Source organism: Camellia sinensis, chromosome 2 (genome assembly GCF_055761805.1).
Source record: "Camellia sinensis isolate YWXY chromosome 2, ASM5576180v1, whole genome shotgun sequence".
NCBI lineage: Eukaryota > Viridiplantae > Streptophyta > Magnoliopsida > Ericales > Theaceae > Camellia > Camellia sinensis.
In genome coordinates this window covers 84,713,306-84,857,484 of record NC_138962.1, presented here as the reverse complement: position 1 = coordinate 84,857,484, position 144,179 = coordinate 84,713,306, and the positions used below count along the sequence as shown (strand labels likewise).

At 37.2% G+C, this 144,179-nt stretch overlaps 4 protein-coding genes, 1 long non-coding RNA gene and 1 pseudogene across 17 annotated transcripts in view; 3 read left to right on the top strand and 3 right to left on the bottom strand.

Annotated features, from left to right (window-relative positions):
* Positions 1 to 51,561: 51,561 nt before the first annotated feature.
* LOC145814943 (uncharacterized) lies at positions 51,562 to 54,371 on the top strand. Its single transcript, XM_082911878.1, has 4 exons — positions 51,562 to 52,179; positions 52,285 to 53,025; positions 53,529 to 53,732; positions 53,826 to 54,371. The coding sequence occupies exons 1-4, from the start codon at positions 51,562 to 51,564 to the stop codon at positions 54,369 to 54,371; spliced, it is 2,109 nt and encodes a 702-aa protein (XP_082768004.1).
* An 8,552-nt stretch (positions 54,372 to 62,923) lies between these two features.
* Positions 62,924 to 67,209, bottom strand: LOC114298327 (metal tolerance protein A2 pseudogene; annotated as a pseudogene). Of its 2 annotated transcripts, none has more exons than XR_014361224.1 (2): positions 67,071 to 67,209; positions 62,924 to 64,344 (listed from the first exon to the last, which is right to left on the bottom strand). The product of XR_014361224.1 is annotated as a metal tolerance protein A2 pseudogene, transcript variant X2 (transcript). The 2 variants fall into 2 exon arrangements; XR_014361223.1 differs by having other exon boundaries at positions 66,595 to 67,083.
* Positions 67,210 to 75,108: 7,899 nt separating this feature from the next.
* On the top strand, positions 75,109 to 81,450 carry LOC114298326 (chaperonin GroEL, chloroplastic). 4 transcript variants are annotated; one of them, XR_014361222.1, is made up of 5 exons: positions 75,111 to 75,447; positions 75,807 to 76,093; positions 76,919 to 77,041; positions 78,118 to 78,366; positions 81,191 to 81,450. XR_014361222.1 is itself a non-coding variant. In XM_082914991.1 (4 exons), exons 2-4 carry the CDS (start codon positions 76,032 to 76,034, stop codon positions 78,226 to 78,228), a joined length of 291 nt encoding a protein of 96 aa, XP_082771117.1. In that variant the 5' UTR covers positions 75,109 to 75,447; positions 75,807 to 76,031; the 3' UTR covers positions 78,229 to 78,436. The 4 variants fall into 4 exon arrangements, 2 of the variants coding, with proteins under 2 accessions (XP_082771117.1, XP_082771118.1); XR_014361221.1 differs by lacking the exon at positions 75,807 to 76,093 and having other exon boundaries at positions 75,109 to 75,447; XM_082914991.1 differs by lacking the exon at positions 81,191 to 81,450 and having other exon boundaries at positions 75,109 to 75,447; positions 75,807 to 76,088; positions 78,118 to 78,436.
* Positions 81,451 to 83,467: 2,017 nt separating this feature from the next.
* LOC145819609 (uncharacterized) lies at positions 83,468 to 84,666 on the bottom strand. Its single transcript, XR_014360355.1, has 3 exons — positions 84,507 to 84,666; positions 83,608 to 83,658; positions 83,468 to 83,516 (listed from the first exon to the last, which is right to left on the bottom strand). It is a non-coding gene; the product is annotated as an uncharacterized LOC145819609 (long non-coding RNA).
* Positions 84,667 to 101,426: 16,760 nt separating this feature from the next.
* Positions 101,427 to 122,909, top strand: LOC114298328 (uncharacterized). 7 transcript variants are annotated; one of them, XR_003641853.2, is made up of 12 exons: positions 101,470 to 102,697; positions 103,098 to 103,412; positions 103,506 to 103,580; positions 106,240 to 106,527; positions 106,615 to 106,683; positions 107,018 to 107,509; positions 107,586 to 107,654; positions 111,913 to 112,074; positions 121,225 to 121,441; positions 121,583 to 121,927; positions 122,326 to 122,648; positions 122,766 to 122,909. XR_003641853.2 is itself a non-coding variant. In XM_082914989.1 (11 exons), exons 1-11 carry the CDS (start codon positions 101,489 to 101,491, stop codon positions 122,439 to 122,441), a joined length of 3,357 nt encoding a protein of 1,118 aa, XP_082771115.1. In that variant the 5' UTR covers positions 101,427 to 101,488; the 3' UTR covers positions 122,442 to 122,909. The 7 variants fall into 7 exon arrangements, 5 of the variants coding, with proteins under 5 accessions (XP_082771115.1, XP_082771116.1, XP_028098686.2 ...); XM_082914989.1 differs by having other exon boundaries at positions 101,427 to 102,697; positions 122,326 to 122,909; XR_014361220.1 differs by lacking the exon at positions 111,913 to 112,074 and having other exon boundaries at positions 101,469 to 102,697.
* A 14,219-nt stretch (positions 122,910 to 137,128) lies between these two features.
* The window catches only part of LOC114323011 (uncharacterized), an 11,775-nt gene continuing 4,724 nt past the window's right edge, over positions 137,129 to 144,179 (bottom strand). The window contains exons 4-6 of one of the 2 annotated variants that reach the window (XR_014361219.1): positions 142,520 to 142,706; positions 137,856 to 138,495; positions 137,129 to 137,511 (exon numbers count right to left, since the gene is read on the bottom strand). Coding sequence is in view for 1 of the 2 variants with exons in the window: in XM_028270467.2 (XP_028126268.2) it covers positions 137,305 to 137,511; positions 138,225 to 138,495; positions 142,520 to 142,706 (665 nt within the window). In the remaining variant the exon portion in view is untranslated. The remainder of the gene's footprint in view (positions 137,512 to 137,855; positions 138,496 to 142,519; positions 142,707 to 144,179) is intronic. The other variant, XM_028270467.2, reaches the window with a different exon arrangement.

The window sequence follows — 144,179 nt, the reverse complement described above, 5'->3', positions numbered from 1 at the left end:
TTGCTCTGGCTCTCCCAGCCATCTCCTTGCCTTTCCTCACCCAGTCCTCTTTGGTAAGCAGATAGCCTAAGCCAAAGGTATGTGGGTTGTGCGGCACTTCGGCCGATACTGCAATGCCCTTCCGACCACTTCTTCCTAGTCCCATCCCAGGGATGTGCTGGAGTTTGTTCATGAGGTATACTGACTGAGCACTAATGTACAACCCCTCATCAATAGCTAAGATGTTCTGTACGACCCAGGTCTCGGCTAGGGTAAATCCCGATAAGAACACATCCTCCGTGCCATGCTCGATTTCCAAAATCGGTGTAGACACCTCTGGCGGCAGATGGATTGACAAATTCCCAAAAACTATAGCAACCCCCTTCCCATGGGGATATTCCAACATCTGATGCAGGGTGGAAGAGACCGCCTTCGCCTGGTGCATCCACGGCCGCCCTAGGAGTAAATTAAAGGTTGTGCGAACGTCCAAGACATAAAAGTCAATCTCGTGCTGTCCTGGACCAACCTGAGTTTGAATCTTCACGGTCCCCATCACTTCTCTGCTAGTATTATCGTAGGCCCTTATCACCTAGGCAGTTGGCACAAAGTCCGCAGGCTTCAACCCGATTGCGTATGCTGTCCTTGACGGGCACACATTGATGGCGGATCTTGTGTCGACAAGAACCACCGGTATCTATTTGTTTCTACACTCCACAGAGATGTAGAGTGGTTTGTTATGATTTGCGCCCTTCGGAGGCAGTTCCTTGTCAGAAAAGGTCAACATCGAGGAAGCCCCTCCTAGAAAAACCAATCCTACCAGTTGCTCAGGCGTGGTGTCTATTGAGAGTTTGGCCTTGTCCACTGTAGATAGGACAGCTTGTCTATGAACTCGTGAAGCCATAAGCAGTCCCCAGATGGAGATGTCTGCCTGTATCTTTTTCAACTGTTTCAGCACAGCCTCTTCTTCGAGTAGCTTTTCTTTCTGCTTCTCCACCTCCTTGTCCTTTTCGGACGCCTCTAGTTGATCTAGGTGTGGGGGTTTGAAGTACCACCCGCTCCTAGTCATGTGGTCAACTTCGCCAATATACCAGGTATCATCCGGCTGGTTATTCCCCCAGTCCTCATCGGTGTGGGCAAGACATAGGTCATCGTCTTCCCACCACATGCCATCGACAACCGACAGACATCTGTCCGACTCCGTTACAACTATCCCTGTACTCACAACACCTTTCGTCCATGTGCTCATAGCATGTTCTATTCTTGTGCACACAGCACATTCAGTCCCCACAGGGGCTTTGGCCTCTCTGGCTCTCTCAGAATCTTCGATCTATTCCCGTTCAAAATGCTTCAGTGCAGCCTGCTTTTCAACATCTCCTGTATTCAAAATGCTCAACTCCCAAGTGAAATTCTTGGCACCGACGCTCTCCGACGCTGCATTCTAATTCCCGGCCCTTCCGGCCACAGCTGATGTCCTTGTCCCTGACAGGCCCTATTCTGGCTAAGATTCTTCAACAATATCTGGTTGGTCATCAAGACACCCTATAGCCTCTGTGGACCCATCAAAATCAAACCAGTTGACTGTCATGTCTCCTGGATCTTGTTCGTTGAAAAACTGAAGGTTAGCAATGTCCTCTTCTAGATCCGTTAAGTCATCTAGCCTCTGATCAAATCCATCCTCCCATACTACACAAATCTCTGCCCCCACTGGCAATTCCACATTCGGCCTAACCTGGCCTACTAACGTAATGTAGCCACTCGGATTGCATACCTCCTCAACAAAGCTCCCAAATTCCTTAGACCCTAAATCAACAATCCCACTTTCCTCTGAAGTTAATCCCTATTCTACCTTCGATAATTACCACCATTGGTTTAGGTTGGGTTCAGGAGATGTCCAACATGCACAAGTCAATGCTGTCAGGAGTGAACACCTCTGACTTAGGTAGGTGAGAAGGGGTGATCTATATGCTAGGGTCGTATGACACAACCCCAGTTTGGATTGAGTTGATGCGTTTGGGAGGTGGAGCTTAGTTATGTGGTGGGAGAGGGTTGGTTGTGACATTGGGTTTCTCCGGAGGCACAATCACCCTGTTATCAATGAGATCTTGAATCTCATGACGCAATCTAAAGCAATGGTCGGTGTCGTGACCATGCTATTAGTGAAAGGCGCAGTATTTAGCTGGGTTATGGGAGAGGGGAAGTGTTTCTGGCAATGGCCGCGGCTCCAGGGGCTTCAAGTGCCCTTTCTTAATTAAAACCCCAGAGCTTTGGACAGGGGCATGTATAATGGAGTGAAGGTTCTTTGGCATCGAGGTAGGTAATTGGTTGTTTGTGAGTTACTTCCGGACGCGCCGGTGAATGGTGTAGCTGTAAGGGTTCTTGGGGTGGTGGTGGCGACCATGCTCACATCTGAAGCTCTGGTAACTGCAGCACTGCTTGTGCCTGCATTCGTACTGCGGTTGAAAGTCCTCTTAGGTTGTTCTTTGTCATTGTCAATCAAACCCTGCTTCAAAACGTCCCTGATCTGCACTCCAATCTCATGTAGATCCATAAAAGTGGGGAGAGAGAGGACGATCATTTTCTGCATGAGCTTGGGCTGGAGGTTGCGCACAACCATCCGTATCTGATCTTTGTCCACAGGCCTGATGGTCATCATCGAGGCCTTGGCCCTCCAGCTGGTCACAAAATCGGAGAAACTTTCTTTCGGCTCCTGCCTAGTCGTCTCGAGATCACAAGTTGTAATCTCGATCTGTGTATTGTAGGAGTATTGAGCTACGAAGGCCTCAGTCATCTCCTCCCAGTTCCTCTTAACGGAGTCCTCCAGTTTTGCATACCAAATAGTTGCTACACCCGACATGGTCTGGCCAAATAAGGAAAGCTTCTGTAATCTGGAGAGGCCCATCGGCCTTAAAATATCTAAAAACAGTCGTAGGTGCACCATGGGATCTCCAGACCCATCGAAATGGTCAATATGTGGCATTTTAAACCGGTCCGGCAACGTCACGGCCGAGTCGGTGTACCCGTCCTCAATATCTGGAATGGACTTCACACCCTGGGATTTCTTGAACAACTTTTCAAGCTTGCTCACTTTCAACGCTGTAGGGTCCACCTTGAACTCAAAGGGTGAATCTGGTAGGTTGGTCTATGCTTTGGATAGCTGGGGTAGGATTGGGGGCGGAGCCGGCCCTATTGGAATGTCCGTATCTTCCTGGATATTAGCTGTCTCCCCGAGTATTGGCACTCTTGGCGGGGGAGGAGCTTGGTGTGAAGCGGATGCTCTGGTTTACTGTTGTGGCCTGGTAATTAACTCTGCCTGTTGAGCCATGACCTCAGCCTGTTGTTTGGCAAAGTCTGCTTGACGGGCAGCGTCCTGCTGCATGGTTCTCATACTTTCTCAGAGTTGACGCATCATCTCTTCCATTCCAGCCATACTGCCCTGATCTAACTGAAGCCATACTGCCCTGATCTAACTGAACTACCAGTATATCTATCTCTGCAGTAGACTCGGAAATCTCAACCTGACTACTCAAGGACCACTGATCTGGCAACCGTGGTACCGATACACTGTGCCTTACTAACCTCTGTCTAGCAACCGGGGATAAAGAGTGGAACACTTGTTGTCCGTCTATCAGATCCTCAGATCGATGGAGTCTGCGACCTCTAGTCCAGAGTGCTTGGGGAATATCTGCTTGGTCGGAAGCAATTGTGCTAAACTACCTAGCCAAAAGATAAATAAAGCATAATAAGGAAATAAACAACCAGAAAACGAACAACATAACGGCTTAAATAAACACCACACATAGTTGGCATGACAACACACAGTTGGCGTTTGTAAGCTGAATATACTGTTCTCAAATACTGATCATTGTTCCCAAATCACTGCCCCAAATCTGAATCTGATATCCGCAGATATAACCGATTCCCAAATTCTAATATTGATGCCCACAGGCCTGATACCCAAACTTGCAAACTAATACATGCATTCTTGTAGAGACACACTCTAAAAGCACATAGTAAGCAAGTGAGAGCCAAAACACCCCTATGTTGGGATAGGGTTTCCCTATCCTATTTTGTCAGGAGCTAGGGTTTCATTATGCACATAGTGGTTTCAAACAACCTATAATTGGGTAAGCAACCTGTCCTAGTTTGGGATAGTCACTATGGATTCCGATATGCACTAGGTCAAATGGTCAAAAGGGTGCCTCGGTAAAAACTGGGGTTTGTGTTCCCATCGTGGCAGAGCCCGTAACCGGTCAGCCTTATGGCACGCTTCTCAAAGCGAGCCTCCAGCAAATCGTTCAGGAAAAGCAGACGGCAAACACTGTGTCCTAGGCGCACCAATGCACACGCAATGCAAAGAAACACAAAAGTGTAGTCAAAACAAGATATCATAAGTTCGAGTCAAGTTCTCTAAATCCACAGCAGAGTCTCCAGAAACTGTAGACGCGCCCGAACGTCCCGGGAAAATCCCGTTTTGTTCATTAGGCTCACTACAGTTCGGACTCAATGTCACGGTTCTTAATCTGATCTTGCAAAGTGCAATGCGAGATTGATAAATCACCAAAGGGTCCAAATCTGGCAAATCGTTTTGAAAAACTGATTTTTAGAAAGAAATGCCAAACATGGACTACTTTGCCAGATACAGAGTCGCCACCTAAATGTTTTATTTTTAGAAAATTTAGGAAACCCTGACTTGTGCCTAAGGCCACGTATCCGTCATTACCAAAGTTGCCTCGACTCGAGAACTTGGGTACGAGAAGGGAAGGTCATGCAATGAGCACCCCCTCTCGCCCGATCAAAGATCAGCCTTTACTAACATGATATCTTGTTTTTGAAAACACATGTGCTCTTATTCTGGTTATTAACCTAGAATTACTATGTGATGCGCACAGCATACAAGTATAGACTGGATCGCCTAAGTTGGAACAAAACATCTCATGTTTGTTTTTGAAAGCGGTTTGCTACTCGCAAGTAGGCTAAAATGCGGACTTTGCCACCCTCAAGTGGGCTTAGAAAAACATGGTGATTTGCCACTCTCAAGTAGGCTTAAGACTCGCAAACAATGAATTGTTCCAATTTAGGTAACTGTAGACACCCCATTTTTGACCGTCCTCATGACTTGGACGTCACCGTTTGAACACTCGGTGATCATCCATGTTTGTGTTCGTTTGGAGTTCCCGGAGGTCTCGGCTACGCGCCTTGCCTCAGGATCTCCGAACTTGACTGTTTAGTGTCTGGTTTCGCACCAAACACTTGTGTTTTGCCTTGGAGGGGTAGGGAATGCCTTGTGAGGCATCCCCACATACCACCGGCAGTGGCTAGAGGTCACCGGCTGGTTTTTGCTGCCATCGGCACTTTTTGTTGCCGGTCGGCACTCTTTGTTGCCGGTCGGCACTCACTTTTGCCAAAATGGCATCTTTGGCCAGCCGACTACTGTGCATCTGCTTTTGTAGATATTTTATCACAGCTGTCTTGCTTTTGGCTCCCCTCCATACACGTGTATGGAGGGATCTCTCTCTTTAGAAGCTTGTCTTGTAAGCTTTACAAGACAAAAGGCTCTATAAGAGAGAGCCTTCTCTCTTGGCTTTAGGGTTAGACACTTGAGAGACTTGAGATATTTTTAGACAGCCATTTTTAGGGTTTTGAGTTCTAGGGTTAGAAACCATACACTTTCTATCTCTATATCTCCCTCTTGTGTGTGTTTAAGTGCATTTGTGTCTTACTACACAAACACATAGTGTTTCACCTTCACTTAGCTACTGAGGTTCTAAGAGGTTGGTTTTGAAGTTTTGGAGCTGTTTTTAAGCCAAGGAGGGCTGTTGGAGCACCATTTGTGAAGGGGTCTTCAAGGGTAACAATTTTGTCTCTTTATTCTCCAATCTTGCATTGTATTTCTTCCTGTCTTAAAATCGTTTTTGAGCTTGGTGTATAATACAAAAAAGTTCTGTTTTTAGGCCCTCTAAATTGTTTGTTTAGAGTGTTTTGTGGTTTGGAGGTGTTTGACCCCTCTTAGGCCTTGAAAGGCCCCATTTTGTGCTATTTTGAGTGAGTTTCGAGACTTTGGTGTTTGGGCCTCTTCACCACTGAAATCTTGAGGGATTTCAGTGGTGGAGATGGTGCCTTGAAGTCTCCAAAAGGGGAGGGCCACCCCCTCTCCTTGTTGTCCTTGAATGGACCCTTTTCGGCCTCTTGAGAGAGCATCATGTTAGAGTGTGTATTGATCATATCTTGGCTGTTTTCCATGCTTATTATGCCATGATATAACCTTGTTGTGTGTTGGTTTTGGTACACCATGCATGCTTAGCATACCTACCATGTAATGCCATGTTATTGCCTTAATATGCCTTAGGTGGTTAGCCTTTATTCTAGCATGTTTTAGGCTTAGCCTTGTGAAGGTTTTGTGCTCATTTTGCCATGTTTAAGGTCTATCCTAGGTTGTTTGGGTCGGTTTTGGCATGCTTAGTATAGCTCCTTTGCATTCCGGCTTGTTGGCCTTAAGTGTATGAATGTATAGCACGACGTTCTTGCATTGATTTAGTGGTTTGGAATTACCCACCATGTCATTTCAGTCCCTTTTGCATGCCTATATGTTTGCCTTGGATGTCTCCTTAATGCTTTGAAAGCTTGGGTAGCATGCTCCTTGTTTTGGCATTTATGCATGCCTTTGAATTTAGGTCATTTGGATGCCATCTAAGTGATTTCTAGGCCTTGTCTTAATGTGCTAAAACTATGTTTTTGGTCAATAAGTTCATGCCATGTTTGGTCTTGTTAAGTGTAGTTCAATACTCCATTGGTTTACTTTGAATGCTTGGGCTATTTGTTGCATGCTTAGCTTGACTTGTTACTTGGTTTGGCACCATGTTTTAACATGATTTTCAATGCTTATGTTGCATGCCATGTGTCCATGATATCCTTCTTTCAAATGTGTTTGAGAGTTGTCCCATTGGTGCCTAAGTGTTGACCCTTAATCATGTGTATGTATGCATGTGTATTTGGTCCCTTATTATAGCACTATGGCCACTGTTTTAGGCCTATTTAGAGTTGCCTAAATCATGTATAAGTCCACCCTTCCATCAATTTGCATTGCCTCATGTTTGCTTGTATGCTTGCATAAGTGTCTTGCCATGCCATGTTGCATCCTTAGCTTGTATGCCTAGGTTGCATTGCATCTTGCATGCATACTTTATTCCTTGACTTGGTGATAGGAATTGGGCCTTGGTTTGTTTGTTTGGTTTACATTTCATTTGACATGAAAGTTGCACACTTGATTCTTTGGGCCGTCATGTATGGAAATGCGTGATTGGCGGTCCGAGAATCGAGACACGTGCCCTTTTGAGTCATAAACGTGATAGAGGGCATAATTGGTGCATACATTGTTTGAATTGTATTGCCATGCAAGTTCTGTCCTCTGCTGCTGTGAGTTGCAGGTTCTACAGGCATTCTTTGCCGACCGGCAGTGTACATTGCCGACCGGCAGTAATTCACCAGCCGATGGATCAATTTTGTGCCGATGATCACATACCACTGCCGGTGGTAATTCTATTCAGCCGGTGGTGATTCCCAGTATCCAGAGAAACATCCCTGAGGTTTTGGTAGCCTCCAGAGGAGCAGAGCAGGGAAAACAGAGGCAGACTATGCATGGCCGTGCATTTCCGAACGGGACCCGAGCATGCACTGCATCTGGCTCTCCTCCCGAGGCGGTTTACTGTTTTTCCTAGCTTAGTTAATTTATTAATTAATTAGGCAATTTGTAATATTTAATTAGCTTGCATAGTTAATTAATTTGTATTATTTATTTGGTCCCTCCGCGCGAGGGCAAATCTGTAATAAGTGTGTGTGAATGGTGTGTATGTCTTCCAATCCCCACTTCTTTCTCTCCTTTTATTTACCTGCTTTGATGGTAGATTAGGGCACGTTTAAATTAGCATACCTTATGCAATGCATGCGTGCATTCATTCATTTGTTTTACATGCACCGGGCTCGGTACATCACGCTAACTGCATTTGTACTTCAATTCCAAATTGAATACGTGCATCAATTGACTGCATTTCACATGCCATGCTTAGGTTAGCCGAGCCTACTCTAATTGCATTTTGCATACGTTGCATTAGCCACTCTAACATGAACTAGGATCATACATGTTTGCTAACTAGTTTATTGTTTTGGCATGGAGTACTATGTAAGTATTTTCCTGCTTTAGCATACTGCATGCGTGCGAATGTTGCCATGACAGCATGCTTACCATGTGGCTAGATGCTTATGTGTATAAATTGTTTGAATGCCCATGGGTGAAGGTTGGATTGTTTGAGTTGGAAAAACTCGTTGAAATCCGTGTTTTAGCCTACTTGCGAGTAGCAAATTCCAAAATGCTTTTCAAAACAAACGGATATGCAATGCTTGTTTCCAAATTAGGCAATCTAGCCTATACTTGTTTGTTGTGCGCATAACATAGTAATTCTAGGCTAACAAATGGAATAAGAACACATAACGTTTTCAAAATCGGATATCATGGTTAGTAGAGGCCGGTCTTCGGACCGGGAGAAAGGGGATGCTCATAGCTGACCTTCCCCGATCGTATCCTAGCTCCCGAGCTGAGACAACTCCGGTGATGACGGACATGTGGCCTTTGGCACCGAGTCAGGGTTTCCTAAATTCCCCCATTTTAAAATATTTAGGTGGCGACTCTGTATCTGGCAAAACAGTCCATGTTTGGCACTTCTTTCCTAAAATCTATTTTCTCAAAACGATTTTCCAGATTTGGACTCTTTGGTTCAAGATTAAGAACCGCGACACGAATCGAGTCCGAACTGTAGTAGCGGGGTCCCTCGCGGCCGCGTGCTACAGTAACCCAACCTTCACCCACAGGCATTCAGGCAGTTATATCACATAAGCATTTAGCCTCATGGCAAGCATGCTATCATGGTAGTCACTCACACACATGCAAGGATGCTAAAGCATAAACACTTACCAAGTACTCCGAGCCAAAACAAAAGCTATGTTAGAAATCAATGCATGATCCTAGCTATGTCAAGGATGCCTAATGCAACACATATAAAATGCAACTAAGATAGGTTCGGCTATTCTAAAATGTCATGTGAAATGCAATTTGATACATGTGTTCAAACAGGAATTGAGATACAATGCAGTTAGTATGATGCGCCGAGCCCGGTGCATGCAAGACAGATGAATGGATGCAAACATGCGAGCATAAGGATGCTAATTGAAACATGCCCTAAAACTAACCATCGTAAGCTGGTAAATAAAAGGGAGAACGAAATGGGGGTTGGAAGACATGCATCACACACACGCACACTTATTTACAACAGTTGTGCCCTCTCGACGGAGGGTCCAAATGAATAATACAAAACCAACTAGCTAATCTAATTAAACTAGTTGTTACACAACAGAATGAATAACAAGCTATAGCTAATTATTACACAACTCTAACTAATTAACAAATTAACTAAGTAAGCAATTGAATAAGCATGTAAACTATATGAAATAGGTTGCCTCAACTCTGCCTTGGATGACGAAGGATGCGTGCCTAGTCACCTCGTGCGAAAATCCATCGCGATGCCCCGTTTTGCCTCTGTTTGCAACTGGTCTAAAACACTGCAAAAAGCTCCAGAAGGTTGAAACTCCATCATGGGAATCTGTAGGAGGGCTGCCGACCAGTTGTTGGCATTGGAGGCCACTTGCCGACCACTTTCTGTGCTGAAAACCAGAAAAAGTGGTCGGCCAGCCACTTTATCTGGTCGGCCGACCAGTTTCTGCTGCCAGACTTCAGTTTGCTGCAACAGAGAGCAAGAAAGGGGCATGGCAAAGTATTTGCAACCCATGTATGCACAACCACCCTCCCTCTCATTACATAAGCTCGAGGGGGTGTGGTTCTCGACCCTCGGGCCACCAATCACACATCTTGATGCATGATGGCCGAGGAGCCAAATTGCACAACTCAATATGAAATGAATGCACACACGAACACATAAAGCCTAAAACTCCATCATGTATAGTCAAGAGTGTCGGCGACCGAGAATGGAGGCACGTTTCATCACTTCGAGTATGAAACGTCCCTCGTTTCCCGTGTTTGGACTAATACCTATTCCAAACACAATGCAACAAATAACATGGCATGGCATACACAATGCGGCTTAAGCATGCAAACATTCAATGCAATGAAACAAGCATATGAACACGATGCAAGGGACAAGCATGAAAACATGCAACTAACATACTAGCATACACAATGCTATGAATTACATGGCATACACAATGCTCATGACAACTAGTATACACAATGCACATGGTAACTAGCATAAGCTAGGCGACGGACATGGCATGCACAAATGCAAAAATCAATCATGCAACAACATGGTATTCTCAATGCTATGAACCACATGACATACTCAATGCATAATGGACTTAAACCAAAATGGATAGGCCTCAGCCATGTCCAAATCAATGGCCATACATGCTAAGATAGAAACTCAAAATGCTATACAAACATGCATGCATATCGACCCAAACTTAAGGCTCAAAACACAACTCTCCAAAAGCATTGAAAGGATGAAACATGGGGTACAATGGCATATGTTCCAGCACTGAAATGGCATGCAAAATGACTTAGAATCATGCCAACAACCCATGTAATGCATGTTGAAAGGCTCAAGCGTCGAAGCTAGTGAAGTGTATTACACTAGAGGCATGCAAGATAATGCTCAAATCGCCAAACTAACCCTAAACAAACCCTATGCAGGCCAAAACAGTAGCAAAAATGAGTTGGAATGATGGCTTGGAAGGCACGAAAATGAGGCTCATGCAATGGCTCACAAATAGGGCACAAAAGCACAACCCTCAAGAGCACTTAAAGAGCGGAAAATATGGAAGTGTAACAGCCCTACATGCTCTGAAATATCATTCTCAATGATGCCAAAACATACAAATACCTCTGTAGACACCCCATTTTTGACCGTCCTCAAGACTTGGACGTCACCGTTTGAACACTCGGTGATTATCCATGTTTGTGTTCGTTTGGAGTTCCCGGAGGTCTCGGCTCACGCGCCTTGCCTCAGGATCCCCGAACTCGACCGTTTAGTGTCTGGTTTTGCACCAAACACTTGCATCTTGCCCTTGAGAGGCAAGGTGGGGCTTGTAGACCATCCCCACCCATCACCGGCAGTGGCTAGATGCCACCGGCTGGTTTTTGCTGCCACCGGCAATATAGTTTGCCGGTCGGCACTATTTGTTGCCGGTCAGCACTTTTTTGTGCCGGTCGGCACTTTGTTTGGCCAAGATGGCATTTTTTGCCGGCCGATTGCTGTTCATCTGCTTTTGCAGATATTTTTGGACAGCTGTATAACTTTTGCTCCCCTCCATACACGTGTATGGAGGGATCTCCCTCTTGCAAAGCTTGTTTGAGAAGCTTTACAAGAGGCTTATAGAGAGAGCTCTCTCTAAGGCAAAAGAGGAGAGGCTTAGACATTTTTGAGAGAGAGAAGACAGAGGAGAGCTCTGGTTTTTCTAGGGTTAGGATTAGATACACTCACCTATCTCTCTTTCCCTCTCATTTTGCACACTAGGTGTTTTGTGTCTCACTATTGCACACAAACACCTAGTGTTTCACCTTCCTCTTGAGATTAGGGTTCTAAGGGGTTGTTCTTGAGTTTCTTGACTGATTTGGAGCCAAAGGAGGCCATTGGAGCATCCTTGTTGAAGAGGACTACAAGGGTAAGAAACTTACACCTTTATTCCCCATTCTTGCATCAATTTTATACCTATCTTAGAGCTGTTTTTGTGATTATTGTATAACATAAAAAAAGTTCTGTTTTTAACCCCTCTTTATTGTTTATTAAGAGTGTTTTGTTGTTTGAGGGGTGTTGACCACCCTTAGGCCTCAAAAGGCCTCATTTTGAGCCATTTTGTGCTAGCTCCGGGATTTTGGTGTTGAGGTCTCTTCACCACTGAAATCTTGAGGGATTTCAGTGGTGAAGATGATGCTTTGAAGTCCCAAGAAGGAGAGGGCCACCCCCTCTCCTTGTTGTCCTTGAAAAGGGCACATTTTGGCCTCCTAAGGAAGCCTATGCTTGAGTGTGTGTTGAGCATGTTTGGTTTGTTTTTCATGCTTATATATCCATGATATAACATGATTTAAAGTTGGTTTTGGAACCTTATGCATGTTTAGCATAGTTGCCTTGTAATGCCATGTTTGTGCCTTAACATGATCTAGGTTGTTAGCCTTTGTTGGAGCATGTTTTAGGCTTGCATTTGTGAAGATTATGTGCTTATTTTGCCATGTTTTAGCTCTGTCCATAGTCTTTTGGGTTGATCTTTGCATGCATTATATGGCTCCTTTGCATTTGGGCTTGTTGGCCTTGAGTATGTGCATGTGTAGCATGCCATCTTTGCATTGTTTTGATGATTTGGAATCATCTTGCATGCTATTTCAGTCCCATTTCCATGCTTGTTTGATTGCCTTGCATGTCTCTTTAATGCTTTGAAAGCATGTGTTGCAATGCTCCATGTTTTGGCCATGGTGTATGCCTTTGTATTTGGGCCACTTAGATGCCATCTAAGGAGTCCTTTGGCCTTGTTTTAACATGCTAAAAATCTGTTTTTAGTTGTTTAGTGCATGCCATGTTTGGTCATGATAAGTGTAGTTCAATGCGTTATTGATTTGCCTTGAACACTTGGACTACTCTTTGCATGTTTTGGCTTAATTTATAACTTGATTTGGCATCATTTTATAACATGATTTTAGAGCTTATAATGCATGCTAATTGCTCTTGTTTATACCTTTCAAGTGTGCTTGAATGTTGTTTGATTCATGCTTAAGTGTTGGTCCTTATGTGCATGTGTGTGTGCATGCCATTTAGCCCTCACCTTCTAGCACATTGGCCACTGTTTTAGGCCTTGTTAGAGCTGCCTAATTCATGTATAAGTCCATCTCGCCATCCATTTGCATTGCCATATGTATGCTTGTATGCTTGCATAAGTGCATTGCCATGCCATGTTGCATTCCTAACTTGTATGCCTAGGTTGCATTGCATCTTGCATGCATGCCTTGTTCCTTGAATTGGTGATAGGAATTGGGCCTTGTTTGTTTGATTGGTGTGCATTGCATTTGAAACCAAAGTTGCATACTTGGTTCTTTGGGCCATCATGCATGGAAATGCGTGATTGGTGGTCCGAGAACCGAGGCACATGTCCCTTTGAGTCATCATAATGATAAGAGACATGGTTGATGCATACATGCCTTGAAATATGCTGCCATGCCTTGTTTTGCCCTTTGTTGCTGTGAGTTGCAGGTTCTGCAGGAATACTCTGCCGACCGGCAGTGTAATGTGCCGACCGGCACAATTTTCTCTGCCGACAGACCCTATTTTGTGCCGATGGCCATACTACACTGCCGGTGGAAGTTTCATTCAGCCGGTGATGATCCCCTCTGTCCAAGGATGCAGTCCTGAGGCTTTGACAGCCTCCAGAGGAGGAAAGGAAGGAAAACAAAGGCAGCTTGCGCATGGTGGCGCGTCTCCCGAGACGCTTTCCTGCTTTAATTAATTTGATTTAATTTGTTAATTAAATTAGTTAATTTGTAATATTAATTAGCTTGTGTAGTTAGTTAATTTGTAATATTTATTCGGTCCCTCCGAGCGAGGGCAAACCTGTAATAAGTGTGCGTGGGTGTGTGTATGTTTTCCAACCTCACGTCTTTCTTCCCTTTTATTTACCTACTTTTGATGGTTAGTATTAGGGCACGTCTAATTTAGCATACCTTATGCTATGCATGTGTGCATCCATGCATTTGTATTGCATGCATTAGGCTCGGTACATCACGCTAACTGCATCAGTACTTCGAATTCAAAAATTGAATATGTGTTAATCGTGCATTTTCACATGACATGTCTAGGATTAGCCGAGCCTATCTTAGCGACATTTTGTATGCGATGCATTAGGCACTTAACATGGACTTGGATCATGCATGTTTTCTAACAAGTTCTTTGTTTTGGCATGGAGTACTATGTAAGTATTTCCGCTTTAGCATATCACATGAGTGTGAATATTGCCATGACAGCATGCTTAACATGTGGCTAGATGCTTATGTGTTAAACTGTTTTGAATGCCTGTGGGTGAAGGTTGGATTGCTTGAGTTGGAAAAACTCGTTGAAATCCGTATTTTAGCCTACTTGCGAGTAGCAAATTCCAAAGCATTTTCAAACCGAACGGATATGCAATGTTTATTTCCAAATTAGGCAATCTAGTCTATACTTGTTTGCTGCGCGCATAACATAGTAATTCTAGGCTAATAATCGGGATAAGAACACATAAACGTTTTCAAAAACGGATATCATGGTTAGTAGAGGCCGGTCTTCGGACCGGGCGAAAGGGGGTGCTCATAGCTGACCTTCCCCGATCGTACCCAAGCTCCCGAGCCGAGACAACTCCGGTGATGACGGACATGTGGCCTTCGGCACCGAGTCAGGGTTTCCTAAATTCTCCCATTTTAAAATATTTAGGTGGCGACTCTGTATCTGGCAAAGCAGTCCATGTTTGGCACTTCTTTTTCAAAAATCTGTTTCTCAAAACGATTTGCCAGATTTGGACTCTTTGGTTCAAGATTAAGAACCATGACACAAATCGAGTCCGAACTGTAGCGCGAGGCCCACGCGGGCGCCGTTACAACCTCAAGTTAAGCATGCAAGAGACCTCAAAACTCAAAGCTAGTCAAGGCTATTACACTACAAGCATGCATGACAAGCCTCATTCGACCAAAAAGCCTCAAAACAGAGCTAAGATAGCCCAAATAAGAACAAAATCATGCTAGAGCATAGCCAAAATATGCTAGAATAATGAGCCAAAACATCATGCATACAAAGCTAGTAAACAAGATTTACACTATAAGCATATGGAGCATGCAAGAGGCTACCAAACCAGTCAAAACAGAGTCATGGCATGTCAAATGATGGCCGAAAATCTACTGAAATAGAGCCAATACATGCTAGAAAGACATGCTACTTTGATGAGCCACAAATGTGAATACACTACACGTACAAGAAGCAAACACAAGGTGGCCAAACCAGCCATAGATAGAGCTAAGGCAGGCCTTAAAAGTCATGAAAAAGTGCCTGAAGCAAGCCTTGAAAGTATGAAGATGCATGCTCCTTTGATATGCCAAAAATGCAAACAAACAAAATAAGAAGAGAGGGGATCACCCCCCTCTGATTTGAGACCTCAAAACTACATGCCTACCACTAAAAATCCACTGGATTTCAGTGGCTAGAAGGCCAAGCAAGGACTAGCTCAAAGGCCTTAAACCATGGCACAAAACAAGGCCAAACAAGGCATGCAAGAGGGTAGAAGACCCTCAACACCCAAGAGACCTTAAACAAACATCAAAAACACTTAAATACAAAACTTTTTCCAGTTGAAAGCATGGCCTAAATAAGTATGAAAATGAGACCAAGAGAGCAACCAAAAAAAAGCTTAAAAAGAAGAAAAGAGGTTACCCTTGAAGCACTGCAAAACCAGCAAATTTCTCAGCCAAGAATCAGCTTTTTAACCTCCAGAAATGTCCTCCAAGAACCTCAGTTCAATGATGGGGGTGTATGGTTAAGGGTTGTGGTGCAAAAGTGAAGAACAACACACTCTTTAGGCACCAAATATAGAGATATAGAGAGAGATATATGCTTATGCCTTAGAAAAATTTCAGAACCTCTGCCATGGAGAGGGGGAGCCTCTCTTATAGAAAAACAAAGGCTCAAGCTTCTTGGAGAAGCTAAAACTTGGATGCAATCCCTCCATACACGTGTATGGAGGATACAGTCTGTGCCCTCCAGCTGGCACAGCTGGCATCCACACAGTCTGCCAAAATAAGGGGAGAGCTGCCGACCACTTAAAGTGGTCGGCCTGTTGCTTGCAGTGATCGGCCGACCACTTCAAGTGGTCTCCCAAGAAAAAAAGTGGTCGGCAGGGGGAATTGGTGGTCTCCACACTGAAAGCAAGCCAATGGTGGGTGGGAGACTAGAAAAGGTGGCCCAAAGACCAAGAAAATCAGTTTCCCGACCAGAAAACCAGCTGGCGGAAAGGAAAGTGGTCTCAAAGGGGAAAAACTGGTCTCCCACCCTCGTACCACCTTCCAAGCAAGTAAAACAAGGTTTGTACCAAAACAAACCGACATGGATGCAAAACGAGAGTCCGGGAGGCAAAGCGCGCAGCCGGGAGCCTCGAAACCCAGCTGTTGAGCACCAAAAGTGGTATACGACCACAAAAGTGGTCTCCCGGACCACAGTGTCCTTCTAGATAGAGGAAACAAGGTGTGGTTCAAAAATCACGCCAAACAGAGAACATTATGCGGTCTCGAGACAAGGCACACGGTCGAAGGCTCCGAAAACCGAAAACTAGTCTCCAAACGGGAAAAGTGGTCTACGACCATGAAAAGTGGTCTACGACCACAAAGAGATAGTCTACAAGATCTCTCCCTCCCTCAGACAAGGAAAACAAGGCTTGGTCCGCAAACCGAGCCAAAGCACAAAGAGTTCAGAGGCCCGGAAGCAAGGCTCTCAGCCAAAAACTCCAAAACCTCGAAACGAGCACAACATGCACAATCATCGAGCGCTTAATCGATGACGTCTGAGTCTTAAGGTCGGTCAAAAATGGGGTGTCTACAGTGGTAAAGGAAAGAGTTCCAGAGGAAAATAAGAAGAACCAGAAAGACATTTAGAGCATACCGTGGGAATGATTCAAGCAGCGCTAGATAATTGCCTTTCGGTCAACGAAGGCGAATGGTGGGATGATAATGACCTACAACTCACCCACACTTAATGAATGGGTAAACAATGTGCTGGATGAGACTTGGTATACAGATGAAATTGATCACTTGACCAGGAGTGGGCGCTACTTCAAGCCTCCACATCTAGACCAAGGAGAGCCCTCTGGCAAAGATAAAAAGGTAGAGAAAAAGAAAGAGAAAGAAAAAGAGAAAGAGGTAGAAGAAGACCTGGTTCTAAAATAACTGAAAAAGATCCAAGCAAACATTTCCATTTGGGATCTTCTCATGGTTTCCCGAGAACATCGACAGGCAATGTTGTCAATGTTGAGCAAGGCTAAGCTGTCAATTGACACCACTCCCAAGTAATTAGTGTCATTAATCACCCCGAAAGAAACCATCCCAGCAATAACTTTTGCTAACAAAGAGCTGCCACACGAAGGATCAGGACATAATAAGCCTTTATGTGTATCACTGGAATGTAGAAAGAAATGGATCCCAATTATTCTGATTGACATCAGATCACCAATCAATGTCTGCCCTACACGCACTGCTTATACAATCGGGCTAAAGCCGGTAGATTTCACGCCCACTACTCAATTGATCCGGGCCTATGATAATACTAGTCGGGAAGTGGTGAGGACAATCAAAGTATAAATAATAGTGGGTCCATCTGAGCACGAAGCTGAATTTCATGTTATGGATGTTCCCGCAACATTCAACTTGTTATTAAGAAGGCCTTGGCTTCATCAGATGAAAGCTGTATCATCCACACTGCATCAATTGGTAAAGTACCCATATGACGGAGGAATTGCCACTGTCTTCGGAAATTCATCCATTCATCCTCCCCCAGAAGTCACAACACCACTGTTAGAAATACAGCATGGGGAAGAGAATGTGTTCCTATCAGGTTTTACATTGGTAGAGGCCCAGCTAGTTCAAACGCTCATAGCAGAAAATGAAGGTGTATACGTCAGTGCCGAATCAATCTATTTCATGAGTATGGGATTGGGACAAAGTGGCATGAAAGGTATTACGACAGCCAGTGAAGTACCTCATAACTCACATGCATTCGGACTAGGGTATGCACCCACAGCTGATAACTGGAAAAGGAAAATTGAAGAGATCAAGGAGAGGATCAAGGCCTAGAGAACCGAGCGGCAATTTGAGTTGGTTCATAAGCCAATTTGTGAGACCTTGAATGGACGCTTTGTCCGCCGAGGAGAAGACTTCCATTTTTGTGGTTTTCCTGAGCCCTGGATTGATCAAGTGGAACGGAAGAGATACCCTGGGTTTGAGATCTTCTTCAATCATTAACTCTCCAACAGTGACGAGGAGTGGGTAGATCATAGCATCGACATCGGACAAGACAAAGAAGTCAGCTCGGAAAGCAGCAAAGAGGAAGTCCTGGGTCTAACACTAGCTGATTTACTGACAGAGTCGCATACTGGCTCTCAACCAATGAATTTGGGAGATATGACCATTGCCGTGATTGGGGAAGAGGTACTTGCTAACTGCTCAAGCTTCATCACGGATGTAGTGAATGGCTCACAAATGAATTGGCATTTTGAGAAGAGTTGTATTGAGTGTTTTGAATTGGCTGTTGAGTCTGAGTCCGATGGGCCTGTGAGGTTGGAGTCAGATTTAAGTTTGTCTAAGATGTATGAGTCTTCTTTTTCTTTCTCTTTTGAGTCTGTTGCAACTTGTGAGCCCGAGGCTTTGAATGAAGATGTGATTTTCGCTTAATTTTATGTGCCCATAGTTCATTGTTTTGACCAAAATTTTTAAGATCTTGATAAAAACGAAGAGGAAGAAATCCCTCGGGCTTCAAAAAATTTAATCGACTGGGAGGAAGAAAGGCGTGCTAAGCCATTAGTGGATGAAATTGTTTCTATAAATATGGGTACTGAAAAAGATCCTCGCTTGACCCAAATTGGTTCTACGTTGTCTTCAGAGGAACGTGAATAATTAGTTGTTTTATTAAACGAATTCAAAGATGTTTTTGCATGGTCCTATGAAGTCATGCCAGGAATTGACCTTGAGATTGTACAGCATAGGATCCCTCTCAACCCTGAGGCCCGACTTGTTAAATAGAAGCTTCGCAGAATTCATCCGAATTGGGCCTTGAAAATCGAAGAAGAGGTTACCAAGCAAATCAATGTTGGGTTTTTGCTCGTATCAGAATATCCTACTTGGTTAGCCAATATTGTGCCAGTTCCGAAGAAATATGGCAGAATCCGAGTTTGTGTTGACTTTCGAAATTTGAATAAGGCTAGTCCAAAGGATGATTTCCTATTGCCACATATTGATGAATTGGTAGACTTCACTGCAGGGCATGCCTTACTGTCATTCATGGATGGTTTTTTGGGGTATAACCAGATGCTTATGGCTCTAGAGGACAGGGAAAAGACTGCATTTACTACACTATGGGGGACGTATTGTTACAAGGTCATGCCATTCGGTTTGAAGAATGCTGGGGCCATTTATCAGAGAGTTGCTACCACTCTTTTGCATGATATGATCCACAAGGAAGTTAAGGTGTATGTGGATGACATGATTGTCAAGCCTAAAGGCCAAGAAGGCCATTACACCGCATTGAAGAAATTCTTTGAGAGAATCAAGGAATATAGGCTGAGGCTGAATCCACAGAAATGCACCTTTGGGCTTATGCAGGCAAGATGTTGGGATTTCTAATCACACAACAAGAAATTGAAGTTGATCCATCTAAAATTAAGTCCATCTTAGAAATGTCACCACCAACGACTAAAAATGGGGTGCGGGGCTTTCTAGGAAAAGTGCAATTCATAAGGAGGTTTATTTCAAAGTTAACAATGACTTGTGAACCATTATTTGGTCTGTTGAAGAAGTAAAAGAAGTTCCAATGGAATGATCGATGTCAGTTCGCCTTCAAGCAAGTTAAGCAGTATTTGCAGAATCCACATGTGTTATCCCCACCTCAGCCAGGAAAACCGTTGATTTTGTATTTATCAGTGACTGAATCAACCATGGGATGCATGCTTGCACAAGAGTCAGATGAGAAAGTGGAGAAAGCAATCTACTACTTAAGTAAAAAGATGCTTGAATATGAGACCCGCTATACTCCTTTGGAAAAAGCTTGCTTAGCTTTGGTATGGGCCACCATGAACTTGAGACACTACCTCTTTTCTCACCCGGTAATTTTGGTTTCAAGATTAGACCCAATCAAATATCTCTTTGAGAAACCAGCACTTACCGATAGGCTAGCTTGTTGGTTGCTGTTGCTTTCCGAATTTGACCTTAAGTATGTCACTCACAAATCTTTCAAAGGAAAGGCCATAGCAAAATTTTTGGCTGATCACCGAATTGAAGGAGGAGAAGATGTGGAGTACTCATTCCTAGATGAAAAGGTCATGCAAATGGAAGAAGACACTTGGAAGTTGTACTTTGATGGAGCGTCCAATCAATTTGGCTATGAGATAGGCGTGTTGCTCATAGCGCCGGATAATTCCCATATTCCTTTACCTTTCAAACTCCGATTCAGGGTATCCAACAACCAAGCAGAGTATGAGGCGTGCATTGCCGGATTGAAAGCAGCCTTGGAACTAGGGGCAATAAGGTTTGATGTGATTAGGGAGTCAAACTTGGTTGTCTCTCAAGCCAATGGAGATTGGAAAGTTAAAGAGGAAAAAATGAAAGTCTACCATCAAACTTTGGACATGTTGATCCCGAGGTTTGAAAAACTAACTTTTACACACCTGGTAAGAGAGAACAATTGATTTGCTGATGCGTTGGCAACCCTGGCATCAATGATAGATATACCAGTCGGGATCAAGATGCGTTCGATCCTTATAGAACAAAGGTACGCCCCCGCGTATGAAATGATAGCCGCAACGGAAGAAGTTCAAGATGAAAACCCTTGGTACTTTGATATTTGGAATTTTCTAGAAAGTGGTACATACCCACAAGGGGCAAACACTAAAGACAAAAGGGGGATACAACGTCTAGTCACTCAGTTTGTCATTTGTGGAGATAAGTTATACAAGAGAGGGCATCTGGGAATGCACAAGCTGTGTAAAGGATAAAGAGGCAAAGCGTATCACGGAAGCCATCCATGGAGGAGAGTGTGGAGCCCATATGAACGATATAATGCTAGCCAGAAAAATCCTTAGACAAGGATACTACTGGTTAACCATGAAGAGTGATTATATCAACTTTGTTAAGCAATGCCACAAATGTAAAATCCACGCCAATCGCATGAACATCCCGCCATCAAAACTCTACAACATGACTTCGCCTTGGTCTTTTTTCTGTCTGGGACATAGATGTCATATGGGCAGTCACACAGAAAGGTTCAAATGGGCATCAGTTCATCTTGGTTGCCATTGACTATTTTACCAAGTGGGTTGAAGCACAGTCGTATTCAGTGTTAAAAGCATCACACGTGACCAAATTTATCAGGAACAATATTATCTGCAGATACGGGGTGCCAAATGAATTAATTTCAAACAATGGCTCACATTTCAAAGGAGAAGTGGCAGCTCTACTTGAGAAGTATAACGTGGCTTTTCACAAGTCATCAACTTACAAGCCACAAACCAATGGAGCCGTTGAAGCTACAAATAAGAACATCAAGACCATTCTGTGTAAGACGGTAGAAACTTATAGAGATTGGCCAGATAAGTTACCTTTTGCACTTTGGGGATACAAGACATCAATTTGAACGTCTACAGGGGCAACCCCTTACTCTTTGGTATATGGAATGGAGGCTGTTTTGCCAATTGAATTAGAAGTACCTTCATTAAGGATTATGGCTGAATGTCAGATAACAGAAGCTGATTGGCAACAGAACCGATTTGAGGAACTAATGCTATTTGATAAGCGAAGATTGAAGGCGTTATACCACATTTAGGGGTATCAACGCAGGATTTCCAGAGCATTCAACAAAAAGGTTACATCCAGGAATTTGAGGGAAGGGGACATAGTGTTGAAAGACAGCCGAGCTCATATTCACGACTCTAGGGGCAAGTTTAGACCCAATTGGACAGGTCTCTACATCATTAAATCAATCTGGTCAGGAGGAGCAGTCATTCTCATGGATTTGGATGGTTTGGAGTTCTCACAACCAATCAACATGGACAAGCTGAAGAAGTACTACCCTTGAGAGGCTCGCTGGGCCGAAAACTTGAAAGGGCGACCCAGGCAAAAGTTAGAGCAGCAAAAAAAAAATGAAAAAATAGAAAAATGAAAAGCTCGTAACGTTGAAAACTCGAAAGGGCGGTTTTGGTAAAAATTTGAGCATAAAAAAGGGCAAAGTGATAAACTAGGGGCACAGTTGAGTCAGGTTTTCTGTCCTTTACCCACACTATCGAGTTCTCGTCACCTTAATCAAGCAATCGCGGGAAAATGCTCAGTAGTTGTCGCCGGCGATGCTTTTTCGTCGGGTGGTCGATCGGTGTTACTCTGTTTTGTATTCATTTTGCTTCAATAAGCCCAAAGGGATGTGTTTTGGGATGGTTTTTGCTTCATTTTCATTTCATTAAGTTGTGTTTTGTGTTTTGGTTCAATTCAGAATTCACTAAATGCAGCCATTTTCAAGTTCAAAATTCAAAACAAAATGATTTTTATGTTCAGTGTTGTGTCATTCATGCCATCCAAATTTGCAAAACAAACTCGTTTGATTAATGTCAGGGATCAACCCCGATCAAAGTTGTATAAAAAGGAGTTGAAGCTATAGGTGCCCACTCCAAACAAAAAAAAAACAACAACAATAACAACAAAAATAAAAACAAAAACAAAAACAAAAAAATAAAAGAGAGTAGCATTTTCTCAATTTTTTGGCAGCAGCTCGGCGGCGAAGATTACAACCGGCTTCATTTGCACGCAGTTTTGTTGCCTAACTTGACCATCAGCTGCCTTGCTTCATCTTTACTCCTTTGAAGCTCTTAAAGACTCTGCCTCGGCCTTGGCAGAGCTTTCGAAGGAGATTATTCCTAGCCGACCATCAAATTGGTTGTGTGAAGAAACTTCGAATCGAGCCACGGAGGTGGCCTATTGTTTTAGTTCTTTGTTCTGCTTTTTCAGTGCACTAATTTCTACTCGAGCGTCTTTGTACATATGTTGGAGGAGGGAGAGTTATGCATTTAACTAATGTACCTCACACGTCCTGTTCTGTAGTTGACAGGACAAGTTGGAGACCGTAGTCACGGTCTCCACACATGACCTCAAAGTATACGAGTTTGCTTCGATGTCAGACTGTGCCTCCATTATTTGTTCAACTGACATCGCTGGAAAGCTGAAAACAGGAGAAGGGGGAGGAGCCCGTTGCTAAGGTTCAGGGGAGTCGAAATCGATCATCTCTATCGTGGACTCATTCAGGTCTGGAAAAAGAGTGAGAGAACCGTGTGAAGAGGCCATGGCAGAGGAGAGTAATGCAAAAGAAAGAGGTTGATGGTAGAGAAAGTTTGCAGGCTTTTGCTCTGCTTCTCTCTCGCAGGCCTCAACTTAAGAAAAGAGCGAAGAAGAAGAAGAAGAAGACAAAAAGGGGAAACATTGGGATAAGGCGTTAAAGAATTGGGGCACCCTGTCGATCAAGCGCCATGATTGTTGAAATCGCGTGCCAGACACGATGCTCGAAGAAGATGATGGAAGAAAGAGTGAGACAAAAATAGAGAGAGAGGCAGGAGAGTTGTATATGTATATATATGTGTATATGTATTGTACATCTATGTATCATATATATTTGTTTGAATATTTGGTCACAAGAGTGGCTTGGGCTCAGTGGTTCGGCTCAGTGGTTAAGGACTGAGAGGCTGAGCTTGAGGTCAGAGGTTCGAGCCCCCATAGCAACGAGTGTTTCTTTTGTTTTGTTTTGGTTTTATGTATATATGTCTCGTATACCTATGTATCATATATGTATTTGTTTGAATAATTGGTCACAAGAATGGCTTGGTTTAGTGGTTTGGCTCAATGGTTGAGAGCTTGAGATCAAAGGGTCAAACCCCCGTGTCCATGCATTTTGTATTTTTCCTTTCTTTTTGCAGGTTTTGTATACGCGCACTAACATCAGCAAACGAAACATGACTTCTCAGTAACGGCATCTTCCCGCTGATGGCCGCAAACAGAATATTTCTCGAATCTGTATATATATACCGTATGTACATATCTGTGTGTATTTTGTCTGTATATGAATATATGTATACTGTATGTATATATTTGTGTGTATTTTGTCTGTATATGAACATATGTATACCGTATGTACATATCTGTGTGTATTTTGTCTGTATATGTATATATGTATATCGTATGTACATATCTGTATGTATTTTGTCTGTATATAAATATGTGCATACTGTATGTAAATATATGTGTGTGTGTGTGTGTGTGTGTGGTTTAGTTTGTATGTGTGTGCCTGTATACATATTTGGTTGTGTTTGCAATGAGTTTCTGGGAGATCAACTGCGACGGTGGAAACTAGAGTTTGAATTGCGATGCCTAAAACGCAAAGGTTTGAAATTTCTGAGACTAAAGTCTGGTTTAAATACCCAGGGGTGTATCCCCGGCTTGAAATCTGTATGGTAGCCCCATAGGTTGAGGTAGCATATATGCACCTCAATTCTGGATACTGAACCAACCTAGTCTGTCACCCCGTTAGAGAATAGGGAGTTGTGAATATGATCAGGAAAGAAAGCGGCATCCATGGCTTTTACATGTAGAGGTTACCTCTTGTCAGCATTTAAGGGCCTTTGAACTGTGAGTTGAAGGTATGAGTTCGAAGAACACAAGAGGGAGATCCCTGTCAGAGCAGAGCGGTTCATCGCCACTCTACTCTCACGATTTCATGCGTTGTTTGAGTACTCCCTTCCTCACACGATTTCAGTATATTTGGAATTTTTCTCAGGACGCGTGGAACGCGACCCTAAGCGGTTTTCTCAGGACCTCTTCTCACAAAAACAAAGAAATCATTCTACTATACCTTCTTCCACTCGTGTGAGACGTGTTTGGACTTCAAATTTACCTTTGCTCCTTTCACGTGAAACATGTTAGGATGTGACGTTTACCTGGTTAAAACCTTTCCCCTCTCTGTATGAGATACGGTTAGGTACGTCTGTTGACTACATCACCTTTGCATCTTTCATGTGAAACGTGTTAGGATTTGATGTTTACCTGGTTAAAACCTTCCCCCTTTCCGTATGAGATACGGTTAGGTACGCCTGTTGGTTACACCACCTTTGTTTCTTTCACGTGAAACGTGTTAGGATTTGATGTTTACCTAGTTAAAACCTTCCCCCTTTCCGTATGAGATACGGTTAGGTACGTCTGTTGATTACACCACCTTTGCACCTTTCACGTGAAACGTTTTAGGATTTGATGTTTACCTGGTTAAAACCTTCCCCCTTTCCATATGAGATATTACACCACCTTTGCACCTTTCACATGAAATGTGTTAGGATTTGATGTTTACCTGGTTAAAACCTTCCCCCTTTCCGTATGAGATACGATTAGGTACGTCTGTTGGTTACACCACCTTTACACCTTTCACGTGAAACGTGTTAGGATTTGACATTTACCTGATTAAAACCTTCCCTGTTTCCGTATGAGATACGGTTAGGTACATCTGTTGGTTATACCACCTTTGTTCCTTTCAGGTGAAATGTATTAGGATTTGATGTTTACCCGATTAAAACATTTCCCCTCTCCGTATGAGATACGGTTAGGTACACTGTTGGTTTCACCACCTTTGTTCCTTTCATGTGAAACGTGCTAGGATTTGATGTTTACCTTCCTCCTCTCCGTATGAAATACGGCTAGGAACATATGTTGGTTACACAACTATACTTCCTTCCGCGTGAAACGCGTTTGGATTTTTAGTTCATTATTTTCTTTTCTCATAAGACACGTTTGGATTTCGAGTTCACCTATCATTTGTGTTGTGGCACATTTGTATGTGATCTTGTGGCACATTGGTTGTGATCTTGTGGCACATTTAATGCGATGCACCCCCTGTCATGTTTCATATCATTTGCACGAAGCTTGCCTCTCATGTTGTCATCTTCATATCTTTATCATCACTTTATGACATTGCATTGCATTGCATTGCATAATCATAAATTTTCAAACAACTGGCTTCGCGAAGTGTGTAAGTCCAACTTTCAAACTACATTTTGAGCATGTCATTTTGCATGTTGGCCCTGAACTACGTAGGTTTAATTCCTTGCAAAGGGATACATAGGCAACCTTCTGGTTCAACCACTTCCATTGCAACTTGTTTGTTTGCCCAAGTCTTACGGCCTTGTTAAAAGGGTCGTCTTCGGGCTTTGACATTCACTCACGTCATGAAATGACTTTGAGCATTGTCAAAGAGGGGCAACTATAGACACCCCATTTTGACCAGCCCTAAGACTTGGGCGCTTTCTTCTGAACACCCAACGATGAAAATTATAATGTGCTATTTTATGAATTTCTCAGCAAAAAGATTAGATTTAAGCTTCAATCCAAATTTTACAACCGTTTTGGCCAAATTAGTTGAGACCTATTCAAAAATCTTTTTCTGCATTTTTTTCTCTTGTCTAGAAAATTTAGCAGTTTGAAACAATAGGCCTTTCAAAAAAACTAAATGGATTTTGACTATTCACAATTGGCCTTTCAAAAAACTAAATGGATTTTAACTATTCACAATTGGCCTTTCAAACAAATGGATCGATTTTGACTATTCACAATTGGCCTTTCAAAACATGAATAGGTTTTGGCTCTTCAAAATTGGCCCTTCAGAACATGAAAAGGTCTTGGTTTTTGGCCTATATATAGAAGACTATTAGAACTATGAGAGGTGGTGAAAAAATTTTGATGAGAGAGAGGTCTAAACTTTGATCAAATAAAGAGTTTATTTTATTCCAATTGAGTGAAAATATTTTTAGAGAGAGGTCTAAACTTTGATCAAATAAAGAATTTATTTTGTTACCACCCAAAACTTCACCAAAGCTAAAACTTGAACTTTCTTGCTGAGATTTCAACAACATACACCACAACTTGAGGGTGATCAAGAGAAAGTTTGGAAATCAAGAAGTTCAATCTTTCTTTGGAAGGTGAATTTCTAGTCTTTCATTTTCTTATATTTTCTATCTCATATTTATTTTCTTGCTTCTTATTTCATAGTGTTTTGTTATAATCCAAGTGGTTTGTTTATCTCATATTTATTTTCTTACTTTATATTTCATAGTGTGTTGTTACAATCTAAGTGGTTTGTTTAGCTCATAATTATTTATTTATTTATTTGTATTTATTCACTTGTTTTAATTTCATATTAGTCATGTTGTAATCTTGCATGTTCTATCTTATATTTGTTTTCTTGTATTAGTTTCATAGTAATTATGTTGTAATCTTGCATTTCCTAGCTTATATTTTTCTTGTATTGGTCTCATATTAGTTTGTTGTAATCTTGCATATTCTGTCTCATATTTGCTTTTTTTTAGTTTTAGGTTCATGTTAGTGTTGTTGTAATCTTGCATGTTCTATCTTATATTTGTTTTCTTGTTTTAGTTTCATAGTAATTATGTTGTAATCTTGCATGTTCTACCTCATATTTGTTTTCTTGTTTTAAGTTCATGTTAGTTTTGTTGTAAGTTTGCATTTTTTTTTTTATATTTGTTTTCTTGTTTTTAATTTAACCGGTAGTAGTTAGTTGAGCCACCTACATAATTCTTGTTTGTTCCTTTTCTTGGTTTCATAATAAGACAGATTTTGCTAGGCCTAGTTGGCCGGCAGGCTAGTTAGCTTCTTTCGGACAAGACAGCGTTGTCTTCCAATGTTAATCAACTTCCGGTGGTTTCCAAGGCACATGAAACTTTTTTTTTTTCTTTTGTTTATTTTATTTTGAGTGTATTGTGAGGTTTTTATTTTGTTCTAATATTCTCCTCCCCCCCTAATTTGGTTTGTAATAATTTATTCAAAGTGTTGTAATAATTTCTCACCCCACTTCTTTCTATCTCGTTCTTTTACTTGCTTTCCTTATTTGTAAATACGCGTCATGTTTATTTTTTATTTTTTTTGTTGTTATATCCATGCTTTGCATCTATGTTTCATGCATCTTGATTCGGCTAAGTTTGCATTTGTTGATTTAATCAATTCCTATGTGATTATGTATGCTACCTCATGTTCTTGAGATGATTCACATGTCATATCTTAGAAGCCGAATTTTTAGTTGCATCTCATGAGTAAATTGCATTAGGATTTTGTATATAAGATCATGCATGTTTTACTAACTTTATTTTGTGGCTATTCGAGGGACGTCTGTAAATATATAAGTTTTTATGGTTTAGCATCCCGTTTGTGTGCGTTTTTCTTATTATGTTTTAGCATCCTACCATGTGGCTACGTGCTTACTTGATATAGCTGTATGAATGCCAGTGGATGGAGGTTGTGTTGCTTAATTTGGAATAGTGTTGATTTTCATATTTGTAAACTCAATTTATTTGGGTTGTACATCTCCAAAACTCTTTCAAAACTACCTGAAACCAAATTATTCCAAAATAAATGACACAGTCTATACTTGTATGCTTCACATAGTAATTTTTATGATTTATTAAATAATCAAAATATGAACATATAAAATAAATAAAATTCATATCATGGTTCAGTAAAGGCCGATCTTTTGATCGGGTGAGTGGGGGTGCTCAATTAATGACCTTCCCCTCTCATACCTAAGGTTCCGAAGCGAGACAACTTTGGTTATGACGAACAGTGGCCTTGGCATGAGTCATGGGTTTCCTAATTTCCTAAAAATATTAGGTGGCGACTCTGAGATCTAATGACGCAGTCCATTTCTAGCAAAAGATTTTGCAATAAAATGGATTTTCTAAAAGTTGCCAAATTTGGATTCCCATCTATGTTTCACATTGCACTAGTGAGACTAGATCAAAGAGACCGAGGGTCCAAACTGTTTAACGCGCACGGGTACCCTCCGGGCATGTTACATAGGTAGAGAGTTAAAGCCGAATACGCCTTAAACTTGCTCGAAAAAGAGCTTTTCGGGGATCAAAATTCATAACAGCCCTCGACCCACCGTGTGACTCTCACGAACAGATTCCCAATGACAAATAGGACTTGTGACAATTGACGGAATGTAATCCGGACCAGTAGGTTAGGAGTTGTCATGACCCGAACCCACCCCTGTGGGTTAAGGACATAACCGGCCAGTAATCATAAGATTACCTACGGCCTCAAACCAAAACAACGTATTTTAACAGAGTTAATGGGGGCCAAACGGAAGCAACTTAAAACTTTGTCCTTAGAGCTGTGCTTACATGGCACATTAAAACAAACCATACACATATACATTAATAACTCACATAGATACACAGTACCATAAAGTTCTGTACAGACAGGATCATCTAGAATTAAGTCAACCCATGTAAACCATATACAGACATATACAAATACTTCGCCAACATAACAACTTAGAACAAAATGGCAAAAGGCGAAGGTGAGTCTCATGCGTGAGATACATAGGCTGACTTTTCAAAACTCGGTTGTTCCATACGGACTTCACTGGGGCTGGGTCTGGACCTCTCTTGGCTCACCTACAAACACATGAATGAGCGTGAGCGTGAGCGAAAGCCCAGTGAATAATATCAAATAAAGTAAATACATTGGAACATTATGCATCAGACGGCCTCGAGCCCAATTCATTCATGTCAAGCTGGCCTTTGGCCTTTTCCAACGTTCATATCAGACTGGCCTTTTGGCCTTATCAAACTTTCGTATCAGACTGGCCTTTCGGCCCTTCCAAACTTGTCATATCAAACTGGCATTTAAGCCTTTCAAACTTGTCATATCAAACTGGCATTTAAGCCTTTTAGACTTTCATTTCAAACTGACATTTAAGCCTTTCAAACTTGTCATATCAAACTTTGTCCACCATTCAGCATTAATGAACTTTACAAAACTTACATAGAAGTAAGCAATTGGACAATAACATATTTCAGATATTACTCACAGTGATCGGTTTGCAGATTTGCCCTGGAGCTCGACCCTACACATTTCATGAACATAAAGGGTCACTAACAATCCAATCCATTCTAAATTCACATTTTCCTCTTTAGGCTTTATTCTTATCTCTTTAACTCATTTACAATGTTTAACACATGCCTAAGAGTGCTTGCAAGTGAAAGAGAATGGAAAACGAAACACAGAATACGAAAACAAAATCTCAGAAGACAAGGTCCCCGCTTGAGTGTGGACTACCCCGCTCGAGCGGACCTTTAAGGCCTGCAAAAGTACTGGTTGCATGAAAAATAAGCTCGAGCGTGAAATAGGGCGCTCGAGCGGAAAGCCTGTCTACAAAGCTCCACGCTCGAGCGTGAAATATCCCGCTCAAGCGGACACCAAGTCTACAAAAGTACTGGGAGCACGTATTTCCCGCTCGAGCAGACATCAAAATTCTGGGTTTCCTAGATTGTGTTCTTGAGTTCAAATTCGACTCTCAACCAACATTTCATGCATTTTATAGCTCCAATTCCACACATACTTGTACTAACATGGTATAAACACCAAAACACATCATCATGGAGCTCAATTTCAAAGATTTAACACATGCATGGCTGAAATTGACACCAAACTCAATTCTAACATACACATTTATGCATTCAAAGCTCTTATCTTCATAGATTGTACATGCATGTGATGTCTAGCTCCCATTCTCAACTTAGATGATACCAATGGTGATTATACATGAGCTTCAACTACTAATTTACATGGATTTCACCCCCTTTGAGCTCAAACATGCAATATTCAAAGCAATTACACACACATTGTGTTCAAATATGGAAATTCATAACAATTTCCTACATGCATGTGTTCTAAGACTTCAAATATAACAAAACCTACTCAATTCACGTTCTTTAACATTTTTCAACTTTGAACTTACAAATTACAAACAAGAGTCCATGAATCTAGTCACCTAAGAGCTTCAACACTCAAGCTCTAGCCAAATCTAGAGCTAGATCTTCAAGAGATTCAAGTCTTGAACCAAAATTGCACAACTCTCCCCTTTTTCCTTCTATAGCCGACCCTCCCCTCTCTTATCTTAGAGTTGAAATCAACCCAAATGAATATAAAAAGGGAATTGAGTGTAGAATGCCCATTTAAAATAAGTCCCACTAGCCAAAAATATAAATATCAAATAATTGGGCACTAAACCATTAATTAAATCAATTTAATCTGACTCGAATCAATTTTCAATTAAATTTCACCGTAGGCTCTAAAAATTATGCTAATCATAATGGCGCAATCAATTTCGGGTTCTGTGGCCGATAAGGCCTTCAATTTAATTTCCAAGGCAGATAATCAAACAGATATTCCCACGGTAAACAGATAGAAATTCAAAATCACATATTTTCACATAATGGTGCACACAATCATATTAATCACATAATCATACTCAAATTAATGACCAATTAGCATACCACGGAACAGGTGTATCACAAGAGTTAGAGGCGAATACGTCCTAAACTTACTCGAAAAAGGGCATTTTGGGGATCAAAATTCAAAACTGCCCGCAAACCACCATGTGGCTCACACGGATAGTTCCCCCATGACAAATAGGACTTGTGACAACTGACAGAATGTAATCTGGACCCGTAGGTTGGGAGTTAGAGCCGAATACGCCCTAAACTTACTCAAAAAATGGCGTTTCGAGGGCGAAAATTGAAAACAGCCCCCGAACCACCGTGTGGCTCACATGGACAGTTTCTCCATGAAAAATAGGACTTATGACAACTGACGGAATGTAATCCGGACCTGTAGGTTAGGAGTTAGAGCCGAATACACCTTAAACTTGCTCGAAAAAGAGCTTGCCGAGGGCAAAAATTCATAACAGCCCCCGAACCACCATGTGACTCTCACAGATAGCTTCTCCATCACAAATAGGACTTGTGACAACTGACGGAATGTAATCCAGACCCGTAGGTTGGGAGTTAGAACCGAATATGCCCTAAGCTTACTCGAAAAAGGGCATTTCGGGGGCAAAAATTCAAAACAGTTGCCGAACCACCGTGTTGCTCACCCGGACAGTTCCCCCATGATAAATAAGACTTGTGACAACTGATGGAATGTAATCCGGACCCGTAAGTTGGGAGTTAAAGTCGAATACGCCCTACGCTTAGCCGAAAAAGGGCGTTTCAGGGGTGAAAATTGAAAACTGCCCCCGAACTACTGTGTGACTCTCACGAACAGCTTTCCCATGAAAAATAAGACTTATGACAACTGGCAGAACATAATTTGGACCCGCAGGTAGAGAGTTAGAGTCGAATACGCCTTGAACTTACTCGAAAAAGAGCTTTCTGGGGGCAAAAATTCATAACAGCCCCCGAACCACTGTGTGACTCTCACGGAAAGCTTCCCCATGACAAATAGGACTTGTGACAGCTGAAAGAATGTAATCTGGACCCGTAGGTTGGAAGTTAGAGCCGAATACGGCCTAAACTTACTTGAAAAAGGGCATTTCGGGGGCGAAAATTCAAAACAACCCTCGAACCACCTTGTGGCTCACATAGATAGTTCCTCCATGACAAATAGGACTTGTGACAACTGACAGAATGTAATCTGGACCCGTAGGTTGGGAGTTAGAGCTGAATACGCCCTAAACTTACTCAAAAAATGGCGTTTCGGGGGCAAAAATTCAAAACATCCCCCGAACCACCGTGTGGCTCACACGGACAGTTTCCCTATGAAAAATAGGACTTGCGATAACTAACTGAATGTAATCTGGATCCATAGGTTGGGAGTTAGATCCGAATACGCCTTAAACTTACTCGAAAAAAGACGTTTCGGGGGCAAAAATTCAAAACAGCCCCCGAAACACCGTGTGGCTTATATGGACAGTTTCGCCATGACAAATAGGACTTGTGACAGCTGACAAAATGTAATTCAGACCCATAGGTTGGGAGTTAGAGCCGAATACCCCCTAAACTTACACGAAAAAAAGAGCTTTTTGGGGGCAAAAATTCATAACAGCCCTTGAATCACCATGTCACTCTCACGGACAGCTTCCCCATGACAAATAGGACTTGTGACAACTGACAAAATGTAATCCGGACCCGTAGGTTAGGAGTTAGAGCCGAACACGCCCTACATTTACTCAAAAAAGGGAGTTTCGGGGGCGAAAATTCAAAACAACCCCCAAACCACCATGTGGCTCTCACAGACTGCTTCCCCATGACAATTACGACCTATGACAACTGACGGAATGTAATTAGGACTCATAAGCTTGGAGTTTGAGCCGAATACGCCTTACACCTAGTCGAAAAACTGGGCCTTGTTGTTCATATTTCACTATTTTGTCCCTTAATGGCCAATTTTCAAGCTTACGTATTGGAAAAATACATAATTCAACGTAGTTTTCGAACTAGGAGTCACGTGCTTGTTTCAATAGGAGTCATGTGCTTGTTCCGAAGTGTCCACAACTTATATCGGTTCCTCTCGAGGTATTTTTAATGTTTCTTGAGCCTTTTCGTGCCTATTTCAAGCTTCCCCTCCTTCTCCAAGACCTATTTTCGTGCCTAAGTGTTAAAATAGTGTAAATTTCAAAGTAGTTTTAAAATCGGGAGCCACGTGCTTGTTTTGTAAGTTTGCACAACTTATGTTACTCCATCTCAAGGTGTTTGTAATGTTTCCCAGGCCTTTACATGCATATTTCGTTATCCTGGGACCTTTCATGCCTAAATGTCAAAGTAGTTTTTTATTCTACCCTGCTTGAAGAAGAAATTTTCCACTAAATTAACATATAAACATAATATAGTAACCAAGAAGCTTGTCCATCAGAATCTGAACTTTCTCTACTTCCAAAATTTCCCGTGATACCTTTCTGCGCCCAAGCACTCTAATATACTTTGTATCTTCTTGCTTTGTTTCTTCTCTGACTTTTGAAACCTTGCAATTTGTTCATTTTGATGTGCTATTAGCATCTCAAGGCGTTGAACATGGTTACTATTTTCAGCAGGTGCAACAGTAGTCTTTATAGAAGAAGAAGGCCTCGTGTCGAGTCCTTTTACATAACCTGACCTTGGCTTAAGCACCTTGACCGACAATTCCTCTGAGGTCAAGAGGATCACACCAATCTGCGAGAGGTGGTTTGCTTGCGTTTGTATCATGTTATCCTATTAATTTGAAATAAATCGAACAATTATTAGTTATTCTACCCTACAAAGCAAAATAAATAATTTTATTAAGATTAATATGCATTGCCTTGTACATACATAATTAGCTCCAATGAAATCCATTCATACGTGTCCTAATTATAGTGGATGGACTTGTAAAATTCTGCCAAATCGGGCACTTTTCCTTTTGGAATTATCTAATTCATTTGTTTTTTAATGTTATTTCAAATTTTTAAATAACAAAGCCTACTAATCCAATAAAATATAATAATAAAACGCACCGAGTTGTGCACCCTGACCGAGATTAATTTTGATCCATATCTATGGTTTGTTTTTATTTGTATCTTATTATTCACATTAGTTAGTGATTGTTCCTACACGATTGAAACACCAATAAAAACAAGAAAACTTAACATTAGTAAGAAGAAACTTAATTTTTGACAATTAAAATAAAACATTTTACCATGAATTCTTTACTATTCCACGTCTTGTCAATTAGAGATGTCCACTAATTAAAAGTAACACTTGCAGGTGGATGGCTTCTCACGTACTACTCCCTTCTTGCATCCTTAAGTTACTTGTATTGTTTGCGCAACTTATAGATGAAGCCACTCAATCGCCGACCAAACTGTGTGTTTAAAGCCATTGCGACATCACTTGGATTACCTTGTAGATCAAACTGATCCTACAAAATCAAATCATTTTTTTTCCACAAGTTAAATAACCTAAATTTTGTTCACATACACAATTAGATGTAGCATCAACCAACTGTGAAACACAACAACTAGGCTATAGGAGTAACTCCACAATCCCTTTCCACGTAACACACATGAAGCATAACACGTACACACTAACTAGGAGCAACCACTAGTTCATAGAGCAATAGCAAAACTAGTAACATGCAATGGAAATAATAAAGAAATCAAAAAAAAATATTAATTTCAATATGGTCTGTCAAATTCAGCATGCCAATGACCATGTCATATGACTCATCAGAGGTTTATATAAATCAAGAAAATGCCAAATGGGGAACAAACTACCTCTTCCATACTCACCCTCCTGAGAGGAAATATATAACATAGCGCACAGGTGTTCAAAGAAAAATTGGACGCATTGATAGCTCAACTACAATCACAACTTTTGAAATTTAAGGATGAGGTGGGCAAATTTAACAAGTAGATAAATCATGGCTATAATACTGATGAATAAATAAATACAAGTCCAGAGCTTGATATTTAAGCCTTGGCCTAACAACAAACTGAGATAAACTGTAACGCCCCGCTTTTTGTTACTTGGATTCTATTACCAAACCATTATTATAGATTTAATTTCAGAGATAACATGCGGAAACTCTTTTCATTAACAAAAACACATGAATAAAGATTCTCTTGTCCGAATACAATATGAATGCAACAGGAATTATAAATAAATAAATTACTTGTAGGCTTACATCTTTTAAATTAAAGGAAATGGTTTAATCCTTTTACATCAATAGCATTCCGCCCATAAATAAAAGGCCCCGTGGCCAACAACTAAGGATGATCCTCGATCTTAAAACACTTCTCGATGTTCACCTGAAAAAGGATTAGCAACTTGGGATGAACATAAAGTCCAGTAGGGATCCCAACATGATCCTAAACAATAACAACATACAGATAGTTATAATCATGAATGCTTTATATCATATCATATACATAATGTGATTGTTTATACTGAAAATATACTTATGCAGGTACTTTTCTCAAAATCATTCAATTTACCCAACAATACAAACAATTCACCTTTTTTTTTTCTCATTTCTCATTTATAAACAACGCATCACAACTGGTTATTTTAAAAATACTTTCACAAAACTTGATTAGTTTTCATTATTTACGCCCAATACAAAACATATGTTCACTTCTGATACATTTATCACATTCCCTTAGCCCTAAGTCCATGGTTAAGAAACACTTTCAACAACTCGTCCAATATGCCTATGTACATACATATATGTCCTAACACGAATACGAAATCAATACATGTACAAAGATTACTACACTATCACATAAAATAACAGGGCGTCACCCAACCATAACCATCACCTACTCATGATATACAAGGATACACCAAGACAAAATGAGAAACGAAACAATGCTCTACCTACCTTAACCACGGTAAGCCAAGGATACACCTTTCCATAATGAACTGCCAATTTACCAAACACAATCTGGAAGGTAATGGTACCTCTGCCAATTTACCAAACACCGACTAGAAATTAATGGTACCTTTGCCAAGTTCTCCAAGCGCTAATTGGAAGGTACTAGTACCTCTCATTCTAAGCGCGGCCAATTCTCTGGTGTAGACACCCCATTTTTGACCGACCTTAAGACTCAGACGTCACCGATTGAGCGCTTGGTGATGTTGCATATTGTAGACGTCCCCGAACGCTCCGGGAGGAACGAGCTCCCGTTCTGTTCATTTTGGGGTCACTACAGCTCAGGACTCTTGAAATTTCTCACGGTTCTTAATCTGAACCAAAGAGTCCAAATCCGGCAAATCGTTTTTGAGAAAACAGATTTTTGAAAGAAGTGCCAAACATGGACTGCTTTTCCAGATACAGAGTCGCCACCTAAATATTTTATTTTGGGAAATTTAGGAAACCCTGACTCGGTGCCAAAAGGCCACGTGTCCGTCATCACCAAAGTTGCCTCGGCTCGGGAACTTGGGTACGATTGGGGAAGGTCACTTCGTGAGCACCCCCGCTCGCCCGGTCATAGACCGGCCTCTACTAACCATGATATCAATTTTTGAAAACATTGTGTGTCCTTATTCCGGTTTAATAGCCTAGGTTACTATGTGATGCGCACAGCATATAAGTATAGACCAGGTCGCCTGGATTGGAACAAAACACTTCTTGTTTGTTTTTGAAAATGGTTTGCTACCCACAGGTAGGCTTGAAACATTTGATGATTTATTCCAATTCAGATAACCCAACCTTCACCCACAGGCATTCAGGCAGTTATATCAGATAAGCACATAGCCTCATGGTAAGCATGCTATCATGGCATTCACTCACACGCATGCAAGGATGCTAAAGCATAAAAACTTACCGAGTACTCCAAGCCAAAATAGACACTTTATTAGAAATCATGCATGAATCCTAAGTATACAGAAATGCCTAATGTAACACATGCAAAATGCAATTATAGTAGGCTCGGCTATTCTAAGATGGCATATGAAATGTTACAACTATCATGTATTCAAATTTGAAATTGAAAGTACAATGCAGTTAGTATGATGCGCCGAGCCCGGTACATGCAATACAGATGAATGATGCAAACATGCTGTCATACTGTATGCTAATTTAAACATGCTCTAATCTAACCATTAAAAGCGGATAAATAAAAGGGAGAAAGACGTGGGGTTGGAAGACATACATCACACTCACCCACACTTATTATAGTTATGCCCTCGCGCAGAGGATCCGAATAAATATACAGTCCAAATATTACAGTCCGAAATAAAAGAATATTACAGTCCAAAATATTACAAAATCCTAATTAATTAATAAATTAACTAAGAAAGCTGATAAAACTGGCATGCAAGCCAGGGACTGCCTTGCTTCTGATGGATGATGCATGTCCGGGTTGCCTCGCGCGGAAATCCACCGGGATGCCCCAATTAGCCTCTGTTTAGCAGTTATTCTTGAAATGCGTGCCAAGTCTTGGAAAGTTGCTGATTCTTTATTTGCTGCAACAGAGAGCAGGAAAGGGGCATAGCAATGTATTTGCACAGATATATGCATGTCTCGATCCTCGTGCCACCAATCACGCATACCGAGGCATGATGGCCGAGGAGTCGAAATACGCAATTCAATATAGGATGAATGCACATGAAAATACAGCTAAAATCTAACTCCATCATGGATAATCCGGAGTATCGGTGACTGGGGAATTGAGATACATTCTGTCACTCGGAGTACGAAATGCACCTCGTTTCCCGTGCCCGGGCTAACTCATATCCCGAACACGACGCAATATGCATGATATGCATGAAATGCAACTAAGATACAATCCTAATATATACAATGCTATGAAAATGAGATGCCTCGAAATGCGTGCACACGGGCACGCAAACCGAGAAAATGCATGAATGCGATCTAAGATACAACCTAGTGTGCACAATGCTATGAAAATGAGATGTCTCGAAATACGTGCACACGGGCACGCAAACCGAGGCGATGCAAAAATGACATGAAAAATGAAACATGGACTTATACTAACATGAGAGAGCCTCAGCCACACTCACATAAGATGCCGATGGCAGAAAATGAGGCGCCTCGAAATGCGTGCACACGGGCACGCAAACCGAGGCGATGCACAAGCAATGCAAATGACATACAGAATGCAATATGGACTTATACTAACATGAGAGAGCCTCAGCCACACTCGCATAAGATGCCGATGGCAGAAAATGAGGTGCCTCGAAATGCGTGCACACGGGTACGCAAACCGAGGCAATGCATAAGCAATGCAAATGACATACAGAATGCAATATGGACTTATACTAACATGAGAGAGCCTCAGCCACACTCACATAAGATGCCGATGGCAGAAAATGAGGTGCCTCGAAATGCGTGCACACGGGCACGCAAAGCGAGGCAATGCATTCGCAATGCAAATGACATGAAAAATGAAACATGGACTTATACTAACATGAGAGAGCCTCAGCCACACTCACATAAGATGCCGATGGCAGAAAAATGAAGTGCCTCGAAATGCGTGCACACGGGCACGCAAACCGAGGCAATGCATACGCAATGCAAATGGCATGGAAATGGCAATATGGACTTATACTAACATGAGAGAGCCTCAGCCACACTCACATAAGATGCCGGTGGCAGAAAATGAGGTGCCTCGAAATGCGTGCACACGGGCACAGAAACCGAGGCAATGCATACGCAATGCAAATGGCATGGAAATGGCAATATGGACTTATAATAACATGAGAGAGCCTCAGCCACACTCACATAAGATGCCGGTGGCAGAAAAATGAAGTGCCTCGAAATGCGTGCACACGGGCACGCAAACCGAGGCAATGCATACGCAATGCAATGACATGGAAATGACAAATGGGCTTATACCAACATGAGTGAGCCTCAGCCACACTCACGTAGGATGCCGGCGGATAAAAATGAAGTGCCTCAAAATGCGTGCACACGGGCACGCAAACCGAGGCAATGGCAAAATGCAATGTAATGACATGGAAATGACAAATGGGCTTATACCAACATGAGTGAGCCTCAGCCACACTCACATAGGATGCCGGCGGATAAAAATGAAGTGCCTCGAAATGCGTGCACACGGGCACGCAAACCGAGGCAATGGAAAAATGCGATGGAATGACATGAAATGGATGGCAATCATTCTAACAGAATTTCAGCAACAAAATATGGGGGAAAACAGTCCCGAAATGAAGCGAAATGATACCAAATGCATGGAATTGTCCCGAAATGCGAATCTAGGCACCCGAAATGGCCTATAGCTATGCCAAACATGCACAATATGGACATGCAATGCAAAGACAGAAGCTAGACAGTCCCAAAATAAGCACTTTTCCAGTTTATAGCATGGCCAAACAGTAAGTATAGATATGGCAAAAATGGCATGCAAGAATACAGTATTTTCGAGGGGTAATGAAGCAAGTGATATAAAAAAAACCCAAAATGAAAAATTTCCTTCTACAACATTGAAGAGGGACAAAAAAAATGAATATTTTCAGAATTGTAAAATGGCCAAAACAGTATACAAACATGGTAGAAATGTGATGCGAAATAAGGCTCAAAAGTGGCTATAACATGAGGTATACAAAATAATCACCAAATAGCCAAAGACCCTTGATAAAACATGAAGTATAGGTCAAAATAAGACTATCTCTAGGCCTGTAAAATGGCCAAAAACAAAATTATGGTAGGCTAACAAAACATGCAAGAAAACGAACCGAAAGTGAGATATAACATGAAGTGGCTTATGGAGGCCCCAAACCATGAAAGGGCCTAAATGAAACATGAATTATGGACCAAAATAAGAACTTTTTAAGAACTGTAAAATGGCCGAAAACATAAGCATGGTAGGCTGCCATTGCATGCAAGAATGGAGAAGAAAAGAGGAGTATAAAGGGAGGTATAACATGGAAGTCCCAAATGGTGTTGAGCCCTTCTTCAATGTTGAAGAGGGGCTCAAAATAAGCCTAATATCAGTTTACAACATGCTCGAAAACAGATTGCTCATGGGCCAAAAATAGCATGCAAAACTATGACATACAAGAGGATCAATGAAGCAAGTGTATTATGGAGGGCTCAAACAGGGTTGAGCCCTTAATGAAAAGTGAAGATGAGCTCAAAAGAGGCCCCTTTTCAGTTAGGGCCGGAGTTCAAATTAATAAGCATGTATGGCTTAGAGATGGTGCAAAAATGAGCTAGAAAAGAGGGAAATTGGACTTACCTTTGAAGACCAACACTTTTGTTGCTTCTTGGACCAGATTTGGTGACTCTAAGCTGCTGGAATTCTTCCCCTTGCTGCTGGAATGGAAGGGTGGTGGTAGAGCTTGAAGATGATGAAGAAATGGAACCCAAAACTTGAAGGAAATGGGGTGCTATGTATGTATCTCCTCCAAGCAAGCCTTGTAACCCCTTTTCTTGAGTTGGGAGGCCAGCAAAATTCAAGAGAGAGAGAAGAGCCTCTCCCAAAGTGTAGAGAAATATGAGCCTTTTTCTTCTTTCAAAAGGGTCCCCGGATGTAGATATTTTTTGGGGGAAAACCAAGGCACAGCTGGAATGCACTCAACCTGAAGAAGCAGGCCGGCCAGGTACTTTTGCTGCAGGTGGCCGGCCGGCCACTTAACATAGCCGGCCGGCTAGGTCAAAGAAAAAAACGGCCGGCCGGCCAGAAAAAGTGGCCGGCCACCCCCTAGGATGAAGCCCCAGAAGTTATCTTTCCAATGGCGCAAACCTTGCATTAAAATTCCTCCTGTAGAAAAAGTTATGCCCTTTTCCGTGAAGCTGCGCAGATTCAGTCCAAGCGGACTTCAACCAACCACATCTCTCCCCCCCGGACTTGGACTTGGGAGATTCTTGAGTGCAAAATGAAGCCCCGGAAGTAATCTTTCCAATGGTGTTGGCCTCATATCTTAATTCCTCTTGTACAAAGAGTTACGCCCGTTTCGGTGAAGCCGCGCAGCTTTTTCTCCTTCCCGGATTCATGCTGAAACACTTTTGACCAAAAAGAAGTTGGCTTTTCGGCAAAATTACTAGCCTCCCACCAACTTTTGGTGTCCTCTCATGTGTGTAGATCACATATATGTGGTTGAAAGTTGGCAATACAGGCTCCAGGGTGTTCAACATTGCATGTGAAGAGAGGGGTAAAAAAGTAATTTTACAATTACTGGCCGGCCATGGGTTTTTAGGGGCCTCCCAGGTGTGTAGATCACAGATATGTGGTCGAAAGTTGGCAACACTAACTCCAAGGTGTTCAACATTGGCCCGGAAGTTGGAAAAACGGGCGCCGGGAGGCTCCGGAGGAGAGATAACTGGTTGCTGCAACAATTACTAGCCTCCCACCCTTCAGTGACCTTCCTAGTGATAAAACAGAGGTACCTGCCAAAAATGAGCAAAAACCGATGCAAAACGAATGCTCGAGGGCCAAAACACGCAGTTCGGAGTCCCGAAAATGGGCTGTTAAGCACCGAAAATGGCAATCGGCCACGAAGTGGGTTTCTCAGACCCCAGTGTCCCTCAAAAGGGAGCAAATAAGAAGTATGCCGAAAATCAGAGCAAACGGAGGTGGTTAGGCGGTCTCGAACCGAGGCACACGGCCTAACGGCTCCGAAAACCGAGAACCGGGCTCCGAAATGGGCAAAATGGCCTACGGCCACCAAATGTAGCTCACGGCCACTGAGAGATGGTCTACGGGACCTCTCCCTCCCCTCAGGAAAAGAAACAAAGAAAACCGAGTCTGGTTCGCAAACCGAGGCAAGGCACAGAAGAGGGTTCGGAAGCCCGGAGGCAGGGCTCGCAGCCGCGACTCTGAGACTTCTGAACAAGCACAACATGCAATATCACCGAGTGCTCAACTGGTGATGTCTGAGTCTTAAGGTCGGTCAAAAATGGGGTGTCTACACATATTGTGCTTGTTCAGAAGTTTCAGAGTCGCGGCCGTGAGCCCTGCCTCCAGACTTCCGGACTCTTTTGTGCCTTGCCTCGGTTTGCGAACCAGACTCAGTTTTCTCTGTTTTCTCTTCGCGAAGGGAGGGAGAGGTCCCGTAGACCATCTCTCAGTGGCCGTGGGCTACATTTTGTGACTGTAGGCCATTTTGCCTATTTCGGAGTCCGGTTTCCGGTTTTCGGAGTCGTCAGGCCGTGTGCCTCGGTTCGGGACCGCTTAACCATCTCCGTTTGCTCTGATTTTTGGCGTACTCCTTATTTTCTCCCTTTTGAGGGACACTGGGGTCTGAAAAACCCACTTCGTGGCCGAATGCCATTTTCGGTGCTTAACAGCCCATTTTCGGGACCCCGAACTGCGTGTTTTGGCCCCCGAGCATTCATTTTGCAACGGTTTTCGTCCATTTTTGGCAGGTACCTCTGTTTTATCACTGGGGAGGTCACTGAAGGATGGGAAGCCAGTAATTGTTGCAGCAACCAGTTATACATCCTCCGACGCCCTCCGGCGCCCGTTTTTCACACTTCCGGGCTAATGTTGAACACCTTGGGGGCATTTTCTTGAACTTTGAACCACATATTTGTGATGTACATACTTGGGAGGACCCTAAAAAGAGGTGGCCGGCCAGTAATTCAAATTGACCCTTTTGACCCCCTCCTTCCGGGCTAATGTTGAACCCCTTGGATCCATTTTCTTGAACTTTGAACCACATATTTGTGATGTACACACTTGGGAGGACCCTAAAAAGAGGTGGCCAGCCAGTAATTCAAATTGACCCTTTTGAACCCCTCTTTCCGAGCTAATGTTGAACCACTTGGACCCACTTTTTTGAACTTTGAACCACAGGGTTGTGTTGTACATACATAGGAGGACACCATCAGTTGGTGGCCGGCCAGAAAATCTGATTGACCCTTTTGACCCCTAGCCGGCCGGCTAGGGGGTGTGGCCGGCCGGCCACCTGGAGCAAAAGTAACAGGCCGGCCGAGCTCTTGGCACTGTGCACTTTACAGCTGTGGAGCTTTATCCCCCAGAAAAGATCTTTATCCGGGGGATATTTTGTGGGGGAAAGTTTGTCTCCTTTTCCCCCACCTTTGCACCCCCTTTTTGGCCTTTATAACAAGCAAGCTATATCACATGTTGGGGTTAGAAAACTTCACCTTCAAGCTTCCATACACAACTCCATCTCTATACCTCTCATTTCCTTGAAAATCTCTAAGTCCCTAAGCACCATTTCTTCTACACCACCAAACTCTACCACCACCACCTCATTTCCAGCAACAAGGAAGGTTTCTCAAAGGCAAAAGGAGCTGCAAATTGATCCAAGAAGCAACAAAAGTTTTAGTCTTCAAGGGTGAGTAACTTTTCTCTTCTTTGACCCTTTTTCTTGATCCATTTGTAAGCCCCACATGCTTTTTGTTTCAAGCTCCGGCCCTAACTGAAAAGGGCCTTCTTTTGATCTCATTTTCATTCCTCATTAAGGGCTCAACCCTGTTTGAGCCCTCCATGATACACTTGCTTCATTGATCCTTTTATATGTCATAATTTTGCATGCTATTTTTGGTCCATGAGTAATCTGTTTTTGAGCATGTTATAATCTGTGAATGTGCTTATTTTGAGCCCCTCTTCAACATTGAAGAAGGGCTCAACACCATTTGGGACTTCCATGTTATACCTACCTTTATATCTCTCTTTTATTCCCCATTCTTGCATGCAATGGCAGCCTACCATGCTTTTGTTTTTGGCCATTTTAAAGTTCTGAAAAAGTGCTTATTTTGGTCCATTCTTCATGTTTCATTTAGGTCCTTTCATGGTTTGGGACCTCCATATGCCACTTCATGTTATATCTCTCTTTTATTCCCCATTCTTGCATGTTTAGTTATCCTACCATGCTTTTGTTTTTGGCCATTTTACAGTTCTGTAAATAGTCCTATTTTGGCCCATTCTACATGTTTTATTAAGGGTCTTTGGCTTTTTGGTGATTATTTTGTATACTTCATGTTATAGCACCTTTTGAGCCTCAATCTTGTGCCTTTTTTTTAGCATATTTGTATACTTTTTTGGCCATTTTACAGTTCTGCAAATATTCATATTTTTGGTCCCTCTTCAATGTTGTAGAAGGAAATTTTTCGGTTTGGATTTTGCTTATATCACTTGCTTTATTACCCCTCTCTTGGCCCCTATTCTTGCATGCCATTTTTGCCCTACCTATGCTTGCTGTTTGACCATGTTTATAACTGTGAAAGTGCCCTTTTTGGGACTGTCTAGCTTCTGTCTTTGCATTGCATGTCCATATTGTGCATGTTTGGCATAGCTATGGGTCATTTCGGGTGCCTAAATTCGCATTTCGGGACAATTCCATGCATTTGGTATCATTTCGCCTCATTTCGGGACTGTTTTCCTCCATATTTTAGTGCTGAAATTCCATTAGAATGATTGCATGCCATTTTCATGTCATTACATCACATTCTGCCATCGCCTCGGTTTGCGTGCCCGTGTGCACGCATTTCGAGGCACTTCATTTTTCATTCATCGGCATCCTATGTGAGTGTGGCTGAGGCTCACTCATGTTGGTATAAGCCCATATCATGTTTTCATGTCATTACATCGCATTCTGCCATCGCCTCGGTTTGCGTGCCCGTGTGCACGCATTTCGAGGCACTTCATTTTTCATTCATCGGCATCCTATGTGAGTGTGGCTGAGGCTCACTCATGTTGGTATAAGCCCATATCATGTTTTCATGCCATTTGCATTGCGTATGCCATCGCCTCGGTTTGCATGCCCGTGTGCACGCATTTCGAGGCATCTCATTTTCCCAGCATTGTGCATACTAGGTTGTATCTTAGATCACATTCTGCCATCGCCTCGGTTTGCGTGCCCGTGTGCACGTATTTCGAGGCATCTCATTTTCCCAGCATTGTGCATACTAGGTTGTATCTTAGATCACATTCTGTCATTTTCTCGGTTTGCGTGCCCGTGTGCACGCATTTCGAGGCATCTCATTTTTCCAGCATTGTGCATACTAGGTTGTATCTTAGATCACATTCTGTCATTTTCTCGGTTTGCATGCCCGTGTGCACGCATTTCGAGACATCTCATTTTCCCAGCATTGTGCATACTAGGTTGTATCTTAGATCACATTCTGCCATTTTTTCAGTTTGCGTGCCTGTGTGCACGCATTTTGAGGCATCTTATTTTCCCAGCATTGTGCATACTAGGTTGTATCTTAGATCACATTCTGCCATTTTCTCGGTTTGCGTGCCTGTGTGCACGCATTTCGAGGCATGTCATTCCATAGCATTGTGTATGTTAGGATTGTATCTTAGTTGCATTTCATGCATATCATGCATATTGCATCGTGTTCGGGATAGGAGTTAGCCCGGGCACGGGAAACGAGGTACATTCCGTACTCCGAGTGACAGAATGTGTCTCAATTCCCCAGTCACCGACACTCCGGATTATCCATGATGGAGTTAGGTTTTAGCTGTAGTTTCATGTGCATTCATTCCATATTGAATTGTGCAATTCGACTCCTCGGCCATCATGCCTCGATACGCGTGATTGGTGGCACGAGGATCGAGACATGCATATATCTGTGCAAATACATTGCTATGCCCCTTTCCTGCTCTCTGTTGCAGCAAAATGAAGAATCAGCAACTTTTTGGGGCTTGGCACGCATTTCAAGAACAGGTGTAAACAGAGGCTAATTGGGGCATTCCGGTGGATTTCCGCGCAAGACAACCCGGACATGCATCATCCATCAGAAGCAAGGCAGTCCCTGGCTTGCACGCCAGTTTTATTTATATTCTTAGTTAATTTGTTAATTAATTAGGATTTTGTAATATTTTGGACTGTAATATTCTTTTATTCGGGACTGTAATATTTGGACTGTATTATTTATTCGGACCCTCTGCGCGAGGGCACAACTGTAATAAGCGTGCGTGAGTGTGATGTATGTCTTCCAACCCCACGTCTTTCTCCCTTTTATTTATCCGCTTATGATGGTTAGATTAGGGCATATTTCAATTAGCATGCAGTATGATAGCATGTTTGTATTCATTCATCTGTCTTGCATGCACCGGGCTCAGTGCATCATACTAACTGCATTTGTATTTCAATTCCAAGTTGAATACATGTTAGCTGTAGCATTCCATATGCCATCTTAGAATAGCCGAGCCTGCTATAGTTGCATTTTTGCATGTGTTACATTAGGCATTTCTGTATATTTAGGATCATACATGATTTCTAATGTAGTTTTTGTTTTGGCTTGAAGTACCCGGTGAGCTTTATGCTTTAGCATCCTTGCATGCGTGTGAGTGACTGCCATGATAGCATGCTTGCCATGAGGCTAATTGCTTATGTGATATAACTGCCTGAGTGCCTGTGGGTGAAGGTTGGGTTATCTGAATTGGAATAAATCATCAAATGTTTCAAGCCTACCTGCGGGCAGCAAATCGTTTTCAAAAACAAACATGAAATGTTTTGTTCCAATTCAGGCGATCCAGTCTATACTTGTATGCTGTGCACATCACATAGTAACCTAGGCTAATAAACCAGAATAAGAACATACAATGTTTTCAAAAATAGATATCATGGTTAGTAGAGGCCGATCTTTGATCGGGCGAGCGGGGGTGCTCACGAAGTGACCTTCCCCAATTGTACCCAAGTTCCCGAGCCGAGGCAACTTTGGTGATGACGGACACGTGGCCTTTTGGCACCGAGTCAGGGTTTCCTAAATTTCCCATTAAAAAAAAAAATTTAGGTGGCGACTCTGTATCTGGCAAAGCAGTCCATGTTTGGCACTTCTTTCAAAAATCAGTTTTCTCAAAACGACTTGCCGGATTTGGACTCTTTGGTTCAGATTTAGAACCGTGACAAATTTGAGAGTCCTGAGCTGTAGTGACCCCAAAATGAACAGAACGGGAGCTCGTCTCTCTCGGGGCGTTCGGGGACGTCTACATCTGGGCACTAGTTAGAAGGTAATGGTACCTCTTATTTCAGCGCGTGAACATTTCCAAACATCTCAACATACTAGAATGCATAATAACACAAGTGTACTACATACACGATATTATTCAACACAACAATGCCAACCTCCACCAATGAGCAAGGACAAAACCTCTAAGCATATGTATTAAATACACGTAAGACAACAATCCAATTCTCACGAGACCTTAAGTCCAATAACAATAATAATATGTAAAGGTTTTGAAATCCGACCTCAGGTTCATTATTAATTTACGAAGGGTTATGATTTCATTTTCTTTCCAAAAACCAATTTTCCTTATTTTCCAATCCACACTACTCAAATCATTTTCTACAAATTCATTTTATTCATTTGATTAAAAATCACATCCTTGATGCCAAAGCCACAATCCAACCCCACTCAACATGATTAATCCAAACAATTTCAATACAATGGTTACTTCTCCCTGTTAGATATTAACATAATTACGCAATCCATATTAACAAAATACAACAAATTATTCAACTTCCTCCCTTTTAAATAGGTGGACAACCACTCATTCCCGCAATCATCTGGATAGTGCTGACATGGCTCTTGGATAGGCATTTTATGGTGTTTCATGGGATAGGATTCTACAGGTTGGCCTTTGTTGGGCCCAAATAAACCTTCTCTTTTTTTTCTTTTTCTTTTTCTTTTTTCTTGTTTATATTTTTATTCTTTGGAGTTGGTGTTTAATTTTTTTTCTTATCTTCATCAAGTCTCAATTTGAATCAGACCAAAAAAATAAGAAAATTTATTACTTATCACTTTTGAGAAATGCTATAAACTCAGAATTCTTATTTAAAAAAGTATGTACTTAAAATTTTAATGTATAATGTAAGGGGTGGTTTGGAATGACCTAAATAAGTGCACTTTTTGACTTTTTATGAAATATGAATTGGGTTTGAAGTGATGTGGTAGAGAGGTGATGTGACTTAAATAGAATAGTGACTTTTTGGCTTTTTTAAGAGACCAAGCATAAATTTAAACTAGATATATTGTGGACTACTCCCATAATGAATCTAATCATACGTTTCAAATTTTAAAAACTTTTATTGATAAAATTCTAAATAACATAACATTATTGATTATCTTCTATGCATATGCGTAGAGCTCAAAATTATTAATGAGCCTGCCGGGGTATTGTTTATTTTGGTTGATGAGATTGGCTGTAGAACCTGGCATTGGCGATAAGAAACTAAGAGAAGGTCTATCTATTATTACCCTTCTCTCGAAACACCATGTTGGACCAAGTTTATTCATACAATAAGAGGGCCACAGGTGTGCACATCTTTTGGCTAATAAAGGACACAGTAAAAACTTGACTGTGTCATTGTTAATGTCTATGTCCCTAACGATAGTAGTGGGAGAAGGCATCTTTGAGAGGTTCTAGCTAATTTAAAAGCATCCTTCCCTGAACCTTGGTGTTTAGGGGGGGATTTCAATGAAATTAAAAATATAAGGGAAAGGAAAGGTTGTGTTAGAAGTGATAGGGGCATGCAGGAATTCAATGATTTCGTTAATAAACTGGAATTTGTGGATGTACCTATGTTAGGGAGGCAATACACTTGGAGTAATTCACAGTTGGGAGTGTGCTGGAGTAGAATTGATAGATTTCTATTAAATTCGGAGTCGCTTGAATGGTTTAGTTTTAAGTTATGGGGCCTTCCTAGGTTTTTTTTCTGATCATTGCCCAATCTTTTTGAAGGAAGATGAGCGGGATTAGGGTCCCATGCCTTTCAAATTTTTAAATGCATGGGTGTTACATCCCAGCTTTTTTAAAGAAGTTAAAAAGGTTTGGTGTAATAACCTGACCCTCGTACATGTTTTCTGATATATTTTCAGACCCTATTTTGTGTTTTTAAATGTTTATTGTGAAGTTCTATGAGAAATTAAGGTTAAGTAAGTGAACTCCATGCTTAGGGGTATCTATCTGTTTAAATAAGAAAAGTATCTGTTACATTGGCATGTTTGAATCAGAAATTGGAAGCCTTAGGGGCTTAACTATTTGAAATTGATTTTATATATGTGATCAGCATAATTTTTCGGTAATATTAAGTATTTTTGGAAAATTTCAATTTCAGATGTTTAATCGATTGATTTTCGTCTTTATTCACCTATATCTATATATGTATGCTCCCTCCCTAGACAATTACTTAGCCCTAGTTATCATCTCAAATATTGTTTAAGAGGAGAAAACTAGAGAGGAAAGGGAAGTCATCAAGAAGAAAGATTGGAACCTTGTGAGGGATTATAGAATTCAAGATCCAAGGTATGTGTGTTGCTTGAATCATGCTCTCTTGTTAAGTTCTCTTTTGAATAACCTCCTTGGAGGATTATGTAAGGTAGAGTGTATGGGGATTTAATGAAAAGAAAATATGTTTTCTCAATATGTGATGCTGAAGTAAGTTGCTTATGCATGTATGTGAAGAGACTAGCTTTTATGTCTTATTTTCTCATGAAAGTTATGAAGGGTGTATATATATATAGCTATGATGTTATATGATGTTGGATGCAAAAGAAAACTAGATTGTGGGTAAGAATTTAAGAGCTAGTTCTAACTAGATTAATGTATGTATTTGAAGCTTTTATTAACATGAGTTTTAAGTTATGGACTCCTAATTGAACATGCCAAATTGAGTCTCGTGAAGATGTACCAAAAGATGTGTTTTTGTTGCAAATTTCTGACCAAAACAGGAAATCGCCGCATGTGCGGGAGTCACTGCCGCACGTGCGGCAAATGCTGAATTTTGGTGGTTTGGTTTTACCTAAAAAGCACGTGCGGGAGAACTTTGCCGCACGTACGGGGGAGTCTGCCGCATGCTGAAAAACATGGGTTGCTCCGTTTTGCGTGTAGGACCCTTTAATATTGTTGGAATAGATATTTGATGCCTTTTCGATATTTATAAATTCCTTCGAAGTAAAACGAAACAGAAAGTAATTTGACATGAAAGATGAACTAAATTGTAAGTTTTGAATGTGTGCAGGGCACACTCCGGGAGGAACAAGCACGTCATCACAACACTGTGAGTAGTAGTACGCTTCACATATAGCTAATGGTTGTCATTAGCATTCTATTAACGCATGACAATTATGTATGTAATTATGTGAATGAGGCCAAGCATGAAAAGAATTAAAGGTAAGAATGAAATACTTTCACATGACTCTAAGTGTTTGTAAGACTCGAGGCCTATGGCCATTCCGTATAAGTAGTTATGATATGAAACAAAGTGCTACACGGAACTAAGTGCTACGAAGTGAGTCACCTCTAGAATCCGTGTGAGACACCTCTTGAGTCCATACAAGCATGTTCAAGGGCTTAATGCCAAATGATTTAAGGGCTTAATGCCAACTTATTCAAGGGCCTCGTGCCACCATGTTCAAGGGCTAAACGCCACTATGTTTAAGGGCTTTGTGCCACTACGTTTAAGGGCTTATAGCCATCATGTTTCAAGATATTATGTCTCAAGCCATTACGTTTCAAGAATGGGCCTAAGGCCGTTATGAAATTAGTACAAAATCAGACTAACTATGTGTGCATCTTCTTACGCTTTGATGTATTATATTTTAAGTTAAGCATCAATTTATTTAAGTATTACTATTCACTGAGCCTGGCTCACTCTGTGTTATGCTTGTTTCTGTAGATAACCAACCAGGTGATCAGTCCTAGCCATGACGCCTGTTTTTCTTTTGTCAACCTTCGTGGGTCCAGGCACTGTGCAAGGCTACTTATTTTGTGAAGTCTGCTAAGATGTTGGCTTACTTTTTGATTGCCCACCTAAGGTCGAATGTATATAACTTCAATAGTTGTTGTATATGCCCAATCATAGGGCTGGGACTGTATATGTGTTGTATATAACCGATGCTCCGTGATATAGTTTGGGACTTTATCTATCTACTATGGTGCATGCGATGTATGAGATCCTGGCATGTAGAAGTAGCTCAATGGAGTTTATATGTATCATTATTTTCACATTACATGCCTCCGATAAGGCCCCGTATGTTATATACATCAGGTTAAATGTTCGTTTTCAAACGGGTCATGCCCAAACCTTTAGGGACGGGTTTGAGGCCGTGACAAGTGGTATCAGAGCACGAGTTGCTATCTCACAATCGGATCCATTGAGCTTTAGGGTGTCTAGAAAAGATTTAGGCATCATGCATGACACCCTGAAAGTATAGAAGAGGTCGATGGCAACGTTATATGAACTCTGATAATGCTAACAATTTGAAATTATGTCTATTGTGTATAATTGATTGTTGTGTAGGCTATGGTGAGGACAAGGACAGAAGATACGGAAGATGCTACTTCTGCACGGTTGGATAGGATGGAAAGAATGATTATGGAAATGGCGGAAACCCTACGACAACAACAGCAATAGCCTCAACAACAACCGCCACCGCCACCGCCACCGCCACCGATACCTCCACCGACAGTACAAGATTTCCATGCTGAAGACCGGACCATTACCCTTACTAAGGAGTTTAAAAAGATGAAACCGCCATCCTTCAAAGGAGGAATAGAGCCAATGAAAGCAAAAGCATGGGTGTTGGGAATAGAGAAATTATTTGAAGTTTTTCCCTACACCGAAGCTCAAAAGGTGCAACTGGCTACCTTTACCCTTGAGGACGAGGCACGGAGATGGTGGATGCTTACGAGAACTATACATCAAGGATTGACATGGGACAGGTTCTTGGAATTGTTTTATGATAAATATTTCCCTCAAAGTATGCGAGATAAGAAGGTGACTGAATTTGAAACTCTCAGACAAGGGAACAAGACTGTTACTGGATATGAAGCCCAATTTGCGGAGTTAGCCCGGTTCGCGCCTCATATGGTAGACACGGATTATAAGAAGACACGAAAATTTGAAGGGGGACTACAGGGTGCTATTCTAGACCGAGTCAATATGTTGAAGTTGCCTACCTATGTAGATGTGTTGGAGAGGGCCGTCATAGCGGAAGGAAATATTGCTGCACAAAATCGAATTTCTGAATTGAAAGGGAAAAGACAAAACGGCCAATGGTCGAAGGGGTCAACTACTCCGCCAAACAAGAAGCAAAATTCAAGGACTTCAAATGCTTCTACCCTTAGTCAGGATCCAATTCCCGTATGTGTGGAGTGTGGAAAGAAGCATCGTGGAATATGCTACCGGAAGTCTGGAGCCTGCTTCTAGTGTGGGAAAACGGGTCATGTGATAAGGGATTGCCCTCAGAGGAAGCAGCAACAAAATGGCAATAGGGCTGCTACCAATTCAGTGGGGTCGGCACCAACTACCAACACCAAGGCACCGGCGAAACTGACTAACAAAAAAGATACCGCGAGACAAGGCAGGGTGTTTGCATTGGTTCCGGGAGATGTGCAAAATGCAGCAACAGTGGTGTCAGGTACATTTATTGTTCACGGTCATTCTGCCCATGTATTGTTTGATTCTGGTTCCACCCACTCTTTTGTGTCGAAACTATTTGCTCCTAATTTAGATAAAACAGAAGAAAACTTGTCTTATATGTTATGTGTGTCTTCACCTTTGGGAGACTCTATGATCTGTGCTTCTATATATTTAGTTTATGAACTCCAACTTGGGAATAGTTGGGTGTATGCTAATCTGTTACCTCTCGACATAACCTATTTTGATGTTATTCTGGGAATGGATTGGCTGAGTGAATATGGGGCGACTATAGACTGTTTGACTAAGAAAATTAATTTCCATCCTCCGGGACAGTCAGAGTTTGTTTTCCAGGAACAGGAAGTGACTTCTCAACCTTATTTGATTTCGGCAGCAAGGGCCTGTAAATTAATTCAGAAAAGGTGTCAGGGGTATTTATGCAGTGTTTTGGAGGGGCAAGTGATGAATGGGGACGTTAACATGATTCCAGTTGTTTGTGAATTCCCTAATGTTTTTCCGGAAGAGTTACCAGGGCAGTTAATAGATCGTGAAATTGAGTTTACTATTGACGTAGCACCGGGAACTCAACCCATTTCTAAGACTCCCTATAGAATGTCGCTAGTTGAGATGAAGGAATTAAAAATTTAGTTGCAAGATTTACTGGACAAAGGATTCATCCGTCCAAGTGTGTCTCCGTGGGGTGCACCGTTTTGTTTGTGAAAAAGAAAGATGGAACACTCCGGCTTTGTATTGATTACAGAGAACTTAATAAGGTAACAATCAAGAATAAGTACCCGTTACCAAGGATCGATGATTTATTTGACCAGCTTCAAGGGGCACAAGTCTTTTCTAAAATCGATCTACGGTCCTGATACCATCAATTAAAGGTCAAAGCTGATGATGTCGAGAAGACAGCTTTTCGAACCCGATATGGCCATTATGAATTTCTGGTTATGCCCTTTGGAGTGACTAACACCCCAGCAGCTTTTATGGATTTGATGAACCGCATCTTTAAGCCCTATTTGGATGAATTTGTGGTGGTCTTTATTGACGATATTCTCATTTATTCGAAGAATGCAGGAGCTCACGAGAATCATCTTCGCTTGATCCTTCAAACCCTCCAAGAAAAGAAACTATATGCAAAGTTGAAGAAATGTGAATTCTGGCTACTAGAGGTGGCATTTTTGGGGCATGTTATCACAAAGGACGGAGTATATGTTGATCCACACAAGATTGAGGCAATTGTGAATTGGCCAACTCCCACTAATGTGACCGAAGTACGTAGTTTTATGGGGTTAGCCGGATATTATAGACGATTTGTTCAAGATTTTTCCAAAATTGTTGTGCCGCTTACACAACTGACTTGAAAGGGAGTTGCATTTGAATGGTCAGAGGAGCGGGAATCTGCTTTCCAGGAATTGAAGACAAAGTTAACTACAGCACCAGTGCTGGCCTTACTATCTGGAACTGAAGGGTTTGTAATCTACAGTGATGCTTCCCATAAAGGGCTTGGTTGTGTACTTATGCAAAATGGCAGAGTGATCGCTTATGCTTCTCGTCAATTGAAGCCCCATGAGAAGAATTATCCCACGCGTGATCTTGAGTTAGCAGCAGTAATCTTTGCTTTGAAGATATGGAGACACTATCTGTATGGCACTACTTGCGAAGTGTACACTGACCATAAAAGTCTCAAATACCTTTTTACTCAAAAAGAGTTGAATATGCGGCAGCGACGGTGGTTGGAACTTATTAAAGATTATGACTTGCAGATCCATTACCATCCTGGCAAAGCCAACACAGTTACGGATGCACTTAGTCGAAAAAGTATGGGGACTTTAACCAATTTGGTTACAGGGCAAAAGGAATTAGCAGATGAATTGGCTAAAATAGAAGTGGACCTTGTATTACATGGATAGGAAGCTTTAGTGGCAGCAGTGGTGGCCCAACCAACCTTACTTGAGGAAATTAAATTATATCAGATGGAAGATGAAACTTTAAGGAAGATAGGTGGTGAGTTAGGAACCAAGTCGAAACCGGGATTTAGTTTGGTAGATATGGTGCTCAAATTTCAAAATCGAGTATGTGTCCCTAATGTGTTAAACCTTAAGCAAAAGTTGATGGAAGAAGCACATACCTCAAGATTTTCAATGCATCCAGGGAGTACCAAAATCTACCGAGATTTGAAACAAAATTTTTGGTGGCCAAATATGAAGAAGGAGATCGCGGAGTTCGTCTCTAAATGTTTGCAATGCCAGCAAGTAAAAGCGGAGCATTAGAGACCAGCAGGATTGCTATAGCCCCTTCCAATCCCAGAATGGAAGTGGGTACATTTGACCATGGATTTCGTTGTGGGGTTACCACAGACTCCTTGAGGCATGAATTCAATATGGGTCATTGTAGACCGATTAACTAAGTCCGCCCACTTCCTACCAGTAAAGACGTAGTATAATGCAGATAAACTGGCGGTAATTTATATGAATGAAATTGTAAGGCTTCATGGTGTTCCGGTCTCAATTGTATCGAACAGGGATCCGAAGTTTGTTTCCAGATTCTGGCAAAGTTTACAAGAAGCCATGGGTACAGAATTAAAGTTCAGCACAGCTTTCCATCCTCAGACTGACGGTCAATCCGAGAGAACGATACACAGCTTTCCATCCTCAGACTGACGGTCAATCCGAGAGAACGATACAAAATCTGGAAGATATGCTCCGAATGTGTGTGCTAGATTTTCAAGACAGTTGGGAAACTCATCTACTGTTGGTAGAGTTCGCATACAACAATAGTTACCACTCAAGCATTGACATGGCACCCTATGAAGCTCTGTATGGAAGACTGTGTCGTTCTCCCGTGTGTTGGGCTGAAGTTGGGGAGAAATCCTTACTTGGACCTGAAATTGTTCAGTTGACCACTAAAAAGGTTAAACTTATTCGGGAAAGATTGAAAATTGCACAAAGTAGACAGAAGAGTTATGCGGATAACCGACGGAGGGATTTGAAATTTGAAGTGAATAGTCATGTCTTTGTGAAGGTCACTCCGATGAAAGGACATCCCAGATTCGGGAAAAAAGGGAATTAACACCCCGGTATGTTGATCCCTTTCAAATTCTGGAAAGAGTGGGTCCGGTAGCTTACCGGGTTGCCCTTCCGCCACATATGAGTCAAGTACATAATGTGTTTCATGTCTCTATGCTTCGAGGGTATCTTGCGAATCCGTCTCATGTTATTGATTATCGCCAAATTGAGCTAGATGACAAGTTTAACTTATGAGAAAAAACCAATCCGCATTATGGACTGGCAAGTGAAACAATTACGAAACTGAGAAATTCCAATGGTAAAAGTGGAATGGCAAGAACATTCCGGAACCGATGCAACTTGGGAAAGAGAGGTGGAAATGCAACACCAGTATCCGCATTTGTTTCTACCCTAAGGTAAAACAAGTTTGAGGGACCAAACTTATTTAAGGGGGGGAGAGTGTAATAACCCGACCCTCGTACATGTTTTCTGATATATTTTCAGACCCTATTTTGTGTTTTTGAATGTTTATTGTGAAATTCTATGAGAAATTAAGGTTAAGTAAGTGAACTCCATGTTTACAGGTATCTATCTGTTTAAATAAGAAAAGTATCTGTTACATTGGCATGTTTGAATCAGAAATTGGAAGCCTTAGGGGCTTAATTATCTGAAATTGATTTTATATATGTGATCAGCATAATTTTTCGGTAATATTAAGTATTTTTGGAAAATTTCAATTTCGGATGTTTAAACGATTGATTTTCGTCTTTATTCACCTATATCTATATATGTATGCTCCCTCCCTAGACAATTACTTAGCCCTAGTTATCATCTCAAATATTGTTTAAGAGGAGAAAACTAGAGAGGGAGGGGAAGTCATCAAGAACAAAGATTGGAACCTTGTGAGGGATTGTAGAATTCAGGATCCAAGGTATGTGTGTTGCTTGAATCATGCTCTCTTGTTAAGTTCTCTTTTGAATAACCTCCTTGGAGGATTATGTAAGTTAGAGTGTGTGGGGATTTAATGAAAAGAAAATATGTTTTCTCAATATGTGATGTTGAAGTAAGTTGCTTATGCATGTATGTGAAGAGACTAGCTTTTATGTCTTATTTTCTCATGAAAGTTATGAAGGGTGTATATATATATAGCTATGATGTTTTATGATGTTGGATGCAAAAGAAAACTAGATTGTGGGTAAGAATTTAAGAGCTAGTTCTAACTAGATTAATGTATGTATTTGAAGCTTTTATTAACATGAGTTTTAAGTTATGGACTCCCAATTGAACATGCCAAATTGAATCTTGTGAAGATGTACCAAAAGATGTGTTTTTGTTGCAAATTTCAGACCAAAACAGGGGAATCGCCGCATGTACGGGAGTCACTGCCGCATGTGCGGCAAATGCTGAATTTTGGTGGTTTGGTTCTGCCTAAAAAGCACGTGCAGGGGAATTTTGCCGCACGTGCGGGGGAGTCTGCCGCACGTGCGGGGCTCACAGCTGCACGTACGGCCCATGCTGAAAAACATGGATTGCTTCGTTTTGAGTGTAGGACCCTCTAATATTGTCAGAATAGATATTTGATGCCTTTTCGATATTTATAAATTCCTTCGAAGTAAAACGAAACAGAAAGTAATTTGGCATGAAAGATGAACTAAATTGTAAGTTTTGAATGTGTGCAGGGCACACTCCGGGAGGAACAAGCACGTCATCACAACACTGTGAGTAGTATTACGCTTCACATATAGCTAATGGTTGTCATTAGCATTCTATTAACGCATGACCATTATGTATGTAATTATGTGAATGAAGCCAAGCATGAAAAGAATTAAAGGAAAGAATGAAATACTTTCACATGACTCTAAGTGTTTGTAAGACTCGAGGCCTATGGCCATTCCGTATAAGTTGTTATGATATGAAACAAAGTGCTACACGGAACTAAGTGCTACAAAGTGAGTCACCTCTAGAATCCGTGTGAGACATCTCTTGAGTTCATACAAGCATGTTCAAGGGCTTAATGCCAAATGATTTAAGGGCTTAATGCCAACTTATTCAAGGGCCTCGTGCCACCATGTTCAAGGGCTAAACGCCACCATGTTTAAGGGCTTTATGCCACTACGTTTAAGGGCTTATAGCCATCATGTTTCAAGATATTATGTCTCAAGCCATTACGTTTCAAGAATGGGCCTAAGGCCGTTATGAAATTAGTACAAAATCAGACTAACTATGTGTGCATCTTCTTACGCTTTGATGTATTATATTTTAAGTTAAGCATCAATTTATTTAAGTATTACTATTCATTGAGCCTGGCTCACTCTGTGTTATGCCTGTTTCTGTAGGTAACCAACCAGGTGATCAGTCTTAGCCATGACGCCTGTTTTTCTTTTGTCAACCTTCGTGGGTCCGGGCACTGTGCAATGCTACTTATTTTGTGAAGTTTGCTAAGATGTTGGCTTACTTTTTGATTGCCCACCTAAGGTCGAATGTATATAACTTCAATAGTTGTTGCATATGCCCAATCATAGGGCTGGGACTGTATATGTGTTGTATATAACCGATGCTCCGTGATATAATTTGGGACTTTATCTATCTACTATGGTGCATGCGATGTATGAGATCCTGGCATGTAGAAGTAGCTCAATGGAGTTTATATGTATCATTATTTTCACATTACGTGCTTTCGATAAGGCCCCGTATGTTATGTACATCAGGTTAAATGTTCGTTTTCGAACGGGTCATGCCCAAACCTTTAGGGGCGGGTTTGAGGCCATGACATTTTGGTTAGTGCACCAGTAGAGGGTTGGGCTGGCTTCAGAATTATGGCCAAACTGAGGTCACTCAAGCAGGAATTGAAGATTTGGAATGTGGAGGTCTTTGGTCATGTGGTATCTAAACTTAAAGTAGCTGAAGCTGAGTTACACTCCTGGGATTTAGTTGCTGAAGAGAGAGATCTTACAGAATCTGAAGCTAGAAAGAGAATTGAAGTCAGAGATGAAGTTTGGCAGAGTAGGAAAAAATTGGAGTGGATCTGGTTGCAAAAATCTAGATTAAATTGGGCATTAAAAGGAGATAAAAACACCAGATACTTTCACATCATGGCCTCCAGAAGACAAAGTAGGAACCTCATTGATTCAATGAAGATTAATGATATTTTATATGAGGAGCCCTTAGAGTTAAAACAAGCTGTATGGGTTTATTTTAAAGATTTGTTCACTGAAGGTTGGAAAGTGAGGCCAAGACTAGGGGGTGATTTTAGTTGCATTGATCAAGGCCAACTTCAACGTTTGGAGTTAGATTTCTCAGAAGCAGAGGTTTGGGCAGCAGTTAAGGAATGTGATGGAAACAAAGCTCCAGGTCCAGACGGATTTAACTTGTTTTGCATTCAAAAGGGTTGGAAGATCATGAAGGGTGATATCATGGATTTTATGAAGGAGTTTCATGCTAATGGGGTGTTGGGAAATAGCATTAATTGTTCTTTTGTGACTCTTGTTCCTAAATCTAATTGTCCTGAATCAATCAAAGACTTTAGACCTATCAATCTCATTAGTTCCATTTATAAAGTGTTGTCTAAAGTGCTTGCTAACAGGCTTAGATTAGTTTTGCCAAAAGTTATTGACAGAGTCCAATCAGCTTTCCTAGGTGGGAGGAACATTATGGATGGAGTTCTTATAGCAAATGAGGTTGTGGATTGGTGGAAGAAATCAAACAGAAAGGGACTAATTCTTAAGCTGGATTTTGAAAAAGCATATGACACAGTAAACTGGAATTACCTCAATCAAATGTTGGAGAGTTTTGGTTTTGGAGCTGTTTAGATTAAGTGGTTGAAGGGCTGCGTTTCTTCTGCTAGAATCTCAATTCTGGTTAACGGCTCACCATCACCTGAGTTCTGTCCCCAAAAAGGTTTAAGGCATGGTGATCCGTTATCACCATTTTTGTTTAATGTTGTAGCTGAGGGTCTGAACATACTCATATCAAGAGCTAAGGAATTGAGTCTTTTTAAAGGTGTATCAGTAGGTGCGAATGGTTTGAATGTTTCCCATTTGCAATTTGCTGATGATACAGTGATTTTTTGTAAGGTTGAATGGTCTGAAATTGTGGCTATTAAAAGAATCCTTAGGTGTTTTGAGGTAATCTCAGGTTTAAGGATTAATTTTTCTAAAAGTGTTGTGTGTGGAGTGGAAGTGGCTGATGTGGTGGTTGATGAGTTTGCTGATAAGTTGAATTGTCTAAGTCAAAAGCTACCTTTGAAGTATTTGGGTTTACCATTGGGGGCCAGCCCTAGTAGGAGGTCGACTTGGAAACCTGTTCTGAAGAAATTCAAGAAGAAGTTATATGGGTGGAAGAGAAGGGTTTTGTCCTTTGTTGGGAGGGTTACTCTCATAAAATCTGTGTTGTGTTCTTTACTTGTGTATTACATGTCCATTTTTAAAATGCCGGAATGTGTAGCAAAAGAGATTGATAGAATTCAAGCATCATTTTTATGGGGCGATTCAGAATATCATAGGAAGATCCATCTTGTTAGTTGGAAAGAGGTATCTAGGAGTGTGAAGCAAGGTGGTCTAGGGATTAAAAATATCAGGTTAGCCAATGACAGTTTGCTAGTAAAGTGTGGTGGAGATATGGCCAAGAGGATGATGCTTTGTGGAAGTTGGTAATTTGTGAGAAGTATGGCTCTATAGGGGGCAGGTGGTATCCTTTTCTGGCTGAATTTGGTTCTACATCTAAGATGTGGAAAGATCTATTACTAGTTGCTCAAAGAAATGGTCGGCTCTTTCAATTCTATAAGGATAATGCCCAGATTGTAGTTGGCAATGGAGTAAGAATTAGTTTCTGGAGGGATCCTTGGCTGGGATCAACAAACCTTTTAAGCCAATTCCCTAGATTGTTTCAGCTGGTTGAAGATAAAGAGTCTTCATTGAGTGTGCAAGTAGCTAGAAGATCTCATCAATCTGGGTGGGTTTTCAATTTCAGAAGAGCACTTCGGGCTTGGAAAGATGATGAATTGGTTAGACTTATGAATTTTTTGGGGGCTGGCCCTGTTTTAAGAAGTGATGCTGTTGATTGTTTGTGTTGGAAGCCTATGCAGTCAAGTGTGTTCAAGGTTAATCATGTTTATGCCTGGGGTTTAGTTAATGAGGGTCCCATTCAGAGGTCAGTTGATCTGTTATGGAATAATTTCTCCCCACCAAAAGCTAAATTCTTTTCTTGGTTAGCTTGGAGAGGTAGATTGAAAACAAAAGAGCTGCTTCACAGGTTAGGAATTTTGGTAAGTGATGATGCTCTGAGGTGCATTTTTTGTCATGGGGCAGGTGAATCAACTAATCATATTATGCTTCATTGCCCTTTTATCTGGAGAACCTGGTCTGCTATTGTTTTTTGGTGGGGTCTTCAGTGGGCTATTCTTAGTTCTATTGAAGATTTGCTTCTATGGTGGTTGGGTTGGAAGTTTAAGAAGAAAGTAAACCAGATTTGGAGGGTCTTACCATCAGCTATAATGTGGTCTGTGTGGAGCTATAGGAATGATTGTGTTTTCAATTCAGTTCAGCCCAATCTTCAAGATCTATGTGACTATATCAAGGTGAGAGTGGCAATCTAGATGAGAGCTCATTTCAGTGGTGCATCATTCTCTGTCCATGATGTTGTTTTTAATTTTAAGCAAATTAGGAGGTGTATTGGGTCCTCTTGATTCTAAAGGTGGTAGAGTGGAGGCGCTTGCAGGTTCCCTAGACTGTTACTAGTGTGGTGGCTGTTTTGATTGTTGTTAGTTTAGTTGGAGAGATATTCTGAAAGGTGTGACACAAGGGAGTTTGATCTGCTGCTGTATGGAGGGATATCAAGCAAGCCAGAAGTGCATGCCTAGTCAATGAAGATAATTTTGATTTTGGAGCTTATAATTGGTCTGTTAATCTTGTCGCCAATGAAAGCTGTTTGGTGAAGATTCTAAGTACTTTTGGCATCTTGGAGAGCTCAACTGATCTGTTAAACGAAGCATTTCTGATCTGCTGCTTGATGAATGGCTGAATGTCTATTAGGTGGCTGAATGTCTGAATGGCTGCATGTTTGTGCTGCTCTGTCCTAGTTTCAATGGCTTCATCTGGTCTGCTGGAATGCTATGCTTAGGTGCTAGATGAATGAATGGCTATGCTATGCTTGAATGGCTAGGCTCTGGCTGTGTGTTGGCTATGCTATGCTTGAATGGCTATGCTTAGGTGCTAGATGAATGATCTGTTCTGGTCTGTCTGGGTTGGGTGGCTGAATGGCTGAATAATGGCTGCTTGAATGTCTGTGTTGGTCTGTGTGTTGATCAAGGCAGAATCTTTGATTCTTCAAGGAGAAGCATGAAGCAGCTAGCTGCAACTGATTGCTGGCTATATGGTTTGTATCAGGTTGCTGAGATGTTATTCAACTTCTAAGTTTGCATTGGTGGAGGTCTGTTGGGACTATGAGGAGGTCTGTTGGTCTGTTAAGCTGCTCTGCTACTATGACAAGCTTGGCCTTAGTCTTAAGCTGGACTCATTTGTGGCTGGAGTTATGATATCAACCACTGATTTTGTGCAGCATACTTTAGACCAGGTCTTATTTTGCCTTAAAAATGGAGCTGTCTGCTGTAGTGTTGTCTGATGGTTTTGGATGCTGGTGCTGGTGTGGTGTGCTATGTTCTGTTGCTGCTGCTTTTTGTTGTTTGGTCTGGGGGCTTTTTGCAACAGTTCTTGTTTTGTTAAGGTGCTAATTAATGGTATTGTTGTGGACCATGACCCTAAGCGACATAGAAGTGGATTTCTATGGGCTGTTCTGGACAGGTTCTATGGGGAGATAAATTGTTGACTTTGCTGATGGAATCTCAATGCAACAGAGGTTTCTTTGGTGTCCAGCATCAGAGGTCTCTTCAGAGGTGTCCAGCAACAGAGGTTTCTTCATGCTGCTGTTTGGTGTAGGGGAGTTTGTACCCTGTGTGATTCTTTGGTGTCCAACCACTGGTGTCTTTCTTTGGAGCCCAGCAACAGATGCTGCTGATATTTTGTTGTTATTTCTTTTGTAGCTATTCTTTATTTTTTCTTTGGGTGCTTTTGTTTTGGATTGGTTTCTCACCAATCTTGGGTTAAATGCTAGCATGTGATTGTACTTCCTTTACGGTGCCAACCTAGTTGGGATCGTTGAGGGTAGCTATGATGCTCTTTGTGTTTCCCTGCTGTGTTGATGTTTTTTGCATGTTTTGTGCTTTTTATTCATCAATAAAGCTCTTGTTTTGCTGATCAAAAAAAAAAAAAAACTCTAGTTGTGAAGTCATCCTTAGGAGGCCCCCCCTCTTTCTCTCTCTCACGGGTTGCCTCTTTTGAGGGATTATCTTGTTTGATGTAGCCATCCAAAGCTAGGCCGCACAGCCTCCCAAGCACCCCAAAAACAAAACAAAAAAACAACAGCAACCAAGTGTAGATTGATTGCAAAATCAGGCTATGAGCTGCTGCTCAAATCAACTTTGATGCTCAAAATCTAAAATATCCATCCAATGCTAAAAATTGTACATGACAAGCCAGCCCCAATAAAAACAAATAAAATAAAATAAAAATTCTCTTCTATGGGTAAAGAGAATTTAAATAAATAAATAAAAAAAGGATAAAATAAAGTCACACAAACAAGCTGCCCCAGATGCTCATACAACTCATCTGTTTCACTACTAAGAGTACTAATGCTCTATCTGTATGGTCACATGACTGATATTATGCTCCCTCCTGATATAGTCAATCACTTTCTCTAGCACCAAGTCTGCATCAGCTTCAGGCCTTATTTTGACATGGCAAGCTAACAGAACCTTGCCTACTGTGATGGCCCAGATATGCAGCTCATGGATGGCCATAACTTCATCTATCTCACATAGCCCCTTCCCAAGCTTTGTCGCATCAACCTCTCTAGGTGTGCTTTCCATCAAGACTTCAAGTATGTTGCGTAGCATTTTGATAGTCGTCCCCAAAACAATCACAGAAAATATAAGGGTGCAAATCAGATCAATTATCTTCCACTCCGGTTTATACCATATGACTGCCCCTCCAATCATCACTCCAACGCTCTGGATGGAATCCCCGAGTACGTGGATATAAGCTCCCTGAACATTAATGTTCTGTCGCTTCTTTTGTTCATGTTCACTTTTTGGTTTGCTTTTGTCTTGGGAAGATTTCTTGTTAAGTGGTTCCACAATAGCTTCTTCATCAGTATGGCTGTGCTCTTCAAGCTCCTCATGACTATGGTGATGCGTAATCTTCCATCCATGGCTGCGATCATGAACATGATCATTATGGCTGTGGCTGTGACCATGATCATGGCCACCATGACTATGGTCATGACCCAACATGACAGCCATGATAATATTTACCACCAGACCAAAAGCAGCAACAATAAACATGAGGAAGCCATTGACAGTACCTGTCTCATGAATAAGTCTCATAATGGCTTCATAAACTAAAATCCCCGCAAGAAGCCATATGAGCTGGATGGAAACCAGAGTGCCAAGAATCTCTACCCTAAAGAATCCATAAGACTGACACGGAGTGGCTTCCCAACCTGCTGCCCACAAAGAAAACAGTGAAATAGCAAAAGCTGCAACATCCGAGAGTAGATGTGCTGCGTCAGTTAAAATTGCCAGACTATTGGCTTTGATGCCACCAACTATTTCGATGCTCATGAAGACAACACAAAGTGCAACTGCTATAAAAAGCTTCCGCATTGAAGCTGATCGCTCTTTGGCATCCTTGGAGATGGTTACAGCATCTGAAAATCCACAAGCCGCTTCACTACATATTTTGCCCCCTCCGAGGCTCGTCTCTCCAACAGGAACTTCACCACTTATCTCAATAATCTGCCCATGTTGATGAGTCTGATCTTCCATCTAAACGTAGAAGAAAAACACTCTCGTAAACTTCAATTTTCAATTGTACATGCACTACTAGTAGGACTGAAACAAAGTTTCCCATCATAGATCCAACAAAAAGATGCAATATGTTTAGCAAGTATACAGAATAGCATTCTAGTTGTCAAACATAACTAAAACATACATTATATAATAAGCAGGATGGGACCCAGTGAACCGGCAAAAGAATGCCTGCAATGAAGTAGAGGTTTGTGCAAAGCCCAAAGAAAAATAAATAAATAAATGTACAAAAACATTGGGTTCTTAATCAATGGATGATGGTTGAATGTGAACGAACTTCTTTACCATTTCTTATAGTTATGCAGAAAGGCTATGTAAATCACATGGACTCGGGTCTGGGTGCTAGAAATGGGTATATGTCTAGGTGTCAGATTCACTAGTTTCCTTAGTTATAGGATATGGGGGGACTCGACAAAAAACTTGGATATGAGCACAAAGACATGGCACAGGTAGAAATGAAACATGGCTAGGATCAAGTATTTGTTATCAAGTAGATTTACATAAAACGGCTTCACTTTCTATTCATGTAATTAAGATACAGGCATTGAAATTAACAAACAAATGACTATTTACACTCCTATATATTGTAGCAAAGAATTTGAAAACCAAGTAATAAACCTTAAATTCCTTCCTTTTCTTATCTATACTTAACACAACCCTTCTCTTTTGGCAATAGAAGCAAACATATCAATGCAAATTCTTCAGAACCTAAGACACAAGCATCAAAACTTTTGCGGGATGTATAGTCATGTGTTATGTATAGCAACATGAAAGTCTGAGAATAAGAGGAAGAAAGTGACACCTTCATGGCACTTGGGGTAGAACACCAGCACTATAGGAGTGAACTCGGAAAGCAACAAAGGGAACATTCAAGCAATGTAACAGCAAATAAAAGTGATATGGCTTCAGTTTTTTAAGAGATTACTGCTGCCCAATAAATGAATGTAGGCACAAAAAATAAAATAAAATAAAATTGAGCTGATAATGAACCATTTTGAGATGCAAAAGTACTGTATGAAACAATAAGGTACCATAAATATGCTATATTGTTCATTTGTTTGGGAATAATATTAATTGACTACTGTACTTCAGCAATTCAATAGCAATATCTTAAATTTTCTTCCACACAATCTAAAGATCCCTTGCGGGAAGTGCAGACACTTAATCAGAAATGATAAAGGGGACAGAAAAACATGAGATAAGAACCAATCCAACAGCAAAATGCGATAGAGTGCTCTCCAAAAGCAAGCCTTCCATGGTTTATAGATTGGTCTTTTCAAAATTTCACCCTTTTAAATGTAGACCATAACTGCAGCATTGAGAAAAGGAAGTCACTGACTGACATTGATAGTGACATCCATCTCTCACTTGAAAAAACCTACTGTTTCCTGTAGCAAATAATATAGGCCCACTGGAATGGATTGTTGTTTTCCTTTACGTTGTGTTTGATTGAAAGATTTAGAGAGGAATTTAGAAACGAAAAAAAGAAAATGTGAAATATAGGTATATTTTATTTACATTACACCTACCTTTTCTATTTTCCTTTCTAAATCCATCATCAAATCCCTCAATTAAACACAACATTAGAGGCGGTACAATTTGTGTGAAGCTTTTATAACTTTTATGTTGTATTTGGTTGGGGAATTTGAGGATAGATTTGGAAAGAAAAAAGGTAAGTGAAATATGAATAAAATATACCTACATTTCATCTGGTCTCACACACTTTTTTCCTTTTCGGATCCCTCTTCAAATTTCCCAATCAAACAATCATTAAGGGGATTACTAGAGAAAGCACATGGATTAATTTAAATAGTTCATAGTTATAAGGAAGAAGGCGTAGCGGAGGCAGTACTAGCATCTCTCTTACAAGTTACAACATAGGGTATTAAGTTCAACTACGTACGGAAGGAAACACAAACAAAAGCATAGGAAGCTACTAGGGTATTAAGTTCAACTACGAAAGGAAACACAAACAAAAGCATAGAAAGATACTTTCATACAAACCACTAATTAATTAAGTGCATGAAAAAAAAAAAATCAAAGTTAAGAATCGGAGAAAAGATTGACAGTGAAGGTAGCTTCCTCAAAGATTATTGGTACTAGTGCAAGAAGTAATAATTTGAAGGTATAAAGCAAGAGGCAAGAGAAAAACACAAAGGTTATCATTTAAGAATTCAAAGCAAAGCACCAAGATGAGCTCAAGGTTACATTTAAATGGAGTTGAATTGTAACAGCCGCAAGTCAATGCTTCTCAGGCAATGAAAAACTGAACTGAAATTTGACAACAAAACCAATAGCCAACTGATCCTTTTTTGGACAAGGAAAGACCAACATAACAACAATAGGGGGATTCAAAGCCGAGAAGAAAAAGTATCCTGCAACGCAGCCAACTCAACAAAACAAAGGCCGGAAGTCAAGAGAAGTAAATTTTGGTGAAAGAAGGAAGGGCACATATGCCGTCTTCCGTCCAATTAGAGAGGACTAATTCCAAGTGTGACGATCCTTCAAACATTTTAAAATCTTAAAAATAATAAAATAAATAATAAATAAATAAAGCATTGAAGACTAACGTAAGTTGATTGTTAAATATATATATATATATATAAATAGAATTAGGTGAGATATGGCCCTGCATATTGGTTCCCTACAATCATAAACAAACACAAGCTGTGTATTATTCATACATGAAATTACTTTGCCGGACAGAGACGCTTACAACTACTTGTACAAAAACACATCAGCAGCCGAAGAAGCATTAGAATTTAGACGTAAAATAAACTGCATAGAGACAAAAGCCCTAACATATGAACCACACGTTTGTTTGAGCTTGAACACCCCAAATTGACAATACTTTAATATGAATCATTGCCAGTTTACAAATCACAAAAATGTATGGAGAAAAAAAAATTAAAAATAAGAAGCAGCTTGCCTCCAATTCTTAATCGGACTAGACGGTACTGTTCAGCCCGTAGAGGCTCACCATGGGTCTCGTTTTGATAATCCAAACCGTTCAATGTGTAGAACTCGTCGAATACTATATATTTGTAAAAAATCACATTGATCGGATATCGATAGCAATGTGATCAAATCAGTTTTGTATAAAAAAAATGGATGGTGAACAAATTAACGGTTTACAAAAAAACTGATAAGATGAAATAGCTATCAATATCCGATCAACGTGAAGCATATAGTACTCGACGAGTTCTACACATTGAACGGTTTAAATTATCAAAATTGGACCTATGGTAGACCTCCACAGGCCGAACAGCACCGTCCAGTCCGATTAAGAGCTAGAGGCAAGCTGCTTTCTTAAAAATGTATGTGTGTGTGAGAGAGAGAGAGCAGGCGGCAATCAAAATCCATATGTGGATTATAACTGACAAACTAAAGAGAGTATAAGGCCTCGTTTGGGAACAGGCTTTTTTAGTGATTTTTTGATTTTTTGGCTAAAATATGATGTAAAAAAAATTAGTATGTTTGGGATGACTTTTTGACTTTTTACGAAAAGATGTGCAAAAAGTAGAGAGAAAATGAAATATTTGAATTTTTGGTATGGGTTGTTGGTTTTTTGATTTTTTTAGTAACTTTTTGACTAAAAGGACACTTGCCAAATGAGGCCTAAGTGTGTGTGTGTGTGTGAGAAAGAGAGAGAGAGAGAGCAAGCGGCAATCAAAATCCATATGTGGATTATGAGCAAGGATTCTCTCTGCGAATCTCCTACTTAACTTCCTACTTGTTGGCTCATTGGGCCGACTTTTGGGTTCAATTTTGATGATCTGAACCGTTCACATTTTAAAATTTGTCATGTATATCATACTTATAAAAAATCAAGTCGATCGGATATCAAAAACCATGTGAACTAAAAGTTTTATTAAACAATAAAACTGTTTATTAAATTTTTTTAATAAACGGTTTTTAACTCTTCCGATATTCGATTAATTTAATTTTTTACAAGTATGATGTACATGACAAATTCTAAAATGTGAACGGTTCGAATCATCGAAATTAAACCCAAAAATAGACCAAATAACCCATCAAGTAGAAAGTCAATGAGAGAATTCAATGAGGGGATCCTTTCTCATGGATTATAACCGACAAACTAAAGACAGTATAAGAAAAGATTATAAAACGATTTCATGATCTAAAGAAATCCGAACCGGGTCGATCGGTTGAACCGATGACCCGTTGAGGTTCAAGTCCGGTCGACCCCCTTAACTCGTTCAATTACAAAAACCCGTGGTATTAAACTGTTGAACCGATCGACCCAATTGCGGGTCAATTAAACCGGAACGGTTTGATTGTGATATATATATATATATATATATAAAATCATATCTTTCTTTGCTTTTTCATTTATGTATCTCGATCTAGGGATTTTTCGTTTCGGTCGGCAGCTCTATCTCTCTCGGTAGCTTTATTTCTCTCTTTAGCAGTTGTCAATCATCATCGCCACACACCATTAACCAATCTAAACTTTACACACTTCATCACCAAAGTTGCTGCCAAAGAATCTCAACCTCAAGGTATACTTTTCCGTAATTTGTGGCACCACTGCATGTATCATAGTCATAGTGATCTTTGATTTGGTTTGAAGGGGTTTCCAAAATCAACAATGATAGAGGGCCCTAATTTCTGTGGCTCAAATGGCTCGAATTTGCCAAAACGACGTCGTTTTGAGTACAAAACAATATCAAAATTGCCAAAACAAAGTCGTTTTTGGCAAATTTGAGCCATTTGAGCCACAGAAATTAGGGCTCTCAAACATTTTCCTTCCAAAATATATATATTATATGTATTATGCACAGAGAGAGGTTGAACTCAATATATATTATGTGTACAAAGAGAGGGTTGGGCTCGATATATATATATTATGTGTACAACTCTATTTCATCTTTAATTTTATTTGTGGTTATGTGAAGTGTTTATGACTTATATTTAGGAATTTTTAAAAAAAATATAGAAAAACATCCCTAAAAATATTTAAGAATTTTTTTAAAAAAATTAAAATTTTAATATCCATATTATTAATTTATAATTTATAAAAAATTATTTATAACATAATTATGACATTAAACTAAGTGACCCATCCACCTGATTTTTTTTCAACAACAATGCTACAGGGCCCGAATTCCTCCGCCCCGAATGCCCCTAAACCACGAAACGACATCGTTTCGTGGTTTTAATTTTTTTTTTTTTTTTATTTCAGCAGAAGAAGGAGACGAAGACGGAGAGGGGGAGGGGGAGACGAAGACGGAGGAGGAGGAGGGGGAGGGGGAGGGGGAGGAGGGGGACTGGAGGGGGCCTAAAAAATGGGCTGGAGGCGGAGGCGGGGGGCGCGGCGATCGGCGATGGCAGAGGCGGCGATCGGCGATGGCTGAGGCGACGAGCAGAGGCATGGCGAGCAGAGGCATGGCGGAGGCGACGGAGGCGGAGGCGCGGCGATCGGCGACGGATCGGAGACGGCGGCGACCCCTCTCCCTCTCCCTCTCCCTCTCCCTCTCCCTCTCTCTCTTCCTCCGCTTCCTCTGCGTCGAAAATGGCAGGAAAAAAAAAAAAAATTCGAGCCACATTCGAGCCAAGCCATTTCGGGCCCTCAATCATTTTTCTTTTTTCAATATCCACCCGGTCCTTTTTTCAAAACCTTGATCTAAAGACACCAAGCCGTATGGAGTTAGATTAGCGTAGAAAAGAAAGAATAGCAATGATTGAAGATTATTGAATACAGAGTACATTACAGACCTGCCCATCCACACAGAGAGAGATAGAGTAGGAGTTCCACCTACCCTTTAGTGATGTGGATAGGCAACTTCGAAGGTGGAGGCCTCTCTCTCTCTCTCTCTCTTCTCTTTTTTGTTTTGCTTTGTTTTGTTTTCATTTTCCAGCTTCATTTTGCATCTCCTTTTCTTTCAGCCTTCTCGACTCGACGACGACCCTTCATATAATACTAAAACAGGTAATTACACTGACACCACTCCAATTTTTGTTTAATACAGATCCTTTCACATTTAAAAACTTATGACTGTATTTGGAGAAGCTCGAATTTTGAGTGTGTTGTTTATTTAGCGTTTTTAAAAATTAATTTCACACTTATTTCTGAAAACTCTTTCTAATACAGAAAAATTTGAGTTAACCGGTCGTCCTTTCGGACATCCAGCCGGTTGACCGGAACAGTGCTATTTTATTTTTATTTTTTTAACAATTGGCACCTGTTATTTTTTATATTTTAAAGAAAAAAAATCAGAATTTTTTAAATTTTTTTATAAATTTTGAATAGAATTTTGAATTGTGTATTTGCTATGAGTTGTAAATTTTTGTATCAAATATCATATGTCACATCAAAAATTCTCCACTCAATTCAAAACTCTTTTCAAAATTCATTCATCAAATAAATTTTTCAAACTCAAATCATAATTCCAAAGCTCACAAACTCAAAATACAATTCTATTCTTAAATCATATTTAGAAAACTCTACCAAACGCTATCTATATTTTTCTCCCTAAAATTTATAATCTCATTACAAATTACCCATGAATTGTCGTTGTCATGTCCTAAAATTTTCTAAATGACCATCTTTCCCTTTTTCTTACTATTTTTCATCCTATCATCATGACTATATTACATAATTTTTCATCATTATATTATACCTGAACATATTTTTATTGAGTAATGATATACAAATATAAATTTTATATAAAATTTTTAAACACAATGATATAGCTTAATGGTGACCTTTCACTTTAAAATAAAACACCTATAAACTTGATTTATATTTACAATAATATCACTATCACAATATTTTTATGATATTTTTTGTATAAATTTTTATATATGAATATAATTTTTCATTTTCATTGCCACCATTATATCTAGATTAAATCAATTTTAATCTAAATATATTTAAAAAATATATAATTTGTATAATTTTTTTTTAAAAAAATCCATTCAATATAACAAAATAAGATAAGGTATTGAATTTTGTATTTTTATACTTTTTTTGTATTTGGTGAATTTAAAAGAAAAAATCACAAAATATTATACTTCTTAAGTTTATCTAGATTAAGTGTATCTGCAAAATAAATAAATAAAAATGGCTTAAATATTAAAAAAATAGTAAAAATAAATAAACTTAATTTTTTGTGTGAGTTAAACCAAAAAAGATGATTGTTATTTCTCTTAAAATGACATAAACAAAATATATCTATTATTTTGTTATTTTAAATATATCAAGGCTAAGGAGCAAATATGTCATTTCAATGTAACATGTGTAAGTATAATTTTTTAAATAGAATAAAGAATCTATATTAAGCAGAAGCTTCAGCGGGTGTCAATGTAATTTACCCTAATAAAACTGACTACTTGGGCTGTGATGGACTAGGCTGGGTTAAAAAAAAGCCATTCAATTTGGGATCTTCTTGGAGTCTTATAGTTTAGCGACACTTACAGGGTTTATATTAATTAGATTTATTTATCTATAAATTTGAAACTTATTTTCTAAATCTATTTTTTAGACTCAATGATGTATAAGTAATATGATTAGAGAAAATATGAAAGAGAGTATTGTCTTTAGTATCCTAATTGATTGTCACATCACTAGACTAGAGAATTCGACTTAGTTTTTGAATAATGCTATATGTACCAATTAGTATACTAACTAGTGTATCAATTGATGATATGACATAATTTAAGATATTTTTGGTATTTATAATTTGTATAATGAGTGAGGCCAATAATAATGTCATAACTAGGGTTGGTACACTAACTAATTGGTGCATGTAGCACCATTGACTACCATTTTTTCTACACACACAAAGAATAAGAAATATTAATAAATTTATCACTGAAAAATAAATATAAATCTGAAACAAAAAAGGCCCTATAGGGTGGTTGTGTACATTGGCGATGATCAAGGACGGATCTAAGATTATCACTATAGGGGTTCGAAAGTATGTTTGAGAATGCAAATTCTTATAATTGTTAATTATTTTTAATTTTCTAGTATAATATATGATATTTTTCAAATTTTTTGAGGTGTTGTCGCCCCTCTTCGCACCCTCTTAGATCCATCATTGGCAATAATGGAGTGTAGATCTACAATAATAAAGTGTAAATTGGCAACGACAAACTGTAAATCTATAATAATGATTGAGATAGTTGGTGAATGATGGTGGCATCCGAATAATGACAGTGGTGGTGGTGGGTGGACAACGATGACAGTAGTGGTGATGAGTAGACGGCAACGTTGGTGGTAGACAATGGCGGTGTAAAACTTTTTTTTTTAAAAAAATGATGGATAGAGAGAGAGATAGATAAAGAGAAGAAGATAAGAGAAGATGAAACAATTTAATAAGTATAAGTATTATAAGACTTATTGGTGCATTCAAAAAGTCAATAAAACTTAATGATATTTAAATGTATTTAATTGAACTAATTGATAATTACCCTATAGTGTTTAATGTTGTCCCCAAATAATATCTTATGATTTCTTTTGAGGTTATTTTTTAAATTTATTTGCATAAGCATTTTTTTTTCTAGTGTGTCACATCATCAATATTTCTAATTAAGGCTAAAATAAAATACAAGTAAATATAAAAAAATGGCTCTCCTATATAGCGACTAAATGATCATATCAAACATAAATTAATCGGGTCAAATGAATGACAGTTTTGAACATATATTCTTTCATTTGATCTAATCAGATTTTGAGGTGAAAATTGAATCATAGTATAGTATGGTAATGGTGAAAATTAATCAGATTTGGATGACGATGATGACAGTGGTGATGAGTAGACGGTGACGACAACAATGGTGGTGTGAAACTTTAAAAAAAAATGGTGGATAGAGAGAATAAGATTAGAGAAAATGAAACAACTTGATAAATTTAAGTATTGTAAGACTTATCGGTGCATTTTAAAAGTTAATAAAACTTCATGATATTTAAATATGTTTAATTGAACTAATTGATAATTACCCTATAGTGTGTTTAATGCCGTCACCCAAATAATATCTTATGATTTCTCCTGAGGTTATTTTTTTAATTTATATGCATAAGTCATTTTTATTTTTATTTTTCAAGTGTGTCACATCATCAATATTTATAATTAAGGCTAAAATAAAATAAAAAATAAAAAAATTGGCTATCCTATACTGACCAAATGATCATATGAAACATAAATTAATCAGGTTAAATGAATGAGAGTTTTGAACATGTATTCTTTCATTTGATCTAATCATATTTTGAGGTGAAAATTCAATCATAGTATAGTATGGTAATGGTGAAAATTAATCAGATTTGGATGATGATCAATAGTAGTGATGAGTAGATGGCGACGGCAATAGCGACAGTTATGGTAGACAATGGTGGTGTGAAACTTAAAAAAAAAAGAATGGTGGATAGAGAGAGATAGATAGGGAGAAGAAGATAAGAAAAAATAAAACAACTTGATAGGTATAAGTATTATAAGACTTATTGGTACATTCAAAAAGTCCATGAAATTTAATGATATTTAAATATATTTAATTGAACTAATTGACAATCAATGTTGTCACCCAAATAATATCTTATGATTTCTCTTGAGGTTATTTTTTAAATTTAGATGCGTAAGTCATTTTTATTTTTATTTTTCAAGCATGTCACATCATCAATATTTCTAATTAAGGCTAAAATAAGATGCAAGTAAATATAAAAAAAAATGGCTTCCCAATCAATACTGACCAAATGATCATATCAAACATAAATTAATTGGGTCAAATGAATGAGAGTTTTGAACATATATTCTTTCATTTGATCTAATCAGATTTTGAGGTGAAAATTTAATAAATTAATTGGGTCAAATGAATGAGAGTTTTGAACGTATATTCTTTCATTTGATCTAATCAAATTTTGAGGTGAAAATTCAATCATGGTATAGTATGGTAACGTTTTCACCCAAGTATTTTCAGTTCCTAAGATAATGGGGAGTGATGCTACTATAGAAATGTTTAAAGATCATACATTGGAAATTAAGGCCTCATTTGACAGTGATTTTTTTAGTCAAAAAATTATTTTAAAAAAATCAAAAATCAATAATTCATATTAAAAAATTAAAAATTTTCTTTTTTTTCTATTTTTTGCACATCTTTTCGTAAAAAATTAAAAAATCATCTCAAAAATATTTTTTTACATTACATTTTAGTTAAAAAATTACTAAAAAAACACGTTTATAAATGAGGCCTAAAACATGACACTTTTAATAAAAGTGTGATTAAAAAATTAAATTAATAATTTTAAACATATTTATTTTAATTAAATGTAATACTATTTATTTTTATATCACCTTTTTTAATTAAATGTGATACTATTTATTTTTATATAACTTTAAATGTGATCCTATTTATTTTTATATAACCTTTTTTAATTAAATGTGATACTATTTATTTGGGCAAATTACATATACACCCCTCCAGGTTTGACAAAATTACAGATACCCCTGAGGTTTGAGAAATTACGAATTCCCCCCTGAATGCTATATTTGCATAAGAAATTAGGGGGTAATTTGTTATGAAATATAAACCTCAGGGGGTAAATTGTTATGAAAATACAAACCTCAGGGGGCGGGATGTAATTTCCGAAACCTCAGGGGTATCTGTAATTTAACCAAACCTGGAGGGGTGTATATGTAATTTGCCTATTTATTTTTATATCACCTTTTAATTATATATATTTTAAATTTTATCTTTATATCTAATATTCTCACGTCGAAGAAACAGGAAGCATCCTTGAGGGAAACCGATCGGCCCTCTCGCTCTCTCTCTCTCTCTCTCTAAACCCTAATCTATCTCAGTCGATCGAATCAACAATGATTCGTCTCAGTGATTCGATTCATCTCAGAGAGGGGGTGAAAGATTCATCTCAGAGTAATTTCGATTTTGATTTGGAAGTTCTCTCTATCGATTTCAAAGTTCTATCTCTCTTGATTTCGAAGCTCCACCACCACCACCGTCTGCACCGGCGAGAGCGAGCACCATTGTTTCCAACACATGAAATGCTTCGTCTGCATCTGCTACTCTGCACATTGTAGCCTGGTACGTCTTCCTCTCCCTTGCCTACTATTTTTCGTTAGTTTAGAATTTTCTTAAAGCTTTGATTTGCTTCATGCTTTTGTCAATTTCATGCTCACTATGTGTTTGACAATATGCCTAAAGGGCTACTTTTCTTATACACACTATACTGTACACCATCACCGCAAATGATCTTCGAAACAATTAAATATTTCGAAAACAAATCAACACACACCTGACTTACAATATGTTAATTCCAGTGCATTGCGACAAAAAAGGATGAAGAAAAAAATATGTTTTATCAAGAACATTCAACCACATAAAACCGACTAATTGATGCTTTTCTTTCCCCCCCTCTAAAACATAAACTTGCCATATTGCAGTGAAGATATGGTATCCAAGTACTGGTTCTTGCCATCGAACTATTGATTTAGGGTATGGGCTGTGTGGTTTATTTGTTCCTAGTAACAAGTATGCAGTTGTTGGTACAAAAGTTGGGACTCTAGAAATTATTGATGTTGGTAATGGTATTTGTGTGGAAGTAGTGGAAGCTCATGGTGGCTCCGTCCAATCAATTGTGGCTGTTCCAGATGGAAATGGTTTTGTAAATGGGAGTATTGATCATGATGTCAAGTTCTTGGAGTACCGAACTTCGCAAAAACCTGGTGAAGTGTGTTCTTTATACTCTTTCTTTCTCTCTGCCTGTTTGTGTTGTTAAAGACTTTGAACTATTCATCATACCATGGAATGGTGACGACTTCACTTACTTTTCTTTTCTTTTCTTTTTGAAAAATATGTTGTTTCTTGGACAAGTTTTACTTTTCTAGCTCTGTTTCCTGATATACGTAAAGAGTATTCACTATACATGAGCTTTCTATTTGTTCTGTTGAGCACTTTTCTTTTCAAAGTACTGTTTTTGGTATAGTTCTCTCACCTTGAGAAGACTTGTTGTATAGGAAACTTCTAACACCATACTATTCCATGAACTAATTGTTCTTGTACATTGTACTTTGGGATCAAAATAAACTTTCTTAGTATACACTGGCTACAAATTATACCAAAGGTTAGGTCTTTACCCAATTTACCCCTTCCAAACCCCCATCTAATAGGGACTAATGTAGACATAATTTTTTTAAACCCTGCGGCTGCAGATTGCTTTTGAGCTAAGTTCACTGAAATTTATGGATAATATTGATTTGACTCCTATCTTGCTACTTCAGAGTTCATTCAAGTATTCAGCATAGTTGGGATATTTTTATAGTTTTGCTTTTGAATAGACAGTATAGGCATCAACTGGATGCATTTATGTTAAAGTTTGCTTATCTCTTTAGTCTACTTCTCCTGCTCTTTCTATATATCTTCCTAGCACAATATGTGTTGGAATATTATGGTTGTTCAAATTTGATTAATGTTTTGGATGTCTTTAGATTGCTAAATAGTGAAACTTTCACATTTGTTATTTTGGTAATGATAAGTTGGTTTGGTCTGGTTACAGGTTTCTAAGCTTCTAACAATCTCTCATGCACGGAATATGAAAATGAATGATGACATTCTAGTGGTTGTTGTTAGCCCTGATTCAAAATATATTGTTGTTGACCTATTAGATTGTACTATGAAGGTGAGATTAACTTCTCTAAATGTTTTCTGATTAGAATACTCTGTTAAGTTTCTTCATTTCTACTGAATGTTCTTTCTTTATTCTTTCATTTCTGATGGCTATCTTTGTTTCTATTTTTGTTTTATATACATTGTTTACCAATAGATAAATGTGGTACTATTTCCTTTTGTTAATTTAAAATTCTTTAGAATATGATCAGTATGAAGTCTTCTCTTTGTCTAATTTCATATATGTAGTATAGTAGTACTGTAACCATAAGTTTCAGCTACTCTATTAACTCATGGATAGAAGTTTCATGATTAGAGTTGTTGAATATTTGAGTTGAACAGTAAAATTTAGAGTTCCCAGATTTTCTTCTGGGAGCACTACATTTATTTAGGGCACTTTTTTGGGTCATTAGCTTTGTTTTATAACATAGTATAGGCAAAAGGTCCAACTTTTTGAAAAGGCACATAAAAAGTACTAACTAAATACTGAAGCGTAGGATTCTCTGGTGGCACAAATACTTCAGGATTCCGGATCTTAGTGATCTCATAACAATTCCATGGGTAAAGATGGCATTTTTTTTTTCTTGTTACAAACCTTATAAATGAACTCTTAAGTGATACCAAATGGGCCCTATAGATAGATGAAGAAAATTTTTGCCACAATATTGGCATTTGATACAGCTCGTTTGTAATTATTTTCATATTTTTGTACCCACAAGTGTGCAAATTATCGAAGTGAGTAGAATTTCCAAGTAGGTTTCTTGAGCACAAAAAAGTATGTTAAATTCAACACGAGTAGAAAAAAACTTCTTTTTTTTGTACTTCACGTTTTCAGGATACTTGATATTTATAGTTTAAAACTTCCATTTCATGGGAGAAATCTATTTCCTAACCATTAATTTGAGCACTTTATTGATACTAATTTTTTTTCTTGGATTTGATTTTAATTAAAGTTATGGTTTTACTAAAGAAATGTTCTCGAGTACTTAATTGAATAGACATAGAATTCCCATGTTATCATGTAGGGTCTAAAAGCCATTGATTTGCATAGAAAAATGATAACGAGATGCTATTTATATGTTTGAATAGCTAAGGGCTGCCATTGAGAAGAGTATTGCTATTTTTGACAAAGAGAAAGCACAGGAATGGTTGTCAAAGATATCTGGCGGTGTTGTTGTTTTCAAGGTAAATATTTATTGAATTTATGCTATTATTTTCTTGACTTCATTGCAAGTCTTCTTCTTTCAAGTTAGAAAGGCTAGCAAGGCAGAAGTTGGAGAAAGGAAAGATATGCTTTAAATGTAACAAGAGCAGCTGTGGAAGAGGGAATGGTTCCAGGCAAGATTGTCTTTTTCGTTTTTGATGGTCAATTACATTTCACTTTTGGAGCAAGATGATCTTAGTTTGGTTTTCAATGACACTACACACATCAATTAATATATCAATTAGTGTATCACCATATGTTATGATATTGTCACTTCAAAATTATAGATCTCACCTATTATACAAATTACAAAGACTCAAAACTTACAAAATTATGCAACATCATACGTTAGCAATATATCAATTAGTACATATAACTTTATTGTTTGCTTTTTTGTTCTTTTATAAGTAACCATTTAAAATACAATTCATCATAAACCCAGAAAAGCACTGAAATAAAAAATTAAAAAAACCCAATAATATCTTCATAGCTAAAGAAGCAAAATCATCAATGGTGATTGAAACAAAGGCTTCTGTCTCTACTATACTGGAGCTTAAATTACAACCCAGAGTACAGTAACAAATAAAATTACTCAAAAATGCAAACGCTAATCCCTAGACATCCGAGCAGTCCTTGCCGGTAGGGCAAGAAGGTCTTCTTCTTCATCTCCTCTGCCTGTGCTCTATTCGCATTGTAATGCAACTCGTGAGCCGACGGCGGAACCCTACGCTTTCCGACGTCGTTCGCTGGTTTTCCAGTGATCGGTTTTTTTAGGAGAACTTGTTTGCTTCGCTTTTGCTTTTGCGTTTCGTTTCTGTTTTCTTGCGATTCTTTTCCTTCTCGTCCCTTAAAGATGATGAGCAAGTGAACGTGATCGATGACCAGAAGTTCTTTTTGTTGCCTTTACCTTCGCTTATGCTTCTGTACAATAGATCCTTGAAGAATATCCACTTCTTTGAGTTCCTTCCAGACGATGAAGACCTTGAAGACGAAGCAGAGCCTGGCAGTGTTGTCTCGATTGACGGAGTTTCAGTTTCTTTGTTCTCAGAATCTTCCAACTCCAGAATGCGATCGAGAAGCAAAAAAACCAAATAATATCTTCATAGCTAAAGAAGCAAAATCATCAATGGTAATTGGAACAAAGGCTTCTGTCTCTACTATACAGGAGCTTAAATTACAACCCAGAAAAGTTGAAACTCCGTCGATCGCATTTTGGAGTTGGAAGATTCTTATAACAAAGAAGCTGAGACTCCGATCTCCGTCAATCGAGACAACACTGCCAGGTTCTACTTCGTCTTCAAGGTCTTCATCGTCCGGAAGGAACTCTAAGAAGTGGATATTCTTCAATGATCTATTGTACAAAAACAAAAGCGAAGGTAGAGGTAATGAAAAGAAGCTCTGGTCATCGATCACGTTCACTTGCTCATCATCTTCAAGGGATGAGAAGGAAAGAATCGCAAGGAAACGCAAAAGCAAAATTGAAGCAAACAAGTTCTCCCAAAAAAATCGATCGCTGGAAAACCAGCGAATGATGTCGGAAAGCGTAGGGTTCTACTGTCGGCTCACAAGTTGCATTACACTGCGAATAGAGCACATGCAGAGGTGATAAAGAAGAAGACCTTCTTGCCCTACCGGCAAGGACTGCTCGGATGTCTAGGGATTAGCGTTTGCGTTTTCGAGTAATTTTATTTGTTACTGTACTCTAGGTTGTAATTTAAGCTCCTGTATAGTAGAGACAAAAGCCTTTGTTCCAATCAGCATTGATGATTTTGCTTCTTTAGCTATGAAGATATTATTGGGATTTTTTAATTTTTTATTTCAGTGCTTTTCTGGGTTTATGATGAATTGTATTTTAAATGGTTACTCATAAAAGAATAAAAAGGCAAACAATAAAGTTATATGTACTAATTGATATACAGCTAACGTATGATGTTGCATAATTTTATAAGTTTTGAGTCTTTGTAATTTGTATAATGGGTGAGATCTATAATTTTGAAGTGACAATATCAGAACATATGGTGATACACTAATTGATATCTTAATTGATGCGTGTAGTGCTAGTTGGTCTAAACTTACCAAATCCTAAAGGTTGTTCTAATTATGTTTCTTTCCTTTGTATTTAGATGACTTGTTTTATTTTTGTAATTTTCTTGCTGAAATCTTCATTGACATTGCCATAAGCATTAGGTTATAAGTATTGTAATTGAAACTTGTCATGTAGACAGATTTTCATAGCAATGCTCATTCTGTTTTTTTTTGCTATTAGCGGATGCAAAACTTATTCCTTGTGAAACAGTATGTATACACATTCCCTACAACTAGACAACATCTATTTTCAAGGCAAGAAGGAACACCACCTCACAAATTCACATACAATTTATTTAAGACAAAAAATACACAAATTATGAGAGCATAATATCTCACAAATAAGAACTCGAAACCCAATTAAAATGCATAAATATCAATTGCAAATCAAATAACAAATTATGACATGATATTTGAACTTTATACTAGATTGACCAACTTTGTGAAATGAAAAATTGCAAGGAACCATGGGGTCATTTGTGTTCCTCTCCCAGGACAAGTGAGCTTACTTTATTACTAGTCGAGGACAGAAGCCTTGAAAAGTGTTTTTTTCCCCTACTTACTATATTTAAACAATAATTGGCTTTTATTTTGGTTTTATGACTTTAAAATATTTGGCCATGCACAGAAGATTTTCATTTTGGATTTGTTGATTCTATGTATATATATGTCATATCTATATGGTAATCCAAATATTTTATACTCGTAATAGTCAAAGTGGTTCTTTTTCTATTGATATAGGAGATGAAGAGTCAGTGTGATGAGAAAATGTCTGACTTTATCTTTTCTAAGACTAGAACAATCTCTACAAATAGTAAGTTTATTCATATGTTTTTAGCGGTCTCTGAATTAATTTATATTTTCATTTTTCAGTTCAGAAATTGTTTGGAGAGATGCAAAATATGGTCCAAGAATCCAAGAACTTTGTGATCACACTTAAAAATTTGGGCAAATTTCACTTTACTCTCTTGTGGTTTAGGCCGGGTGTGGTTTACCCCCTGACATTCGAATATTACCACATAACCCCCATGTGGTTGATGGACTAAAGTGCACCGTTAGCTTTTCTGTCTAACATGATGGAATGTGAGAACCACTCGCCTATGTGGAGAGTAGGTTCATTTTGAAAACGAAAATACACCTTGCACAACTTCAAATTTACAAAAAAAATGTCATTCTTTTTTCTCTCTACTGTATCTCTATCTATTCCATTTCTATATATCCATTAACACCTCCTATACTTGTTGGAAAACATCACAATAACATCACAATACCATTCTTGTCTACTATGGAAATCTGAAATCAACATTTTTTTTTTCCAATCAAAGATATATATATATATATATCTTGATATATATTTATCAACACCTCCTTTTAATTTCTGGATCAACACCTATTTTGTTTTTTCTTCTTCTTGATACATATATATACTAGCGTATGCCCGTGCCTGAAGGCACGGTGTAAATAAATAAATCCTAAATAAATGGAACTCACCACAACTTACCAATTACCAATATTGCTTAACTAAACAAATTAAAATCACAAATCTAACAGAAAATCAGCAATAAATTGTAAATAACGTAAAATTAACTTTTATTGATACAATAGTAAAAAATAAACAATTTCTCTAAAATTAATATTACTATATAACATTCTAATAATTTAATATAAAACTTATTCCACACTATATAAACAACGTAAAACAACAAAACATACTCAAAAATCACTTTTCGCAGTTTCATATGCATAAATCTAAAAACAAAAACAACAAAACAAAACAAAACAAAATTTGTCCAAAATAGATTACCAAGTGTAAAGTTATGACATGTTAACGATGTAATCCCACAAATGTTTTTTTTTTTAAGTTTCAGGTATCTCTATCTGTCCAAATTGATGTACGTATTTTTCAATTTTGAAAACAAATAAGTTAAAATAATTTAAACATATAAGTAAAAATTTATTAATTAAATAAGTGGACAGATAGGTTAAAATTTATTAATTAAAATAAGTGGACAAATTTATTAATTAAAATAATTTGGACAAATAGGTTCAAAAAAAATGGAGTTAAACCCATATAAGGATAGAACTAATAAGAGGCTGATTAAAATCATAAAACAACCCGAATTGAATTAGTCAAGGTCAGAAGATTACATTAACAACATTTTCTACACTCACCTTAACATTGCTATCATGAACTGGGTGTTATCATCAAATGATGCCTGCAAAAATCAAGTCAAGATAATAAAAAAAATACTGGATCAATTATGTTCCAAATGCATCATGTGATCTTAAATGGATTAGGCATGTTACCATTTTTGAGAACAACAATTGATGTTCCACACATAATTGTCTGGCAATTTCCTGAATAATAGATAAGAATGAATGAGAGAAAAGAAAATAAGAACAAATAGAAACTTTTCCAGAATAAAAAAGCAATCCTACAACACTTTTATTTGAATTTCATAGAGAAGAGTTGGAGAAATATTGCAGAAGCAGATAAGCAATATCACAAATGTGCATACTAAAGTAAGCAGCATTGGCTTGTGCCCAAAAACTAAAACACAAACTTCCAAGGGGTACTGTACATTGCTATCTGGCAAGATGTCATTCATGTTGTAACTCTTATGCATTAGCTTCACATAGTCCATTGTCTTCCTTTCCCTCAAGAGTTTAAGGTTACAACCAAGTCTTATGTGATTCACAAAATCATTTCACAGAGTGCTGCCAGCTTTCTGAATTCATTGTTCCTTTCTAGTAATTAATTGATGCAATAGATCCAATAATTGCCAAGTGCAACCGTAGGGAAAGATTTAATGAAGTAAAAGGTCTGTGCCATTTTGATTGATTTGAATGGTGAATTATTGCTACTATCTGTTAAAACATGTCAAATGTAACAAAGAGGATTGATGATAGTAAAAATGGAGTTAAACCCATATAAGGATAGAACTAATAAGAGGCAAGACCACAGAAATTAGAGAGGCTTTAGTTCAAATAGGTACTAATGCAATAAAAAAGGAAAGAACATGGTAATACCATCTTGATCACTGAAAACAACTTCGTTGGAAGCACAGAACAGAATGAAATGGACAGCTCAAGAAAACCCAACTGTCGATTAGTCAAGTTCAGAAGACTACATTAACAACATTTTCTACACTCACCTTAACATTGCTATCATGAACTGGGTGTTATCATCAAATGATGCCTGCAGAAATCAAGTCAAGATAATAAAAAAAATACTGGATCAATTATGTTCCAAATGCATCATGCGATCTTAAATGGATTAGGCATGTTACCATTTTTGAGAACAACAATTGATGTTCCACACATAATTGTCTGGCAATTTCCTGAATAATAGACAAGAATGAATGAGAGAAAAGAAAATAAGAACAAATAGAAACTTTTCTAGAATAAAAAAGCAATCCTACAATCCTAAAGGCATTGATAATTCTAAAGCTAATAAATTTAAGAATGTTAATCCTACCTAATTCAGCCTGCCTAAACAAAGAATAACTTAGGATTCAACTCTTTCGTCCCCTACAATATATTGAGAAAGAGTAAAATTATTGAATGGACATCCTATAACTTTTAACTGCACAATAAACTTGTAAGAGAACTGTAGTAACCTGTTTGGTTGTATTTTCATTTTCTTTGTTTTCAAAAACAAAAACAATGAAAAGTTCAAAAACATCCATCATTTTCAAATCCTGCAAAAACCAATTCCAAAAATTTGAAAACATTTATGGTTGCCTAACCATCAATATGATAACAAAGTATAGGTTTCATTCTAGCACATATTCTCTAAACCCTAAATTGATAATGAACACAATCCCCGTATGCACACTAAAAAAATGGAATGCGGTCCAGCAGGTTAGCGAGAGGAAGAATGTCATCCCTAGTGTTGTCCTGAACTTCCCAATTCCCATTTTGCAGCCTCCACAATCAACCATTTAATGGGAGGGTTGGGAAAGGGGGCGGTCCCATTCAAAAATCATGCCTATGCATCATGTTACAACAGCTTTGGGAATTTATTCCTAAGTCTCAAAAATTATTGGCCTATTAAAAGATATAGAAAATTTAAGTCAAGAAAAATAAAAAACCAAAATTAATGTACAACATACAGACAGTGAGAGCGCAGGGGGGGGCGCGGCGGTGTTGGGGGCTGAAGTCCTTTCGGATAAGTAAGTTTACTAACTCTCTGTTTCTGCTTCAGGACATAGCATCCCTCCGTCGATGTCACCATCTTTCTTATCAGAAGCTACCTCAGTCTTCTCCTCTTCCACTATGCTCCTCTGCTGCAACTCCTACTTCAACCTTGTGATCTCATCATCCTTCTCTTCTACACTATCTTGCAAGATAAGCACCTACAATAGAATAGAACCCATGTTCAAATTGCATATCTCAATCAAGCAATCTCAGCTGCACACAATGTCATCAGTTCTAGTGTATTTGTAAATTTAGCTCGTCTCATAGCGTGTTCAGTGTTACATAAAAAGACACATAATTTCTTGCCAATTTGGACCATCTAAACCATACCAGAGATTCTTTAACAAAAAGCTCGTAACATTTGAAACATTTAAGACTATAGCCATAATTAAATTAAACCATCAATGGCCAATTGAAAGTTGAACATGCAGCTTTTTCATAAAACCAGCAGCAGCATAATCAAACAGAACAGAGCCAAAAAAAACCCAAAAACCAGAGCAAAAACCCCAGCAAAACAACACACAACATCAGCAAAAATTAGCAGAATTGAGAATGAAGACCCAAGACAACTCCTAAGTTATTAAAAATTGAAAACAACTCCATTAAACAACTCCCAAAACAACTCTTATTATATAGATATGTATATACATTGAATTAATGGTAGTTTTTATGAATTTTGATGTTTGGTAACATAAAATTAATCTCAATCGTAAATAAATATATATATATAAATAAATATAAAAAAAATTTGCCGTGTCCCTGCCATGTCCATGTCCCCATTTTCTTAAAATCATTGTGTTCCATGCCTGTGTCTGTATCCGTGTCCGTGCTTAATAGGCTAGGGTCACTTACCTTAATTGAGAGGTCAAGGTCAATTCTTGTGAAAGTGAAGATTGATTATTTCTTTCATATTAGCTTTTTCTTTAGTTGTTATTCTTCCCTTTATGGACTCTTTTCATATATTAAGAGAGGTTAGTGTCAATTTCTAGTCAAAGTAGAAACTAATTATTTATTTCATATTAGGTTTTTCATTAGATGTTATTTTTTCCCTTTAAACTCTTTCATATATATTAATATAGTGGCTGTGATGTTGAGTTTGCGGGTAGGGAGTTGTGGTGCATATTCTAAAAATGGCATACTATATTACCACAACAAACTTAACATAACCACAATATTCTGTAACAAATACCTTAACATGTAACTTTTCTCACCAAAACGATTTGTCACTACAAATGGTTCGTAACATTTTCACCACATCGTTCATAACTAATCAACATAATCACAATGGTTTAGAACTTTCACTTTAGGTGCACACCATAAATTCCCCATTCATAACTTTTACCCAAAAAAGTTCATAAATTTCTTATGATAGGAGTGTGCATATTAGCATTTTCGTTGCAGGTATATGTAATTGGACTTTCTTACGTAATTACTTGTTCTATTTAATGTAATTTTCTAATATATTTTGTAAATATTCTCCTCCCAATTGACTAAAATAAAAATTAAAAACTTTAAAAGGAAGCAAGCTAGTAAACATGAGTGATCTCACCTGGATAGTTCTTTTCCTTAGCATAGGAAGGTCTGAGAGTATGAAAAGCCCACAAAGTCTCAAAATTGAAGTCTGAATTCTTCAAATGTATGTATCAACAAATAAATCTTTGCCAAAACCTAGAAATGCCGACCCCTAGAACTCCACAAAACAGCCAAATCACCAGATCGGTTATTGACTTCCTCTGCATTTGCTCACAAAACCCAATAAACCCTCAATTGGGTATTTCAAACAAATCACCAAATTACCATATTTATAGGTGTTGAATCAAGAAAACCTTACCAACATGGAAATAAGGGTTAATGTGTACTATTCCTGTGTAGTACTAACCTGGGTTTGTAGTACAAATCGATTGGAGCATTAATGAAGTCTAAATTTAGCACCTCTGTCTCACATCATTTTTATCGAACAGTTGGTGGGCAAGATTGCTCCTCCTTCAGATTGACTCCACTGTTTTATATAACATGATAGAGAAGAGAGAGAGAGAGAGAGAGAGAGAGAGAGAGAGAGAGAGGTGTTTTACTTTCGGGTATGGCAAGGGTTTTGGACAGAGAGAGCTTCTCATCTGGGATTGGGACCAAACTTTTCTCAGATGGTATGGCCATCGGATTAGCTTCCGATTCAACTTTCATCGGCCACTTCCGATTCAAAATCTATATATAAAATCTACATATATGTACATATACATACGTATATATACATCCATAATCATATATAAAATCACATGATCATACATAATACACACAAATGCATATATATACATACATTCGGTCTTATCTCTGAATCTCTGAATCTCCCATCTCTGAATCATATATATAGTTGCTCCATTCAGTCGGAAGAGAGAAGATGGCGATTAGGAAGAGAGAAGGGAGGAAGAGAGAAGATGAAGAGACTAATAGGAGTTTTGGGTTTGGTCGCCTGCAAGGGTTGATGGGGAGAGAGAGAGAGAGCGAGAAGATGGGTCTGATTTCAAAATTTGAAATCAGAAACAAAGAGATGAGAGTGTGTGTGTGAGAGACGGGTTGTGGGTTGAAAATGATCTTGGACCAAATAGAGAGTGAGACACTGTGGGCCTTTGGATTGAGTTCAATCCAATGGTTCATATTTTGATAAAGAGACAGAAGTCCTATCAAGATAAAAAAACAGAGTTGTTTTGTTATATAGATATATATATATATATTTCTCAAGATTGACACACACATATATATAGATGCATAGTGAACACACACAGACACGTGTGTGTGTGTGTGTGTGTGTGTGTGTGTGTGTGTGTGTGTGTGTTATATTTCTGAAATCAACATGTTTTTGGAAACATAAAATCATTTTGGATTCATCAGCATCATCATCCGAAACACAGAGCAAAAATCATGGAGTTTATGAATTGGAGTACAATCAAAGAGCAAAAATCATGATTTTTGGGTTTTTGTTTTGGGTTTGATTTGTATATATGAAGATGAGATTGTAAACGGGGTTTGATATGTATATATATACACATAATCAAGAAAAAGATGAAGATGATTCTGAACTGGGGGGGTAAACTCCAGTTCTTATATACATATCAAACCTGTGAAAATGGGTTTGATTATGTGTACATATTTTTTTATGAAGAATCAGAGGTGTTCTAAATTGGATTTGAAATCAACATTGTTTTTATTCTTATTATTCTGAACGAGAGAGAGAGAGAGAGAAGAAGAAGAAGTATTTGAACTGGGGGTAAACCGAATTGGGTTACCCCTGAAATAATATATATATATGAGGGTATAATTGTCAATTTACAACTTCTGTTAACAGAAGTTAATTTGTGTTTTAGTTCATCAACCACATGGGGGTTATGTGGTGATATTTGAATGTCAGGGGGGTAAACCGCACCCGGCCCAAACCCTTTGTATATACTTTTTGAACATTCAACTTTCATTTATGAAATATATGATGCTATTCCATTCAATATGTGATTGTGATTCAAATGATAGTATATATTGTTTATTACATTTTTCAAGTGCGCGTATAAAAATAATATTGATTATTCTTCAAATATGTCGAACTCCCTTTTTTTATCACACGCATTAACTGTGATGAGAAATGCATATAATGTGTGATTTTATCTTATTATTAATCACACTTAAAATCTATGATATAAATATTTGTTATCACAGGTTTTATTAGTTATTAATCACATTTAAAAGATGTGATCTAAATATTTATTATCATACGCAAAACGTGTAATGGAATCATCTTTTAATGACACTCAAAACGTCACACTCTCAAATATCACACTTAGACAAAACTTAAAATGTATGATTAAATAACATACATCACACATATCATTATTCATTGGCTCGATTTGTACCGGAGAAAGCGGAAGAGATAGTTGTTGTCTCTATTGTTGTCTCGTTGATTCTGTTAAAGCTTCTAACATTCTTTCCATACAGTCCATTTGAGCATCAGAAGATTCTGTTACATCATCGCTTCTTGTCCTTTCCATATTCTATAGGTAAACAGAGCACTAATCAACCTAGGTAAATAATCTTCACAGTTTTCACAATGTCGTATTCATTTTATTTCTTGTTACACATGTCAATACTTTCATTTCAGTTCAAATTTGTTCATATGATTTCACACACACCCACACATGCAGATGTAATGTCCCTAATTCTTTGTTAGGACATCCTATAGTTCATATGGACTCGTGTGTGCGATATAACACGTGCTCTAATACCACTCTGTCACTACCAAAACCCGCCCCTATTGGTTTAGCATCGTAACCGGAAAGAAATCCTAAGATTACCGAAGGCCTCTGAAACATAATAGCAAAATAAATGGCTTAGCAGAAGTAAATATCCAAATATAATATCCGTAGAGTTATGTAGATGTATATGAGACATAAATTTTAAACTTTATTTACATATATATGACGTCATAATTTCATCAGTCTTACGTCATCTTTATATACGAATAAAGCCAAAATGGGACTTAGCCCTATTTACAAATAGCACAAAAACTTATCCAACAAAAGAAAGTAAAGACTAAAAACTTGTTCACGTGACTTGACCACTAGTAGGTGTCATAACCTCCATGGGAGGCGCATAAGTTGGCTGACACAAACAGATCCAGACTGGGCATCTCAAGCCTGGTCACAAGCCTGATCACTTACATATATAAATATAAAAAAGGGTAAATTACAAATACACACTCTGAGGTTTGCTTAAGATACGAATTGCCCCCCTGTGATTTGGAAAATTATAAATACTTCTCTGTCAGAATTTTTTATTTAACAGAATTAATTGAAAAGGTGAAATTTCTAACTGTTCACTTATACAATAATAAAATTATCTAAATTATTAATTGAAATAAAATTTTAACATTATTAAAAACTGTTAATTAACTTGATGATTTATTAATAAAAAAACCTATTTGTTATGAAATTTGAAACCTTAAGGGGTATAATGTAATTTTTAGAACCACAGGGAATAATTTATAATTTAAGTAAACCTCAGATGGTGTGTTCGTAATTTACCCTATAAATAATGAGCTGGAGTCTAATGAATAATCTCATTGTAAAGAGGTTAAATAAATGAGTTCTATATATAGGAAAAAACATTCTCATCACAAACGAAACATTCATCAAAGATATATATTTAGTATACATAAGGTTTATCAAACTTTTTAGAGTTAATTACATTTCGTGGTATAACCCAATGGTACTGAACAGAACATTAGCAAAATGACTAGACCGAGGACTTAGGCACAACGATCACAATGGATCGACGGATACATAACGACCACAATAGATCGACTTAGGCATAACGACCACAACTAATCGACGTGTGCATAACAACCACAATGGATCGACATAAGCATAACGAAGATTTTCATAAATCAAAGCATATGTTCATGGATGTCACATTCGATAATCAAAAGGGATCTCATTCATTCTCATCAAACAGAAGTTTTCAAAAAACTTGTCATATCATAATCACTTCGAAATTCCATAGCATGACTTAACATTTCAAAAAATACTTATCATATTGGACATTTCGTAAACAAAACATAGATTTCATAACATCGTATAGCATAGTCATTTCAAAATGATTAATACGAAAATATCTTTACAAAGACATTACTCACCTTGACTAGTTCGATGTTCTTCTACAACGTTCGAACCTACACATTACACATAACGGTACACATGTTGAAACTCAACGTTCAAACCAAATGAATATTTTCTAATCATTTACTTATGTTGTTTCTTAGCTTCTTAATCCTTAATAGGTCATAATTCACACTTAAGAATGCCCGAAAAGAGATGTGAACGAAGATATGAACTTAAATCACCTTTTGAAAGCATGCTGAAAATGAGCTGTTGGCTAGAGCCATCTTTTGGTCGCTAAAGCCATCTTCGCTTGAGTCACCATTTGGTAGCTCGGGCCAACTTTTATAGAGTGAAAAATACTGAGAGTTCGAAATGTTGGCTCAGGCCACCACTTGGTCGCTCGAGCCATTTGTGAATTTTCTGGGTTTCTAGACAGAAAATTTGAGTTCCAAAAATGCATTTTAACATGTAAAAGCTTCCATGGCCATTCCAAACTCATGAAAACACTTTGATAATCATAAAAACATTTTAGAAAACCCAAATACAAGATCATTCATAAATCATTTTCTCAAAACTTCTATACATGCATCAATTCAACTTCAATTCCCTTCCAAGACTTTCAAAACACGGAATTAATCTTCAAAACTTCTTAATTCATGAATGCATGTAAGGTATGACCCTTAATTCATGCATAAACAACATGAGTCATGCTCAAAAGGGTGAAACTAACCAAGATTATACATACATGGATGATGTAACCTCTAATTCTTCATCATATGCTCAATTCATGCAATCAATCTCATTATCTTCTTCAATTCATATAATTTTTGACTTAAGCTCATAAATTAAGGTTCAAAAACTCACCTAGAGCCTTGAATCACACTTGTATTAGGCAATTCTTTGAGTTCTATTTCACAATTCTCTAATCTCCTTGAAATTCATTAAGTTCTTGCTTCATTCTCTCTAAAATGGTGTTCTCTCCCTCTCTAAAGTTCTCCCTTAACTTTGTATAGATGATGAGCTCAAAGATTATGAGCCTAAGCACTAACTCATCACATATATATATATATATATATAGTGATTAGCTTAAGCTAAGCAAACATGCTTAGGGTTAATTAATTACACTTAGTTTAATCAATTTAATCTAATTAATTTAATCCGAATCAATTTTTAATTAAACTTACCAAAGTGTTCTAAAAATTCCAAATAACTTATTCATGTAACCAATTTTAGTTTCAAATGTCGATAAGGCTTTTAATTTTCATATCATAACAGAAATTACGACAAATATTTCTATGATAAACAGATAGACATTCAAAATACACCAATCATATAATCACATGCGTAATTACCTAAGAATTTCACTTAAGCATATGATTAATTTTCTTAATTACTGATTAATAACTGATTATGGAGTGGGGTTGTTACATCTACTTTTCAATCTGGTCGTTGGATAATAAAATCTGAATTTACAACTTTTGCAAGTCTCCTATGCACGCCTTCATGCTATTTGGACTTCCAGTGTCACCACATACTGTTTCAGCTACCACTGATTGAGAAGCCCAATCGTCCTCTACATCCACCTCCTCACTCCATTCCACCACATTCCTCTCATTAGATGCCACCTTATTTAAGCACTCCACCTCATGTTCTGCATAAGCATCATCTTTTTTACTCTTCTCAGAAGCTTGTCCACCATTAACGGTGCAAGGAGCTCTTGATTGTTGGAGCTAATGTCATTGCGAATATGCATGAGACACTATGCTTCCGTAACCTCGTTAGACACCATAACTTGCTCCTCACACACCCTTACTGGGTAAATTATCCCCTACAGTTCAAGTTTACCACCTGATTGATGAGGCGCATGTGCTTTGTAGCCATTTTTACTTTACCACAGCTAAGTGATGTCATTCGGAAAGTGTCTTCAGCAAGCCCAAAACTCATAATGGATTTTGATCTTGACAATAACACTCTCATATAGCAACCCATTGCCTTCTTCATTCGTTATTACTGTCATATCTCCATCATTCCTTGCTCGAACCACATCTTCAAAAGACATCCTACCCCCCTCAACATATTATTGTTTTTGCTCCCATTTCGTAACTGTAAGAGAGCCTTTACCAGAACCAACCCCTGTTCTAGTGCTTCTCTCAGTTTGTCCCTGCTTTTGGTCTTTTCCAAACTCTACCATCTTTACTTTTAGAGACCCGTCATCCCACCATAGCCCATCTTCTTTTTGAATGGCTACCTTCGCCGCCAGTGGACAAATCTTAAGAATCCAAACCTTGACTTTCTAGCTTTCTTAATCTTTCCTAGAATAAAAACATCCTTCACCACTCCAAACTTTGTAAACAATAAGAACAATCCCTTTGGATTCATGGACAGTGATAAATTGTCAATGAACACTGTGACAAGCTCCGAGCCACTCCTACCAGTAGCAAACCTTTGTGATTGACGGCTCATCCCATAGATCACCGGCTTCCACCCTCCTCCACCTTCGTTCTCTCCCATAGCTTCTTGGAACTAGTTTAACTTATATATGTGGATTGTCTATCAAAATACATTTTACTACCAATCTCTTTTATTTCCTTAATTATTAGAATATTTGTATAAAATGAACAAAACCAACTCAGTCGTACTCTGGGGAAGGGGAGATTTGCTTGTAGAACAATGGAAATTATTAGAATATTTGTGATTTTAAAATATTCTTACAACGTGTTGCTTTGCTTTTTTTGAAATTTTTAACTAAATAATTTCCATTGGCATGGTGTTCTAGTACCTAACCTCTAATCCTGATTTTGTTATAGTGATATCTAGCCACTATTTTAAACAACTGGTTCATTGTTAAAATTCAAAACCAATTAACTTCTACATTTATGTCACATGGAATTAAAAGATTTGTTTCAAAACTAATGAGACTTCCACCAATCAATTTCTTGTGAAAATTGGAACTAATAATAGGTCAATGGTGATTTTCTTTGGAAATTCAATGGAGCCATGGTGCTCATACCAGTAAGTACTTTCTGTATTGTCCCCATCCTCTATCTGGATTTTAGGTTTTTCCCTTTTTGTGGCTACATTTGGATCTTAAATTTGTAGAGGGAAACTAAAGGGAAAAAATAAAATGGAAGAACCTAAAGTTCTCTCTTTTTTTGATTAGATTAGGAAAATGCGAATAAGATAATAGGTATTTCTCAAACAAATAAAAAAATAAAAAATGTTATTTGTTGGGTTAACCATAAAAGATGAATATTCATGTATGAATTTCATTTTCCTTTCCCTTTATTCATTTGGATTGATGGTTTAAGAGGGGAAGGAAAGGATGTGAAGAGATAAAATTCATTAAATCGTGTTTGGGTTCTTTTGTAAGAGGGAAAGGGAATTATGAGGGGGAGAGTATAAGTATTTTAAGCACTTCACTTTTCCTCCAAAATTGGGAGGAAACGGAAGCAAAGGAAAGTGCTTCACATAGTAATATGTTAAAATATTTAATTTAATATATATCTTCTTAATTAAGTTTTTTTTTTTTTTTTTTGGTTGATCGGCAAAAGAAATGGATTTTAGTGATGATAATAACATACAATACATATAAAATTACATCAATAAAGCGAAGACAAGAGTAAAAAGCATCAAAGTATTGCTTCCTAATCCCAATTAGATTGGCACCAAGAAGAATACATAATCATATGCTAGCCCAAGCCACAGAAGTCAGTGAGAAACCAACAACACCAAATAACAACCCTTAATTCCAAGCCCTGAACATGCTAATAACCACCAATATTTAACACTAGGGCTGTGCAAAATACCGCATGATTCACTAAAAACTGCCTCGATCCACACCACTTTATTCACTACCCGCGGATTAAATTTTAAAATTTATAATCCGCATTCCAAACCGCTCTGCTCCGCTATAATTAATACATATATATTTTTAATCTCCAATAAAATATCAAAGTAAAAATGAATGTGAGAGATATTTAAGATGTGAAATTTATTACAAATTAGTAGTTATATATATGAAACATATTATATAAAATTACTTTGTGTTTTATATATATATATATATATATAATATTATGCAAATTAGTGTTATGTATTATGCAAATGTTTAATAATTGGTTAGAATATTCTTCAATCCGCTAATCGTCCAATCGGCCATTCAATTTATAATTTTACTCTTAAACTGTCCGAAGAGCACACACCCCTACTTAACACAAACAACAACAGACCCAACTGTGAAGCAATAGGTTAGATGCATATACTGCTCTATTGTCTTAGCAAACAAGAGAGAGAAGACTTTCTCTTCCTTTCCTTCTCCTTCCTTTTCCCTTCCCTTTCATTCCCTTCCCCGTAATCCCCCTCAATCCATAATTTACACAATCGTACAAGGGTTTTAGCTTTCCACTAACATTCTATTTGCTTTGGATCAAAAATTTAAAGAGGAATTTGCAAAGGGAAAAGAGAAGGGAACAAGGAAAAAAAAATTAATTTATATTTCATTTTCATTTGCATTTTCCTTGACTTCTTTCTTTCTCTTTCTAAATCCCTACAAAATTTATGATCCAAGCACATAAATTCATCCATTATCATACTTCTGTCTTCCTAGTGTATCCAAACACAACCTAAAGAGAATTTGAAATTCGAACTAAGTTGACCTAGAACTAGATGCCCTTTAAAGCACATAGCATGATTCAAGAGGCATATTTGTCATTGTTCATTCACATCTATTATGTTGCAAAAAAATGAAAAAATTGTTGCACTACTGACAAACTCTTGTGCCTAGCCACTCATTTTTGCTCTGCCATAATTAACTTTTGCGTGATCATTAAATTGCAGAAGAGGAAGACAATCTTCTCCAAGGAATTAATAGTTACAGGCAATCCTTAAACATGCCAGCCCTCTCAAAGAATGACAAAGCGGGGTACCTTGCCGATGAAATAGCCGACCAGTTAGAGCACCAACCTTGCATGACCACCACTAGCCCCATTACCACCGCATCAAGCTCCCAACCCCAAATTACCAATTTCCCTGATCTTTTGGAGAAGTGCAATATAGACATAAATACCACTAGAGACGGGGTCATATATATTGCCTGTTTGTGTTCCCAAGCTCATTCCAACTTTGGTCCTCACAAACTACACGCAATCCCAGTTTTCAAGGTATGTCAATAACTCCAAGTACACCAGAGTTGGCATAGGTTCAGAAGACGATTGGATGGTTGTTGTCTTGACGACAAACACACCGACAGGAAGCTTTGTTAGTGCAGCTGATATGATTTTTAAGGTTGGTTTGAGTAAGTGCTTGATGTTTTTGTTGTAGGAATGTTTTTGTGTGTTTGGTTGAATTAATGAATAGATTTTAGTTTGCTTCGTCAGGAGCATAAAATGTTCGTTTTGTGTAAAGTTGTGACCTAAGAAGAGAAAGTTGAGCAACAGACATGTTTCAACTTCTCATTGTAATGTAATATCTTCTGGTTGGGCATTATATGCTAGCTTTGAGCAGATGTGTGATTAACAACTATGGAAGGCCTGTTGTTCATGCACTAAATTTAACATAACAGTCTGTTTGGATTGTGCGATTTGGTAAGAAGTAATTACCAATGATGTGAGAAAAAAAATGTCATATTTGGTTTACAAATCAAGTTAGGTGAGAAAATATGACAAACGGAGAGAAACATAATAATATTCTTATTATTTTCAACCTTTGCTCAGTTTTTTTTTTTTTTTTTTAATAAATAATGTAAACTAAAGACAAATACTGATTTAATTGATAAAATCAACTTTTTAACTGGCTTTTATTTTTGTTTTTTTAATCTTTAGTGGACAATTTTAAATGTTCATTTATTTTTAAATTTCTTTTTTGAAAGCTTTAGTCTCAAAGTTGCTCTTTCTTTTTTTTAATATAAAAAAAATTGGAAAAATAGCACTAAAAAAAAGTTGTTTTCACAACTAGGCCTAACAAAATCATTACCCAACCATACTTGAGGCAGATTCCCAAACAAAACTAGCATTTATGCTGTGTTTGGTTAGGGGATTTGGGGAGGGATTTGGAAAGGAAAATGGAAAAGATAGGTGAAATGTGAATAAAATATGTATATATTTCACATAGTTTCACACACCTTTTCCCTTTCCCTTTCCAAATCTCTCTCTAAATCCCCCAACCAAACACACCATTAATGTTTATTTAGTTAAAACAACTTAACACAATTATTTTAATCCAAGCAGACTTAATCAAGTTAATTATGCAATTTAAATATGTAGAACTTAACACGTCTGCTTAAACTTATTCGAGATCTAGCCGCCAAGTTTTACATAATTTTATATCAAGAGTGGTCTTGTAGTTCCAATTTTCAATTCTAAACTTTCATAATTTTTGTGCATATATATCTTCCTCGTACTCTGTCAATCCTCACTAATCAAGTCAACCAAATCAACAAAATTTTCAAATTAGAAGTTTAGAAAATCAAGTCAACCAAATCAACAAATCTTCAAAGTAGAAGTAATCTAAACGTTCACATGCCCTTACATCTATATTTAGGGGTTGTTTGGGATGTCCTAAATAAGTGCATTTTTTGTCTTTTTACGAAAAGATGTGCAAAAAAGTAGAGAGGTGATGTGATAGAAAAAAGATAAAAAGATAAAAAGATGGATTATATTGAAGTTGCCAAACTTGGCCTTAATACAAGCTATAGAATGAGGGAACTAATCCTAGCACATTTAAATTTAGAAAACTCTTTCGTGCAACTCTTATATGTTAGTAAATGCAACAACATATCATTATTTTAATTTTTTTTTAAACTTGAGTTCCTAAGAAATTTTAAAAAATTATACATCCTATATAAAAATGTGTGCAATAAAAAATATTTAATCTTTTTAAACATTCTCAACCTATGGTTGAGAACAAACGTTAATAAGATTATTTAAAATAAAATTTAAAAAAAAAAAAAGAACTATGCAAATAAAGTACAGAAAACCTTACAAATTTTGTTTTGAATCAATAAATATACGGATGTAGAACTGAGGGCAAATTACCTACACCCGACCCCTCTTGAGATTTAGTTAAATTATAAATTCTCCCTTGAAGTTTCAGAAATTACATCCCGTCTCTCGAGGTTTATATTCGCATAACAATTTATCTCCTGCCAAGCTGCCATGAAGTAAACGTTAGGAATTGTTGATAGAAGCATGCTGACATAACGAAAATAGATCTTGATGGACAATATTGCCCTTGATACTTTTCCAAAGCACTAAACAACATGATTTAACCTGATAGGATATATGATGAGAAAATAATCCAAAAGACTGAGGGCTGGCTTGGCAAGTTCAAAAAAAGTCAAAAAGTTACTAAAAAAGTTAAAAAGTTATCACTATTCACCAAAAAAAAAAAAATTTAATATATAAATATTAATTTGAATGTTAAATTAATATAAAAGTTCAACTTTTTTCACTCATCAAGGTATTGACGTCAGCCACCTTCAAATGAAAGGAAAAAACAAAATAATGTGTGTACATTCACTAAATTGAATGGTAAAGTTGGGCCTGTGGGGCTCACCATGGGTCTCGTTTTGATAATCCGAACCGTTTGATATGTAGAACTCGTCTAGTATTATATGCTTTTAAAAAATCACGTCTATCGGATATCGCTAACTATATGATCAAAACAGTTTTGTATAAAAATTGGATGGTATTATAGTTAACAGTTGACAAAAAAAACTAACACGATCAGATAGCTATCGATATCCAATCAACGTGATTTTTTCCAAACACATAGTACTCGACGAGTTCTACATAATGAACGGTTCCGATTAGAAAAACGGGACCCATGGTGGGCCTCCACGAGCAGAACAACACCATCCAATCAAATCCCGAAAAAAAAGCAATCTTTTCCCATGTATTCACCAAGCCAACTGTATTGTTCCCATCCGTACGGCGTACTACATATCTTCTCCTATACACTTTTTTACACAATTTTTTAATACACATTTTTTATAAAAAGTCAAAAAGTTAATCCAAACATCCATATTTTGTTCCTCAACTTTTTAGTCTAAAAAGACAAAAAGTACACTTATTTAGCACACCCCAAACAACCCTGAGATTAATGTTCAGATAGAATAAATTACTTTATCATCAACATTATACCGTAATTACAAAAAAATCACTATAACAGTTGTGTTCTTCCAATACGGATTGCACTGATTTTTACAAAAAGATAAACATCACTCTTCCAACCATATACTCTTATCTTTGACGGTATTGTTTCAAATAAAATTTGAAACAAAATTCAGAAACTATTTAGAAAAGAAAGAAGAAAAAAAAGAAGATAAATTATACAGGAATAATGTTTGGTAGCTCGAGACTTCCCCCCGGAATTCCCCTAATGCCCAAAACGACGTCGTTTTGGGCATTAGTTTTTTTTTTTTTTTTTTCGTTTTTTCCCTCCACCTTCAGTCTGAAACTGAAATGCAGGGGGAAGAGGGAGAGGGAGAGAAAGAGAGAAGAAGAAGGAAGAAGAGGGCTGCGAGCCTCGCCGCCTGCCGTCGTCGCCTCACCGCCAGCTCGTCGCAACGGCAGCAGCAGCTCCAGCTCCGACCGCCTCCCCGCCTCCACCTCTTCCTCCTCCGAATATTATGCCCCCTCCAGTCTCTCATCCTCCTCCCCCTCCAGTCCCTCCTCCTCCTCCTCCCTCTTCCTCCTTCTTCTTCCTGGTTCTGATCTGCAAAAAAAAAAAAAAAAAAAAAAAAAAACGAACCAAAAACGGCGTCGTTTTTTGTTTCGGGGGATTCGGGGGGGAGGGGTTTCGAGCTACGTAGCATCACTGATTATACAAACCTCCTTGAGATTTGAAAAAAATATAGTAAATTTTAAACTTTTAACATAATTACACTGATCCTTCTTTTAGTAAGGTTAAATGGACTAAAATTAATTCAGATTGTGCGAATATACAAAATTAAACAACGCAAAATATATATTTTCATGTAAAGGAGATGTTAACATTATTTTCATCTATACAACTAATAAATTATTAATGAAAATGAGACTAAGGTCTCGTTTGGCAACATGAGATTTTAATTTAAAAGTCAAAAAGATACTAAAAAGTCAAAAAGTCAATAAATACCAAAGAATCAAAATTTTGTTTTTATTCACTCTACTTTTTGTACATCTTTTCATTAAAAAAAAAAAATCATTCTAAACATGTTAGTTTTTTCATCAACTAAAAAGTCACAAAAAAAAAACATATTTCCAAATGACTCCTAGGTATTATGTGAATTAAAATCTTAAGAAAATTCAATGTAATTATATCAAAATTATGATACTTCTATATTTTCTCTGACAATAATATTAGAAACATAGAGGACTAAACATAAAATGAAAACAGATGTCTCACAAAGGGTCCATTCTGCTTTTGGTCCTGTGTACTTAAATTTTCTCTTTCTCTAAAATTGTATTTGGTTAAAGAATTTAATGAAAGATTTGAAAAGAGAAAGGAAAATAGAAATAATTGATAGGATTCAAATTGCAAACTATGTTTGATTGAGGTCTCATTTGGCAAGTTGTGATTTTAGTTAAAAAGTTAAAAAATCACTCAAAAAAATCAAAAAACCAACAACTTATACAAAAAAATCAAAGATCTCCTTTTTTCTCTATTTTTTGCACATCTTTTCGTAAAAAATAAAAAAGTTATCCCAAACATACTAGTTTTTTTACCTCATATTTTAGTCAAAAGTCAAAAAGTTACTAAAATAATATGTTTCCACACGAGGCCTGAGTTGGTAAATAAAGAAATAAAAGAGCTTAAGTGAATCCAAAAGATAAAAAAAGTGAGATTGCATTTCACTCTCACTTTCTTTTCCCTTGTGTTTTCCATTATTAAGGTTAAGCAAGGAAATTGAAAAATCTGCAAACTGAACTAGTCCAGTTCAATCCGATAGGTTTTGTTTATTTTTTTAATTCGTGGTTCAATCCTAGTTTAGAAAATTTGAGAAACGATCTCCGTGGATCAATTTTGGATTTAACTTCACGGTTCCAGATTAAAATTGAATCAAACAGTATGTAACTTAGGTCTTATTTGAAAACATGTTATTTTAATAATTTTTTGGCTTTTTGACTAAAATATGAGGTAAAAAAAGTAGTATGTTTATGATGACTTTCTTTTTACGAAAAAATATACAAAAAGTAGAGAGAAAAAATTAATCTTTAACTTTTTGGTAAGGTTGAGCTAAAAGATTGAGTTGTCAAACAAGACCTTAAACCAAATTCCTACCATATGATGCATACAATCCTATTTTAATTGTTGTTGTCGTTACAAAATATTTGTTTGATGAAAATTTTATACTTGCTACATATTGAATAATATGTTTATTTATTAGATATTATATTTATGGGTATGGCTTCTGTCCAGTCCGGGATCAAACTGGACCGTGCTGTTGGCCTCGTGGAGGTCCACTACGGGTCCCATTTTGATAATCTGAACCGTTCAATGTGTAGAACTTGTCGAGTACTATATGCTTATCAAAAATCACGTTGATCGGTTATCGATAGCTATATGATCAAATCAGTTTCGTATTAAAAAAATTGGACGGTGAACAAATTAATAGTTGACAAAAAACTGATTTGATCATATAGCTATCGACATCTGATCAACGTGATTTTTTACAGGCATATAGTACTCAACGAGTTTTACACATTGAACGGTTCAGATTATCAAAACGAGACCCGTGGTAGGCCCCCACGGGCCCAACAGCACGGTCCAGTCCGATCCCGTACTGGACAGAAACCATACCTTATATTTATTTAAGTTAATAGTAGAACAATATGCATGTTTAAGTTAATGGTGGTATAATATTTTGTCTAATGGGAGTTTTATGTTTTTTTAAAAATGTTATATGATTTTTCTTGTGAACAGATTTTATGAAATCATAATTCCAAATCAAGTCAGATCGTGTTTAAATGATTTAATTCAGATTAATTCCATAATTTAAATAGATTGGTTTGATTTCAAATTTTATGAAACTGTAGTCGAATAATTTTATCCTAATTTGACCCAAATTGAATCATATTCACCCCTGCCTATTATAACCAAACAAAAAATAAAATTATATATTTGTTTTTCCTTTCTTTTCTATCCTCAAATCTTTCAATAAAAGACAACCTTAATGTGAACGAAATTTACCATCGGAGGAAAAATAGAAAGTGTAGTCGGGTCAATAATTTCACGAGCCAACCCGAGCCCGAGCCCGTTTAAAAGAGTGATGGGTCGGATCCCACCCAGTCGCCGACAGCAGTGACAGCACCATGTGGCCTGAAACTTTAATGGGTGTGCCTACATTCCAAACATGCGCATCAAGCGCCCAAACTCCGAAACCACACACGATCACCAAAAAACACCCAGAGAGAGAGAGAGAGAGTTCTTGGCGATGGTGGATACCAAAGCAGAGGAAGACGACGATGAGGGCTTCGGCGACTTCACGTTCGCGTCCTTCGCCAATCACGCTCTCCATTCCGATCAGATCAACGGCCGCAAATCCACCGCCGACTACAACGACGACGAATGGGGCGATTTTGTGGAATCCCCACTTCGATCCGAGCTCTCTAGTGGTCTCTCCACCACCCAATCGCTTCCCAACCCTTCAAAACCTTTCGACCCATTTGGGTTCTTCCCAGATCACTCGAACACACCCTCACAATCGGCGGCGAGTCCAATTGAATCGGTACCGAGTCATTCTGGGTCGGAGAAGACTCAGTGGATGAAGCCCAAAGGAGCTTTGCCTCTGTCGATATTTGGCGAGCAGGAGCAGGAGCAGGAGCAGGAGGAGGAGGAGAAGGCGGAGCAATCTGGTGTGGTCTACCCTCCGGTTGGTGATGTTAGAAATGGATCGAATATGTTTATAGGCCTTGCGTTTAACGATGCTATTGCTAATTTATACAATCCGAGTCAGCAGATCAAGGCTGAGAATGGGTTGAATTCCAATTCAAATGGGACAAATTCGAATTCGAATGGTTTGAAATCTAATTCAAGTGGGTTGAATTCAGATTTATTTGCTGGAAACAATGATAATCAGAGTTCGCAGATTAATACTGTAAGTGATTTGAGTTCGAATTCTAATTTGTTTGCTGAAAACAATGATAGTCAGAGTCCGCAGATTAAGGCTGTAAGTGGGTTGAATTCGAATTCGGATTCGGATTTGTTTGCTGGAAACAGTGATGATCAGGGTCAGCGGATCAATGTAGTAAGTGGATTGAACTCTAATTCAAGTGGGTTGAATTTGAATAAGGATATATTTTCTGGGAATATTGGTTCTGAAACATTTGCAAATATCTGTAGTCAGAGTCCGCAGAATAGGACTCAAAATTCAAATGGATTGAATTCGAGTTCAAATGTATCTACTTCAAATTTTAATTTTAGTGGTATGGATTCAAATTTTGGTGAGTTGATTTCAAACTCGGATCCTCCGGGTGGAAATGAAGAATTTGATGGTGATGATGATGGATGGGAATTTAAGGATGCATATTCAGAATTGAAGGTTGGAGATGGGAATGTTGAGGTAAAGATTTAATATTTGTGTCTCGTGTAAGGTTGTGCATTCCTAGTTGCATGAAATTTGAACTTACATTGATTTTGAAATTCATATTAGGAGCATGCTCTGTCAGAATTTTCGGGATTGGAAGTTCAATCTGTGATAGAACTAGAATGCAGGCCACCATTGTTTAAGTTTATCGATATAATGATGCTGTTTATGTTACCTTTTTGAAGATGGGTTTCTATTAGGGAAAATAGAATTGCTATGTTTAATAATAATGTGATTAACATCTATATGAACTTTTCTAAGACATATTTTGCTGCCGTAAGACATGTACATGCTTAACTTTTCCTGTTAAATTTTTATATGTACTTGTATGAATACACCATTTGTTTCATCAAATTGAGTGTTTTCTTATTTGAAGGTTGACGGAAAGGAGGAAAGAAATTCTGAGGCAACTGGGGTTTCATCTGACTTTGGCAATGGTTCACATGGGTTTGGTGATTTATTTTCGGCATCAAATGAGCTTTCTGGTAAATCCAGAGAAGTGGACATCAGTTTTGATTTCAAGCCACTGACAGTTGCTCAAAATGATTTTAGCTTTGATCCATTCTCTAAAAGTGAGCAGAACGGTATTGAAAATGGGTTGAATTATCACTCAGATGTTGGAATTGTTGATTCCGATGAAAGTTTTGGGGATTTCGAATGTGCATTTACCGGAACTGGATTGAAGCAGCAGGTCAGTTGCTGGTTTCTTTTGCCCTTCAATTTTCTGTTGTCAAATGTTTCTGGAATGTACTTACTGAATTTTTTTTTTATTTTTTTGTTGCAGGACAAGCCAAAGGTTGATGATATTTCTCACTCTGAGTCTGAGGTTGAAGTACACGCTTCTGATGGCAACGCTCAGGTGGGTGAATAAGATTTGGATATATGTTTTTCAAAGAAAATTTATATGGATGGAGCTTATGAAATATAATGATGTCATGTAGTTGCACTCACTTTGTATATTTACTGAGACCATTGTTGTCAAATTGCAAATCAAATCGAGAATAATTTTGCTAAAATAGTGAATCTTGAATTGTATCGAATTGTAAATTGTAAGATTCACTTTATTTAGAATAACGTATAAAAAAAATAAAATTACACACAATGTTTAAAATGAAATAAATATCAATATAATTAAATTGTATATATAAAATCACGTATATTAATATAATAATTTATCTCTTTTTATTTAATTTTATTTTGTGAAACGACATTGTTTCATGCATTATGCAAACATAATTGAATCACAGAGAATCACACAAATTGTCGTGAATCGCAAAGAATCGTAGTAAATCGAAATTAAATCGTAAGATTCACTCAATTTAAGATTCATCAACATGAATCGCATCTTTTGATTGAAACTTGTATCGAATCGTGAATCGCAAGATTCTAACAACCATGGTTGCAACTATTATTGGATGTCATGCATGTGCAATTCTATCCTTGTTTGACAAACAAATAATACTACCCCAATCCAAGTTTGACAGCTTGAATGTAAGTCGAATGATAAATATAAACAAACAGCGGTTAAGTCACTAACAGTGCTTTTGAAACATGGAATGACATTAAAGTAGTGCCTCATAGTTACTCTGTGAGGTAAAGAACAAACCTACATACAACTTTATTAAATTTGACAAACTCTTTGCAGTCCATTGGTATTTTATTTGGAAAGACAGTAGAAGTTTTACATATAAAAATCTTATAAAAAAATCACATGTCGAAACTACTCTAATGAAAATTTTCTAGTTGTGTTCTTTTAAAAACCAACTTCTGTTTTCATGCCCATCTCGTAGCTCTTGCCCTCCAATTCGTTAATCTAGTGGGATCCCTCTTAAATTGATAGACGTTTCTCCTATGAAGCACAAATACTTCTAAAAGGGAGTTGTACTTGTATTGTACCCGTATCCGATATCGATTCTCCTCAGATACTCGTGAATACCCAATACTTCCTAAACGCATCCGATATTTGATATTAATTTTGAGAAGTATTATATACTTTTCGAAGACTCTAGGTAATGTATCCGAACTATTATCCGATACTGTTTTCGGACACTCTAGGTAACATATCTGAACTATTATGAAATTGAAATTGTAATAATTTTTATATAGTATTAGGGTATAATTGTTAGAATAAATACAAAAATAGTTTTTCAATATTTCCAAATTTCTTACTGGAGAAAGAATATTAAAGCACTCTGCTTTTTTAGATTTTATCAAATTAATGCATCTCTTGAAAAAAAAAAAAAAAAAAGGGAAAAAAAGTAAACTAACTATTAGCTCTTAAACTATTATTTAATTCCTAAACAATGGTTTCTCACTATACTTTGCGCTCATACTAAAAATTACATTTAAAAAACTCTGCTTATTTTGGTCATACTATTTTTTTTTAGATTTTGTTGTATCGCGTTATCCGTATCGTATCGTATCAAATTTGTATCCCATATCCAGATTCATATCTATATCCATGATTCTTAGCCTTTCTACCAATTCTTGCAATATAAGCAAAATATTGTTATGTGGCCTCAGCTTATTTATATTTTCATGATATCCTTCTACAAAAAAATTTAGAAAGCACAATTACAATGTCAATAGAATTTATTCTTTTTCCTTTTTTGTGTTTTATTGTTTAAAGAAACTCATTTCATAAATTTATATCATGTTTTGGTATTGTGTCATATGATGCTTAGGTTTTACTAAAGAATGTTTCCTGGGAGGAATCTACCTGATTGTTCATTTATGCCAACTGATGCAAGAATTTAAAAAAATGGAAAGTGATGGTTGTGATTTTTGTTTGCATTGGTTTTTCCATGCTTAAATCTGAATTTATTTTGAATGAGTGTATAACTAACATTAGGCAGAAATTTCTTCTATTATCTTATGATTGTTGGCTCAGTTAAATTGAGTATCATGCAAGAAGCGTGAATATGGTTCTAATTCACATTGTTCCAACCTGCACATTAATCTTACAGCCCCCTGATACATATACAACTGTCTTGACCTGGGAACTATGTTGTTGATCCAACCATTTTGGTTTTTTGGATGGAACCTTATTCTTGATTTGGTATTTTATTGAAACCCTAGTTTTATATTGTCACACTTTATGCATTCTACATCTATATTACCAACATTCCTCTACAATTTTGTTTAATGTGGATTTAGATGTTGGAACATCATTTGACTTTTTTTTAACCCTACTTCCTCTTTATAGGTACAGTGTAGATCTAAAATGCCAACCATTTTTAACCCACATTTTTTTTTCTTTATTGAATCCATATTTTCCCTTGTGGCCACAGCCATAATTAAGGATAGATAGGCCCGAAATGCTGTTTATGTTGCCTTTGAAGTTAGGTTTCTATTAGGGAAAATAAAACTATGTGTAATTATGTGATTGACATCCCTATGATCTAGGACTCAATTTTGCTGTTGTAAGATTTGTGCATAACTTTTGCTGTTAAATTATTATGCTTGCTTCTATGAATACACCATTTTTTTCATCAAATCCAGTGTTTTCTTGTTTGAAGGTTGACAGGAAGGTGCAAGGAAATTCTGAGGTAAATGGGTTTTCATCTGAGTTTGGCAATGGTTCACATGGATCTATTGATTTATTTTCAGCATCAAATGGGTTTTCTGGTAAACCCAGAGAAGTGGACATCAGTTTTGATTTCAAGCCGCTGACAGTAGCGCAAAATGGTTTTAGTTCGGATTCATTCTTTAATAGTGAGGAGAAAGGTACTGATCAAGTTGTTGAGACTATTGATTCTGATGAAAGTTTTGGGGATTTCGAAGCTGCATTTACCGGAACTGAACAGGTTGGTTGCTGGTTACTTTTGCCCTTCATTTTTCTTTTGTCAAAATTTTTATGGAATGCACTTACTGAAACATTAATTTGGTTGTAGGATGAACCCAAGGTTAATGATCTTTCTCATTTTGAGGCTGAAGTACTCACTTTTGATGGCAAAGCTCAGGTGGGTGAATAATTTTTTTGATATATGCTTTTCAAAGAAAATTTATATGGATTGAGTTTATGAAATTTAATTATGTTATGTAGTTGCACTTACTTTTTATATTTGTAAATTATAATATCTTTTCAAGCTAAATATGTGGGACATGACATTGTGTCCAGTGCCCCATTATATGCACTACATATTATTTCTCGTACAAAAGCTTGTGTGTAATTAATAAAGTAATATTTGCGCACAATTCTGATATGGTGGAGTTTTTTCTTCATTTTTTATATTTTTTTATTTTTTCTCCTTATTTGACTCATTCCTATTTTATTTTATTTTTGCTTACTTTCAGGGAAATGAGACAATGTCCAAGAATCCTAAAGGGGCCCTGCCCTTGTCCATATTTGGTGATGAAGAACTGGAAACTGATAATTCTTTGAACATTGAAGATGCTTTTACATATGCGCCCTCCTCCCACCCGAGAAATGGCATTAGTAGTCAGGGCTCAAATATTTCTATCCATGATCTCCTATCAAATTTATACAGTCAAGCTGAGCAGATCCCTTCTGTTGACAAAACAGAAAAACTTACTGGATATGGGTTGGACTCCTCTGATAAAGTGCTTGATCCTAGTCTAGTGAAATGTGGTGATGATTTTGATGATGCTTCATGGGAATTTAGAGATGCCTCCTCGCAAACCAGAGATCAGACCTCTCTTCACAGTCCTGGAGAAGCACACCAAAAATTTTCAACCAAATTAAAGCTGAATAATTATGTGGACTTCTATTGTAAATTAAAGGATGAGCTGTCCTTTGTTTGTAAATGCCATCTTGGCAGTCTAAAGGTTGGTATAATAGCTGACATCTTTCTTCGAGTTAGGTTGCAATCAGTACTAAATTTTGAAATCTTCCTTCTTTTAGAAAGCTCAAAATACTGCTTCTCTTTCTGGTGAAGATGCAAAAGCGGCAGCTATTGGGGAGGAAATCCAGGTTGGTAATACTAGTCTTTGTGCTATAAGTTCTGCACTTTTTCTGCTTTGAACATTTGGTTTCTAATATTTAGTAATTTGGTTGTTTGAAAAGCAATTTTCAGTGTACTTGTATCAGTGTAAGATGGAAAAAAGGATTTTGTTAGCATTCTTTTATTTAGGAATGGAGTGACCATTGTTAATGTCCTCTTCCTGAAGCCTTCTCAAGAAATGAAGCCAACTCCATGAGGCTTCCTCATACTCTTCCATAGTTCATTGCGTACCCCTAGCTGTAACCCATCCACGTGACACAACTAACGCCTTCCCGACTTGGTTGTGCTCCACGTGCCTGTCTCTTCTCCAACCCTGATGACTGCTTCCAGCCAAGTGCTTAATCGACGATCCTCACGCGAACACCACCTCTGATTATATTAGTTGGAAAGTATTGTTGTCAGTGCCACAACATTGGATCACTATACTTGATGAGTTTCATGTATAGAAAGCTAAGAACCCTTGAAGTCAGTCGGGAACAACAATAATGGCGTTGAAGCTTCTTTTGTTTGAAGTGATTAATTTTGGACAAACATTGTTTTAAATGAGCACTGCATCAATCAACAAAACTATTTCATTTGATCTTGAGAATACTTCTTGTTCTTTGTTCTTTCTTCCCTTTTGGCAACAATGCTGTATTGTTGAAAGAGGACAACTTTTAGAAAATTTGGAAACAAGTGGCCTACAATTGGGTTTGTCATGAGTTTAGAATAGGAACAGATTATAGGGTTAGGCTTTTAAAAGGCAGGGATAAGTTCTAGGGTTTTTATAAGAAAAGGAGCAAAAGTGGTCCAGTGGTTTAAAATGTAGAAGTTTGTTTGCGGTTGGGAGTGAAGCAAGCCTGCCTGTCAATGGATTGGATTTTCCCTGACACCAACCCTAACCCAAATAATCCGATCCATATATTAAAATCCAATTATCTGATTAATCCGAATCCACGTAGTATGATTTTAAATGAAACAGATCCCGACACCAGTCTGATTTTATATCCAAAGCCAATTACTGTTTTATCTGGAATATTGCCCTAGAAGATCTAAATGCTATCTCTCTCTCGATCTAGATTCTCAATCTGCGATTTCTCTTTCATCAGCCACCACAAGTGAAACTGCAATACGTAATCAATCTCGTCTTCGTTACTTTCTTTTGCGAAACAATCTCAGATCTGGAGTGTGTCATAGGGTTTCCAACACTGAAGTTTGATTATCGAGCCTCCAGAGTGTAGGGGTCAAAACAAGATTTGGGATTGAAACCCAAATTGAGATCAAGAGGCTGGCTTCTATTTCTTGTTTTTATTTTTCTGGTACATAGGATCTTCTATGTTTGATTTGTTTTGGAGATAGTTCTTGAGCTGCAAATTAAGCTGAATGTAGTTTTAACTTTGCTGATTTTGAGATTGGAATTCTCATCCCTTCTTGATTTTCCTTGGAATTTGTTGACAGCCCACTAATTTAGGTCAGAAACCCATTTGGAAGTCATTTATAGCTATTGATTTGAGAGGAAGAAAAAAGAAATCTTTGTTGTATCAAACTCAGTTCTTACTTCTAGAGAATATTTAGTTTGATTTGTTTATTAAGAAACCGACAATAATAGGAGAGAAGAAACCAAAGGAAGTTTGGTAATGATGGATTTAATTACACAATTTTTTTATTTAAAAAAAAGGGATCGGATTTGTGGATTGGATATCCATATAAATCGAATTCGGATTTGGATGTCTCATTAGCGGATTTGGGCAATCGGATTCGAACTGTGAACATTTAATTAGATTGGATCGGATTCTGCCAGATCCGGCCCGAGCCCGATCCATTTACAGACCTAGAGTGAAGGTGTTGAAAAACACATGATTTTGATTTAGGAAAATATTTAAAATAGCTGATATTGAAGTTGGATGAGTGGTTCTTACCAGGAAGACTGATATGAGTGGCTCTTGTTGGAAGTTTGTATAAATCAAGTGGTGCGTGGAAGAAGGTGACAAGCGATAATGTCACTGCGATGGACAAAGGAAGAGTGACACTTTTTTTTCTTTCCTGTTCTTTGAGGTTTGGTGGTTTGTGTATGATGCTTTGAGAAGCAGAAGCAACCAGTTTTGTGTGTGAATTTTTTTCCAAAAGCTAAAAGGGTGTGAGAGGGTTTTGGTCCGTCATAGCCGGAACAATTGGGGGTGGGGTCAGTTCTTGGAAGTGGAGGTGAGGAAGGATGAGAAGATAAAAAGACTTAGGGTTCCTACAGATGAGAACAGGGTTGGGTGGGGTTTGATGCTTAAGGTGAGCTGGTGCCTCTTAAGGAACAACCAAAATGGTATTTGAAAAAGACCTTTTATGGAAGTTGCTAGGGTTTCACACGGGCCTTAGAAGGAGCTGCAGATCAAGAAATGTTTGGTGGATAGAGTGAGTGGATGGGAGAGAGATCTGCTGTCAAAGGAGGAATTGTGAAGATGGGTTAACAAGACTTGGGAGTCGTGGTAGAGATAAAGGTGTACAGCGTGTGGTGGGTATACTTTCTCTTTCACTTCCCCTCACCTGAGGACATGGGATACTGAATTAGGAACAACAAAGTTTGGGCGATTGGCCAGTACTGCTAGACTAGTTATGTTACATGGACTCATCTCGTGCAGGAGTATTATTGGATGCAGGTGGTTGTCTAAGCATCAGACCTTAAACCTTAAATATTAAGATATTGGGATATGTCATCAAAAGTTGGGAACAGATACATAGAAGTATTAAGATTTAAATAATTGTGTATTGTATAATATTTTGACATAAGATGTCCCAAATTATTAGGAATGTATTCAAAATTAAATGAGAAAAAGTTCTTTAAACAAGGAACAACTCGTGTAGAAGGGTTGCAAATGTTATTGCCTGATTCTTATGCAGATGCTATGGACTCAAGTACTCATGACAGGCCAAAAAACATCACCAACTCTTGGTATTTTTTAAAAGATGCTCAAGTTGCGAAAAGAGCTACTAAAGTGGAAGAGATGACAACGCTGAATCTTCCTACAGCTGGGAAAATTCAAAAGCAACTTGAAGGGGAAACATATAAGGAGGAGCTTTATACTCAAACAAAAGATGTTGGGGTTTATTGTTTAAAGAATACAAACATTGGCAAAGAATATGGAGTTCTTATGAAGCACTATCACACGGCATCTCTATGACTTCTAATTGGGTATTCTTTAAATAATTGGAATTGCATGCAACCATGCGGCATCTCTACGACTTCTAATTGGATATTCTTCAAATAATTGGAATTGCATGCAACCTGCATATTCTGTTGAAGCTAAAAAAAATGAGGAGAAATCAAGGTGGTCCAACACTAATGGATTTGTTCAATCAAAAGTTTGGCCAACTAGAACATTCTGGACCTAATAAAGACTATACAAGATTTAGATAAAAATATTTGACTTGTAAGTTGTAATACAATCCAATGGTGACATCTACAGCCCATGTCCACCAATTTTTAATAACCTTGACATCTAAAACATATCCAGCAGCATACTAACATAAAAGAAACATAAAAATAAGACTAAAAGTTACTCTAAACTTCATTGAACAATGCCCTATACAAGCTCCAATCAAAATCATGCCCTTGTCTTCTTTCTGTACTCTAAATAAATTGTTCCACCAAATGCAAAATAAATCAATGGGTTTTAGTTCATGAAAGACATTGTTCATTGTCTATAAGGTTTCTGTTGAGGCGAGCTGTGAAAATTACAGTCCAAGATCTTCATCAGAACTGAGAATGGAAACCGCCTAGATGGTTGCTTGATGCAATAGTGATTTAGATGGATGAGTGGATGGGAGTGAAAAATGTTGGAAGATCTTCAGAATATCTGCTTTCTGCCTATTGAATGGGAGATACGGAGGAATATAACCTTCTGCAGTAGTCTGAACCTAAATGTAATTTGTAGATTTTTTATAAATTTGTGGTGGATCAGAATTTAGCTATGGGTAGATGCTGGGATCTTCATGAAGGGTATCATTATCTCCTTAGTCTTCATTGGCGTGCACAAGCAGGGATGATTGTAATATGGTATAGGAGCAAGTAAACTAGATAGTGTTAAATTGTTGCCCTCCTCACTTTCGAAATTATTTCCACTTGCTCATTTGACTTTTTATTTATTTTTTATTTTCATATATATTTTTAAATTTTATTTTTGCCTTATGTGTTTGTTTTTTACTAAATCCATGTATAGTTTCATGTAGTTCATGCTTTTCTGTTATTTTCTATTATAGGAGGCCTGGAAAGAACTTCACAAACAGAATGTAAACTCCGAAGAATATTCAGAATATCAACCGCCAAGAGATGTTTGCCTAAACGAATTTCTTGAAGTTCTTCATGAACTGAAGTTCCAAGTACTGGAATCAGAGTATCACTTATCAAGAAGATTGCATTTAGTATGCATCATTTGCTTTAATCTTTTAGTGGGATTTTCAGAGCATATTCTAGAAAAAGGCTACATGCTTCTATATTTGAATGGTTTTTTATTTAGTTTTGTTTACCAATTTTCACCAGACACACTCATTTTGGGATAAGATATATTCTGATAATGTGATTGGCATATATAAAGTGTACTTGGTTTTAACACAATTGTCTGTGATTTGAATTTCTAACTGCCATTGTCATGCATTCTTCACTATTAATTATTTAAAAAAGGGAAAAGAAAAACACCTCAATATGACGGACGTCACATTCAATAAACATGTGCTTTATGTTGTGGTTTCTGTACCAGGTTATGAACAAAGTAGCATTTAAACAAGGTTTCCAAAAGGAAAATAAAAGAACATAACACGTATCACCGTGGTCAGACATGGTAACTAGCATTGAAGTCCTTGTCAAAAAATGACTAAATAAATAATCAGCATTGATCTCATGAATTTGACTTATTTTTATGTAAGGTGAAAAATATATTAACATTTGAAATTATGCTAATGATGTGGGCCCCACTACCATTGTGAATAGGCAGTAGAAAAGGTATGTCTGTAGCCGGACTCTATGTTAATTAAATGCTTATAGAATTTTTTATTTTTTATTTTTTTATAAAAAAAAAGGGGTTATGTGTGTGAGAAGATTAGGTTAGGTTCATATATATGGTAGTGTATATTGTGTATATATTCTGAGAGATTGTGTATATATATGGCAGTGTTTTCTTTTCCTTTAGGATTACTATATAGTCAGATGTATTCTTTGTATTATAACACGATTGAATATACAGAAATCATTCAGAAATTTTACATGGTATCAAAGCTTAGTTCAAAACCCTAGCAGCTAACATGAATCTCTTTTTGGTTTTGCTCTCTGATTCCTTTCATCATTTGGTTCATCAGATTCGAAGTCGACTCATCTGGTCCATCTTATTCCTTTCGTCTGTTCATCATAGCTTTCGTTGTTTGTCACATCATCTCTCTCACTGCCTTCGCTGGTCGCAAAAAAATAAAAAGAATTATTTAGCTTATCTATAAATAAGGTAGAGGCCATGTATATATAATAGATTCAGTATACAATTTAGGAAACGATATAAATAAGGAAGTAATATTAAATTGGTGATTGACACAATCATAGATTATATACATAATACTAAAAATAAAAAGCTTCTATATATTCTAACTTCTATATTCAACACTCCTCCTCAAGCTGGTGTGAAGATATTCAACAATTGTAGCTTGGCAATGGATGACTGGAAGAAGCCAAAAAAAATTTAACGGCTAGTCCAAATAAATGCTACCGAACAAATCTAGTAATCCACTAAATAAAAAAAAGCTAAAAAAGTGCTTTATACATCAGCACCACACCCTAGAAAGGGAAAAGAACAGGGGCTGAACTGCCCTAGAAGAAACTGACCGGAATCAATGTCGGGACAGTTTAAAGGGTCATGCCGGACCGATGTAGGAACTAACCGGAATCAATGTCGAGACCTTAGTAGCAGGAATTGTTCATGCTGCTCACGATTCTTCCTCAGAAGCGCGATTCTGCGCTTCTGACTCAAATTCGTTGAAGAATCGCGATTTTGATGCAAAAGAAACGCGAATCTGATCACGAATCTGTCTTCTTCTCAGTCGAAGCTCCATCACTGGCCATCGCAAGACCTACATAGGCCATCGCAGACTTCTCCCTTCCTCCTCGCTGGGCTTCGCGAGTCGCACACAGGCCATCGCGACTTCTCTCTCCTCTTCGCTGGTCCTCGTGCGACGTCTCTCTCTCTCTGATCTTCTCTTCTCAGCTTAAAGATATATATATATATATAATACACATTATGTATATATGTTTTTCTTATATATTTTTGTTTTTATAAATATATGTTTTTATTTATATATTATATATAACCTTTATAAATTATCTGTTTTAATTTATATATTATATATTATCTTTATAAATTTATGTGTATTTATTTGTATATTATATTTATTGAATGAATGTTATTATGCTATTTTTTTAAGAAAATAACATAAAATAAATAATTTTTAACAAAAATATTTTAGAATAAATTAAAAAAATTATAATAAAAGTATATAATTAGAATATTTTAACATATAATTTTTTATACTTCTTATTTATTTATAACATGTATAGTCCCATAAAAAAAAATATAATCTTACAATATATTTTTATATATTATTTAAAATATATACAAGCATTCCCAACTAACGATTCTTGAAATGTCTATGATTCCACGCACTCGCTCCCGCTCCAGCTTCGTGCAACTAAGGTCGATATAGTTTAAGGGGTCGTGTTGGACCGTTGTAGAGACTAACCAAATCAATGTCGAGACAGGTTTGCTTGGGTCTTCATCAGGTATCTCTTCGTCTGTTTAGATTTTTGACTCTGATGCCTCTCATCATATGACTCCCCATCTCTCCTTACTTCAAAATTGTACAAAGTCTTTAGCTCAATCAAGTATGTTGGGTAAAATTTCTCCTAGTCAACTTACCAAGTATCGGGGGTGTAAATTTGCCAAAATGACAGTCTTACCTTTCCATAAAAGTACCTCTATATCTGATACACCGTTTTCTTTAGTTCATACTGATATCTGGGGTCCTTCTCTTGTTCTCACTAAAGGAGGCTTTGCATACTATGTTTCATTTGTTGATCACTGCACCCGTTACACTTGGGTTTATCTTATGACTCATAAGTCTGACTTCTACCAAGTATACCGTACTTTTCAGTCTATGGTCACTACACAGTTTGGGTCTACTATTAAATTGTTAAGGTTTGACTTGGGCGGGGAACACTTTAAAACTGAGTTCTGTGAATATTTGGCCAATTTGGGTACCATTCACCAAACTTCTTGTACTGATACACCTCCCTAAAATAGTCGAGCTGAGCGTAAACACCATCATCTCCTTGAGACAGCTAGGTCTCTCCTCTCTGCCTCCGTTTCGACTTCGTTTTGGGGTGAGGCAATTCTTACTGTTATTTTTTTTTCTCAACTGTATGCCTACCCCCCTTCTTTCTGGTCAGTCTCCTTACGAGTTTCTTTTTTTCAACTTCCTAATTACTCCCTCCTTGTGTTTGGGTCTGCTTCTTTTGTGCTTTTACCTCGTAAAAATAGGACCAAACTTAGTGCCCGGTCGGTCCTATGTGTCTTTTTAGGTTACAGTCTCACCCAAAAAGGTTATCGCTGCTATGATCTTGTTTTGCATCGCCTTTATGTTTCCCGCCATGTTGCCTTTCTCGAACTTCTACCTTACTTTTAGCTTCCTCCTCTCACAGCCCTAGTTTCCAAAGAGGATTTGGTTCATAATGATTCATTTCCTTTTGAGGTCCCTCCTGATGAGTACATCTTTGCTATTTCCCATGAAATTATTCCTTCTTCTTCTTGTACCACCCCTCCTAATGAGTCTCTGTCCACTGACCCCCATGAGTCTAATCCCTCCTCTTCTCCTCCTTCTCCTTCTCCTTTTCTTTCTCCTTCTCCTTTTCTTTCTCTTTCGGTGTTAGTCTATTCTCGTCGCAAGGCTCTGCCCCTGCTGCTAATCCTCCTGCTTCTAACAACTCTAATCTTGCTAACCGTAAGTATCCCCTTCACATTCGTAAACATTTAGTCATACTTGATTTTGTTAAAATATGATTTTCTCCTTCATACTACACGTTTTTGTCAGCTATTTACTCTTTTTCAGAACCTCAATCTTACAAGAAGGCTTGTTAGGATCCTCATTGGATTCAAGCTATGGAGTATAAGTTGTTTGCTTTGCAGAAAGCTAGTACTTGAGAGTTGGTTTCGTTGCCTGCTAGTAAGAATTTGGTTGGTTGCAAATGGGTTTACAAAATCAAGACTCATTCTGATGGTTCTTTTGAGCGCTACAAGGCTCACCTGATTGCCAAGGGGTTTTTTTTACAGAAGTATGATATTAATTATGAGGAGATCTTTGCCCCTGTTGCCAAGATGATTATTGTCCGTACTTTGATATATGTCATTGTTGTTCGTCATTGGCCTCTTTCTTAGATGGATGTTAAGAATGCTTTTCTTAATGGTCATCTCGCTGAGGAGGTTTACATGCGTCCTCTCCTTAGCCTTCACCATTCCTCTGGACAAGTTTGTCATTTTTGACGAGCTCTGTATGGTCTGAAGTAACCTCCTTATACTTGGTATGATCGCTTTCAGACTGTGTTACTGAGCTTGGATTTCATCCTTCTGTCCAGAACTCTGTTTTGTTTCTCCTCCACACCTTTGCTAGTTTTGTTGCCTTATTACTATATGTAGATGATAGGATTATTACTGGCTCTGATTCTTCTGCTATCTCTTCAGTCAAGCAGCATCTCTTCTGTACCTTCAAAATGAAGGATTTCGACTCATTGCGGTACTTTCTTAGTATTGAGGTGACTTCTTCTCCCAATGGCTACTTTCTGTCTTAGGCCAAATATGCTAATGAAGTTATTCACTGTGCTAGTCTTACTGACACTAAGATTACTGATATCCTCATTGAGCTTAATGTGAAACTTAATACTACTGATGGTGTTTCTCTGCCTGATTCTACTTTATATCGGGAGCTTGCGGATTGCTTAGTCTATCTGACAGTTATTCATCCTAATCTTGCCTATGATGTTCATGCGGTTAGCCAGTTCGTTTCTATTCCTCATTCTACACATTGGGCTGCTTTGGTTCAGATTCTTCACTATCTTTGCGTAACTATCTTTCAAGGATTGTTGTTGTCCTCTACTTCTTCCTAGGCTTTAGTAGCCTATGCTGATTTTGATTGGGCTGGTGATGTTACAGATCGTAAGTCCACTTCTTGTTTCTGTATGTTCTTTGACAATTCCTTGATTTTTTAGAAAAGCAAGAAACAAATTGTTGTTACTCATTCTACTGTTGAAGTTAAGTACCGTGCAATGGCTCATGTTACTACTAAAGTTGTTTGGCTTCGTTGTCTTCTCTCTGATTTGAGCGTCCCTCAGTCTTCTCTGACCTCCCTCTATTGTGATAACCGTAGTGCTATTCAAATTGTCCATAACACTATCTTCTATGAGCGGACAAAGGACATTGAGATTGATTGTCACTTTGTCCGTCAACATCTGCAGTCTGGCTTTATCTCGCTTCCTTTCATCTCTTCGATTCTATAATTTGCTAACTTCTTTACCAAGACGCACACTACTACTCAGTTTCAGTTTCTTCTTGGCAAACTCTCAGTGTTTTCTGCTAAAAACATCTTGAGTTTGGATAGGGGTGTGAGAATATTAGGTTAGGTTTATATATATGGCAGTATATATTATGTATATATTCTGAGAGATTGTGTATATATATGGCAGTGTTTTCTTTTCCTTCTCTAGTCCCTCTTCCTTTCCTATTACTGTTAATGCTGCTAATGTGTCTGCTATGTCTGTTATATCTGGTGGGTCTGTCTTATCGTCTGCTATGTCTGTTGTTTCTATTCCATTTGTCCTTTATCTTCGTCAGTTATCTGGTGGTTTATTATCTATTAGTCGGCTCGATGCCTCTGGTTTTGATGTTATCTTTTCTTCTTCTATCTGTTCTATGCAGGATCGGATGTCCAAGCCGTAGATTGGGACTGGTCGTTGAGTTGGAGACCTCCGATTGCTTTTTCCTCTTTTTAGTTAGATTTTTTGTCAAGTCCTTTCTATTTGTGGCATTTCAAATTAGGGTATTTTTCTGCTGACTACTTACGATCTTTAGCTCAGTCAGGTATATTGGGTAAAATTTTTTCTAGTCAACTTACTGAGTGTCGATGGTGTAAACTTGCCAAAATAACAGCCTTACCTTTCCGTAACTTCCTCTATATACACCGTTTTCTTTAGTTCATACTGATATCTGGGGTCCTTCTCCTGTTCTCACTAAAGAGGGCTCTGCATACTATATTTCATTTGTTGATGACTACACCCATTACATTTGAGTTTATCTTACGACTCATAAGTCTGACTTCTACCAGATATACCGTACTTTTCAGTCTATGATCACTACAGAGTTTGGGTCTACTATTAAATTGTTGTAGTCTGACTTGGGCGGGGAATACCTTAAAATTATGTTATGTGAATATTTGGCCAATTTGGGTACCATTCACCAAACTTCCTATACTAATACACCTGCCAGTACTGTCATCTCCTTGAGACAATTAGGTCTCTCCTTCGCTCTGCCTCTGTTCCGGCTCCGTTTTGGGGTGAGACAGTTCTTACTGCTGCTTTTCTTCTCAACCGTATGCTTATCCCCCTTATTTTTAGTCTGTCTCCTTATGAGATTTTGTTTTCTCAACTTCCTAATTACTCCTTCCTTCGTGTGTTTGGGTCTGCTTGTTTTGTCAAAGATAACATCAAGCTTAGTGTTTGTTTGGTATCGTCTAAAAAAGATAAAAAGCTAAAAAGTCACTAAAAAAACAAAAAAATTTATACTATTCACAATATTTGGGCGGGAAAATTGGGATGAGGGGACTCAGAGGGCAAAACATGCATAGCTCACGCTGTTTAAGAGAAAAAAACACAAAAAACAAAAAGTCAAACAATGCACAGTGCATTGTGAGAGGGGAAATTGACAAGTGCTCAGTGCTCACTGCACTGTGCATGTTAGTAAAGGATAGGATCTTAAATTTAATATTTTATACAATATTTTGATACACATTTTTTCGTAAAAATTTAAAAAATTATCTCAAATAACTATCTTTTTTTTCTCTACTTTTTTAGCCAAAAAGTTAAAAAGTGCACTTACATAATTCATCTCAAACAAGCCTTAGTGCCCAGTTTGTCCTATGTGTCTTTTTGGATTACAGTCACACTTAGAAAGGTTATCACTGTTATGACCTTGTTTCGCGTTGCCTTTATGTCTCTCGCTTTGTTGCCTTTCTCGAACGTGTACCTTACTTTCAGCTTCTCCCTCTCACAGTCTTAGTTTCCAAAGAGGATTTGGTTCATATTTATCCATTTCCTTCTGAGGTCCTCCTGATGAGTGCATTTCTATTGTTCCCTATGAGCTTATTCCCTCTTCTTCTTGTACCAACCCTCCTAATGAGTCCCTTTCCACTGATCCCCATGAGTCTATTCCCTCATCTCCTCCTCCTTCACCGCCTTCTCCTCTTTCAGTGTTAAGTCTATTCTCGTCGCAAGGCTCTCCCTCCACCAGTTGTCTCTGCCCCTGCTGTTGATTCTCTTGCTTCTGACAACTCTGATCTTGCTAACCGTAGGTATCCCTTTTGCATCCGTAAATAGGTAGTCAAACTTGATTTTGCTAAAACATGTTTTTCTCCTTCATACTGTACGTTTTTGTCTGCTATTCACTCTTTTACAGAACCTCAGTCTTATAAGGAGGCCTGTCAGGATCCTCATTGGATTCAAGTTATAGAGGATGAGTTGTCTACATTACGGAAAACTAGTACTTGGGAGTTGGTTCCTTCGCCTACTGGTAAGAATTTGGTTGGTTGCAAATGGGTCTACAAAGTAAAGACTTATTTTGATGGTTCTCTTAAGAGCTACAAGGCTCGCCTAGTTGCTAAGGGTTTTTAACAGAAGTATGGTATTGATTATGAGAAGACCTTTGCTTCTGTTGCCAAGATGACTATTGTCCGTACTTTGATATCTGTAGCTGCTGTTCATCATTGGCCTCTTTCTCAGATGGATATTAACAATGCTTTTCTTAATGGTCATCTCGCTGAGGAGATTTACATGTGTCCTCCCCGTGGCCTTCACCATTCCTCTGGACAAGTTTGTCGTTTTTGGTGTACTATGTATGGTCTGAAGCAATCTCCTTGTGCTTGATATGATTGCTTTCAAACTATTGTTACTGAGCTTGGGTTTCATCCTTCTGCCCAAGACTCTACTTTGTTTCTCCTCCACACCTCTGCTAGTTTTATTGCCTTATTACTGTATGTAGATGATAGGATTATTACAGTCTCTGATTCTTGTGCTCTCTCTTCGGTCAAGCATCTTCCGTACCTTCGAAATGAAGGATTTCAACTCATTGCGGTACTTAGTATGAAGGTGGCTTCTTCTCCCAATGGCTACTTTCTGTCTCAGGCCAAGTATGCTAATGAAGTTATCCACCGTGCTAGTCTACTGACACTAAGATTGCTGATACCCCCATTGAGCTTAATGTGAAACTTAATACTACTGATGGTGTTCCTCTGCCTAATCCTACTTTATATCGGAAGCGTGCGGGTTGCTTAGTCTATCTGACGGTTATTCGACATAATCTTGCCTATGCTGTTCATGTGGTTAGTCAGTATGTTTCTACTCCTCGTTCTACACATTGGGCTGCTTTGGTTCGAATTCTTCGCTATCTTTGCGTAACTATCTTTTAAGGATTGCTGTTGTCCTCTACTTCTTCCTTGGCTTTAGTAGCCTATGCTGATGTTGATTGGGCTGGTGATGATCGTAAGTTCACTTCTTGTTTCTGTATGTTTTTTGGCAATTCCTTGATTTTTTGGAAAAGCAAGAAACAAATTGTTGTTACTCATTCTACTGCTGAAGCTAAGTACTGTGCAATGGCTCATGCTACTACTAAAGTTGTCTGGCTTCATTGTCTTCTCTCTGACTTGAGCGTCCCTCAGTCTTCTTTGATCTCCCTCTATTGTGATAACCGTAGTGCTATTCAGATTGCCCATAACACTGTCTTCCATGAGCGAACAAAGCACATTGAGATTGATTATCACTTTGTCTGTTAGCATATGCAGTCTGGTTCTATCTTGCTTCTTTTCGTCTCTTCGATTCTGCAACTTGCTGACTTCTTTACCAAGACTCGCACCACTGCTTGGTTTCAGTTTCTTCTAGGCAAATTCTTGTTAAAACACCTTGAGTTTGAGCGGGGATGTGAGAATATTAGGTTAGATTTATATATATGGTAGTGTATATTGTGTATATATTTTGAGAGATTGTGTACATATATATGACAGTGTTTTCTTTTCCTTTAAGATTACTATATAATCAGATGTATTATTTGTATTATAACACCATTGAATGTACATAAAACATTCATAAATCTTACAATGTGAACTTAACAATTTTCACTGCAATTATGAGTAGGGAGGGTGTGGAACTATTTATTCTTATTGGCTCTCTGTCTAAGATTCTTTGATATACCCCTTGATGTAACTTGTATTTTGCTATGATAGGCAGAGAAGGATTTCAGAACAGCAATTGAACTCATGGAACATACCACATCAATGCTAAATGTTCTGACATTAGGGTCAATGGAGGATCAATATATTTATGTCTCCATGTGGTTCAAGATGATCTCTGTATGTGCTCAAGAGTTGAAGCATGGCTCCTCGATTTGGAAACAGTTAGTAGAAAAGAATTTTAAAAGTTGGATGCTCTCTGAACCTCGAGGTACTGCATCTAGTTTATATTATTAATTACAATGACAATATTAAAAGTGAAAAGAAGTGTTGCTGTTTATGGAATTGTTTGTGCCTTTTCTTTTTGTCTTTAGAGTTTCATTTTTTAACTTGAATGTTGCGACAATTACAGGCAAGCAGTTTATTCTTGCCCTGGGAGAGATTTACAGGGTGGTTGTAGTTCTTGGAACCTCAATCAAACTTTACAAGCCATGGATACTATCAAGTTCTGTGGATTGTACAAGCATATATGGTCTTTTTGAAGAGTGTTGTACTCTATGGTCAAGTTCAGGAATTGAGGAAGCTCTCCAGGGTATATCTGATCCAATTGATTTCAAATATCATAGTACAGTCGAGGCATTGAGGGATTCAATCATGTATATTCACAATCTTGATGCACTTGCAATTGGGAACCATGTTTTCAATCAGCCAGTTTCTGTATGTCGGCTGTCACTTCTAACTTCAGAAGCAGTTCCAGGTGAGCAAATTCAAAATTTTGGAGGAATTTTTTTTTGTTTTAATAATAATAATAGTAAAGGATATGAAAGACCGATATTCCCTATATCATGTATGTATAAAACTTGTTATGAAAAAATTACCTATTTAGATGATAATAACCATAATAGATTTCTCTGGCATCAGGTTGTGGTTCCAAATACCCACTTCACATCTGCTAGAAGCAGAAATTCTTTTGTATAAACTTGAAATTTGCAACTGTATGAAATCAAATCACGAATATTTAGGCGTCCTGTTATTTCCATCAAAATATTGAGTTTATAAATTGAAATTGATTGCAATTGTGTTTAAGAATCTTTACTCGTTTTCATTAGGAAACAATCTCAAGTCCTTTTATTTCTTTTTTTTTTTTTCCATCAGAGATGAAAATGGTGTTGTGGAGTGGGGAGAACTACTTTCTCACGCTTGCAAATTTGTGGGCAAATCTCATAAGCAGTGATCCCCCAGAGTTGCCACATTTGCATGTTGGCTCATGAGAAAATCTTGGGAATTCAAAAATGGTCGGAATGTTTTGTGGAAATTCATTTTGAAGTGTCTCACTATTGAATCCCACGTTTTGGTATATGGGTTGATGAGACCTTTGGAGCACCAATCTCTGCTGCCCAACTCAAATGATAAAGAGAGCATCACAATTTGTTGTGTTAAAATCCACAAGCTCATTGCAGTGAGCTTGGTTTGATCAAGTAAAGGCATTTCATTCATTTTTTCCCCTTCTATGGGCATTCTATTATTGTATAAGCTGTAGTATAGTGTTTTGAATATGTTAGTATTGTATGATTGTGTTACTTGTTGTGTATTAGTTGAAAAGCTTGGTGGAATCGAATAGACAACGATGCATACCCAGAAATGCAAACTGCAAAATGACGGTAAATATATCTATTCTCCTTTTCTTTCTCATCCTAACATTTTTAGGGCAAAGAAAGATAAGATTGTTGGGTTGCAAATAGACATTGTGCTTTATGCCTTGCACTATCGGTATGAGACTGTAGTGTTATTTCATAAAGCTCATACGGGTAAGTGTATATTTTTGTGTGTGTTACCACACTAATTTGCTGTTATGGGTTTGTCGTTATTGATTTGCTGCTGCATTTACTGCAATGAAAAGTTGCGGAGAGCCTTTGGCCAAAGAAAATGTGTATATCAGGGTTTACTCTTGGGTATGTGACATTGTCTAGATAGCATGAGAAAGCTTTGTAGATTACAGTGGTGATTCAGCTATGTTATCATTTCTTTGATCATTCTTGCTCTCTTTTCATTCATGCCTTCTATGAATCACAGAGAGAGAGAGAGAGAGATTTAAATGTGCTGCTCACAAATGGATATAGCTTTGTTTAATTGTCTTTATTTGTGGTATGGAGCATTTCTTATTGGACTTGATGTTGGCCATAAATTGGGCATTTTCTATATGCTTTTCAGTTAAATGTACTTCACACTTTCTCGTTGTCTCTTCCCATCTATTGCATTTTTATGTCCACTGATTAGACAGTGTGTGCAATGTACTTTGTTGAATTGCAATGTAAACATGACCTAAACTTCCAAGATCAGTTTACCCGAAAAGGTTATTAGCACTATTTATACTATATTTAACTGCATCTCAGATACATTTAGGGGCCTGTTTGGTGCAGTCTATGTCTAAGTATTTGGTACATGTTCTGTTTACTATTTAAGTTTATGAGACAAAAAAAAATTAAATAAGCTTAAAAAGCTAATGAGAAGTAAGAAAAGATGTACTTTTAGCTTTTATTTTTTTAATTATTAACTTTCAACTTATTAAAAGTTATACCAAACATGTCTTTTATATTTCCCATATGCCTTAATAAAGTTTTAGTCCCCCCAAAGTGGAATGCCAATGAGGCCAAAAAAATATTTAGTTCAAAAACAAATACAAAACAAAATGATAATCCAACTGTAAAGCCAGAGGTGTTGGAATTGTTTGGTGCAGGTTTTATTTGTTTTTAAGGTAAGTTTATAGTTGATAATTAGAAAGTAAAAGTGAAAAATATGCCTTCTACAAGTTACAGATAATCAATTTATTTAAATTACTTTGTCTAAGAAGTTATAAGTAAACTTATACCAAATAATTTGACACGTTTTTTAAATGAAAAAAATATTTTAAAAAGTCATAAATTGTTCATATAAATTGTACACAACGGTTCCTTGTATTCAACTTGCTCTTCTTTTTCTTTTTTTATCGGTAGAAAATGCATTAAGGAAAGCCAAAACGGCACTTATAAGAATCCATCTAATTCAAAATTTACACTATACAAAGGGAGAAATACAGCTAGAAGTGCCAAGGAAGGAGACTAAAAAAATATTCAGACGTACATTTCATGCTCGTACTCGTACTGCGAAGCAGAGTTGATCATAAGAGTTCGGCAATAGAATATGTTTGGAATACTTTAGACGCCCACCACAAAGAGGGTAAGTTGAACTTTACCACTGATGGACTCTCCAACAAACAAAACAACAAAACCCACAAAACATGGGCAACCAAAAAATAGAAAAACAAACTCACAAACAAAACGTAAAAAAATAACAAAATAGCAAGCCAAACCCATAACTAGACAAGCCAGGAAAACAAAGACAACAAGCCTATACAACCAAAACTTTCAGCAAGCGGCGGGGCAAATCCGGCAGGGAAGGAGGTGGCAGTGCAAAGGAAGGGAGGCGGCATCCAGCAGGCCAGGAGAAGATGGAAAAGAAGACGATGAAGGGCGACAACTCTGGCGATGATAGACGACACTGAAGAGAGGCAAGACGGATGGGAGAAGACGGATTCGACGAAAGCCATAGCCGAAGTTGAGGTGGTGGGAAACAAACACCTCACAGAGGAGGGAGAGGATGGAAAGTCAAAACTTCCAAATTATTGGACCAAAGCAGAGAAGGGGAAAAGAAAATAGGAGGGGAGGGGGCCGGAGGCTGCCGGAAGCCCCTCCTCCACCCCGACGGCCGCAGCACTCCTGAAACCCTAAGAGAAGAAAAGTTTAGAGAGAGAAGCTCTTAAACTTAGAGAGAGAAATTTTATGTTAATTGTATTCAACTTGCTCATTGGTGCTATTTGTTGCAACTTAAATGAGTTGTTTATAATTTATTTTGGGTAAATTACAAATATATCGTCTGAGATTTGTTTAAAATACGAATTGTCTCCTATGGTTTAGAAAATTACAAATATCTTCCTGTCAGAATTTTTTATTTAACAGAATTAATTGAAAAAGTGAAATTTCTAACTATTCACCCATAAAATAATAAAATTATCTGAATTATTAATTAAAATAAAATTTTAACATTATTAATAATTGTTAATTAACTTGATGATTTATTAATAAAATGACCTATTTGTTATGAAATTAGAAACTTTAGGGGGCATAATGTAATTTCTAGAACCACGGTGGTAATTTGTAATTTAAGTAAATCTCAGGGAGTGTGTTTGTAATTTACCAATTTATTTTTTTTGATAGTTTTTGTCAGATTATTTAATTTAATTTTTGCTTGTAATTTATTAGGCAAAATAGCTTAAATAAATTGAAAAAAATTGATTATCTAAAAAATGTTTTTGGACATTTGCTTTTTTATTATTAGCTTTTAACTTCTAATAAATTGCACCAAATATAAAGGCCGAACATGGTTCAATTTGATTCGGTTTTGAAATAAATGACCAAATCACTATATACAATTTCATTAAATATGGAATCAAATTGAACCATGAAAGTCTTCAAAACGAATGAATCAAATTGAATCGAATTATAAGAATACGGTTTGAATCCGTTTAGAATCACAATTTTCATAGACTTTGTTATCGTTGACAACTTGATCATAATCTACTTAAAAATCAAATAATATGTTATCATTTGACAAATAAGAATTGCTTAAATGATTGTTTTGAATTAATTCTATCATTATATGATAATACACAACAACTTATTAATGTATATGAAATATTAACAATGTACTCAAATATCTACCATAAATAACAAATTATATATATATATATATATAACAGTCCAACTCAGTTGTAAATTGAAACCATAACTAAATATAATTCACTTATTTTAATAATCAAAACTAAGTCAGGTATCATGAAAAGCAAACAAAACAGTCTGATTTGATCTGAATCGAAATTTATTTGCGATTTTTCAATTTTGTTTGCTTAGATTTAACCAAACATGCCCATGTCTTGTGTCACTCATCCTGAGTTGTGTGGACTGATAGCGTACCCCGGAGGACTACGGATAGTGTACCCCGGAGTTTCCCGATCGATTCACGGGATGTGATGATGTGTGGAGCTGCTTATCCCGCTTCCAAACAGAAAAAAACTAATGCATGTCCTTGCACCCTACCACAAGGATAGGGAGATTCTACCAAACATTTTTTTTTATATATATAAAAATTAAAAAAAGTTATATGACATTTTATTATAAAAAATAAATAAATATTATGACATGTTATATCATTTTCAGTTATATCCAAACATACATAATCAAAATTTTTGGTCTTAACTAAAATAACAAATACAATAAATCATAATTAAGTCATATTAAACACCACAATATATCATAATTAAAAATTACAAAATATTATAATTACGATATATGGTACTCTTTTTGAGTGTATGTTATAGAATTTTATGTATATATATGTGTTTGTACACGAGTGATTGTGTTTCGATTACATGGAGTTATTTGAGATGTCAACTCTAACCAATCCAATGGAGTCATACGTTATCTGAGATGTCAATCTTAGCCAATCTAACTTCACACTATATTTGGATATTTAGGCAGTAAAAAAATGAAATGATTCATTAAATTATGATAAAATAGAAAATAGGAGAGAAAAAAAGAAAGATAGTTTCTCTTCAATATTGTTAGAAAAAAAAATAAATGAATAAACTTACAAGTTATAAACCAAAATAACCTTTTATGCTTTTATTTATTTAGTACCTAAATGGATTTATGGGTAAACTACTAATAGATTTTAATAATTAGATTTAATTTTCATCAAATCCCATTGAAAATAAGTCTTAATAAAATTGTCGCTAAAAATAATCTTTTGTGGCAATTTTTTTTGGTTATATTGTTAAAAATTGACAATTAATGACTTTTTTTTATCACGATTTTTATAAATTGTCTCTAAAACTTACAAGTAGTGATGTTTTTCTATGAAGAATTTTTGAAACTATCACTGAAAGTTAAAAATTATTGACTTTTTTGTGACGATTTTTTTAAACAATCGCTAAAACTTATAATTAGTGACAATTTTTAAACTATTGCTGAAAATTAATAATTAGTGATATTTTTTAATAGTATTTAATGAAAAACGTCATTAATTAACATATGATCTATTAAATAATAAGTCCACCTAGGACCTACACATAAAATTCTAATAGTTTTGCTATTATACAAAATTAACAATCATGTCATTTCTTTTTTGTCTCAATCTCTTCACATTTGGAGAGATTCAAAAAGTGAGTTGTAAGATAAATCAATTTCTCATTATTTATCTCTTCTTTAATAATCCAAACAAGTGATTAGGACTTAAACAAATCAATTTCTTTTTCTTTTTTTTTTTTTTTTTTGTTCCCTTCCAAATCAGGCGATCCCAACGAACTGTTAGGACAGATATTCCAATATGACCATTTTTTCTGGGAAATTATTCAATACTCCCGGAACACTACATGGTCATACTCCAAGCCAATCACTAATTACTTAGCCCCATATTGTTCCTCCATCCCCAATATAAATTGTAAGCCCTTACGCCTCTCCACCAATAAAACCTTATAGAGCATTACGTGTCCATTCTCCGAGAGTACTGAATAATCACTCACTTTTCCCCCGTTATATCATTTTGACATCACCATGATGTAAATTGGAATTATACCCATGCAGTCTAATCCATCTTTGCTATAAAATCAACTTTCAATTTCAACCATAACTTCGCATGAAGTATAAGTAAATATGAATACGGTGTAACATAATTGTGGGTTGAAAAAAGTGGTGTAAAAAGGCATTCCTCTTGAACTTGATTTCCAAGATGCCCCTCGAAAATAAAATAAAATAAAATATAAATAAATAAATAAACTCACAATGACCAATGGAGATCCTATACCATTGAGGTGCTTTTAGCTTACCAATAGAGTTTAATAACATTAGAAGTAGCCTTTTGAAATATTGAGAGAGTACACATCGTGGAAAATTTTACACTAGTGAATTGGATTGAGTTACCAAGAAGAAGAAGTCACATATGCAATAGTTTTAATATCTCCCTCATAGTCAAAGAAGGATGCTCCTTTGGTTTGGAGCACTATCAATTTTATCCTATCACCATCACAACCCTCTCGTGGCCCACAAGGATATAAATATCACTAATTTAAGGGATTTGTGTTTGATGGTCTTTCCATTTCTATATTTACATTTTCATGTATCTTTGTTCACATCCTTCTTATTATTATTGTTATTATTACTATTTTCCTTTTCACCATTCATTTCTTTTCTTCTTGTGTTTATAATTTTTTTTTACAATTATAAGAGCAAAATTGGGTAAAGGAGAACTTGTATTATGCACTAGTGAGACTCAGTGGCATTTGGGGTGATTGTTTTGTGAATTTTTTAGTTAATACATTTGGAAAGTTCATTAAAAAAAAAAAAAAAAAAAAAATTTTGAGTGAATACATTAATGTGAATTTTGACTTTTTTTAGTTGGTCAAAAACAACTTGTTAACCGTTTAACTTTCTAGTTTTTTTTTTTTTTTTTTTTTTTAAATCAAAAGTTGACTTTTTCTTCTTATGTCCCCCAAAACGATGTGTTATATTTGACAGAGGGGCATCTCATTCAAAATTACATTAGGCAACAGCGAGACTCAAATTCAAACATTGCATACCACAAAAAAATACCCCATCCGCCACGCCAACCCGTTGGTCCCAATCTCACATGTGTTTTTATAATTTATGCCACTAGAACTTCAATCCTATGACCAATTAGTTAAGGCTTGAACCAGGGAGATAAGAAAGATACCATCAACAAGCCTAAAACAGCTATCCTTTAAAAATAAAAATAAAAACATGTAGCATCTTATATTTGCATTTGGTGTTCTTATATTGTCACCCATCTTTGATTTTGGTTCATAAATTTAAGTAGAGATTTGGAAAGGAAAATGAAGGCTTGAGGTTTGGAGGTTCAAAACTTCTTACGTGTAAATAATTTATTAGGCCAATTGATATAGAGTTTTGCCTTGACTTTAATTGAGACCCATACAAGTGGATGGTGAGATTGGTCTTTCGGATTAGTTAGTCCAATGAGCCGGATACTGAGTTACCAAAAAATTATAATAATAAATATGATACATTTCACACACCCTATCCAATCCATGAACTAAATACAACTGTAAAGTATTGCTGACAAAACCATTGGGACACAAGGTTTGGTTGATTTGGTTTTCACCATTGTCAAATGGTTTTGATTTTCCTTTGCTTTCTTCCCATGTTTATAATTTATAACCCATAAACAATTATCATTTAGAAATTAAGGATAGGAAATAAAAAATCCCACATATGTAAAAATTATCATTTTCACCACCATTTGCGTTCTCCTTAAGGTTATTGCTGCTGTTTCCTAATTAAATATTTCTCACACTACAATTTTCATATTCTTCTTCTCAATTAATTCCCCTCTTTCCATTTTTTTCTTCCATGCTTCTCAGTCCTGCTTCTCATAACTACGATTCAAGGATTAACAAATTAACAAAATAACAACAAAAACAAAAACAAGAACAAGTGCTGCAATAACCCCCCAAAAAAAATGAAAAATGAGGGCATTGTCAAATAATAGACATTAAGAAAGATAAACATTACAACTAAACGCCATCCTTTAAGAAGGAAAAAAAAAAAAAGAGTTATTACCTTTTCATCATTAACAAAGCTTGAATACAAACCAAAATGCAATCTTCTAATTCTTGACCATTTATATCTATTTAAACCTCAAATTCAACATTCAAAATAATAATAATAATAATAAATAAAATCTCTTATAGCATTCAAATATTATTTGTTTTGCAGTATTTCTAACAAACTCAAGATCAATAAACCGAATGTTATGGTGGTTTATATACAGCTTCTCCCTTTGACCTTTTGAAAGCCAACGATCGATGACCTGAACTCACAGGCTTTGAAGATTACCTGTTGTGTAGAGGATCGGGAGATGATGGTACTTCTCTATCAATGGTTGCAAAAAAGCCTTCATTGGTTGTACTGTTGAAACTTTTCGTTAATAACTGAGTTTGAGTCTGAGTCTGAGTCGGGTTCTCATTCTTTATCTCTTCGAGATATCTAGCTCCCAACGCTGCTTGGTGTAACGCTGAAATGCTCAGCAAAAGTAGTAAAAAATAACCAACTTGACTCTTTAAGATTGACATTTCTTGCTAGGTACTGCACACTAACTCCTTTCTATAGAGTTGTCCTCTGTGTGTGTGTGTGAGAGAGAGAGGGGTTTGCTATCTAAGCTAAGAAGGGAAGAATAAATATTATGCTAGAGAGAGAGAGAGATTGAACTTGTTGGGGAAGCTGAAGTAGTGGAATTTAAAGAAGTGAAAAGAGAAGAATAGTCAAACTGGCTATGTGGTGATTGTGAGTTTTGTGAAGAGAGATTGATCGTGATGTATATAAGCTAAGAAGGGAAGAATAAATATTATGCTAGAGAGAGAGAGATTGAACTTGTTGGGGAAGCTAAAGTAGTGGAATTTAAAGAAGTGAAAAGAGAAGAATAGTCAAAATGGTATGTGGTGATTGTGAGTTTTGTGAGGAGAGATTGATCATGATGTATATATATGGTCAAATTGGAGATGAGACTTTGTTTTTTGTTTTTTGTTTTTTGATAAGTAATGGGGCAGTGTGGTGAGGCTTATTAATAGGATACCACGAGGTTGTGGGGGTGGTTGTGCTATTGTCTCCCACCCCATCTCCATGTGATGAACCGTACTCCTTGGACGACTTGTTTTGATGTTATTACTTCTACATATATTGCCCCAAACTTGGTAGAACAATACCTTTATCCAGCTAATAATTTTCTGGTTTTTTAATACAATAATCAGGTTTTACAAATTCACTGTTACATATTGTATAAGTCATTGCATAAGAAATTATTAGTTTTATAATACCATTATTTACTAATATATCAATTAATAATGTTCGATATCGGTTGATAAACGACTGTAACATTGGTATCGATACATAGTCTGATATCGTTATTTAAAGGGTAAATTACCGGCACCTATCCTGTCTAGTAGACTTAATTTCACAAAAATCCAATCCATATTTGAAGTGCCCGGATTAGTCTTGATTTTCTATTGTTTTGTCATTTTTGCCCTTGAGTGGTGTATTTTTGCATCTGACTCTTTTGTATTGTGTCACCCTAAATAATGTCATTATTCTCTTGGTCACTTTTTCAAAAGACTCTCTCTCTCCCTCTCTCCCCCATTTATCTAAAGAGCTTCAAACAACCATTGTCACCACACCACCATTGTCGCCATGGCTATTCCCACCACCACCACTATTATCTGTCACTGACCATTACCACCTTCGCCGGCCACCGCCACCGCCACCGCCACCGCCACCGCCATCTTTCACCAACTATATCCATCGTCGTCGATTTATATTTTACTATCTCTGATCCACCGCCACTGTTCACCAACCACCTCTGATGTCGTTGATCTCTGCTCCACGTTGCAGATATATTATCGTCGCTGCCACTATCCTTTATCTTTGTTGTCCTTGTTACCTACCATTTTTCTGGTGACCTAAAAAATTTTAAATCTACATCGATCTAGTTGTTTTTATGGTACAATCAAGTTCAAACAACTATAAGCAATAGTGATTCTTCGAATCTCGTCTCTCTCTATCCCCTTTCCTCTCTCTTTATTTCTCTCAAATCAAATATGTTCCAAACAAGGGTTTAATATATCAGTGATTTATTTATCACTGAATATGTCTTTGAATCTTATGTTGATTTGTGACGATGATGACAAAATTTTCTTTTTGTAATTTTTTAACAAACAATCAATGATAAATTTATCACTGAATATATCTTTAAATCTTATGTTGATTTGTGATGATGACGACGACGGGATTTTCTTCGTAATTTTTCTTGACAAACATTCAATGATAAATTATCACTAGTTGGAGGTGGTCTCGAGAATTATCAAAAAACATCACTAGAAAATGATCGTCAGATGTCAAAGATGGCTTCCAAAGGTCGAAGATAACTACCGATAGTGGTCACCAACAATCGAAGATCAGCACCATCGACTGGAGATGGTAACCAGAGGTAGTAGTTAGGCGGGAGAGAGTCCTGGCAGTGCTAATAATAGGGATGAAAAATATGTGGGGAGGATATTTTGGGAATATTGATAGGTGAAAAATAAGTAGGACTAATAGGTAAATAATTTTGATTAATAGGACCAATCCGTAAGTCCCTCATATTTAAAAGGGTACTCAGGCCATAGGTTCATTTTTTAATCTTTTGGGCCATTAGGCCCAAATTTTAATCTAATTGGGCCAAAATGACATAATTTGTTAAAAAAATACAACTATGTGTTGAAATCAACTCATCTATTTATCTCTTGAAATCATTTTATTGCTGGAAATCACTCAATTTGTCTATCTGTTGAAATTCACTAAGCTTAATTTCCTATCTATTGAAATTCACCAAACAACCTATCTATTCAAATGTGACACATGTCACTCATTCAACACCTTATCTGTTGAATATCACACATTTCTCTATCTCAGCACCACCGTCGACTTTTTTGGCCAATTTGTTAGAGACTTTTCCGGTGCCTTTGAAATTTTTTGGGGACTTTCTCCAACATCGTCGACTTTTCCAACGTATCCTTATCAACAAATAAGATTTTTCCTTGGATCTACTACCTTATACACTCTTTAAGATGGACTTTTTATCGGTTTTCTCTATTTATTTAAAATCATAATTGTTATGCTGCTAGGATTATCTATAATAAATTTTTTGTACAATAATCTTGTGAGGATGGTTTAAGGATGATTCAAACCCCAAAACATAATTAATTAAGTGGTTTATGAACTTACAAAGAATCTTAGTCTACAAAAACAACTTAGTAAAATTTGACTGATGTACATTAGATGCCTTAATTTTCTGTCTCAAATCTTTTTATTCTTAGGTTTCAAAACACTTCTTACCTAGAGATTTACACATAGTTCAATAATTATAAGAGTTTTTAAAACATAGAGACAGTCAAATTTAGAAACAAAAAATCATTGACTGTGTTTTAATTAGAATTTATGGGACAGAACTTGCCCCAACAAAAATAAAAATTCATGCACTAGCCTACTAGGGCATTGTGATTATGAAAGAAAAGAGATATATAAGAATGATAAATGTGATTATGAACCTGGCATAGTGAATCAAAGATACTTGAATTTGCCGACATAATATAGGGTTCTTAAAGAGGTGAAAAGAGCTCTCCAGTTTTATGGGTTTATTGTGGTTATAAATTGAAGTCTAGTCTAAAACAAACACATTGATGGTGAACCTTAAAAATGGCTACCATTAGACAATCTACAGATCTTATTATTTCTTAGGGTAGCATGACAAGCTAAAGTGATGATTAAACAAGGATTCTAGTCATTTCAGAACTAAAAAATACTTCATGATTCTAGGGCTTTTTATTTATTTATAGTAACAATATGAAAATAGAATTTTGTAGCTTAATTTTCACATAGAATGAGATGATATATAGTGACATTTTCGTTTCAAATCGAAACATTTATTATTTTGATTTATATTTTAAAATTTGTTATTGCCAGACCATTCTAGATAATTTTTATAAAAAAAAACAAAAAAAAAAAGAAAGATAAATTACACCGATCACCCTTTAGATTTGGAGAAAATACTGTAAGTCCCACAGTTTTGACATAATTACATTAATCTTTCTTTTAGTAAGGTTAAATTGACTAAAATTAATGTAGATATTGCGAAAATATAAAAATGAACAATGTAAATTATATATTTTATAATTTTTTATTCATATAACCAATAAATTATTGATGAAAAGGGAGTTAAGTATTATATAAATTAAAATTGTAAGGAAACTCAGTGTAATTATGTCAAAACTATAAAATTTACTGTATTTCTCTAAATCTCAACGGAGGTCAATGTAATTTACCCATTTTTTATATAAAAATTATATTTATAAATATATAGTTTTTATAATGTGCATATATAGTTGATGACAATGTTTGATGTCATCCAAACCAGCTAGCACAACACAACCAGTCCTCTTAAGCCTCGGACTCTTCCAACCAACCAACCAACACTTCAAATTTTCAATTAATATAACTAAAATGCTGTCTCCCCAAGGGCCTCAATTTCAGGATCTATGGTTTGACTCTCTGTCTGCCTTGGCCTGTTTCTTCCTTTTTTTTCCATCATTTCTATTATCTCTCCCTAAAGTCTAAAACTATAAAAGTCCATATGCTATTACAGTTTTCTAGGACAAGTAGTACTCAAATCTTTCTTTATTACATTACTGTTTGTTAAATTAAGTTTACTTGTTTTGCAAACTAGGGCTTTTTCCTTTTTGAAGAAACAACACGTATTTCATAAAGGCTTCTTTAGCTCTTGTGTTGTTGGGTTTAGGTAATTTTAAGTTAATATATAAAATTCAAACTATTGTTTGTTCCTTCACCTATACTAGCTTATGGCAGCTCTTATATGTGGAGGGTCTCAGTTTATTATGTTAATGTTTAGATTTTGTCTTTCTTGCACCAAATCTCTCTCTCACACACCATTATGATTTCTATTAAGGCCTACACATTTTAATAATGTTTTTTTGACAATGCACCAAGTAGTAAAAAGAAGTCAATAATGAAGTGTACGAGCCACAGCCATTCTTATAGTAGTCCATATATTTTATTTTTGCTACATTTCTGACTTTTTTTTCTTGACATTTTTTCTATTATAAGAGTTTTGACTAGGGTTTTGGCACATGACCTGCGCATCTTTTTACACAAGATCTCTCTTTCTCAGAGGCGGCCCTTGGCGGTCACCTCAACCCCCAAGTTTCAACAAAAGTTAGAGGACCTAGCTCATTTTAACTCTTACAGTATTAGTATATTTAAATGCATGTCATAACTTATTTCACTAAAATAGTTTGTAACATTTATCACCACAAACGATTTATATTATTTACTCTATACCGTTTATAATATAATTACAACAGTTCTTAACTTTCACTTTAATGATCGAAAAAAATTCAATATAACTATGATATCATGTCATCACCGTCCAATAACGAAGTCCTATGCAAATATGATAATCCTTATCTATTATGTATATGTGGCGGTTACATAATAATGTTAGAGCAGATAGTAACATTTCAATTATAGGTTTCATCCTCCGATATGTAATACCAAAATTTTAGTATATAACACATTTCACCACAAAATTCTATTACTCTTTTATGATAGGAGATGTACATGGTACATTTTTCTTTTAATTTTTTGTAATAATCTTTTCATCTTAATCTATGCAAGTAAACTTTAGTATATAATTTTAGTTATTATATATGTAAATAAAATTTGTATGGGTATTAGCAAATAAAAAAAATATTATAGGTACTTAATATTTTATCTTTTTTTTTTTGTAATTACTTTCTTATTATTAGCAAATAAAATTAGTATGTAATTTTAGTTATTATTATGTGTAAAAAGTCACATTTTCACAAGTTTGCCTAATTCTGAATAAGTCAAAACTGGCCTTCTTAAAAATTACAATAAGACCATGATTCGGGACTAGGCAACATCAATTGTAATTCCCTATGCAATAAACCCGCAAGAAGAGTTGCACCCCCACCTTCTTGTAATTACTTTTGATCAATTACGCTAAATTGTAATTCTCCAAATACCAAAAGCAGAAAAAAATAAATAAATAAATAAAGCAACACATTAACAGTGGCATATCTTCCATTTCATAAATCGTTAGAAATGTATCCTCGTGCATAAAATGAATAGAATGGTGATTTTTATTACACAATTTTTTTATTTAATACTTCATAATTAATTATTCTAAAAAACTAACATCATCCAATTTATATTTTAAATTTAAAATAGTTTTTTTTTTATTTAGATTGGAAATTTTAAAATAGTTAAAGAATGTAATTGTTAATAACAGCCCTCTTTTTTCCTTTGAATCCCTTCCATTTCAAATTTTTTGGTATTACAATTTTACCCGAACATACAATTATAATTTTATCCGAACATACAATTATAATTTTATCCTCATCCCTTATCTATTAAACCCTAACCCTAATCCTCCCCACTTACTAGTCCAAGATCCAGCCACCAACAACCCTCAACTCCGGCACCACTGCCTAGACAACCCAACCCAGTTCTCACTCTTTACCGCTCCTCTCTCAACATCCCCAACCCCTTTGCTAGCTAAACCAACTCACATAAGTAAAGCCTTTTCCAGCTAGATCTAGCTCAAAATCCGACAAACAAATGAAGCATGACAATGTTAACTCAGAGATTCACAATATGGATGAGGTTCACAACTCCGAAGAGATTCGTCTTGTAGTGGTGTGAGTTTTGACAACCAAAAAAAATGGTTCGCTATTTGTTTGATACTAAATTCCCGAACATATGTCAAAAAATCAGAGAACTCCAATCGAATTAGTGACGCCTCACCAAACTAAACAATTGCCGAACAAAATAGATTTGTTCGGCCAAACAATGCCGAGCATAGATCAAAAGTATGACACAGATTCCAAGCAAATAATCATATTTCGATAGTCTAGTGCCGAACATTACTTAGATTGACAAACAAATGTTCATGAGGTCAAAATTAATGAGCAAAATTCAAAACCATACTTTAAAACAACCAACAATAAATTTATACCAAAAAGATGTGATGAAGGGTGGGGAGATGGTGTCAAAGGAGGCGAAGGGTGGGAAAGGAGTAGAAAGCACTGGCGTTGGAGCCGGTGAGGCTGCCGGCTATGGGAGGCTACTGGCGATAAGGGGCTGCTGAAAGAAGAGTTGGTGGGGGTGGGGGGTCCAAAGAAGGATATATTGGGGATTATAGTATAGACGTACTCAATTGTAAAGAGAACAAAGAGCAAGGTAGACAAACTTACATAAGGACATACAAAGGATGATTTTGTCCACCCCGTTTATATTCTCAAAAATGTATGAATTCAATGCATTTTATACGAGGAACAATACATCTATGCAAATTTCAATGACTGAAAAATCATGGGCCCAAAAAACCGTTTGTATGAACTAACAGTGTTGAGTGATGATACTACATTAATATTATGAATCATACTGTGACAGTGAACAAGTAAAGCTTTAGTACAACAGCTAGAGCCAACTGCAACAGAAAGATCCCAGTCACAATCAAGAACCACCTTTCACCCGCTGACACGATGTGATTTCGAAGATTCAGTGCCACAAAAGATGCTGACATGAACCCCGCTATGCCAGCAACTATCCATCTGAATAGTTCTAAGGGGACAATAGATAGACACTGCAAACATAATTCAGAAGAATTGTCAGTGCAAACAAGTTCTTACCTCAAAATTCATAAAAAGTTGCAATAAATTATGAGCACAATTGAAACGTTTCAACTTCTATATAAGAAATTTGACCATGGAGCACTGGATATTTTATTAGAGCCTCCAATCAAGACTTGGGATCCTAACATTTGTACATGTTGCTACAGTGCATGGCAAATGTTCGGAGAACACCGTGGACCTAGTCACTAAATTTTCAAGCCAAAAGTCATCACAAACAAGTGATCTGCAATCAATTTGAAAGATAAATTTATACATAAAATTGAAGGCATATGCATAGTTAAATAGTGAACTCAACTGCTTAGAGACGTACTTGTTGAGTGCATCTCCAACGTGACATGGTGGACACATATATCTTTGCCCAATTGTTGAGCGTACAACACTGATACTTCACAAATTTAGATGAGTCCATGTAACATAAGGAAAATCAAATTCTCCTAGGTAGATATCCAATTCATTAGGATGCATTAGCAAGTCCAATTTCATACTAGCAAGCGACATACAGTATGGTACTTATTATGAAGGCTGAACTCTGAAGTACTCCAATTATGTGATATCCATTGAATAATATACAGTAAAACTAATACTGCCCACCATTGATTTCTGCAAGCATAGAATTCATACAAGTTCTCCAAGAAGCAAAGAGCACAAAAAAAAAAACCCTTACCAAAGCGGGAATGAAGACAAACAGGGAGTACCCATAGAGGCAGAACAGCTGAACAAGGCCAGAAGGAGCAGAGAAGTATTTGAGGATTAGATACAAGCAAAGAGGAACAATAGTGACATAACCATAGAACAAACCAGCAGACCAAGTCACCAAATTTATGTCATAGTGCCATTCTCCTTTTTTCTGTATCTTCTGTGCCACATAGGTAACAAATGTGCCGATTGCAGCTGCTACAAATATTAAGGTGGTGCAGATCCAGAATGGTCCATACCTAATCAGCAAACAATAGGAAGTCAAGATAATGCGTCAGCAATTAAGATGGGAAGATGAAAATAATAAGATACAATAATGAATATGAACAATAGGCTTGATGAAATTAAAAACTCATATTTTCAATCAGAATGGTTATATGTGCCAAAATAACAACAACAAAAATAACAAAGCTTTAAAAAATGTAGGGAAGAACATTCATTTTTATTTGTGTTAAGATATAAAAAAAGCTTCTGTTTTTAAACCTCAAATGGGAGATTACCAGTAACTGAAATATGAGACAAGGTAAATTTTCATATCAAGGTTATAACAAATAATGGTGGGGGTGATCCAGCAGCCTTTTTGGCAATAGATTAAAATTAGAATCTGTAAAGTGTTATGAAGCTTTCATTTATGTGGTGAAGAAAATCTATTCCTCTTAGTATAAGATATCTGAATTTTTTATGTTTTTAAACCTCACTAGCTGGAATACAAGATCAGGTAAATTTTCATACAAAATCATAACAAAAAGGGTGGTGCTATTCCTGCAGCCGTTTTGGTACAACCAACTTCCTTAGAACAAACCCAGAAGCTCAATAGACAAATAAAACCTGAAACGGTGCATATCGGGCCAAATAAGTGACACAATTTCAGAGATACAAAATGACTTGGTACATTGAAGTGCAACCCAATAGACCAATTTGACTCTTCTGCTAGATGTGCAAAGACAGACACTGAATTGGCCCAAAGTTTGGGCTGCTAACACATACATTTTCCTTGGGATTCTGTTCTTTGCTCTCCAAACAGGCAACACCAACACCACAAAAGAGTCTTGGTAGGTACAAACTAAACCCATCCTCAAGTCTTCTACTTCCTATCTTTCTCACAATCTCTTATATGTCATTGAGTTCTTTATTTGCATCAACCAAGGCCCCATAAAGACTTGAATTTAACTAGATGGTTATGGATACATGATGTTCTTTCATAAAATTTTTAATGCATGTTTGAACACAAAGGTGAGATATGCATTCTTAAAGAATATGTTATCAAAGTCTTACGAATCACGATTCACAATTCATGTCTAGATCAATGTAGATCTATGAGTGAATCAACTTGTGAACAGAGTCGACAATGAATCACACAATTCATAATTTAATTATCATTCTTTCAATTCTTGACACTATCGAGTTCAACAAATTTCGACCAATTTTACCTTCTTTTTTTGTGAAAATGTAAGAATACAACTTCTAAGAGTGTTTAGAAAAGTTAGAATACAGCTACAAATTTCAACCATTTTTATCTTCGTCCCCAATGGTTCATCACGTGTAAGAGATGAGGAATCTTTGAATCACCTTTTCTTACATTATCCCATGGAGTTGTGTTTGTGGCATCATCTCTTTCTTTTGGTGGAGTTATTGTGGGTGGCTCTAGTGGAAAGTATTCACATGCTTTTAATTAATTTCGGGACTTTGGCGGCAAGAAAAGGGCAAGTTATGGCTTTGTATGGTTTATGCAATATTTTGGGTCATTTGGTTGGAAAGAAATGCAAAAAAAAATTAAGACAAATTTGGGGACTTGATTCTATGTGGGATAAAATTTGTAGTTTGGCATCTTTTTGGGCATCTGTGTCCCATCCGTTTAAAGGGGTTCTTCGTTTTTGATCTCTAGAGATTGGATGGCTATTTGCAACACAGTTTCTTGTCTTTGTTTAGTTTTGTTTGATGATGATTTTAGTTCTTCATGTTTGATTTTGAAGACTCATTGTCCTCTATTGTATTTTACTTTCTTTTCTTCAATAAAATTCATGTTGTTGCCGCTCATACAAAGAGTTTTTAGTACAAAATGAACCAGTACCTATGCATAATTATTCATTTTACCACTAGCCTTTGTTCTTCCCCTACCAAAGGGATTTCTTTGTTCTTTTTATTTTTAGAGATTTGAAAGCGGTGTATGATATGTAATTATGGTTTTTTACCACTAACCTTTTCTTCTTTTGTTGGTAGGCTTCTTGTCCTTTTACTCTTTTGTACTTGTTCCTTTTCTCTAGTAATATGTCTTTTTGTTGATGATCAGGAAAAATTTTATTTATTATTTTGGTGATTAAAGGGTTTAATAGAATTCAACTAGATCAACTCAAACTCACCATGTTCTGAACTTTTTTCTCATTTTTTTCCCTCAAAAGAACGTCAAAATTAATCTCTCAAAAATATTTGAGGCTAGAATAACTTGCACTCATGAATTATTTATTGTTATTTTAGTAAAATAAACATAGTTTAATATGACATGGGTCAGGTCAGCCAGGCCTAACAGTTTCACAACTCTATTTGTTCTTTCTTTTTTCTTTTTCTTTTTTTATTTTTTATTTTTTATTTTTTTTTGGAACAATAAGCATACATACCTTTTAAAATGATTTAGGTTTAAAATAAAGGGTTCTTACTTACTCTTCTACTCCTTTCTTCTTATTTTACTCTGTTTAGGGGGTTTCAAGGTCCATTTTTTAATGTCAAGAGAGAATATATTATGGTTTTTAAATAATTTTATAATTTGTGAGATTTGGACACACATCTCTTGCTATGAAGGCAATTCTTCCAAATCAGATAGTGTAATCATGTCTTTACAGTTTATACAAGAACACTATCATATGGCATGTGCCAAAATCAATTTTTTTTATTTTTTCGTATATATGATTGCTTACTTCTTTTTTTTATAGCTTGTGCAGAATCTTATGATTTCTCAATTCGATTCAATTCACGATTTGCAAAATTAGGATTTTGATTCACAATATGGTTCTCGACTTGACAACTATGCTTATAAACCTAGTTTATCCGTGTTATGAATAAATACAATTACATAGGCATTTAATTTTTTTCAGTTTTGTGTCATTTTAAAATAAACAAAATATTCATTCTATGTATATGATATGCTTAACCAACAAATAAAATCTAAACCACAGAATCTTGCCCTCCCCAAACCACACAATCTTCCTTCCTAAATTTCTCAACAGCAAGACCCTTCTACGCCTACTTAAGTTTCCCGGGACTCTGTCTGCTGGTTCATTTTTAAGCTGCAATCTCTGCTTCATAAAACAGAATTCTCTCCAATGAAGCTAGCATTTAACTGCACAATGGCTTATAAACTGAAATGCTTGTCCTGGTTGATAAATATTGACATGCCACTCACTGGTATATGTGCCGTGTCACCCATATCATAGTGCAGGGCCACTGCTAGTAAGCTATACACATCTATGCTGTTTCATGGAAACTTAAAAAAGCATAGAAGATGATCGGATGAACACAATTTAAATTTCTTCAATAATTATGATGATAACATTAACAATTATGCATTTGCTGTAAAAATTCATTACCTCTAGTCAATCTATTTAAGAAAATGAGAGCCAATGGTGTTGGTAGTAATGATGTTGGTAGTATACAATAGATTTTGAATTTCATACAATCTTACTGTTACTTCACTAATGATTGCTATTGTTACTAACGACCCACTGTCAATTATGGATTTAAATGACAACAGAAAAATTAAACACAATTGAGCTATTCAATTGTCAAGCAACATCCTAAGTCCAAATGCTTGCTAAATCACATTGCTAATACTATAGGTGATCAGTAGACAATTCTTGACCATGTTACTCAATCTCGAAGATAAATCATACAAGATTTCCATAAGCATGGATAACTTGAGTATAAAGTAAAATAATATGCCGTCAATATCCATATTAGCTACTTCTATCTACATGTATGATTTTCTGATAAAATTAAAATCATTCAAGTGTGGAAGCAAATTGTTGTTAATAATAGACCTAATTTATACATCACTGCCACTAGAGGACTAGGAATATGTCACTTCAATTTCCAACTAAAACTATCAAGGGAATAAATACGTCTTCATAGCCATTATGGTAAACACTGACATTCCAATAATCATATTCACGATTAAAATCTTCAAAATGAAATAACTTTTACCTACCAAAAAGCAGTACAGTGAATTGATCGTCCAGAAAATGTAAAAACTGCCAGAGAAAGACAACTTACAAATCTGGGTTGTTAGCAGTTTTCTCAGAAAAGCTTCCTCTAAATGGAATGATTGAATCCTTGATCCTCTCCAAGATGTCTGCTGTGTCAACTTCGAAGTACTGCCTGTAATAAGCAATTGTGAATGCTTGAAACCAACCACTTGACTGTGCTTCACCAGAACCAGCTACCGGTTTTGAGAAGGAATCTGCACCGATTTATGTATGAATGCAAAAAGCATTATTCTATTGCTCTTATTTCAATTGAAAAGGACCAACAATGTGCAAACAAGAGAAAGACATTTCCAAAGCAAAATTTTGGGCGTACTCGTAAATTCTCCAAGGTTGTCAATCCTATTTTAACAAAACCATACACCTCAGTGTTGGAATTAACTAAATGCCCAAAAGAGAGAATTTCAACTTTCAAGACAAATAAACTTCTTTCAGCAAACAAGAATGTTCTTAAGGACCCCCTCATAAATCTTTAACCCATTTAATCATGTTAGTAGTTAATACCTATCGCACTCGTATTCCTAAAACCATAGAAAGCAAGTATTTCCCTAGACTACAATATCATTCTCCATAATTAAGCCTTTCAAAACCACAAAATGATGCAAATGTGATCCCACAAAATTTTTTGACCGGCAACATATGAAATTTTATTAAAACAAAAAGCAAGGAAAATAAAAAGATGTGAGAACAAGATGTCTTGTATCCAAAAAAAAAAAAAAAAAAAAACTACAATTTCCACACCACTCTCCAATCACTATTAATTAAATACAAGGAAGATCAAAGCCCAAAAAGACACCATCAGTGTATCTTGTTCCATAACCCATCAAAATCTTCAAACTAGTCTTCAAATACGCTAGCATTTCTTTCAAACTAAACCACCCACATCAAAGCACAAAATGCACATCTCCAAAGGATTGGGATTTCATGTTCGTGCCAAGGCCCCTAAAATCAACAATGAGCATGAATAGAAGAAGGTCGAGCCACCCAATCCTCCCACACTTCATGAAATAGCCTCTCTATAATGCCAAGATGACAGGACAATGCAAGAAAATATTATCAATGTTCTTTTCATCCACGCTACACATAATACACCAGTGAAAAGATAATACACAATTGGGTCTTTCTTTTCATGTCATGTCATTGGTATTGATCTTCTTATAAGCCAAAGACTAGACAAAAAAATTGACTTTAAGAAGCATATACACATCCCAAGTTATCATATAAGGCTCAAAAAGTACAACATTAGGATCAACAATTATTTTGTCAAACAAAGATGTGCAAGAAAAAAGGCCAAAAGAATGAATGGTCCACACTCTCTTATCAATATAATCATGACTCAAGGAACACCCTCAGGCAAGGTTTCAAACAGCGGTGTTACGTAATGGCTGCAACGGCAGGCACTAACCATTACACTCGTTTTTGCGGTGTGACGAAAATTCACGTGTAATGGCCATTTTGGTATTACGTAACGGCCCGTTACACACCTTTACAATATTCTGAATAGCTTCCTTTCCAACAAAAAAAACAAAAGCTTACAACAAAAAAAACGAATACTCAAGTGATCCAATCCCAAAGAAAAAACCTTATATGGATTTTTTTCTTTATAATTTATTTTTTATTTTTTATTTCATTACATTAGCATATAAAATGAAATATACATAAACCATGGT

Bases quoted from the DNA above. Each gene is read 5' to 3' on its own strand.
- LOC114298326 (XM_082914991.1), top strand. From the start codon at position 76,032: ATGGGAGTATTGATCATGATGTCAAGTTCTTGGAGTACCGAACTTCGC. The intron at 76,089-76,918 runs GTGAAGTGTGTT...GTCTGGTTACAG, and splicing joins CCGAACTTCGCAAAAACCTG to GTTTCTAAGCTTCTAACAAT. The intron at 77,042-78,117 runs GTGAGATTAACT...ATGTTTGAATAG, and splicing joins TATTAGATTGTACTATGAAG to CTAAGGGCTGCCATTGAGAA.
- LOC114298328 (XM_082914989.1), top strand. From the start codon at position 101,489: ATGCGCATCAAGCGCCCAAACTCCGAAACCACACACGATCACCAAAAA. The intron at 107,655-111,912 runs GTTGGTAATACT...TTTCTATTATAG, and splicing joins CTATTGGGGAGGAAATCCAG to GAGGCCTGGAAAGAACTTCA. The intron at 121,928-122,325 runs GTGAGCAAATTC...TTTTTCCATCAG, and splicing joins AACTTCAGAAGCAGTTCCAG to AGATGAAAATGGTGTTGTGG.
- LOC145814943 (XM_082911878.1), top strand. From the start codon at position 51,562: ATGAAACCGCCATCCTTCAAAGGAGGAATAGAGCCAATGAAAGCAAAA. The intron at 52,180-52,284 runs GTATGTGTGGAG...GATTGCCCTCAG, and splicing joins TTAGTCAGGATCCAATTCCC to AGGAAGCAGCAACAAAATGG. The intron at 53,026-53,528 runs GTAGCACCGGGA...ATTTATTCGAAG, and splicing joins AAATTGAGTTTACTATTGAC to AATGCAGGAGCTCACGAGAA.